General features: G+C 45.3%; 1 protein-coding gene across 1 annotated transcript; it reads left to right on the plus strand.

Annotated features, from left to right (window-relative positions):
* Nucleotides 1–22,310: 22,310 nt before the first annotated feature.
* Nucleotides 22,311–81,285, plus strand: LOC147722380 (uncharacterized). Its single transcript, XM_086967304.1, has 3 exons — nt 22,311–22,418; nt 72,785–72,932; nt 80,438–81,285. The coding sequence occupies exons 1-3, from the start codon at nt 22,311–22,313 to the stop codon at nt 81,283–81,285; spliced, it is 1,104 nt and encodes a 367-aa protein (XP_086823430.1).
* Nucleotides 81,286–144,179: the final 62,894 nt, after the last annotated feature.

Below are 144,179 nucleotides of genomic sequence, written 5' to 3' on the forward strand. Positions count from 1 at the left end.
ACACACTGCTTGTCTCTATGCCCCAAGAAAAGAGGGCCTATTTGGTCATTCACTCGGACACCAAGATGAATCTCCACAAATACCACACTGCCAACTACACTCCCCTCCGCAATGGATTGCGCCACCCATCTGAAAGAGCCCTTCAGCACCCCACACAGGGGCTGCAAGAGGTAAAAAAGGCTTTCATCCTTTCTGCTATTTCCCCCCACACTTCAAGTAGCCTTGATGGTTATCTTAGCAGTTGGCTGATTAGGATGGGTGAGCAAGGATTTTAAAGGCCAAGAAAATTCAATAAAATAAAACAAAATCTCACAAACCTGAAAATGGCCTTTGGAAAAACCAAACATACATTTTGAATGATACTGACGTTTTGACTTTTGACTCAGCTCCAGCAGAGCCAGCCCAGGGCTGTCAGCGAATTCTGTGAATGTGTTTTAGCCCTGCAGGCATTGCACGCCTGCCATATGTCACAGAAGAAAAAGTGTCTGTCTTCGAAATAAAGGACAGAATCCTGTATTCGAGTGGGTGGGTGGAGAGGGGGATTCTAAAACCCAATCTACATATTAAAATGACCAAATTTATGAGAGTAGCCCTACAAGGTACTCGCAAAAAGTGAGTGACATGCATATAACGGCCAATTAATCTTAATGTAATTTGGTACCTTTACTAGGCTTCATTAGTGAAGTAAGAAGGCACGGGGAAAGTGCCCTATGAAGTCCGTGATTCCTAATTTCAAGCCCCAGCTTCCATCTGAGCCAACTGTGATCTGCAAATGCCATGATTAATCCCACAGTCAGGTTCCAATAATACTTCATGAGGCCTCAACATTCAAAACACAATAAACAGGAAACAGTGGTCGAAGTGGGGAAAAAAGTAGGAAAACTATGTGTCGAGAATCAGAGGGCGAGTATACCTGAGATTTGGGTCTGAGGGCGGAGTCAGAGGTGTGGCCAGAAAGACCATTTCTAGTATTTGTTTCTTGTTCCACTGACCAGTTACAGCGTATTACATAATTTAATTCAACCAATAGATACACATATTTATTTTCACAAAGTGGGATATGCTTCCGATCATGGAATATGACAAACACACTTAAAAGTGGAATCACAAGCATTATGTCTCCGAACCATGCAGTTTCTGTCATCAGCATTTCCCCTCGCTTTTTCCACAAGAGCAACTCAAACATAAATGTCAAAATATCATAGTTTGCGAATGTTTTTCACTTAATTATGGATGTACCATATTTGCCACGTAATACATAATCTAGTGCATAATATAACGATTTCAACCCCAAAAAATTTTGCAGCTTAAATGGATCAAAATGTACACAAAAAAATTGACGTATGTTTCTGCGAAGTGGAGGGCCCTTTGCAAAGGTTGACTAGTCACCTTTCTCACTGCTGTATTTGTATATTACACAGGTACTAATAAGGCCGAATCTTTGCAGAGGAAGTAAGCTTGTATAAAAATGTCAAAATAATAAAGGGCCATATATATCAAAGGGTTTTACCCATTCTGTTCCTATGGAAAAATGTGTTCATACATATGGCCCAAAGTATCATAAAATGTAAGGCTTTACTCTACAGCCTTTTTTTGCTGCATATTTTAGTCAACACTGCAACATAATTGTAGCCTCCATTGCTGTATAATTCCAGTGGCCCAAGAGTAGGCAGTCAAAGTTGTGGATCTAAAGGTGCTTTAGAGCCATCCCTTCATAGGCACTCGAATCATTGTCTCCTTATTTTAAGTAGACTTTACCTCATTTCTGATCCTAGTTATTATTTTTGACAGTGTCGTTGTCCCTGATGAAGGGCATATTATTGCATGCCCGAAATGCATTGGATATACTGAGATGGCAATGTATCACATTATGATGAAAATGCCAATAAATATGTAAATGAAGAAAGAAAATGACATGAACTACATTTAACGATTACAAATAAAAAGATCATTGAATGAACTAAATTACAGAGTGGAAGTCTACTTAAAATAAGGAGACAATGATTCGAGTGCCTATGAAGGGATGGCTCTAAAGCACCTTTAGATCCACAACTTTGACAGTATATTGAATACCGTTGGACCCTCGGTATTACCTTCTAGTGCACCAACTATATTAAGGAACTCAGAGAACCAAATATCAAGTACAAGCTGTGCATTCATCCCATCCGAATCAATCCAAGAGTAGGCAGCACATGTTTAATGTGCTTGTGCATGAAGCATGAAGCAGACTGACCGTGAAGCTTGCAAACTTAGGGGCATATTAGCAAGAACCTCGTTAAAATTATTGCTGTTTTAGTGGCAGGAAACTGCCACTAAAATGGGGATAATGGGCTTGCTAATATGTGTTATAGAATTCCAAAGAAGTCCAGGTTAGATGTCCTGCACATCTAACCTGGGCTTCCATGGGAATTCTATAACTCATGTTAGCAAGCCATTATCGCTGTTTTAGCGGCAGTTTCCTGCCACTAAAATGGCGATAATTTTAACGAGGTTCTTGCTAATATGCCCCTCAGTTTGGTGTGTGTGCAAACCCTGCATTGCCGATCCCCAGGGAGTTGTACTACAACTGCTGAAAAAGGCCAATGGAGATACCAATTGGTGAAGTGGACTGGCCTCAAGGGTCTTGTGATCTCAGTGACAGAGTCACTATTGCTTTAGGGTGTGCTGTTTCGTACGCCTGCCCGAAAGACTGGAGGTGAGCTTCTGTATGGATTGTGGTGGACTGGCCTTCAAGGTTAACCCACACTTGCCACTACTAGGGTCCACCTACTGGTGCTAAGACACAAGGGCTTCGAAGGTCTATTGGGGCCTTCTAATTTGTAGCATGGGAATGTGTTCCATCAGGAAAGTGTTCTGGTGGACTGGTCATGAAAGCTGAACCTGGTACTCCAGTTCCAAATTCGGTAGCTCTGGCCAGAATGCCACATCCTCTCCCCCACTGAACACCATACTACCCCACTGAGAGAAACGTGCGCTGTCTTCAGCTACAACACAATTGTGCCACGACTCAATTCAAATTATGCACTAGAAAAGAGTAATATCCTGCCTGAAAAAAAAGAAGTAATAACATCTTGGAAAGAGCACTTATAGGGAATGTAAGGATAAGTAAAGCATGTGAAATGAAAGCAGGAACAACATGGTTACCTTAAAACGTTTACACAAATTATTCAGAAATCAGTGAGTGTTGTTGCCTGAAAAGTTCAGGACATGACTGCAGTGCCGGAAGGGACCTGTTTTAATATACGTTGCTTATATCCTTACAAAACGTAACGAGTTTGGTTTAAAAAAGACCACATCCCTGAACTCAGAGCTGCCGTACACATTTTATAAGCTAAAATAATTAAAACAGTTGAAAAGGATCATGTTAAACGTTTTCCACTCCACCCATCAACCAGGTATTGCAGTCCCTTTAGGAATGGCGCACTTCCCTACTCTGAGAACACAATGATATTCAAAGAAAGAAGAAAAAAGAAAGTAGAGCTTCACTGGCAAACTATGTAAAGCGGCCCTAATGTGTGTGGTTGTGAATAGCACACTGGCCTGTCTGCGACCGCTCCTTATTATTTAGTCATTAATTTTCCCCATTTTGATCTTTTTTTTTCTGTTGGTCCGGAGGTTGCACTTTGGAATAGAGAAAGGTCAGAAAATGAGGACATTTCCAGCCAAAGTGTTTCGTTCTTTTTTGGATCCATTTTACAGTGGAACGAATAATGGAAAGGAGAGGCAAGAGAGGGTAAGAGCTGTCTCTTGATATCACACAAATGAGGAGGAGCGATACAGAGACAGAAAGAGAAGGAGGTATAAAGAGAGAGAGAGAGAGAGAGAGAGAAAGGAGGAGGGCAGCTGCCAGCAGCAGAGCAAGAGAAGTGGATACTATCCTTGCCTTTTCTGGGCAGGACGGAAAAGAGACAGAGCCTTTTTCCATCTATACCCGACCCAGAGTGGCCAAGCCTTATCTATAAACATTGACTATTTCTGTGGACGGGTGCAGCATAACAAAGGGCAAAGGGCGGGTGGTCTCTGTGACTAGAGGCAGGCCACAGGTCAAGTGCAGGTCTATTATAGTTAGTGCTTTTGCGCACAAATGGCCCTGCTAATCACTCAAGGGAGTGGGGATATTCAGAAGCAAGAATTTGTATTACTACCTACTTTCAATACATCATTTAGGCATAACTGGCATATACTTATTTTATTTTGTGCACTCCACTCCACCTACAACTGTGGTATAATTTCTATCATCTTCTCGATCTGAGACCAAACCCTCTGTTTGTTTGACACATGTACAGTCATTTCTTGATAATGCTCTATATCACAACTCTTACCTTGATCCCTTTCAGGGAACCATGCTATACTTTACTACTTCTTTACACACAGTTACCCCACAGCTATGAGCATCTGGCTATTATCTTTGTAGTTTTCATTTTGGAATTCGTTCTGGTCAACTGATCTGCCTGGTGCTCTTCTTCTAAAGGTACTAAATTCTAGTAACTTCCCTTTATGAATTTTGTATTCTGCTTCATGTCCTATTTTCACAGCCTTGAAAACCTCCTATGTCCATATGTGGCTAACTGCTCCAACCCATGTTATTCCTCTGCATTCTTGTACTAGAAGTGTTGTTTATCCCATTATGAAGCTAAAACTACAAGGTCCAGGCTACAAAGAAAAAAACATCGACTGGACTGATCCTTCGAAACTTTGAAAATATGAAAATGTTGCAGATGGATTACTGAGCCATCGCTGGTTCCCCTCTCTTTGGTATTAAGGCACACAGTACCCCACTGCAAATCCCTTGTCGCAAGGTGCTGGCAGAGAACTGCTTATATAATGTAGTCCTAACTATAAGTATAGCTTGTCCACCTACCTGTCATATCTTCACCTTCCTAACACTGCTAGGTGCTTCTAACCAAGACAGGGAGACCCCTCTGGCCACTCACACGTCACACTCAACTGCTTCCCACATGGAATCACAACAAATACCAAACTCTGCCAACCACATACTCTCCCACAATGCGCCTGCTCCCCAACAGCAAATATGCTTAGGCACCATTCACCAGGGTATGAATTGTTATATGAATGCTACACTACAATTGAACCCTTAACCCTGTACCCATCACCCTGTCTCCATAACCCTGTACTCTTAGTCCTGCCTCCTTAACCTTGTGTTTATAATCTTGTACCCTGTGAGTGCACCATTAGGCCTGTAGTCACAATCATGCACCCTGTAGCCCCAGCCCTGTGTCTATAACTCTCAGCTTTGTGCCTATAACCTTGTACCTTTAGCCCTGCATCTTTAACCATGTGTTCATAAGCACATACCCTTATATATGCACCCCTTGCCCACTATCCATAACCTCACCCCTTGCACACTGTAACCATAGCCCTGTGTCCATAACCCTGTATAGTTGACACTCTATTCTGAACCCATAATCCTTATTTCTGTGTCCCTTACTCTGTACCCTTACCCCTTGAGCCCTTCTCATGCATCCATAATCCTGTATCAAATTTCCATAGCCATAACCCTACATTTTCTGTCGAGTAGTTAGACCTGTGCCCTTAGCCATTAACCATGTACATTTAGCCCTGCCCATAATCCTCTAGCCTTAGTCGTGTATGCTGTTCTGATAACCAACACCCCATTATCTATAATGTATTTATTTTATTTATTCAGTGTTGTCTATAACACGAACCAGACCGAGGGTTTGGGTGCCATAGCGCTTTACATTTCAACTATCTTCGAAACAGCAGATATCAATTCTTTCACATCAGGAGCAGTCGATGTATTCCACTAACATTGGCATATATTGATCTGTGCATAAAACAAATGCAATGAGGAGTAAAATAAACCCATAGATTACAGTCCATATTGTAGTGTCGTACATTAGATTTAAGATAAGGCTATTCCTGAGTTCATCTATATCAAAGCTTGTTATAGTATTGTTATGTTCACCACATTGTTCGTTTGGAAGAAAATTAATATAATAATTATTATTATTATTATTTTTGACATTTGTTGAGCGCACAGCTACCCCCAACAGGGGTGTCCCAGCGCTGAGGATTGCGGATCAAGGGGGAAGATTTAGCAGCCAGAGAATAAGAACGTTTTTAATTTGCCCCTGAATTGAGATTCAATGTCAATGAGACGGAGGCTGATGGGAAGGGAGTTCCACACTTTTGATACTGCCACTGCAAAAGCTCTATCGCCCTTTCTCGCAAGGCGGGATCTGGGGGTGAGTAGAAGGCGAAGGTGGTTTCCTAAATCATTACCCCTGTAGCCTCAAATATGGACTGTACATCCACATCTGTGTGCCCTTTAGCCTGTACACGTAGCCCTGAAACAGGTACACATAACCCAGCACTAACTGTACACCTGTATTCATGTATCCTGTAGCTTGTAATCTTATCCCTCTATGCACGCTCTTCATCTTGTACATTTAGCCCTGTAACAATAGTTCTGTATCCTTATTGGTGTACTCTGTCGCCGTAGGCCTGGGCCCATAACATTGTACTCTTAACCCTTGTTGGACCCGGCCCTTTTGGCAGGTTCACCCCAAGACTTTTTGCTTTTTCCTAGCCTGTTTCTGTGACCTGGTGTTGGTGATTTTAGGCCTCTGCGCACTTTTTCACTGTGGTACAGTGTAAAGTGTGTGAGCTCTCTGTGTATGTGTGGTGAGTGACCTGCCCTCCCATAGGAATGAATGGGGAATATGTATGCCCATGGTAGTTCCTGATGTGTGGGGAGTGCAGGGTCGAGTTTGGTATGTGCAAACTCGTGAGATTGAATGCTGCGCAATGGTATATGCGGCATGATTGTGTCTAGTGTAGAAGTGCCACTTCTAGAAGTTGGCATATTTGTGTAATTTGTGTCTGGCGTGTGATTGGCTGAGGCTGGCTGGTGAGCCTGGCTCCAAGAGTCTGGGAGGGTCTGCCCCGGTGGTGAATGGAGTGTTTAGCATGCGGATGTGAGGGGAGGAGTGAGCCTGGGCTTGCTTGTGGATTGACCGTCTGGTTTGAGGGTCCTGAATGAGGCTGGGTTTCACCCACACAATGCTGGCTCCAACCCCTGGGGTGCGTCTGATGTCCCTAGCCTGGTCAGTGAAAGGAATTCCCTATAACCAGTTCTAGCTGGTTCTCACACTGCCTGCACCCTGCTAGACAAAGGATTTCTATGTATAAAAAGGGGCTGTGTCCCCTTACAAAATTTTCTTGTTTCTGACTTGAATCCTGCCAGGGGCGTGCTGCTGCTGCTTGGGCTCAGGGGAAGGCTTGCCTCTCTGAGCCCTGCCCAGCCCCTGGACACCTGATGGACTTTCCTGGGGAAGCTGGAGGACTTTTCTTTGTTGGGAGCTGCTGTGCTCCACCTCTCTTGTCCCTGAACAGGGTTTATAGCGCTGGGAGCACTATATCCTTTCTCATAGCGCTGGAGAGCGCTTTGTATTGCCTTTAAGCACCTGGGAGCCCTTTTTATGATCCAGACAGGTGCCCATCCTGCATTTCATAATGCTGTGGACCTTGCCGCTTATTTGCCCCGTTTTTATTTCATTATTTGAAGCCGGTGCCCACCCGGCATTGCCCCGTGTTCCCACCGCCGCTGCCCGGGACTGCCGAAGGAGAAACCGAAGGAGCAGAGCCCTGATTGGCTCATAGCGACGAGCCCCCTCAGTAAACGCCGCGCTGGGATTGGTTCCCCAAGCAGCAGCATCACCCTTCGGCCTGCGCTCTGATTAGGCAGCGGGTGGAATCTCCCCGAGAGGAAGAGGAATCATGGCGGCCGCTCGACAGGGCTCCTGTGAGCTAAGGGAGCCCTGCAGCAAGAGGAGAGGAAGCTGGCCGAGTGAGAGGCGCCGCAGCCCGCGGCTCACGTGAATGAGGGAGAGCCCCGGGCCCGCCAGAAGGAGTAGCTGTCCGCGGGGCTCCCATGTGTCAGGGAGAGCCCTGCTTTGCCCGTGAGAGAAGTACTGCTGCCGGGCGGGGAAGAGAAGAGCAGTGGTGGAGAAGCCGTTGAGTGGGGCCCTGTTGTGCACGTGAAGGGAGGAGGGCATCGGGGCACATTGCCGGTGCCCGCCCCTCCCGCTTGGGCTATCTTTGCCTCGAGAGGCTCCGGGGGCATTTTGCTAATTCGAGTCCCCCTGCGAGGGACTCCCACGAGGCCCCAGTGATGTCAGTTGAGCCCACGAGAGTCTCTGGGGGCATTCTTGTGTAGAGCCCTGAGAGGGCTCTGGGGGCCATTAATATTTCGAGCCTGATAGGCTCCGCCGCTGTTTGGCCCCGCATTTGTGTTAGAGCCCTGCAAGGCTCCCCCAGCGGCCGCATTCTTGCAGAGAGCCTAGTGAGGCTCTGGGGGGAATTCTCTTGAGCACGAGTCCCCAGAGGGGGAATCCAACAACGGGGCCATAATTGTTTAAGAGCCTGTGTGGCTCCAACGTTTGGGGCATGTGTTATGTCAGAGCCTGTGTGGCTCCAACGTGGACACAAGTGTTTTCAGAGCCTGTGTGGCTCCAACAGTTGGCGCAGTTCTGTTCTAGGGTCAGTGAGGACCCTGTCGCAGTTTTGATTCCCAGCTGCCCAGCAATTAGTGGGCAGCTGCACAGTTTAGGTCTTGTGATTGTTCCCAGGTGCCCAGCATGTAGTGGGCACCTGCAACGTTTAGGTTTTTTCGCCGGTGGCGCACCCCTGACTGGCGCTGCTTTGGCAGTGCACCCTGACATTCTGGACACTGGGCTCTTTAGTCCCTTTATTAGATGGGGGCTGGTATGTGATTTTACTTAGGCGCAATGTGATTATCTATGTGATGCTAATTGCCTAATGTGAGTTTTGCGCAATGTGATGTGGTGCTAGGAAATGTAATGCATTTAGTATGATTACGCACCTTGATCTTACACCTCTGAATGTTTTTGGGCATCATATGTTTTTGCTCGATTGAGTTATGTTCTGGCACCTCTGAATGTTTTTATGCATCATGTGTCTTCCTTGATTTTACACCTCTGATTGTGTTGGTTTATGCATCATGTGTTTTTCCTTCCCTGCACCTCTGAATGTGTTTTTGATGCATTATGTGCCTTGTTATTACACCGCGGAATGTATGTTTTATGCATCATGTGTTTTCCTTCCCTACACCTCTGAATGTGTTGGTTTATGCATCATGTGTAATGTGTTCTTGCTTATACCCCTAATTGTATGGTGATACTTAGGTGGTTGTTCTTTCTAGTAGAGGTGGCCCTAGTGAGGTCCTGGTTCCCTACGTGACATTCTCCTAAGGTGGTTAGGGTTGCGTAGGTGGTACTTACCTGTTACCAGTAGTTACTGGTTGTGATTTATAACTGTTATTTTGTGCTATACTTATTCTAAGTTCTAGAAGTGCTATTTCTACTAAGTGCTGATTCTGACAGGCGCCCATGGGGCCCTGTCCTGGTGTAAATAATCCCTTGTGATTATTGCCCGTGCCAGTTGCCACAATGTACATGTGTGACTTCTATCTGATGTGTTTTGACAATACAGAAGTTATTTTTATATAACCTTGTGTGGAGTTCCTTTTGTGGTGTGCCTAGGATGTTGTTGCTGGTGTGTGCTGGCGTAAATGCTTTACACATTGCCTCCGGGATAAGCCTGTCTGCTCGTGCCAAGCTACCAAGGGGGTGAGCAGGGGTTATCTTGGTGTGTGACTCCCTTGCCTTGACTAGAATGGTGGTTTCTGCCTAGCTTTGGCGTCAGCCTTAGCCAACCAGAAATAGCCAGTTCTAACAACCCTCTATCCATAACCACGAACCATTAGCTTTGTAGCTCTAGCCCTGTATAATGTGCTCCTTTGCCATTTACCCATAACAATGCAGGAGTAGTCCAGCACCCTTTGCCCTGCACCCAATACCCATATCCATAACTCTGTAAACTGAAGCCTGCACTCATAACTCTTAACCTTATCCTGGATTATGATCCTTGTACTCATAACCTTGTACACATTGCCATGTACCCATACACCTATACTCCTGGCCCCACATGCCTGTCTGTCACACTACCTCCTATAACACACTGGTTTTCTCCATGCCCCAAGAAAAGAGGGCCTATTTGGTCATTCACTTGGACACCAAGATGATTCTCCACAAATACCACACAGCCAACTACACTCCCCTCCGCAATGGATTGTGCCACCCATCTGAAAGAGACCTTCAGCGCCCCACACAGGGGCTGGAAGAGGTAAAAAAATGCTTTCATCTCTTCTGCTATTTACCCCCACAACTTCAAGTAGCCTTGATGGTTACCTTAGCAGTTGGCTGATTAGGATGGATGGGCAAGGATTTTAAAGGCCAAGAAAATTCAATTAAATAAAACATAATCTCACAAACCTGAAAATGGCCTTTGGTAAAGCCAAACATACATTTTGAATGAGACTGACGTTGTTTGACTTTTGACTCAGCTCCAGTAGAGCCAGCCCAGGGCTGTCAGGGAATTCTGTACATGTGTTTTAGCCCTGTAGGCATTGCACACCTGCCATATGTTACAGAAGAAAAAGTATCTTTCTTCAAAATAAAGGACAGAATCCTGTATTCGAGTGGGTGGGTGGGGAGGGGGATTCTAAAACCCAATCTACATATTAAAATGACCACATTTATGAGAGTAGCCCTGCAAGATACTCGCAAAAAGTGAGTGACATGCATAAAACGGCCAATTAATCTTAATGTAATTTGGTACCTTTACTAGGCTTCGTTAGTGAAGTAAGAAGGCACGGGGAAAGTGCCCTATGAAGTCCGTGATTCCTAATTTCAAGCCCCAGCTCCCACCTGAGCCAACTGTGATCTGAAAATGCCATGATTAATCCCACAGTCAGGTTCCAATAATACTTCTGTTCATGAGGCCTCAACATTCAAAACACAATAAACATGAAAAAGTGGTCGAAGTGGGGAAAAAAGTAGGAAAACTATGTGCGGAGAATCAGAGGGCGAGAATAACCTGAGATTTGGGTCTGAGGGCGGAGTCAGAGGTGTGGCCAGAAAGACCATTTTTAGTATTTGTTTGACGTTCCACTGACCAGTTACAGCGTATTACATAATTTAATTCAACCAATAGATACACATATTTATTTTCACAAGGTGGGATATGCTTCCGATCATGGAATATGACAAATACACTTAAAAGTGGAATCACAAGCCATATGTCTCCGAACCATGCAGTTTCTGTCATCATCATTTACCCACCCTTTTCCCACAAGAGCAACTCAAACATAAATGGCAAAATATCATAGTTTGCAAATGTTTTTCACTTAATTATGGATGTACCATGTTTGCCACGTAATACATCATCTAGTGCATAATATAACGATTTCAACCCAAAAAATGTTTGCAGCTTAAATGGATCAAAATGTACACAAAAAAAATGAACGTATGTTTCTGCGAAGTGGAGGGCCCTTTGCAAAGGTTGACTAGTCACCTTTCTCACTGCTGTATTTGTATATTACACAGGTACTAATAAGGCCAAATCTTTGCAGAGGCAGTAAGTTTGTATAAAAATGTCAAAATAATAAAGTATCATAAAATGTAGGGCTTTACTCTACAGCCTTTTTTGCTGCATATTTTAGTCAACACTGCAACATAATTTTAGCCTCCATTGCTGTATAATTCCAGTGGCCCAAGAGCAAGCAGCACATGTTTAATGTGATTGTGCATGTAGCAGACTGACCGTGAAGCTTGTAAACTTAGGGGCATATCAGCAAGAACATCGTTAAAATTATCGCTGTTTTAGCGACAGGAAACTGCCACTAAAATGGCGATAATGGGCTTGCTAATATGCGTTATAGAATTCCAATAGAAGTCCAGGTTAGATGTCCTGCACATCTAACCTGGGCTTCTATTGGAATTCTATAACTCATATTAGCAAGCCATTATCGCCGTTTTAGCGGCAGTTTCCTGCCACTAAAATGGCGAAAATTTTAACGAGGTTCTTGCTAATATGCCCCTCAGTTTGGTATGTGTGCAAACCCTGCATTGCCGATCCACAGTGAGTTGTACTACAACTGCTGAAAAAGACCAATGGAGATACCAATTGGCGAAGTGGACTGGCCTCAAGGGTCTTGTGATCTCAGTGATAGAGTCACTATTGCTTTAGGGTGTGCTGTTTCGTACACCTGCCTGAAAGACTGGAGGTGAACTTCAGTGTGGCTTGTGGTGGACTGGCCTTCAAGGTTTACCCACACTTGCCACCACTAGGGTCCACCTACTGGTGCTAAGACACAAGGGCTTCGAAGGTCTATTGGGGCCTTCTAATTTGTAGCATGGGAATGTGTTCCATCAGGAAAGTGTTCTGGTGTACTGGTCATGAAGGCTGAACCTGGTACTCCAGTTCCAAATTTGGTAGCTCTGGCCAGAATGCCATATCCTCTCCCCCACTGAACACCATACTGCCCCACTGAGAGAAACGTGCTCTGCCTTCAGCTACAACACAATTGTGCCACGACTCAATTCAAATTATGCACTAGACAAGAGTAATATCCTGCCTGAATAAAAAGAAGTAATAACATCTTGGAAAAAGCAAACACTCATAGGGAATGCAAGGATAAGTAAAGCATGTGAAATGAAAGCAGGAACAACATGGTTACCTTAAAACGTTTACACAAATTATTCAGAAATCAATGAGTGCTGTTGCCTGAAAAGTTCAGTACATGACTGCAGTGCCGGAAGGGACCTGTTTCAATATACATTGCTTATATCCTTACAAAAAGTAAAGAGTTTGATTTAAAAAAGACCACATCCCTGAACTCAGAGCTGCCGTACACATTTTATAAGCTAAAATAATTAAAACAGTTGAAAAGGATCACATTAAACGTTTTCCACTCCACCCATCAACCAGGTATTGCAGTCCTTCTAGGAATGGCGCACTTCCCTACCCTGGGAAAACAATGTTATTCAAAGAAAGAAGAAAAAAGAAAGTAGAGCTTTACTAGTTTGGGCCCAGAATACCTCAACAACCGCCTCACGTTCTACATGCCAACCCGCCAGCTCCACTCCGCCAGCCTCGCCCTCGCCACCGTCCCACGGATCCGCAGAACCACCACCGGAGGAAGATCCTTCCCCTACCTGGCGGCCAAGACCTGGAACACCCTCCCCACCCACCTCGACTCACCCAGGACCATCTCTCCTTTAGGAAGCAACTCAAGACCTGGCTTTTCGAGCAGTAGCAGCATCCCCCAGCACCTTGAGACCCTAGCGGGTGAGAAGCGCTTTACAAATACTCTTGATTGTTTGATTGACTGGCAAACAATGTAAAGCGGCCCTAATGTGTGTGGTTGTGAATTACACACTGGCCTGTCTGCGACCACTCCTTACTATTTAGTCATTTATTTTCCCCATTTTGATCCTTTTTAGTTCTCGCACCTGCCACGATCGCGAAGCCATGTCGCTGTGAGGCCTATTGTCGCTGGTTCTGTTTACAAGGAGCTAAGGGAGACAAGAGATGTGCACGCGCCGCCTGCCGTAATCATATCAGGTCGCGCGCGCGTTCACCATCTCCTGTCTCCATTGTAAGCTTCAGCGCACGCACACAGAGACACACGCATGCACGCGCGCACACACACACACACCCACACACACACACACAGACACACCCCACCCCGCCCCCGTCACTGGGCACACGCGGGGCTTACATACATACACAAATGTGCGCAGGCACACACACACTCACACAAGCAGGGCTTCCCCGACGCCCCCCCTCACCGGGTATGTCTGGCTACTCACCACTTCAGTAAACAGCGAGCTCGCCCTCCACTGCTGCCATGTCCTGTGCTGAAATCCGGCTCCCCGACCGCAGCCTCACTACACGCCTCTGAATCCCTGGTCAGCGAGCACACCCCACGCCGCTGCCCGCTCCCTGGCCACACACCGAGCAATGTGTCTTCGCTCCCCTCCGCTCTTCTCTCGCGGGCCGTGAGTCCAACCAACGCTGTTGCTGGTACTGCACACTCCCAATAACGGGCCAGGAGTCTCGTACCGGGTGGCACGCTCTTGCCCCCACCACAGCTTATTTCACTTTCTGCCGCTGCTCTCGCTTTTGGGCGGGGTCTGGAGGTTTGCCCTCCCCACCCAACATGTAGGCCCCGCCCTGGTGCACCTCCCTCCCCTGGGCTTTCACTTGTCTCTTTTTGTCGGTGTCCCCATAAGAAATGGCGCGCAGGAGTGCACAACAGGAGAGAGTAAACAGCAGGGTACAGGTGCACTCAATTCTGTGCTTAGAGAATGGGGCAAAAGATCCATAGCGCGGTTATTTATTGCTTGCCTGTTCACAAAAATGAACCATATCAACCAGCTTCCCCTGCAATAACAGAACCCGCCGGCCTCCACTCTGCTCTCCTTGGTTTTTATGCACGGACTAGAGACGGAAGTGACGTCCTGTTTTCAGATTTGAAGGAGCCTTTGCCATGCACTTAGTGACTTTTAATGTTCGCTTCAGGACTCAGAGTTTAACACCACGCACGCCATCTCTGGCAAAGTCAATATCAGGTTTTCCATCTTCTTTCACCTGCTGCCTATATACCCCGTCAGAGCAGCGGGCCTTCTGTTCCAGTAGCACATGACATGGCTTGCCATCTGTCCTCACCCCAAGCCCCAATTTTCTGCGGACCCGTATTTCTCATTAAAATTGGTGGTGTGAGCGCCACTTCAATTTCCAAGATATTGAAAGCAAAATCATGGCCCTTCAGTGTCCCGCACCCCCTTTACCTTTCCATATGAGAGATTCAGAGAAATGTGTACTTTCCATAACTCATTACAGTGTGTAATTATATAGTACTAAATTCTTTCTTGTGCAGTTCTTAATTTGTCCATTTGGTGAGCACAGTACTTATTTTTGGGGATCACAACTTCTTTTTCATCATCAGACTTTGGCATAGAGCAAAATATCTATAAATACAAAGATGGGGCATATAGGACAACTTGACAAAGGGTGAAAGGATAAAAGAAAGAGGCAGGAAGGGTAGTCTGGAGGACAAGAGGTCTGATGTAAAATCCAACAAAGGCACCCTTGGTGTTCAACAACAACAGCATTCAAACGTGCCACCAGGCTCCTGAGAGCCACACTGGGCCCCCGCCATGCTGATTATTGATAATGTTATTTTATAGAACTTCGCTCCTGCATGTGCTCTTTGGAACAGATGGTTCCAGTATGAATCCTAGCTAGTGTTGATTCATGCCTTCAACAGTGCCATCTTTTTTGGGGTCCGGGTCAAGACAAGTTTTGGGGGCCACTGCTTGGAACACCTTTAAATGTAATACTCATTTTCATATAATGCAAGGGCGCATGCCGAACAAAAAAATCTCAGTTTTATATTAAACTTTCAGAAACAGGGGCGTGCAAAAACAGATGTTAGCTCAAGCTGTGCGGCATCCACCATCCAAATAATACCAAAAGAGGTTTGATAACACCATTTCTTATTTAAACCTGTATCAGAATTTATTTCCCTAGCAACAACACATTTTATTTAGAATTCAGTGTCTAACAATCCTGTTCTTCCTATTTTAGTAAAGATACTTGAAGGGTGACTTGGTGGCTGCTTTATGAACTATTGCATAATAGTTAAAAAAACACATGCATATAGCACTTGTAATCAAATCTTTAATTGGCATATAGTTAATCGCAATTTTTATTTTTTTAAGTTTGATTTATTAAAGAAAATAAAGGAAGGGAGCGGAGAAGGGAAAAAGGGGGTTCAGAGTTACAGTAAGCGGATATATAAAATAAGCAATACATGGACAATTTCATGAAAAATAAGCATAACAAGCATGAAAAATTGTGAACAATAATATGTAAGCATAAATGAATTAATAAATACAGCAATCAGGTAATCAGAAAATCATGGGGGCTTATGTACTTCAACTGTAGTAAGATCGGGAGAAGGGTGTGCAGGAGCAGTAAAGGAAAGGTATGTTACCAATGGAAGCCAAAGTAGGTCTCGTTTAATAGCTAGGGAAATGGGGAAAACATAATTAGTATCCAGACGATGATGAAAACAGACCGCATTCCACCAAGATTGGTAGGAAATATTTGCAGCTTGTTTCCAATTTGAAGTGATAATGTGGAAGGCTACAGCTATAATGAGGTCAAGTAGGAGATAATGGCTGGAAGATAGAGGGAGTGCCGGTGAGAGGGAGCCTAGAAAAACTAATGTAGGAGAAAAGGGAATCCGGAAGTTAAAAATTATTTGTATTTGCTTCCAAACTAGTTGCCAGAACTGGGCAGTAGGGGGACAGTTAAAAAGCATATGTTTGAGATCTGCAGGGGAATGAGGACATGACCAGCAAGTAGAGGGGGTATCTGGTGAAAAACGGGAGAGGACCAATGGAGAGAATAAAGTTCTGTTATAAATGAAATATAAAGTTTGGGTGGTATTAGCAGCTCTAGAAGTTTTATGAAGTTTAGACCATATTTTGTCCCAAAAAGATGCAGGCCAGTTCTGAGAAAGATCTGGGGCCTCATTTATGAAAAGTGACGCATCGCTGCGTGAAAACAGCGATGCGTCACTTTTCACTGCGCCCTCCTTGCAACACCAATGATGCGTCATATTTAATGTATGACGCATCATGTCGCAAGGACTTGCAGATACGTCAGTATTTCTGACGCATCTGTAAGCGCAAAAGTGACGCATTGCTGGAGTGTATCACAAAAGTGACGCAACTCCAGCAATGCGTCCTTTCACATGGGGAAAGCCCCATGTGAAAGGGCTTGCGTCAGTCTTACGCCTGCTGTGAGTCAGGCGCAAGATTTTGACGCAACAGCATCCTAAAAGTGACGCAGTGAAATCTCATAGATTTCACTGCGTCACTATTACGAGGCTTTTTGCGGGGGAACGCCCCCTCTACATACATTATACCTGACGCAGGTATAATGTGGCGCAGGGGTTTAAAAAGTGAAGCATCTACCTAGATGCGTCACTTTTTAAATATGGCACAACAAGGCGCATTTTGTACATCGCTGGTGCATCACAAAAAGTGACGCACTGGCGGCGCAAAACTGACGCAAGTCCTCATAAATAAGGGCCACGATTCCCAGGCAGTCTCGGTACGAGACTTCAATCTATCATTGAGAGAGCAGAAAGAGTTATACAGAGCAGAAGCAGAAGGGGAAGTTTCCAATAAGAGGGGGGTAGATCGATGTTCTAAAGGAACAACATTGGAGGGAGATAAGGAGCGAAGATACGAGATCAAGGCTGGAAGAAGAGCATTGTATTGCGCCCGGGCAGAGGTGGGCAGTAAAAAGAGGGATTGAAGTTCCTGAAAGGAGAGAGAAACACCCTGGGAAATTAATTGAGAAATCCAACATATTCCTAGAGAGTGCCAAGTTTTCCAGAAGATGGATCGATTACGAATTTTGAGAAGCGCATTGTTCCAGATCGGTTGCTCGTGAGTAGAAAGAAGGGAGGGATAAGAGGAAGATACAAATGGTAGAAGTAAATTCCGAGAGTGAGAAATGACAGGTGTATGAAGCAGAGACAAGGAAGATGTAAAGGCCATGAATTCACGAAAGGTAAATGGAGAAATGAAAGAGGATTCCACACTTAACCACACAGGAGTTTAAAAAGGAAGATCTGAAGAAAACCAGTGAGTCGATTGTTTCAAGGAAAAAGCTCAATGATACTCCCTAAAATTAGGAAAGGGTACTGCAGAATGAGCCTTGTCCTTTCGTAAGGTAGAAAGAGTTATCCGAGGACGTTTGCCATTCCATAGAAATTTCAATAATAAAGAGTCAATTAAAAAAAAAAAAGAAATTGGGATGCATAAATGAAGCACGGATATAGTATAAAGAAGAAGGGGGGATAGCATCATCTTTATAGAGTTGAGCCGGCCCCACCAAGACAAAAAGAGCGGATGCCAACGGGTAATAGCCGATTCCATCTTTTTGGAAATATAGTCAAAATTTAGTTTAAGAGTGTCAGATAAAAGGGGGCAAACCAAACTCCCAAATACTTAATTTTAGAGGGCTGCCATGAGAAACCTGTTTGAGAAAAAAGATGCTTCTGACAGAGAGGATTCAAAGGCAGGATTTCACATTTATCGGCGTTCAAACAGCGACGGCTCGTGGAGGGAGTTACGGTGGGGCAGGAGGGTGGGGAGGGGGAGGGGCAGGGTGGAGGTTGCTAAAAACCGGCATATGGATAATTGCAGGTAAGTAAACAATTTAATTAATAAAACGAATTTCGTAGTGCGCCTTGCATCGCAAAATGCAATGCAGTGCGAGCTACGAAATTCGTTTTATTAATTAAATTGTTTACTTACCTGCAATTATCCATATGCCGGTTTTTAGCAACCTCCACCCTGCCCCTCCCTCTCCCCACCCTCCTGCCCCACCGTAACTCCCTCCACGAGCCGTCGCTGCGTTCAAATGATAACCGGAAACTGAAGAGAAGGAAGAGACTTGCTGAAGAAAAGCGGGAATAGAGGTAATAGGATCGGATCAGTAAAAAAGAATATCATCAGCATAAACGGAAAGTTTAACCTGATGGGAACCAAATTGAAAACCAGAGATATCGTTATCCAGACGAAGTTTAGTAAGGAAAGGTTCTAAGGCCAACACAAAAAGTAAAGGGGATAAAGGGCAACCTTGCCGTACACCTCTGTGCAAGGAGAAATAGTCTGAAGACATCCCATTGACAAAGATAGAAGCCTGAGGAATAGAATAGAGTAAAGACACAATGGAGATAAATTTGGAAGGAATGCCAATCCAACGCAAAGCCTGAAACATAAAATCCCAGCCAATCCTGTCAAAGGCTTTTTCCGCATCTAAAGAAATAGCTGCAAAAGGGAGATCCAGAGAAGAAGCTTTGCTAAGTATATTAAGAAAAACACAGGAGTTATCAGAGGAGAGACGCCCCTTAACAAAACCCGACTGTTCAGGGCCGATGAGGTCTGGTAAGAGGGGGTCCATACGTAACGCTAATATCTTGGCCAGAATTTTATAATCGGTGTTGACCAAGGATATTGGTCTGTAGTTCTTGCATAAATAATGGTCTTTATCTTGCTTGGGGATTAAACAAATTAAAGCCTGTTGAAAAGAACCACTTGAAGAGCCCGCTCCAAGGAAGGTTTGAAATAAGAGTAAGAGCTTAGGAAGAAGAATAGAAGCAAAGTGATTATAGAATTCAATAGTAAATCCGTCAGGACCTGGAGATTTACCGTGACGTAATTTGGAAACAGCGTTGGATACTTCAGAAAGGGAAATGTCTTGTTCGAGGGAATGAAAGTCAACATGGGAAACCGGAGGAGAGGGAAGAGAATGAAAATAAGAAAGAAGATCAGTAGACGTCGGTATCTGTTCAGGAGTATAAAGATTTTCATAAAATTTAACAAATTCGGTGAGTATGTCCTTATCTTTAAAAGTAGATGCTCCAGAAGAAGTCTTGATAGATTGGATCTTTGTACGTTCCTTTCGTATCTTTAAGTAATTGGCCAGAAGTTTCCCCATTTTATTCTTGCCGCCATAATATCTGGAGTTACATTTTAACTGGATATTAGAAGCCGCATCAGTTGTGAATTTATTAAACGAGAGTTTTGCATCAATAAGTGGCTTAAGGGAAGATTCAGATTTAGAAGCTTAGTAGGCAAGTTCTAAGGATTTAATATCAGCTAATATTTTCTCCGACTTAGCTTCTCGAAGTTTCTTCCTCCTAGCCACAAAACTGATAATAAAACCTCCAGAGGCTGCATTAAATGAGTCCCAAATTGTAACAAAAGAGGAATCAGGGGTATGATTAAAAAGAAAAAATTCATTGGCAAGGGTGGTGAATTCGGTACAGAAATTGGGTTCCAGCAGTAAAGCATAATTAAAATGCCACCTACCTGAATGAGGAGAAATAGGAAGTAGGTCAAGATTAACAAAAACTGGGGCATGGTCGGAGAGGAGGATGGAGCCAATTTCAGAGCGGACAGCATGTTGGGACAGAGATTTACTAAGGAAAATATGATCAATGCGGGATTGGGACTGGTGAGGAGGGGAAAAGAAACTGTATTCTCTAAGATCTGGGTTACATAGTCTCCAGATGTCAACTAAAGCATTATCTTGAAAAGAATGGAGAAACTGAGTGTGCATCTTGGAAGTAACAAATCTGGCTTTGGACTGTCGGTCAATGAAAGGGTCAACTACCTGATTACAATCCCCTATAGAGAAGAATGTAGTCTCCAGATAGGGAGGACAATTTGGTAGAGATAGAGGGCCAAAAGGTCTTATCTATCCCAGTAGGTGCATACACATTAAAAAGGGTAAGAGGAATATTATCTATGAGTAATGTAACAATAACCCAACGGCCATCAATATCACAATCATGAACAATGGAAGAAACATGTAACTTTTTATGCAATAAAATTACAATACCATTTTTTCTAGTTGCCATTGGAGAGCAAATAACATGACCCACCCAACACTGCTTGAGTTTTAAAGCCTCTACCTCAGCAAGATGAGTCTCCTGAAGAAGAGCGATATCAGTCTTAAGCCTTGCTAAATGTGAGAGAACCCTTTGCCGTTTAATGGGATTATTTAATCCCTTGACGTTCCATGTCGTTACACGGAATGGAATTTGTGAGAAAAACAACTATCAGTAACATGCTTATCAATGCATAAGAAAAAAGAAACTGATAGAGTAAAGAAAAGTGAAAATGTAGTGATACAGAGAGTAACCAGTTCATAGAAAGCCAAAAAGATCAGAAGCGAAGAAAGTGGTGAAGAAAAGAATAAAAGCGGAAGTACTAGAATGATAAGAGGAGAAGAAAAATATAGAGAAGAGAGGACAAAGATGTCACAGTATCTGGAAAAGGTGGCGAAAAAAGTGCAAAGAAGAAAAAGGAAAAGAAGAGAGAGAAGAGAAAGGGAAAAGAAGGAGAAGAATAGATGAGAAGAGTTAAGGAATAGAAAAAGGAGAGGGAGAGAAAGGACAGATACAAGAATGAACAAGAAGACAGTACATGTCCAAAATGAACGACTGAACAACATACTTACGAAAACAGAAAACGCAAACAAGGGTGGGGGTGGTGACACCGAGGGAAGACGACGAGAGTGACCAGAATGAACACCAGACCTCCATGACGAAAAATCGAAGGGCAGCACTTGGATACAGTATGATATAATAGAGTGAGGTAGGGAGGGGAATCATCTGAAAAATAGAAAAAACATAATAAGAAAATACAAGGGCCAACGAAAAACATAAAATGCCAGCAATTTTGAACAATATGAAACATAGAGAGAAAGGACAATTATCATGGAGAACAAAGATGTGTCATAACAGGAGGACATAAAGAGAATCATCAGAATCACAATATAATAAAGTGGAATAATCGGAACATGCTATCAGCCAGGGCTGGATAAATCCATAGCATCTGGGCCAAGTTGTCGAAGAAAATCTTGTAGGACCGCATGATCTTCATACGTGGTCGTTCGATCTTTATATGTAACCCTAAAAGGGAAGGATGCAGGAGGCCATAACTAGCATTAATGGCTCGAAGCTGTGGTCTCATGTCCAAGAATCTCTTCCTCCGGTCAGCAGTGGCCTTTGAAACATCTTGAGAAAGATATAGACGATGACCTTCCCAAATGATTTGCTTCTTGAGCTTTGCAGCTGAAAGAACCTGAAGAAGGTCAGTGTATTGCAAAAACAACATGATGACACCTCTAGGCTTAGTAGCAATCTTAGGTCCAAGACGATGAGCTCTTTGGATGTTGATTGAAAATAAAGCAGGAGCATCTAAGATCTTAGCAAGAAAGGATTGGAAGAAGGTGGTGGGGTTAGACCCTTCTGAAAGTTCCGGAAGGCCGTAAAGGCGTAGATTATTTCTACGATTCATGTTCTCCAAATCCTCTGTGTGACGCTTAAGTAACAATATCTCCGCCTCCATTGATGGAATGTGAGAGCATGAGGACCGTAGAGAATCTGTGGATCGCTCCAAGGATGAAACTCTCGAGTCCAAAGATGTCCATTTCTCCTGCATAGCCTGCATGTTTTAAGTGGTGGCTTCCATAAAGGGCTTAAAAGCAGGCAACTCTTCCAAGATGAGATCCATAGAAGATGAAGATGAGGAGGAGGTACTCCCCGGAGAAGACGGATCCTTTTTCAGATGTTTAGAAGAGGTTAAGGAGGATGGCAGCTTGCCTCCAGCTTGAGCTTTAGGGACTGCTCCATGTGATGCGTCAGATTTTGAAGGTGCGCCGTCCGCCATGTCGTAGGAAGGAGAATCTGAATCTGATCCAACAGGAATTTTAGGAGCAGTCGTGAGCTTCAGAGTACGGAGCTTCCCCATGAAAACACCTCAGCAAACACAGAGTCTGTAAAGCCAAATGAGGATCAAAGAGAAATGACCTGTGAAGACAAAGCTGAAGTGTTTGAAGATCAAATGCGAAGAGACTACATAGATGTCCGAGAAGGAATTGTGAAGAAGCAAACAGTCAGCAGCGAACCTGTAGTAAGAAATTAGTATCCTCTGACCTGCTTACATTGAAGAGAATAATAGCAGGAGCCCACAAAGAAAGGAGCTCTGGGTGGCAAAAGCAACATTCTGAAGAGAAAGTTCCAGCCAATGGAGGGGAGCACGTTGCAGCAGAAGAGGCATAAGAAAGCAGGCTTAACAATGTGGCAACTAGAATAATTGTAGTAAACCAAGCCAAAAAAGTAATGAGTACAGAAGAGAAGGCTTCATTTTATGAGTGAGTTCAGTTAGTGAGGAAAACAAAATGGCGCCTGTGGGAGTTTACAGGTGATTGCTGAGGAGAAATGCAGAGGAATAATCACCAAATCCCCATTCAGGCTCACCAAATTATTGCAGAAGCAAGCAGGAGCTCTGAAAGTCGAGCGGGTTTCCTCCGTGAGAAGAAGCAGGCTGAGGACACTCAATGAAGCCAGAAGACGCGAGCAGTGCTCAAAATGGCGGCCGCAAGCATCGGAATCCGCATTTTTGAGCAGGTTCGCGAAATGGTGATAAAACCGGGAAACGATGTGGGTACTGAACTCTCCTCACGTTTCGGTCTGCGGTGCTGTGGTCATGTCCCGGAAAAACTTGCTCAGGCTGCCGTAATTGAAGATAATCCGGTGGTCAGCGCCGAAGCTTGCGCGCTACACCACCATCTAGGTCGGCGCCCGAGCCACGCCCCCTAATCGCAAATTTATAACTGGCAATCTCGCTACAACAGTAAATGTCAAAGCACGTCACTGATTTTCACACTCCATAGGGTAAAATCTGAACATTTCAGCCTACATTATTTTTCCCTTGTTACTCCTTTACTCTTTTTATGCATGTAAATCTCTGTCTAGACAGTGTCACTCACCTCTGCTGAGCAAGGGGGTGGAAGGGGTGGGAGACAGAGGACAGAGAGGTAATGAGAACCACATGTTGAGAGATATGAAGTTAAGGGAGAAGGGAGGCAGATATATAGATTAGGTAGAGAGGAGAGCTAGGGAAAGACATAAGTAACCAGAGAAAAAACAAGCATTTGCAATGCAATAAGTGTCGCATTTACGCAAGATTGAGCTTTTGTCATTGTAAATGACAATGCCTTCTATTTATGTTTTAAATAAGAAAACATAAATAAAAGGTATTGTCATTTACAATGCCACTAGCTCAAACTTGTGTAAATGCGAGACCTATTGCAAATGCTTGTTTTCTCTTGGTCCGGAGGTTGCACTTTGGAATAGAAAAAGGTCAGTAAATGAGGACATTTCCAGCCAAAGTGTTTCGTTCTTTTTTGGATCCATTTTACAGTGGAACGAATAAAGGAAAGGAGAGGCAAGAGAGGGTAAGAGCTGTCTCTTGATATCACACAAGTGAGGAGGAGCGGGACAGAGACAGAAAGAGAAGGAGGTATAAAGAGAGAGAGGAGAAGGGCAGCTGCCAGCAGCAGAGCAAGAGAAGTGGATACTATCCTTGCCTTTTCTTGGCAGGAAGGAAAAGAGACAGAGCCTTTTTCCATCTATACCCGACCCAGAGCGGCCAAGCCTTATCTATACACATTGACTATTTCTGTGGAGGGGTGCAGCATAACAAAGGGCAAAGGGCGGGTGGTCTCTGTGACTAGAGGCAGGCCACAGGTCAAGTGCAAGGCCATTATAGTTAGTGCTTTTGCGCACAAATGGCCCTGCTAATCTCTCAAGGGAGAAGCAAGAATTTGTATTACTACCTACTTTCAATACATCATTTAGGCATAACTGGCATATACTTATTTTATTTTTTGCACTACAACTGTAGTAAAATTTCTATCATCTTCTCGATCTGAGACCAAACCCTCTGTTTGTTTGACACACGTACAGTCATTTCTTGATAATGCTCTATATCACAACTCTTACCTTGATCCCTTTCAGGGAACCATGCTATACTTTACTACTTCTTTACACACAGTTGCCCCACAGCTATGAGCATCTGGCTATTATCTTTGTAGTTTTCATTTTGGAATCCGTTCTGGTCATCTGATCTGCCTGTTGCTCTTCTTCTAAACGTACTAAATTCTAGTAACTTCCCCTTATGAATTTTGTATTCTGCTTCATGTCCTATTTTCACAGCCTTGAAAACGTTCTATGTGACGAAACACGTGTCAGCTGTAGTGACTATCATCAGTTTTAAAGTAATTTTTAAAACTACATCATTGTCTCATTTGTGATACAATAACGAAGGTACACAGGCCTTCACTGGACCTAACCATTGTAACCTTTTTTGGGATGCTTATAGGAGTTGTGATTTCCTAACATCTGTTCAAATCAATAAACACATAAAACTGTAAAAGTATTTCATCTCTCATAACTAATCATCCAAAACACAAATACTGTACTCCTAATTACTGCTTCGTGTGCTCCAGAGAAATATTGTCCTTTTTGTGAATGATGGTTTTTACCATCCCTCTAAGGTACTCCTTGGTAGCCGAGTGTAGTTTAGTGTAGCACCCTATAAAAATATTGCCATATTACTTACTGGTAATCTTCATTACTCCTGGTCCCGTTGTCCTTGTCCCATTCATAACATATGGAGGGTCATACCAATGCACTGATTCTCCTTGATCTCAGTGCCGCGTTTGACACTGTTTACAAAAAGGGGGTGGTGATGAACAGAGTGTCTGAGTTAAACAGACCACTCTTACCCAGTCCAAAGATCAGGGCTTGATCCATCACCGTTATTTATCTCACTGCCCCATCCCAGCTCAGAACATGGCTATATGCAAATCAGTCTGTCCCTGGCCCAGTGCATCATGGGAACAGGGCAGACTAAACTACCAAGCCAATTCTTCACCAGAAAGGAGACAAGCTACCGGGGACCGGTTTCTGGCATTTCAGCCTTCTTCGGCCCGGCTTGCTTGAATCCTGATGGAGCAGTGAGAAAGGGACTCATGTCTGAGTATACCCTGCCACACCTATAGTGGCCAAAAACGATTTACAAAAAGGGGGTGGTGATGAACAGAGTGTCTGAGTTAAACAGACCACTCTTACCCAGTCCAAAGATCAGGGCTTGATCCATCACCGTTATTTATCTCACTGCCCCATCCCAGCTCAGAACATGGCTATATGCAAATCAGTCTGTCCCTGGCCCAGTGCATCATGGGAACAGGGCAGACTAAACTACCAAGCCAATTCTTCACCAGAAAGGAGACAAGCTACCGGGGACCGGTTTCTGGCATTTCAGCCTTCTTCGGCCCGGCTTGCTTGAATCCTGATGGAGCAGTGAGAAAGGGACTCATGTCTGAGTATACCCTGCCACACCTATAGTGGCCAAAAACGATTTACAAAAAGGGGGTGGTGATGAACAGAGTGTCTGAGTTAAACAGACCACTCTTACCCAGTCCAAAGATCAGGGCTTGATCCATCACCGTTATTTATCTCACTGCCCCATCCCAGCTCAGAACATGGCTATATGCAAATCAGTCTGTCCCTGGCCCAGTGCATCATGGGAACAGGGCAGACTAAACTACCAAGCCAATTCTTCACCAGAAAGGAGACAAGCTACCGGGGACCGGTTTATGGCATTTCAGCCTTCTTCACCACCCCTTGTTGTAAATATATGCGTTTGACACTGTGGCGCATCACACCTTGCTGCAGTGTTTTAGGAAGGGTGGAGAGGTAGGGAAGGCATGGGATTGGTTGGAATCCTTTCTCCACGAGAGCAGCTTTCGAGTTGAACAAGGGCCCCATAGGTCTAAGGCTATTAACTTGGATTAAGGGGTTCCGCAAGGATCCAGCCTGAGCCCTACCCTTTTTAATCCTTATGTGGCGCCTGTGGCTATAATAACCGAGCAATATGGGTGGAAGTGGTGACTTACGCAGATGATACTCAGCTGGTTGTGGCTCTGGCACAGCCAGCTGAGCACGCAGCCAGCAATTTTGCGACCTGTCTCCAAGGCCTTGCTGTTTGGATGGCCGACAATTGTCTCAGACTGAACTGCAACAAAACTGAGGTGCTGATTGTGGACAAAACTCTGTCAGTCTGGACCTCAGCCTGGTGGCCCCAGATACTGGGCCCCCTACCCGTGCCTAAGGATCAAGTTAAGAATCTAGGAATCTAGATCAATTCCAAAATATCCTATGAGTATCACACCAGACGTGTGGCCGGTACTTGTTTTGGCATTTTGCGTAGTCTTAGAAAGACGTTGGATTTGCTCCCTGTTACAGCTAGGAAAGCCCTAGTCCATGCTTTGGTTACTTCCAGGCTGGACTATGAGAATGTCCTCTATCTGTGAGCAAATGTGAAATGCCTCCAAAGACTACAATATATCCGAAATGCAGCCGCCCGCCTGGTGTTGATGCTGCCTAAAAGAGCCGCCTTAAAAAAAGCCCTAGAATCGCTGCACTTGCTGCCAATAATGGAGCGTGCCCAGTTTAAAGCCCTCTGTGTCATTTACTGGATTGCGCAGGGGAAAGGTCCTCGCTTCCTTCGTAATCTATTAACATCTTATAGTTCAACTCGACTTCTGAGATTGCAGGGGGCTGGCCTGATGCAGGTTCCTAAAATCAGAAGAGCTAGAATGGGAGGGAGATCCTTCCGATTTTTGGCTGCCCGTCGGTGGAATGCCCTACCCCACTGGCTTCGTTTGGAAGCCTCAGAAGTGGTTTTCCGTAAAGAACTAAAAACCTATTTATTCCCTAGGGGATAGGTCCACTTGGGGCGGGTTGGGGAGGCTTTAACAGTTTGGTTGGTTTGGGGCCAATGACTAGCGCGGGGACACACTGGCTAGTGTAACCAGGTGCTGTATAAGCTCAGATTATTATTATCATTATTATTATTATTATTATAACCATCTCCCGATATAAAAAAATAACAGAGGAATGCTGGGACCCCAACACCACTCCCTCCCACTGGGAGTACATAAACAGCACTTACCCAGTATTATGCCTCAACAACCAAGCCACCAACAGAAAGGCCGGTTGTCTGGAAGGGGGGGGTGGGTCGTAATGAATATGACGAGGACAACCAGACCAGGAGTAATGAAGATTCCTAGTAAGTAATAGGACATCACCCCCATGTCCCTCATGTCCTGTTCCCATTCATAACACGTGGAGAATACCAAAGACAGGAAACTGACCTTCAAACCTGCAAAGAACTCACAGGAAACCACACCCCCTGAGGAGGACAAGAACGTCCAGCACCAAGTACCATAGTTGACACAGAGGAATGCCCAATCATCCAGGTTTGTGGTGGGAGCAGGAGCTGAGGCACTGGAACCTGCCAACATGCAACTACCAAGGCACACCACTATAGAACCCTGCCCCACAAATACACAGGCTCAGACAGAATAGAATGAGGCAAGCCCAACAAGTACCTGACACCCAGTCACTCGAAGACCAACCAGAAGAACCAGACAGCTGTACACACACACCCTACTAGAACAGGAAACAGAAGGGGAAGTTCTCAGGCCAGAACCCATCGAAGAAGAAGCCAACAGCAGGGGACAACCCCAAGTGGCGGATACCACCAGACCCGGAACCAAACCAGGACCCACTAACCCTCCAGAGCGGGACGAGGCTAACCCCAAGGCCACCAAGACCAGGGAAGCCCAAAGGCCAACCAAGAACAAGAGGGAAGACCCTGCTCCAAAGAACACACACAAAGACAACTCCCCTAAGTACCACCCCAAGTGCCAACACAAGGGAGGCAATACATGACTGGGGAAATACAAGCCTACCGACCACTCATGAAGAGCGTGCACACCCCAGACTCAACAGCAAAGACAAGGGCCACGGCCAAAGGGCCAGACAGCCCAGCCTGGACCACCCTGTGGGAGACAAGGCAACAGGGCCGGACTGGGATTGCAAACCAGCCCTGGGTGGGGGGCACTGCCGGGAACACTGCTGCTGCATGCCCATTTGTTAATGTGGGACAATTTTGCAGCATTACTCCAACCGGCCCCCACTAGAAAAAATGGCTCTCACTGGTCCAAATCCGGCCTCCACCCTTCTGGCCTACCAGGGAAATGCCTGGTGCTCCCTACGGCCAGTCCGGACCTGCCCAGCACCAGCCGGCGAAAGTGCAACTCAGCCCAGCCCCCAAACTGCCAATCACACAAGAACCACAATTTTCTTAGGTTTTCCTATAATTGTATTTTATTATAATTTAAAATGTAAGATGACCTCCACACAGTGAGACACCGGTTGAATAATACAAACCCATCCAGGGGAGGGGCTTGTGACACCAACATAAACAGGACCCCGCCCCAGAGTGCTACAGAATAGAACTGGTCATGAAAAAGACGCTAGAGGCTCAAACCGCTAAATGCCTGGCCAGCAAGAAAAACACCACACTGGTCTCCAGACACTCGAGGTGCACCCCAGGACAACCCCTTTGCAGTAATTCATCCACAGCAGCGCGTCTTCCCCTCAGTATGGCCACAAGGAAGATGCACCCTGTAATCCGGAACCAACCAGGAGGTCAGCGCACCAGAAGCATAGCTCCAAGACAGTTCCCATAGACACCAGAGAAACCAAAACCATTGGCCCCAGAGCCTCCGGTCAAAAACACTGCAGGAAACCACCACCAGGCCAGGACCACAAGGACAGGAGAAAGAAGCAGTGAGGACTACAGCCCAACCCAGCCCTCAACCCCAGAGGGCAGAGAGAAAAGTCCCAGAAACCAGCGATAACCAAAGCCGCTGAGTCAACAACCCAGACCAGTAGTCCTTCTCTTTACCTCATCACTTTTTAAAGTTTGATACTGTTCTCACTGAGACAATAAGTTGAGTCATAGCGCCAAGACGCCCACGGGCATACGTCGCGCTTTACAAATCTTAAAAATAAATAAATAAATAAATAAATAAACCCACAAAAAGCGGCCAGGAAACCAGGGCCGAAGCCAAGCAGCCCGCCTGGACAGGAGGACCCCATGGCCCAGCAAGCACAGAGGGAAGGCCCGCGCAGAGCTCAGGCAAAAAGCAAGGGGCAGGGAGGCCGACACCGATGCCAACCACCACAGGCACAGAACCACCGGAACCACAAGGGGGCCCGGAGGACCCACACCCAAGCCAGGAAGAGGAAGAAGCCATAAAGTCCCAATGGCAGACAATTAAAAGACAATCCCAAAGCAAGGAAGACCAACCAGGGGACAAGAAGATAACACACCTGCTAGGCTGCAAAAAAACAGAGACAGAAACCCAAGCCCCACAACCTGACCGGAAGCCCCTCTGATTATGGAGGGATACACATTAGCATCCCCCAAAGAGGATGCAAAGGCCATAAGAGGGACAAACCCGAAACCGGAACCAAAAGCCCAGGAAGAGCCCGAAGCAGACCAGGGCAGGACAACTGGCACCAGACACAACAAGACGGCGGAGAGAAAGCAGCAAGAAATACCACAAAATCAAGGCACCACCAGCCAAAACCCCGACCCAAGAACCAGAGCCGCCGGCAGAGGGACAACAGCCCAGGATGAGGATGGACCAAAGAAGCCAGAGGCACCTAACCCTGACCCCGAACCACTGCGCCAAGCATTGACAAAACCAGCAGGAAGGTGGGCAGGACCCCAAAGTGGCAAGAATAAACACCTGCACCACCAGAAAAGAGGGGGCCCTCACGCTGACCGACTGATGCACCCCGTGGAGCAGGATTGGGAAGTCCCTCTTCGAGGTCAGCAGAGGGGACGGTAGTGGCCATGTAGGCAATGACGAGCCCGTCCAAAACATTGGGCTGAGACCACAAATGGCGGCATGGCCCCAACATCACAAGGACCAGAACCCGACCTCAGAGGGACCAGCCACCCAACGAGGTGACACCCCACAAGCAAAAAGCAGAGGACCCCCAAAAGGAAACCAGGGACTGCATGACACCCACTTTCACCACAGGTCCGGCCCAGAAGCATCATACAGCAGAAAAGGGGAGGGGAAGGAACAGCTATGCAGAACACACCCTGGGGCTGGCAGAACCCAAAATCACAGTCAGTCCCACCAGCTAGACTCCAGGAAGGCAAGAAACAGGCCCACTGGCAATCCATGGGCAACTCATCCCAGCCCCCAAACTGCCAACCACACAAGAACCACGATTTTCTTTGGTTTTATATAATTATATGTTATTACAATTTAAAATGTAAGATCACCTCCACACACTGAGACACCGGTTGAGGGATGCAAAACCATGTAGGGGAGGGGCCTGTGACACCAACATTAACAGAACCCTATCCCAGAGTGCAACAGAATAGAACTGGTCATGAAACAGATGCTAGAGGCACAAACCTCTAAACGATGCCTCCATTCGAGCACACAGCGGTCAGAAGCCAGGGACTCACCCACGGGACCACAATGGCTTCCATCCTGCAAAGTAGGAAGAAAAAAAGAACAAAAGAAACAGGCAAACCGATATGGAGTACTTACCCCTAACGTGCCAGGCAGAAACTCCCAAACATATTGTCTGCCAGAACAATGCCCTTACAAACCAGCCCAGGTGTTCACCACTAGCCCCAATGTCTGGTCAGCAAGAAAAACACAATACTGGCCTACAGACACTCCAGGGGCACCACCAGGACTGCCCCTGAGCAGCCACCTCTCCACAGGAGCGCGTCTTCCCCTCAGCCCAGCCACCAGGAAGACGCACCCTGCAACCTGGAACCAACCAGGAGGTCAGCGCACCAGCCCCAAAGTTTCAGCCGGCACGCATGGCAAAGAGCAGGCCGACCATATCCAAGCCTCCTAGCAAGCCCGACAAGCTGGGAGGCGCACCATACCACACCCCATCCAGAAGATACAGGCAGCCCGACGGGGACTACTGAAGACCGCCACCCCTGCTCAAGAGGAGCAGCACCAGCACCTTGCCCCATTCCTGTCGACAGACAGAAAAAAAAACATGTGGAATGCTGGGTAAGTACTGCTTCTGAGCTCACAGTGGGAGGGTTGGGATCCCAGAATTCCTCTGTTCTTTTTTTCTGTTGGAAGATGGTGATCTACACATGTTATGAATGGGACGAGAACAGGAGGGACCTTGGGGTAATGGTTACTTCCTTTATCTCAGTGGTATTAATATGGCCACTTTAATATGTGATGGCCAGATAATGGTTTCCACTGCTACCATTGTAGAGCTGACCTAAGCAGGAACATAGAGAGGAATGATTGATATAAGGCACAACCACAATATGGCAGAGAAGGGAAATATCTTAATCGACCTTAAAGTCCCAGCGAGTTTTCACCCAAAGACATCAGGTATCATCTGCACTGGGTTTCTTTTTCCTCAAGGTCACAACTTTTAAGCATCAGTGCATGATTTAAAGAAGCTGAAGGCCAGTGGTAACCAGAATGCAAATATCATGCACTTACAACAATCCTTGAAATAGTGTAGTGAGGAAATGTCCTTTAAAAAGTAGAGAGTATACCACAGAAGGATGATCAAGAAGGAACAGTGTTGAGAAAGATGCAGTGAATGTTGCTACCTTTTGCCTGCCGTTGGAGATCTCGAGACCAGCTTGATTACCTGTAACTATCAAAAAGGAGGGAATAATAACGATAAAGAGCAAACATTTGTTGTATCATTTTACTTATATTAGAAGACCATATCTCAGCAATAGGCTCTTCTAATGGAAAACTTTCCACAAGATCCAACATCTCAGGGTCACTGCTTCACAAACTGTTCAGAAGGAGAAATTGGTGCTCACTGATTGCCCCATTACTGAGTAAATACACCAGAGTTATTTTTCTACCATGGATTGTTTATTTCATAAGAACTCACTCAGCTGAGATTGGAGAACATGGTTTTGTAGTACTCTTAGGGGTAGATGTATCAACATACCCTTTTGCAATTTCTAAATAACGATTTTTAAGGAATTGCTATTTAGAAATCGCAAAATGGGATGTATGTAGAAAATCGCAATTTTTGAGCGATTTCTTATTCTTCCTTATTTGCGAATTCGCAATTAAGGAATAATTTCCCATTCATTCCTATGGGCCAGGAGGCCCATAGGAATGATTGTGAAATAATTCTCAATTTGCGATTCGCAATTTGCTAATCGCAAATTGAGAATAATTTCAAGGGTGCAAGGGTGTCTCAAGGACACCCTGCTGCAGCCCTGAAATTTACATCTGTGTGCATATGGCGCACATACATGCCCTATGGGCATGTATGTGCGACACATGGCACCTTCACAAATGCCAAATTGTGCATTTTTAAAAGAATTTGCAAATTACCACCAACTACAAGTTGGTGGTAATTTGCGATTTCTTAACCTAAATTCGCAATTCCAAAATGCTACATACGTAGCATTTAAGGAATCGCAGAATTGCGATTCCTTAAATGCTTAAGCAAAATAAGGAATCGCAAATTTTTGCGATTCCTTATTTTGCAAATTTTTGTCACATGTCAAAACATGCAAAAAGACCGTTTGCGATTTGCAAACGGCTTGATACATCTAGCCCTTAGTCTTATTGGGAAAGAAGCCAAACAACTAAAAAAGCATGGAAAAAAGAGGCTATCTACTGTAGACTAAGGGGCATCAAGGGATTCACATGAGGGACACATCTGAATACTTCCACGTAAATGTGTATCTTTTGAATATAAGCATACATTTGTTTTAGAATGAGTAAAATACTGCGGCTGAAAAACTGCACAAATTCAGTGAGAAGACCAGAAATATTGGTCTAAACTTCTCTGCGCACTATTGTTAGTACCCACATCATGCCATTTTACAGAGCTGACAATTGTAAAGGATGGATATATAGTTTTGAATTATTTAGACTTCCTGTTTTTAAAATGTTCAAACAAAGTTGAATGAAAACAATTATGTTCTGTTTCAGACACGTTTTGTAGCTACGATAAGTTGTTATTGCACAATTACTTAAAATCATCTCAACATAAAAAAGTCACGTAAGTATCATTTTTAAGAACGTATATAGTTTAATAATCCTATTTCTCCTTAGATCAACAGTATTAAATCTCAGCCCAAAGTTAAAAGAAGGCACCTGCGCTCATATTCGGGGTGTTTAAGATTTCAGGACTGATCAGGTTTCATCATAATTGTTGCCGAAGTCACAAATTTCATAAAGCGTGCGGCTAGTTGTACCGAGGCACCTCTCATGCACTCTCCTAAATGCCTCTTGGCATGTCCGAACGTTTAAAATGCGCCAGATGGGGCGGAGCCAAAACTTTCTCTGAGCAGTCAATTCCTTACAGATGCACAACACATGAATTAATGATTACTCCCCATTTCAGTAGAGGCGGCACTGTGTATTCTTTACCTCTGTCCATACTTCTATGCTATCAATGGAACTAATCCAACACGTAGCCTCATTAACTGTCGCTTTATTATTTGCTTTAGAGGGACGGGAGGTAGTGTGGCAGACCCCACAATCATAGAGTTACTTTTGAGGCCGAACTACCATGACTTACATTTTTTACTGCTAATGTGTTGCATTCCTACGATAATCGTTTCACTTGCATATTTAGTGGTTTCTCCGCCACAGGAGTTGGCAGAGAATGTGTCCAATTTTCTTGCGAGTCCAATACCTCTTCTTCTATTTATTATTGTCCAGTTATGACTCTTTAAACTGTGCCCCTGTTTGCCTTTTAGACAGTAGGCTAAAACCCTGGCTTTTTGTAGCCATTGCTGTGATGTCAACATGATTTCCATTCGGATTTGGGCATGAGAAGTGGAAGTTAGCAGCAAGAACACTCTGCAGTAGCAGGCTGACTCTGCTCTGTCCAGCCAGGCTGCCATTTTATCTTTAAAGATCATTGCACCATAGGTCACTGTTTGTAAACAATGTGTGCCCATTACCTTGAGGAAGGCGGATAAAGTGGAATACTCATAGATTTTCTCACTCTTCAAAATGCCCCCTCTAGGGAGTTCACTACCCCCTGCTGGGCAGTAATGTGTGCAGCTAATCATCCCCTATACAAGATACAGTTATACAAACATTAAAGGAGGTCTTTCAAGGAATTACTTCAGCATTAAGGGTCTGGGATTAATTGCTTGAAGACATGTACTTACTAACATTTACAACTGTTAGCCAAATATCTTGTTTATTCAATTGGGACTTCAGTGGTCATGACAAACTAATTATATAGACCTTCTAAACTATCTCTCCACCAGATGGTAGATAACAATATTTAGAATGTTGTTGGAATTCTTCAATTCTTTACTTAACCCAAAAGCCACAGAAGTGTTCTTCTTTCACATCCCATTATACGACTATCTTCTTTTACTATATTCTCTGATCTCTGTAATTCTGATTATTCTCAGATCCTGGAGTCTCCCCTGCCATGGAATTAAATTCTGTCCTGCAAAAAGGTGAACACTTTGTTTCTCAATGCACCTGTTGGTTCAATTCTTGTGGGATTCTCTATGGTAGGTTTTCTACTATTCTTATCCCATACTATGTCTTCCAATCTCACGTCCCAAAAGGCATTGTGTAAGACTTGGCATCTTTGGCATGGTACCTCCTTACTTCTGGCCTCTACCTCCGGTATTTTTGATGCTGTGCTGGATTTCTTTTTTGTTGGCTTAGATGCTTTGGGCACTTTTCCACAGCTAATCAGTGTCAAAGTGCACGTGCTCCCAATGTAAATTGTTATTGTGACTGGTTCTCCCTAATTGAATTATTTGAATTACTGGTCAATCCCTAGTAGAGTGCACTGAGTTTGCCAGGTATGATAAATCAAATACTACTAGTGGGCCTGCAGCATTGATTGTGCCACCCACATGAGTAGTCCTGAAACGGTAACTCAGACCTGCCATTGCAGTGTCTGTGTGCAGTTGTTAACTGTCATGCCAACTTGGCAAGTGCACCCACCTGCCAGGCCCTTGCCTTCTCTTTTCTTACATGTCAGTCACCCCTAAGGTAGGCCCAAGGTACCCCTGTGGGCAGGGCGCAGTGTATGTGAAAGGTAGGACATGCCCTGATATGTGTACCATTTCCTGATAGTGAGTTACTGCCATTTTCGTTTTTCACTATTGCAAAGCTACCTGTTCCCATAGGACAGAACAGGGAGTTTGTTTATAACATGTTATAAACATAACACAACCTGGGAACAAGGTAGAAAAATAAAGTTTAGTATGTCTGAACTCAGAATGTTAAAGTGCATCTTTAAGTGAGGGTGATTTTTACATTCTGTGTTTAAAAATACCACTTTTAGAAAGTAGGTATTTTCTTGTCTAACCATGCAGTGTGCCTCTGCTACGATGTGGATTGACTGTCTGGGTTTAGAGTGCAGAGGCTGGGGAGGAGCAGCGGCTCCAGAGAGCCTGATGAGTCAGGGCTAGGCTGAATAGAACATGGTTGCATTTAGAGTAGGGGGAGCAGATTTCCTTTCACCTGAATGGGCCAGGTCTGCTTTCCACAATGCTGTCTCCACCTCCTGCCAGGAAGCTGCACCAGAGAGGACAGAACTGGTTTTGACTGGGCATAAGGCTTCTCTGCACAAAGAGAATAAATACATTTTGGGGTATAAGTATTAGACCTAAACCCCTGAACTTTGGACTACTTCTGCAATCAAGAGGAACCTTTGCCATGGAGAAGAGCTGGGGAAACTGAGGAGAAGTACTGCCCTTGCTGTGTGTCTGGTGTTGGTATGTAGTCGCTGTTTCTGCCAAGGAAAGGAGAAGGACTTTGCTGTGTGATGTGTCCCATTCTTGAGGAAAGTCTCCAAGGTCTTGAATAGAGCTTGCCATCTGTTTTGAAGTCTCAGGAAGACAAAAACTTCACCCCAGCTCCCCTGAACTTCCTTGCTGGGAGTTCTGACCTGCCAGGAGTGCCTGTGACTGTGTGTGGCCTCTGGAGGTTGTTTCTGCTGCTGGGAGCTGGAAAGCAGCGAAACAACAAGAAAATTGAAGCAACTCTCTTCCCTTGACAGTCTTTTCAAGGCGACGCCATGGTGTTAGAAGAATCTCCATGCACTGCCGTGTCACTGCTTTGACTAACACAGCGCTGTTGCCGCTGCAAAAATCAACACATCGAGGGATCACAGCAGAAGAAAACAATGCAGCGCCGCTCAATGCCACCGCATTGTTCACCACCACATCCCGGATTTCCATTCATCATCCCTGTGTGCCAACATTTGCCCTGATGCATCACTCGCGGATCGGAGTTGTCTCAGAATCGGCGCATCGCTATGCCCTACAGACTGGACCCGACGCACCGCTCTCCTGTGTCCAGCAGAACTGTTGCATCGCATCATCGAAGGTCTTAGGAATTGAAGCATTTCTGTTTGACTTAGTGAATTGAGTTGCACCGACCGGTACTTTGCAAGAAATCACGCCGTTGATAAAACCTTTTGAAAGTAATTTTTCTTGATACTTGTATTTTGGATTTTTGTTGTTTTAGTCTTTTTAAGTTTAGATAAAGACACTTTATTTTTCTAACTCCAGTGTGGTGTCCATTTGTGGTGTTATCACTGTGTTACTGTGAGTGTTGGTAGAAATACTTTAAACATTGCCTTTGGGATAAACCTGTCTGCTCGTGCCAAGCTACCAATGTGGGTTAGCAGGGGTTATCTAGAGCTTGTATCCCCCTTACCCTGACCCGAAACAAGCATCCCTATTTGGACAAAGGTACCTACCTCTGCCAATTAGAGACCCCCATTTCTAACACATGGAGTGCAGGAAAAAGTTAAATAAATGAGTGCTGCAAATGCTAATTGAAGACACAGTCTCTACCACTTTTCAGGGATTACTGGTCTCTTCAGCAGATTTTTAGCAGATTACCTTACTTGCATATATTGAGTTACATGCAAATCTCATAGGAGGTGAAACTTTGCAGAAGATGACAATAAATTGATCATTTGCTTGTGACCTTCTTAATGGTTAATGAACCTGCATGGTATTTGACTTGCTGTTAGCAATTTAGGCCGGTGCCTGGATCTCCAGTTTCAACAAGATTTAATAAGGGGAGCAAAGGAAAAGGGTGGGCAGAGTAAAGGGGCTGTTTGCAGCAGTTGCTGGCAAGGTCCTTACGGGCACCTGTGGGCCATGTACTATGAGTTTTGGTCAGTAAGTGCAGTAGGCTGTGCAGCATGATTTTTGGCCACAGAACTAGCCCTTTACCAGGACACCCCCTGCTACGCACAGTCTTTGATTGTGCATAAAGGAGGATGGCTGTAGTGTGTTTCCAAAACTCAGGACTTTCAACCAACCCTGGCTGGGGGGGCATCCCATGCTGTTCAAGGCCTTTGGTTGTGCACAGTGGGGTTTGGTTGTGGGGAATGACCTGTGACATGGTCCATACTTATTTACTTTACTGGCTCTTTGGACCCTGTTTTGGGGTTCATAGACTCAACTTTGGTACAGTGGACACAAAATAAGTGAGAGAAACAAAAAGGGCTTCCTTGTCTAAGAGAAGGTTTTTATTCTTAAATTTATGTCAACAGTCAGACTGCAAACTTGGGTTTGCAGGTTGTCTTCGAATTAAATGTCCAAATTCTCACCCTTTTAAGCCTTCAAACACTGTTTTGTAATACTAATTTGCGGAAGCCTACTGAATGGAGGCACACAGCAAAAAACACTCCCTTGAGTAGAGTTATACTGTCATGCCAAGTTTGGTATTATTCAATCAATCAACCAATAAATAAATCAACCAATTAATCAATCAATCAATCAATCAATCAATCAATCAATCAATCAGATGTCTTGAAAAGAGTGACTACTCACCTGTAAGGGTCTCAAGGTTCTGGGGGGGGTGTGAGGGGGATAGCTGCCTATCTGACCGGGTGCTGAGGTTCAGTCAATATTCTATTTAGTGTTTTTTTCTGTAGTGGAGTGCACTGGTCTCTACACAATTCACAATGTAAAAGCTGTTTCCACTAAATGGATTTGCGTGAAATTTAAAATCTAAAGAGCAAAGCTAGATGTGGTTAATACCTGTCAAGTGTTGCACAGATTTGCAAATCTGTACGAAAAGATTTTTCGACCCCATTTTTATTTGCTTCCTCTCCGTTTATTTGGATCTACACTAAATCTGATCTTCTTGTACACCCTGATGAATGTCTTTAAAAAACTATATTTTTTATTTTTTTATTTTAATCAACCACAAAATGAAGAGAAGTGTGTCACATTTGTGTACATTTGTGCAAAGATATGCATATATCATTCACATCCTGTAAAATCCCACCCATCCCCTTTATGGGCTGTATGAATCTGTAAGTCCCATTTAATCATTGAACCCTGCTGTGGCATCCCCCACGTTGTGCTTTCTCAAAGGGTTTGGAAAACAGGCCGGCCGGCTATCGTTGCAAAGGTGCAGTACGGCTCCTATCATTGGCAGACTAGTCATCACCCAGTCCTTCATCCATACCATAATATTTTCTCCATTTACCACATACCCTATGGAACTTTCGTGGGCACCCCCTCACTTTGTATGTTACCCTCTCTGCCGCCATGTACAAATCCATCCCCATCTTCCATTCTCGAAGCTGGGGAGGTAATGCAGCCCCTCAGGTGCGAGCTACATCTCGTTTCGCTACTACTAACGCCAACATTGCACAAATAGGCTGTGGGCGGCCCAGATCTACATCCCTGGGTATGCCCAGTAATATGAATTTGAGGTCTAGGGGTAGTGTGTTGTCTAAAACCTTGCTCAGTTCCCCCAATAACAATTCATAATATGACTGTAAGACGGGGCAGTCCCAAATGGTATGATAGAAGTCCCAAACAATTTGGGTGACTGGCTCGACCCATACGATGGAGTCAGGCCCTGTCATAATACACCCTGTGTAGTATCTTGTATTGAATAAGTCAGAGGCGGGACTTACTGGCCACTTCTCTGTGATGCGTCAGGGCTGCTTCCCAGTCAATGTTTTCTTACGTACCCAGGTTCAGTTCCCACGAGGCCCTCACTTTCCCCTGTTTGTCTGGTGTATTATTATTCCAGGTCCGGTATGTTAGCGAAACTGCCTTAGTGAGTTCTTGTAGTAGGCGTCCCTCTAGCGGTGCATATTCTGGTAGTGAGAGGGAAAGCGAGCTCTTTGCTAACCAGGCATGTTACAGCTGCGCATATTTAAAAAACGGAGAGGTGTGTTGTCCAAAATCTGCTGCTAATGCTCAGAAACTTTTGAGTTCTCCCTTGGCCACGATATCCCCCATGGTGGAGATGCCTATGGCATCCCATCCCTCAAAGCCCCTAAGTTTGTGGAGCTCCTTAAACCAGGAGCAGTGCCAGAGGTCCGTCTGTTTCATTGGTTTGTGTGCCCAGCCCAGTGCCTTTGACGGTCTGTCCCCGAATTCTAATGTGACTTGTGTGGTCGGGAGTAGGCGTCCCCTGCCCCGCCCCCATAGAGAAAACATAGACACGTACGAGGTGTCATTGTGTCTCTGTCTAAGCAATAGGTGGGGTGGTCTGCCGTGGCATGTATCCATTCGTTCACCGGGGTCAGATGCTCTGCCCAGTAATAAGCTTCAATATCCGGTAAGGAGATCCGCCCATTATATTTGTTCCACTGTAGTGTGGTCAGTGCAATCCTCAGCTGCTTCCCGAGCCATAACAGGGAGCGTATTCCGCATCTATCACCTGGAAGGTTTACCTGGAGAGGAGGAAGTACTCATTCTGGAGGGCATATAGGAAGCGGGGCAAAGTAATAATTTCAAACATTGCTGCCCGGCCAAGGATCGTAAGGGGGAGGGCTTTCTACCTCAGTGCGTTGTGAGCAAAATTAAATATGACCCACTGAATATTATTCTGGTACGAGAGCCTCCTATCCATCGTGAGATAAATCCCTAAGTACGTGAACCCAGTGTGCGCTATCTATTGGGTCCCAGGGAGAGAGGGCCAGGCCTCTAAGGCTCTTGGGCTATATATGACTGATTTGTGCCAGTTTATGGCAGATCCTGAGAAGGACCCGTACTGGCCCATAAGATCAAACAAGGTGGGGATTGTGGCAGCCGGGTGGGTAACATATAATAAGATGTCATCTTGTTTGAAGACTGATTTGGAACCCCCGTATCTCCGCCCGCGGCCGAATCTCACATGCCACTATCTCTATAGTGAGAGCAAAGAGTAGCGGGGACAGAGGGCAGCCCTGTCGGGTACCCCGTCTGATAGGAAAATCTTCGGATAGCTGGCCATTAACCTTAACTCTTGCACGAGGGTCCGCGTATAGGAAGCCCATCCAGTGTCTAAACTCGGGGTTAACACCAAACTTAACTAAGGTGGCCCTCAGTAAAGGCCAATGCACAGCATCAACCACTTTTTCTGCATCTAAGGGCAAGATCAAATGCAGCTCTTCTCATTCCTGCTCCTCCATGAGGCAATTGTGGGTCCTGCGCAAGTTTAGTCTAGTCGCCCGGCCTGGTAGGTATCCATTTGGTCCCGATGCACCAGGGTAGTGATGACCTGGCGAAGATGGAGAGGCAAAATTGTCGCAAATCTTTTTACCTCTGTATTAAGGAGGGAAATTGGGCGGTAGGAAGCGCAGTGATCAGGGGTTTCCCTGGTTTGTGAATATGAATAATCGTGGGGATTCGGATATCCTTGGGCAGAATACCTTCCTGAGATGCATGCAACCCCAAACAGCACCAGGAGGTGCACTGCTAAGAGATCTGCCCCTTTCTTATAGAATTCTGCAAGGAGGCCGTTTGGGTGCGTGACCTTCCCAGGGCATAATCAGATTATGGCTCCCTTAAGTTCGTCAACTGCTTTAGCCGATTCTAGTCCTTCCCTCCCATCGTCACCTAAAGACGGGGTCAGGATAGCCCCTAGGTAAGCTAATATTTCTGCTGGGACTCCCAGTTCTCGGGCTTCATAGAAGTTCTGATAATAGGATGTGAATGTCTGAACTATCCATGCATCTCCTGTCTGCGTCATTCCCAGAGGATCCACTACTTTCGCTACCCACCGGGATTCCATTTCCTTACGACTAAGCCAAGCCAACAGTTTTCCGGATTTGTCCCCCACATCATACAGTCTATGTAGGGTCACCAGTGCCTGCATCTTAGCCTCCTCTGTCGCTAAGGCCCTGCAGTGAAGCTGCGTGTCTGTCAACTGCCGGAGGACCTGTGGGTCTCTGCATGTAAGATACTGCTGTTCCAAGGCAAGAATTTGGGCCTCTAGCGTGGCCAACTCTTCTTGTGCCTTCTGTAGGAAGGGGGAGGCTCTAGTTGGCGCAGTGCAACACTAGCGACAAGCAGGGACTCTCTCTTCCTCGTCAGGGCTGAGGGTTACCTTCCAGACAACCTCTGCTTACCCTCTAGGTAGTGTGGCTTAAGCAGTCGTAGGCTAATCTTTGGGGCACATAGGGTTAAACACTTGCAATATTACACCGTCACAACCAACCCACCACACAATGAGACCAGATTGTATTCTGTAAAAATATATATCTTTATATAGACTTCAAGCAGGCTCATGAATACAGTTATCAGACTTTCAAGTAGCGGTTCCAAGTTACTTGGTTCAAGTTGCCACAGTTCTTTCGAGCAATAAGAGTTCTTTAGGGCCTTCTGCCAAGTTCAACAAAGTTCTTGTGGAGCAGGCGGCTCCCAGGGGATCTGTCCCACGTCGCGTTGCCTTCCCGGGGTCGCTGTTCGTTGCGGCTCTCAGCCGAGCAGTTCACGGGTCATCCGGGGCAGCGGTGTTCTGTGGCGGCAGGGTCCTTTCCTCGTCGTCCGCTCCGACCCTGGAGGCGGCGGTTGCGTGGTGGCGGCAAGTGGCAGTACGGTCCTCAAGTGCAGGACGTACCCAGCCAAGTGCCGGTGCAGCTGTGCGCTCACAGCTGAGCTGTCGGGCAAGGTACCGACCTAGGGGACTCTCACAGGGCAACTGTCCGTCTTGGCAAGTGGGTTGGCTGCTCGTTGCGCAGTCAACTCGAGAGCTCGGACCGGACGGGTCCTCCTTCGCTTTGCTCTCGGGCTCCCGGTGCAGTGGCGGTCACGGTGTTCGGGCCAGCGGCGGCTGGTCCTCACTTTGCTTTCGCGGTTGCTTTGGGCCCCGGTCACGGTGGTCAGGTGGATGTCGTTGCCTTGGAGGAGATTCCTCCGTCGGTACTGCAGTGATACGCAGCACACGCCGTCGCTTTCTTCAGGGTGTAGCGCCCACTGGTCCTGGGGCGCTGGTCAGGGGGCAAGTTCAGTTGCAAGCCCTTGGAGATCTTTTAGCGGAGTTTGGCACAAAGTCTTGTAAAGCAAAAGTCTTTTCGTAGTCTTTCCTTTTCCCTCTCCTTCAGCAGCAAGGCACCGGACACAGGCAAGAGACAGCACTCTTCCTTGTCCTTCCTGGTCCTTCTCGTCGGGCAGAGTTCCTTCTGTAGCCCAAACAGGATCTAATTTTCAAGGAGCAGGGCTCCTTCTTTTATATGGCATTTCTTTTGTTCTCGCAGGCCAGGGGGGCCTTTGCATAGCCACTCTCAGTCCTTGAGTACCCTGGCGGGTGTACTCCGGCTTCTGCTTTCAGTGTGAGGGGCAGGCGCATCAGACGCCCCACAGGAGGTGGAGCCAGCATTGTGCGGACAGGGGCAGCCAGAGTACCTTGTTGATGGGGCTTCGCCCTTCCTGGGCCAGGTGTCGGCGGAATCATCCGACGCTCCCCAGGAGGGTGGAGCCAGCATTGTGGTGGCAGAGCACAGCAAGATCCAGAGTCAAGAGCCACTCCTACCTCCCACTAAGGTGTAATCTGCGCATTCACCACCTGTCATCCTCCCAGCCCTGTCACTCACACGTCCCAGACAGTCAGATACACATACCAGCAGAGGCGGGCTGAAATGGTTAGGCAAGCAAATGCTAACTTTCTAAAAGTAGCATTTGCAAACCCAGGATACTAAAATAAACTTTACTAAAAGAAATATTTTATCATCCTGAGTTCAGGCATACTAAACACGACGCGCTACCAGGCTCCTTGAGCCTGCTGGGATTATAGGGTGTAATAACTCCAGCAGCTCATTCTGGCCTAATGGAGCAGGTAGCCTTCAATAGTGAAATACGGTTTTGGTTGTAAGTCACTACTAGGACATGCCACACACTTCAGGGCTTGTCCTACCTTGCACCTACAACGCACCCTGCCCGCAGGCCTACCATAGGGGTGACTAATATGTAGTCAAGGGAAGGTTCGGGGGCTGGCAAGTGGGTGTACTTGCCCAGCTAGCGTGACAGTACGAGACCGCACGCGGGTTCTGCGGTCGCAGTTCCCAGACACATCTTTACGGCTGCTTTGGTGGGTGGCGTAACCAGCGCTGCAGGCCCACCAGCAGTATTGGCATCTACAAGCCCCTGCACTCCTAGTGCACTTTACTAGGGACTAACAGTAAATCCAATGTACCAATCATGGATACCAATCGCATGTACAATTCACAGTAGGGAGCACTTGCACTGCGGCACGGGTCAGCCGTGGCGCAGTGCCCTGAGTATCGGAAAACCAGCAAAACATCGGAGGCACATCAGCAAAAAGTGGAAGGGAGACTCACGCCAAGGTGCCAGGTCTAACATGTGTCCCCTCCAGCTGAAATGTGGGGGGAACTACCCTTCCCCAGGGAGTTCCACATCACTAAGGCGGAAAAATCTGGACAGACCGTCTGCGTTGGCGTGATCGGTGCCAGGGCGGTGTTCCACCGTAAAGTCCATACTCTGTAGAGAAATGGACCACCTCAACAGTTTCGGGTTCTCACCCCTCATTTGCATCAACCATCTGAGGGGCCTGTGGTCCGTCTGAACTCGGAAGTGAGACCCAAACAGGTAGGGTCTTAGCTTCTTCAGCGCCCAGACCACAGCAAATGCTTCACGCTCTATTGCACTCCACCTACTTTCCCGTGGCAGTAACCTCCTACTTATGAAGGCTACGGGTTGGTCAAAGCCCTCCTCAGTCATCTGTGAAAGAACGGCCCCTACACCATGCTCTGAAGCATCTGTTTGCACTATGAATTCCTTGGAGAAATCAGGAGCCAGGAGCACGGGCGCCGTGCACATGGCAGTCTTCAGGGTGTCAAAAGCCTTCTGACAGGTGTCAGTCCAAATCACATTCCTGGGCTGCTTCTTCGAAGTCAGCTCTGTCAAGGGGGTCACGATCGTGCCATAGCCCTTGACAAACCTCCTGTAATACCCAGTGAGCCCCAGGAAGGCTCTCACTGCAGTCTGGGTTTTGGGGGGTTCCCAAGCCAAGATGGTCTCAATTTTGGGCTGCAAGGGTGCTACCTTGCCACTCCCAACCTGGTGTCCCAAGTACACCACTGAACCCTGCCCAATCTGGCACTTGCTTGCCTTGATTGTGAGGCCTGCTCTGCGCAGGGCCATCAACACTTCCCAGAGGTGTCGCAGGTGTTCTGGCCAGGTGCCACTGAACACCGCGATGTCATCCAGGTAGGCGGCACTGAACTCGTCCAGCCCAGCCAACACCTGGTTGACCAATCTCTGAAAGGTGGCAGGGGCATTCTTCATTCCAAATGGCATCACCCGGAACTGGAAATGCCCATCTGGTGTAGAGAATGCCGACCTCTCCTTTGCCCCATCGGTCAAGGCGATCTGCCAGTACCCAGACGTCAAATCAAACGTACTGAGGAACCGAGCAGCCCCTAGCCGATCAATGAGCTCATCAGCTCTGGGGATGGGGTGCGCGTCAGTCTTCGTGACTGAATTGATTCCTCTGTAGTCCACACAGAACCGGAGTTCGGGTGTGGCTCCCGGCGTAGCAGCCTTCGGAACCAAGACCACAGGGCTGGACCAAGGACTGCTGGAAGACTCAATCACCCCCAGGGCAAGCATCTTGGAGACCTCCTCCTTGATGCAGGCCCGGACCCTGTCAGTCACCCTGTAAGCCTTATGCTTCACAGGTAAGCTGTCTCCGGTGTCCACGTCATGGACGCACCAATCTGTGACACTCGGAACCAGGGAGAACAGATCGGGAAACTGCCCCAGCAACTGGCGGCAGTCTTCCTGTTGTTCGGGGGTCAGGGTGGGTGAGAGGTTAACTCCATCCACTGACCCGTCTTTCTCACAGGCCACTAAGAGGTCAGGGAGAGGCTCTGACTCCTCCTCCATTCCGTCATCAGTTGCCAACAACATGCCCACTTCGGACCTTCGTAAGTGGGGCTTGAGGCGGTTGACATGTAGGACCCGCAAAGGGTTCCTGGGCGTCTTCATGTCCACCAAGTATGTCACTGGGCTCTTGCGCTCCACAACCTCGAATGGGCCTGTCCACTTATCTTGAAGGGCACAGGGCTCCACTGGGGCCAGGACATACACCTCTTGTCCAGGCTGAAGCTCGACCAGAGTGGCATTCTGGTCGTACCACCGCTTCATCTCCTCCTGGCTTGCTTCCAGATTTGCCTCGGCAAGTTGTCTGAAGCGTCTGGTCTGGTTTCTGAAGGCCAGCATGTAGCTATATACATTCTGGGGAGTTTTCCTGGGAGATTGCTCCCAGCCTTCCTTTACCAAACTCAGTGGTCCTCTCACGGGGTGACCGTACAGTAGCTCAAAGGGGCTGAACCCTAGGGACTTCTGTGGTACCTCGCGATATGCAAAGAGTAGGCATGGTAAGAGGACGTCCCACTTACGCCTCATCGGACCTTCTAGGCCCATGATCATGCCCTTCAGGGTTCGGTTGAATCTTTCAACCAGCCCGTTACCTTGGGGATGGTAAGGCGTGGTGAACTTATACGTTACGCCACACTCTTGCCAAAGGGACTTCATATACTTGGATATGAAGTTGGTCCCCCTGTCGCTCACCACCTCTAGAGGGAATCCTACTCGTGAGAAAATTCCCATCAGTGCACGTCCCACCACGGGGGCCGTCACTGTCCTCAGAGGGATGGCTTCAGGGTACCGGGTGGCATGATCCACCAAGACCAGGATGAACCTGTTGCCCATGGCTGTCTTGGGGTCCAGAGGCCCAACGATGTCAATACCCACTCGCTGGAATGGCGTACCGACCACAGGGAAGGGTTGGAGGGGAGCCTTGTTCTTCCCTCCGGTCTTCCCACTTGCCTGGCAAGTCGGACAGGTTCTGCAATGAGCGTCTGAACTCTTATGCATTTGGGGCCAGTAAAAGTGGGTGACAAGCCTGTCATAGGTCTTGTCCATCCCCAAATGTCCTGCTAAAGGCACATCATGAGCCAGACCCAGTAGGAAGGCTCTGAACTTCTGGGGTACCACCAGCACACGGGCTGACCCAGGTTCAGCAGCCTTAGGCTCTGAATACAGGAGGTCGTTCTCCCAGTATACGTAGTGTGTGTTGGCCTGAACACCATTGGCCTGGTCTGCAGCCTGCTGCCGCATACCCACGAGAGAAGGGCATTCTTTCTGCTCCTTGCAGAATTCCTCCCTGGAGGGTCCTCCTTCTTGCTGCCAATGGGTCAGCTCAGGCAGGTCCCCCAGTTCGGCGATCTGTTCCCCTGTAGGCTCCAGGGCATCCCCCTCAAGGTCTGCTTCCTCCTGGACCGTGGGAACCTCAGGGGCCGGTTTCCCGCGCCCCCTGCGCCCTCTCCCTAAGGCCGGTTCCTGGGCCTCTCCTTCAGGCCCCAGGACCTCTTGATCACCCCTACTGGCTGCTATCGACCGGGTGGTCACGCACGCCCAGTCAGGCAGACCCACCATCCGCAGGTGAGTCGTTTTCTCCACCTTTTCCCAAGGGGAGTGCTCCAAGTCATTCCCTAGCAAACAGTCAACAGGCATGGTTTTTCTTACACAGACCTGCAGAGTACCAGAGACCCCCCCCCCCACTCGAAGGGAACTTGAGCCATCGGACACTGACTCTCAGAATTATCAGCGTTGATAACCCTACAGTAGGCATGGGGTACAACCTGCTCTTGAGACACCAGGTGCTGCCTCACTGCAGTCACACTGGCTCCTGTGTCTCGAAGAGCCTCAGCTTCCTTGCCATTGATGATCACCACCTGCCCATATTTCTTAGTGTTAGAGGGCAGGTAGTTTGTAGGGATCATCTCACTGTCTCCTAGCGAGACCAGGGTCATGTGAACGGGATCTCCACCCCCCGGGACCATCACTTCTTCTCCTAAGTGAACACTAGTCACTTGACGGGGCGGAGCACCAGTGGGTGCGGGTTTTCCAAACAGGCGACACTTGGGGTCACTGGAGATGTGTCCAGGCTCGCCACATTTGTAACAATTGAAGGGCCCCTTTGGAACAGGCTTACCTGTCGGGGCCCCATTCTGCTTTGGGGGTGGGGGAGGCTGAGAACCTTGCTGCTGGTTCCCCTGGGAACTACTTTGGGGGCCTTTTTGGAACCCTTTCTGTTTTCCCCCCTTGTCCCCCCCACTCTTCTGCTGGGGACCCTGCCCACTCTTGGCGGAGTCTCCCACCGGACCCTTGTGGACCCTGGTGCTGAGCCAGCGGTCCGCCTCCTCAGCAAGCTTCCTCGGGTTGGACAGCTTGCTATCGATCAGGTGTTGGCGTAACTCAGGAAAACAGTGATCAGACAAGTGCTCCCATGCAATTAAATCAAAGAGACCTTGAAAATCATTCACTTTGCTACCCTTCACCCAACCATCCAGTGCTCTGCAAAAATAAGTCACATACTCCACATACGTATTCCCAGGCCGCTTAGTACATCCCCTAAACTTCTGTCTATACATTTCAGGGGTAAGCCCGTACCTGCTCATTAAAGCTTCTTTCATGTGGGAATAGGATCTCTGATTCTCAACGGGCAAATCTAGCAAGGTATCTCGCCCTTCGCTAAGGAACCTTCCCCACAACCCCGCTCCCCAATCCTTGTCAGGGACCCGGTGGGAGGACATGGCTACCTCGTATGCCCTAAACCACTGTCCTATGTCATCCCCCTTAAAGAATTCTTTAACTACGTCCTTCGGGATGTGCACTCTTGACTCTACCTGCACTGGCGATGTGCTGCCACCAGAGGGAGGACGATCCAAGCCTCTTTCTTTCAGGCTTATCTCCCTCATTTTCACTTCGTAATCCATTTGGTGCTTTCGCTCTTCCAGCGCCATTCTTTTTGTTTCAAGCTCCAGTTGGATTTTCAATTCTGCCAGCTTTCTTTCGTGACTCCTTGTTTCTTTCCTGTCTGCCAGCTCCTCTAGTGACAGGCCTTTACCAAAGCTGTGCACGCTGTCTTGTCTTTCGAGATCCACCAGATCCACAGGTGCATTCTGCTCCTCCGTTGTGTCTTGCTCCGCGAGGGCATCTTGATCCTCCGGGGCCTTTCTGGACTCTATCCAGGCTTTCAGGGCCTTGTAGAGCTGTGGCTTGTTCTTGCAACCGGTGTGTGGAACCTTGAGTTTCTTGCAAAAAAACTTCAGTTCCGTTCTGGAGTATTTATCCAGCTTTGTGGCGTCCCACTCCACCTCCAACATCTCAGAGGTCGTGGACTCCGCTCCATCCAGGCTCTTCGTGCCCGGCATGGTTCTCACACTCGGAATCTTCTTTTCGGCAAAATTCAAAAGCAAAGTCTGTGGCTAAGTAACTGGACTGTAATCACTGTGCAATGGTCAGAAGTTAAGGTATAGATACCGCAAGTGTAAATTCGAAAAATCCTCACCGCTGCGTCCAATGTAGGAAGGGGGAGGCTCTAGTTGGCGCAGTGCAACACTAGCGACAAGCAGGGACTCTCTCTTCCTCGTCAGGGCTGAGGGTTACCTTCCAGACAACCTCTGCTTACCCTCTAGGTAGTGTGGCTTAAGCAGTCGTAGGCTAATCTTTGGGGCACATAGGGTTAAACACTTGCAATATTACACCGTCACAACCAACCCACCACACAATGAGACCAGACTGTATTCTGTAAAAATATATATCTTTATATAGACTTCAAGCAGGCTCATGAATACAGTTATCAGACTTTCAAGTAGCGGTTCCAAGTTACTTAGTTCAAGTTGCCACAGTTCTTTCGAGCAATAAGAGTTCTTTAGGGCCTTCTGCCCAGTTCAACAAAGTTCTTGTGGAGCAGGCGGCTCCCAGGGGATCTGTCCCACGTCGCGTTGCCTTCCCGGGGTCGCTGTTCGTTGCGGCTCTCAGCCGAGCAGTTCACGGGTCATCCGGGGCAGCGGTGTTCTGTGGCGGCAGGGTCCTTTCCTCGTCGTCCGCTCCGACCCTGGAGGCGGTGGTTGCGTGGTGGCGGCAAGTGGCAGTACGGTCCTCAAGTGCAGGACGTACCCAGCCAAGTGCCGGTGCAGCTGTGCGCTCACAGCTGAGCTGTCGGGCAAGGTACCGACCTAGGGGACTCTCACAGGGCAACTGTCCGTCTTGGCAAGTGGGTTGGCTGCTCGTTGCGCAGTCAACTCGAGAGCTCGGACCGGACGGGTCCTCCTTCGCTTTGCTCTCGGGCTCCCGGTGCAGTGGCGGTCACGGTGTTCGGGCCAGCGGCGGCTGGTCCTCACTTTGCTTTCGCGGTTGCTTTGGGCCCCGGTCACGGTGGTCAGGTGGATGTCGTTGCCTTGGAGGAGATTCCTCCGTCGGTACTGCAGTGATACGCAGCACACGCCGTCGCTTTCTTCAGGGTGTAGCGCCCACTAGTCCTGGGGCGCTGGTCAGGGGGCAAGTTCAGTTGCAAGCCCTTGGAGATCTTTTAGCGGAGTTTGGCACAAAGTCTTGTAAAGCAAAAGTCTTTTCGTAGTCTTACCTTTTCCCTCTCCTTCAGCAGCAAGGCACCGGACACAGGCAAGAGACAGCACTCTTCCTTGTCCTTCCTGGTCCTTCTCGTCGGGCAGAGTTCCTTCTGTAGCCCAAACAGGATCTAATTTTCAAGGAGCAGGGCTCCTTCTTTTATATGGCATTTCTTTTGTTCTCGCAGGCCAGGGGGGCCTTTGCATAGCCACTCTCAGTCCTTGAGTACCCTGGCGGGTGTACTCCGGCTTCTGCTTTCAGTGTGAGGGGCAGGCGCATCAGACGCCCCACAGGAGGTGGAGCCAGCATTGTGCGGACAGGGGCAGCCAGAGTACCTTGTTGATGGGGCTTCGCCCTTCCTGGGCCAGGTGTCGGCGGAATCATCCGACGCTCCCCAGGAGGGTGGAGCCAGCATTGTGGTGGCAGAGCACAGCAAGATCCAGAGTCAAGAGCCACTCCTACCTCCCACTAAGGTGTAATCTGCGCATTCACCACCTGTCATCCTCCCAGCCCTGTCACTCACACGTCCCAGACAGTCAGATACACATACCAGCAGAGGCGGGCTGAAATGGTTAGGCAAGCAAATGCTAACTTTCTAAAAGTAGCATTTGCAAACCCAGGATACTAAAATAAACTTTACTAAAAGAAATATTTTATCATCCTGAGTTCAGGCATACTAAACACGACGCGCTACCAGGCTCCTTGAGCCTGCTGGGATTATAGGGTGTAATAACTCCAGCAGCTCAGTCTGGCCTAATGGAGCAGGTAGCCTTCAATAGTGAAATACGGTTTTGGTTGTAAGTCACTACTAGGACATGCCTCACACTTCAGGGCTTGTCCTACCTTGCACCTACAACGCACCCTGCCCGCAGGCCTACCATAGGGGTGACTAATATGTAGTCAAGGGAAGGTTCGGGGGCTGGCAAGTGGGTGTACTTGCCCAGCTAGCGTGACAGTACGAGACCGCACGCGGGTTCTGCGGTCGCAGTTCCCAGACACATCTTTACGGCTGCTTCGGTGGGTGGCGTAACCAGCGCTGCAGGCCCACCAGCAGTATTGGCATCTACAAGCCCCGGCACTCCTAGTGCACTTTACTAGGGACTAACAGTAAATCCAATGTACCAATCATGGATACCAATCGCATGTACAATTCACAGTAGGGAGCACTTGCACTGCGGCACGGGTCAGCCGTGGCGCAGTGCCCTGAGTATCGGAAAACCAGCAAAACATCGGAGGCACATCAGCAAAAAGTGGAAGGGAGACTCACGCCAAGGTGCCAGGTCTAACACCTTCCTTTTCTCCCAGGCTATCCAGCTTTGGGGCCTGTCCCGCAGCACCGCTTTATATGCCTCCCACAACACAACACCTGACTGTACAGATCCCAGATTTTCTGCAAAGTAAACTTTGTGTCAGCCCAAATACCCTGTAGCACTTCTTTATTCTGTAGGTCCCAGGCCGATAGTCTCCAACTCCCTCGTCCCGCACAGGGCACCCCCCCACTTTAACAATATATTACATCTCATGGATATTCTCAAAGACACCCCGAGGGAGCAACACATAGCCCAATCATGAGTGTACCCTGTGAGCCCCGGAAAAATACGAATACTGTTGTTCTTCTGGATGTAGATGCCTCCATAGGTCCACCAAACCCAGGGTGCCTGTCAGTCGAGCTAATTGTGTAGTCGGGGGGTCAGCGTGGCTGTCCTTGGGGATAGAAATTACATCATTAAAGTCACACCCTATAATGTGTGTCATGCCCGGTGTCCCCAGGAGGATGTCGGTCACCCTATGTAGGTTCCTAGTTAGTAGCTTCGGAGGAGCATAAACTGATAGAATAGTAACCTTCTTTCTACCCCATGTACCTCTCATTCCCACATGTTCCCTGGGGATCTATCCACGGGTGTGTCAACTTAAAAGGAGGAGACTTTTTAAACAGGATGGCTACATCCCGAGATCCAGAGGTGTATCCCGCATGCGCCAGAACCATATACGCTCCTCTCGCAAGGAACCCGCATTTTGTACCTTTAAGATGGGTCTCCTGTAGGAGGACCACGTCTGGGCGAACCCACTTTATGGACGAGGACACCAATCTTCTTTTAATCATATCCCCCAGGCCATTGACGTTACAAGTGAGCATCGTGAAGGGGCTAGTCTCTGAGTCCCCCCCTTTCCCTTCTTAATGCTTCCATTACCCAGGGTATAGTCCCAGCCTCCTTCAAATCGGCCATAGTTAGCCCCATCTTAAAAAAAACGGCTCTGACCCCACTCTCCCTGCCAATTTCAGTCCCATTTCTTTGCTCCCCTACTTAGGCAAGATCCTGGAGAGCCACATCACCAATCATCTTCTGGCCTCCCATCAAGCTGGCTTTCGCCCGGTCCACTCGACCGAATCTGTGGTCCTCTCTGTCTTGGACAAGCTGAAGAGCAAGGCTGATTCCAACTCCCCCCAAGCCTTGGTGCTTCTCGATCTGTCCGCTGCTTTTGACACGGTCGACCATTCCATCCTTCTCGACCGTGTCAGGGCAGCGGGCATCCAGGATACCGCCTTCCCCTGGCTCGCCTCATTCCTCCAAGGTCGGACGCAGGCTGTCCGTCTCTTTTGTTTTTCTGCCCCCTTCCACGCGGTGCCCTGTGGGGTTCCCCAAGGTTCCTCCCGCTCCCCTCTTCTTTTCAACCTTTATATCTATCCCCTTATTGTTTCTTTGTTAAACATGAAGGTCTCCGTATACAATTACGCTGACGACCTTCATCTTGTTTTTGACCTTTCCCACGACTCTGATTCCATCCTTAAATTTCAAACCACACTTATTTTTATTTCTGACTGGATGAACCAAAACCATCTAAAGCTTAATCCGGACAAGACGGAGTTGGTCCTGACCGGCGGTTCCACCAGCCCCTGGACCCCTGGCTTCTGGCCTTCCATCTTTGGTCCTCCCCCAGTTCCCTCTGCTTCAGCTAGAACCCTGGGAATCAAAATCAGCCAGGACCTCTCCATGCGTCCCCTGGTTAGCTCTGTTGTTTCATCCTGCTTTTTGTCTCTCAGGATTATCCGAAAGATCTCCTGTTTTTTTTCCTTTGATGCCCTCAAAATCATTGTCCTGGCCATTATTCTCTCACGGTTGGACTACGGGAACTGCCTGTACGTGGGCATTCCTGCCTACGAACTGCGGCACCTCCAGTCCATCCAGAATCAGGCCGCTCGCCTTATCCATCGGCTTCCTAAATCTCACCACACCACCCCTCTTCTCAGGTCCCTCCACTGGCTCCCCATCCTGCAGAGAACTCTCTTCAAGATGGGCTGCATGGTCTTCATGGCCTGCGCTCGCACGGCCCCTGTCTTTATTAACTCCATGATAACTCACTATCTTCCTCCCCGCACTCTCCGCTCCTCTAGCCAGGCACTCCTAAGCGTTCCTCGTTTTCGCAAGTCCAGAGTAGGTGGCACCAGATTCTCCATCCTTGCCCCCGCCTCTGGAACAGCCCCCCATTGACCATCAGATCCATCACTGACTACTTGCATTTCCGTAAGGCACTCAAAACCCATCTGTTCTCCCAAGCTTTCTCTTCTTAATCTATCCCTGGTGCTCCTTCCACCTGCTAAAGTCAATCTCCTAGCGCCAGGAACTTCCATCACGATCGGCCGGTGTGCAGTTAAGGTCCATATATATATATGGGAGCTAAGCTATGCCCTAATCGGGGAATGTGGGTGGTTATGCACGCTTTCCTGAATCTGTGACTGCATCTCAACAAAACAGAACGAATCAAAACAAACCACAAAATTAGAACTGTTTAAAACCCCACATGTCCGTGGTGGTAAAACTCTGGAAGCATTTCCTATTTCAAGGGGGCACTAGGTATAAAGATAGGCATCTCCGACCCAGTCTTAGTACCCTCCTGGACCTGTGGACACTACAGTGCAAGGACTGTTATGCTGCCAGGGGACTTCCCTGCTTCTTGAAGCCTGCCCTCCTGTTTAAGAAGGAAGACTGGACCTGCACCCTTCCTCTCAATATGAAATGACTCCAAATGTCAGCTGACTGACCTCCTGTTCTTTGGTAAAGGGACAGAACAAGCTCCAGAGGCCTCTCTGCAACTGGACTTGTCTGAGCCCTGCTTGCTTCTGCTGGAGTGAGCTGCTGTTCCTCAAGAGGATCGTCCCTGGTCCTGGACGCTTTGTGTGGCATCAGTTGAGCTCTTCCTTGAAGAAAAGAAGAAATCCTGAAGTTGTGGGCTGTTTGTGATCGAAAACAGGCTAGTTTGCGCCAAGATCTTGCCACACGCTCCTACTGCCAACACAAATCTCCGGTGAACCTGACGCTTCATGTTACAGCAGCCACCAGCAACAATCGGCAACATGAAATCTGCACTTGACTCTACAGCATCAACACAAATATCCAGCAGTGACCTTCCGCAATGCTAACAGGATCTTTGCGCTACAGTTACGACTGTCTGCGACACCTGGCCTGATCTACGTGCCACTGCAATGACCACCTGCAACACTCTCCCTGCTCCTCTGACAGTACCCTTATGGACTCAGTCCCCTGTACTCAAAAAAGGTAAAAAAAATATTAGAGGGGGAATTGTAGGAATACCGTGAACACCTTGTTCTGGCAGGGGTCCCAGATGGACCCCCCAGGCGCAAAAATATTATTTTTGTTTAACGGAACTGCAGACCCTCTGAACATCAGTAACAAAATTAAAAGAAATGCTGACTCCCTTCCTTTAGATTTTCAAGCCCTTTTGGTTGGGCCATGCCCGGAGAGTCATTCTATTAAAAAAGAACCTAGACAGGGTGTGTGCAGCCCCCTTCACATAGCCAATTGTGGCCCCAGAGTGCACTGCATTTTTAGTTGGGGGGCATACAGAGCCCTCCGAGAATTGATTTCAGCCTTGGGGACCCCATCCCCTGGGGCCTGATGCATTCATAGTTGGGGAGCAGGGCATGGACCCTCTCTCCCCAAGAATGGTGTTTCCAAGTAGATCCCATCTCATGTGGCTCCCATAAACACAGTGTCCCAGGGACCCCAACCCCCAGGATACTGATTTTCTCTGTCCACCGGTTCTAAACTAACACAACCACTACAATGCACAAGTTATCGTTATTTCAAGCAACTGAAACTCATGTCCTAAATTAATTTCAAATTGCACTCTCACCATGCACAGCTAGTACCCTCCATATTACATCACTCCTGAAATGTTCAGTTACTACATTGATGACAATCCCAATTAAATCTGAAATGACATTATTGATAACAATACTGTGTATGGCAGAGGCACGCGTTATAGTTATATTAAGGCGCAAGTTATAGTTAATTGAGACATATATAAAGGGGCAAATTACTGTGGTTTCATTAGTTTCAAATATTATGTTTTAACTCACTATAACTCCCTTTAACCTTTGATTTTGTTTTAGTGAATATACTTAGATAAATATGTGTGTGTGTGTGTATATATGTGCATACACGTATATATTTGGGTGTGTATATATATATATAGATATATGAATATATATATATTTAAAATTGCTAGTTACCTACTGGCAGTCGACAGTAGTTAGTTATAATTAGGGCATAGTTTCCATAGGAAGAGTGATGTATGTTTTGTCAATAACTTTAAAGTAGTTTGACGAATACTCACAAGATTTTAAAATGAACACAACGCTCACATCAGCTGCTGCCTTGAAAGGTTTGTGGTGATCTGCGAAGCAGGGCCGAGAAAAAGGAGGAGTCCCAAAATGAGTGTTCCTATGTTAATTCCCATAGTATCTTAAGACACGGCTACAGCCCGAACTGCTGCACAAAGATACACCAAATTTGGCAGTAAGGTAGATATTGGTCCAGAGAAGCGCCTTTTTTGGTTTGGTATAAATCTGTTCAGTGTTTGTGTAGTTATAAAAAGAAATTCAAAGTTGTATACATTGGGACAAGAAGGCTCCATGAACCCTCATGATCACATTATGAGATTTGATTGGCTGCCAACACTTCAAACCAGGAAGTGTTGGCAGCCATCTTTGGACTTGGCTTGAGCTAAGTCCCACAACAAAGGTAAAAGAAAAAGAGAAGGGAGCAGTGTAGGAATACTCTGGCCTCCTAGGCGTCTTGGGAAGGTTCAGAGGAACCCCGCCAGGGCAAATAAAATTACCAGAAAATTTTAGTGGGAGCCACGCTGGAGACACAGTCCCCGCATGGGGAAAAAAGAAGTGCAGGCTCCCGTGCTTCTCTAATATTAAGTCCCTAGTTGGGCCACATCCCAGGGTGATGCAGCCATAAATATGAAATAGAAATGGGGGTCTCGTGTACCCCTGTGCCCCAGAGACTGTCACCTCCCTGGGGCTATTGCAATATAAATTGGGGATCTTTGAGTACCCCCTTGCCCTAGGGACCACCACATCTCCGGGGCTATTTATTTTTGAAAAGGGGTCCTCATTGACCCCCCCCAGGCCCCGGGTACCACCACCTCCCAGGGCCAAATGTTATTGTTTAAAATGAGAAGGTGGCTGCACCGCCCCTCCTGTGCCATTATTGATCCCTGGCACTGCCACCTCCATGGGACAGGCCCTCCTACAACAAAGGAGGGGGCCAATGGCCAGCCTCCTGAAGCATGAGATGACTACCACCCGAAGGCCGGCTCCTGCTATTTCCGGGGGTGACCATTCCAGGACATAGCTGTTTTCTGTGGCTTGGCAAGTTACTTTAATATCTCCTGCAAAGCCACAGCAAACACTCTGCTTCCAGCAAGCGAGAGCAGTGACAAATGCTCTAGCTTGCTGGAAGCGAAGCATAAGTCTGTTTCCCTGCCCGCTGTCAAGAGAGCAGGGAAACAGATAAATTGCTTTGAGAAACAGGGAGCTGCATGTTTAGCAGCTCCCTGTGTCCTACAGCAATGCCAGCCCTGACAAGCGGCGGGGAGCCCAATGGGACCGCAGGAGCCTTGAGGCTTCCCCCTGTGGTCCCAATGTAAACTGGGTGCACTGGGGGCTCCCAGGACTAATGGCCAGGCCCTGGGGATGGGGTCCCCGTGGCCTAACTCGGCCCAATGAGGGGGCCACGCAGCCCCCTCCCCAGTTATCAATATAATATAAAAAAGGCTGGGCCCTGGGAGGTGGGGTCCCCTGGGCAAAATCAGCCTAAGAAGGGGGACCGCACAGCCACCCTCTCCCATTCCTAAATGGCCCGCCCAGTGGGGCGGCCCCCCTTCCCTGTTATCAATCTAATTTTTAAAAAAAAGGGTGGGCACTGGTGAAAGGTGTCCCTGGGGATGAAATCGGCTTGGGGTGGGGGCCACACAAGAACCCCACCACAATTTCTAAATATCCAGGTACCAGGGGATCGATCCCCGGAGCCTACATTAGCCTTGGAGGGGTGCTGCGCAGCCCCCTCCCCAGTTATTAATATATATTTTTTCAAGCTGGGTCCCAGGGCAAAATCCGCCGAGGGAGGGGTCCACACAGCCTCTGTCCCTATTTATAAATGGCCAGGCCCTGGGGAATGGGGTCACTGGGGCCAAAATCAGCCTAGGGAGGGAGGACACACATGCTCCCTCTCCTATTATAAATATAGTTCATAAAAGGTCAAGCCATTGCAGGTAGTTAAATATATGCGCTCTTCTTCATCTAATACATTTTGATTCACCATTTTTTAAATTTTGTTTTTTTATTTTGTCGATGCTTCTTGAATTTGCTTTGTTGGATTGATACCTAATCAATTGTAACATGTTTGACTTGAGAGTTGTTTTTTGTCTTCTTTTATTCAATATAATGATATTTCCCCCTTTATTTGCTAGGTTTATTTCAATTGAACCATCCTCCTGCAATTGTTTCAAGTCCGCTTTCTCTTTTGATGTTAAAATATTGACACATATGACATTTTGACTTCTGTAAATAGCTTGAGTAATCGCCTTATGAAATATGTCCACTTTATTCCCTGGTGGTGAACTAGAGTAATACAATGATTTTGTTTTTTCCCCACTTTCTCCTGCGCCCAATGAGAGGAGATCTTATTCAACATCTAATAATTCTTATGATGTCCTCTGCCATTAAGCTACTTCCAGTATTTCTTTTGGGGATTCCTGTATCTTTTATGTTCTTTCTGCATATATTTTTTACAATTTTATTTTCCAATGTATTTATAAATGTCTATTCTAGTTTGGGCCAGATCTATATGTGTTGTAGGGCAGAAGTTTAACAATTTTGTTAATAATGTTGCTTCTTTGTCTGTTTTTATTTACTTCAAAAAGTTTATCACATTCAATTCTTGTGGTTTTTCCAATTCTTTTTCTAGTTCTCTCAATTGTTTTTGTATTTCCTTTAATACATTTTTATATGTTTAATCAGAAAGACAACTAGGAACATTGAGGCCCCATTATGTGCACCCAATTCATGTAACAGTTCTCCACTGGCGTCTTGATGACTTGACATTAACGATATGTTGAGCCCCTCAGTTCTCTTTGTACTTCCATATATTTTTTATAACTTTATACCATCTCACCACTAATTTCCTTTTTTGAAAGACATTCCAAATGTCTTAATGTGCTTTTTTCATCCAGTGCTTTTTTTCCTGTACTGTTTCTCCTGTGTTTGCCAGTGCCTGATCAACCTCAAATATTTTTGCTATTTCTGCATTTCTTTTTGCCTTCCTTCTTTCCATTCTATACACTTTTGCTTTATCACTTTTATGACTTTTTGACAGAACTTTCCATGCCCCATAAATAAATATTGTTTTTTATAAGAAAATCATTTTCTCCTTTCTTGTTACTCAAAATAATTATATATTTCTCTCCTCGATTAACAACTGATTCACTTTGTATGCTCATGCTAATCTCAAACTACTGCTTTTCGCACATTGAATTGTTAACACAAAACAATATCAATTTGATCTTCCTTTCGAGTCTCGTCCCACAACCGACCAGTGGCAATTATAAGTTGGTATAACTTGTCCGCCCTTCTCTTACCTTCTTGGTTGTGACCGCAGTGACAGCAACCCTCTGGTCACAGTCCCCCGCATACATCACCGTCCGGTTTGCCCGAGCTCTCCTTCACATTCCTTTGTTGCAGCACAAAAAAGGGCGCAGCAACATCATATTTATACACCATTTTGATTTCTGATAGACGGGTATGTTGCAACCAGCAGTGTGTGTCAGGAGGCATGTTTGCAATGTGGTGGAGAAAGGGGGTGGCCTCTGAAGTCCTCTCATCAATCAGTAAAGTGTGACTTACTGGAGGTTACAGGAGGGCTTATTGGCAATCAAGGACCCTCGGCATCCAATGGAATTTCATCCCCCAACCAGCAGTGCACCAGGAGGCACGTTTGCAGAGTGATGGAGAGAGGGGGCGTTGCCTTAGACCTCTCAGCAATCTCGCTGTGTGAGACTTACTGGAGGAAGCAGTAGGGCTTTTTGGCCCCCAAGGACCTTCAGCATCCAAGCAAACATCATCCCTCTACCAGCAGTGTGCTAGAAGGCATGTTTGCAGAGTGGTAGAGAAGACCTCTCAGCAACTCCGCTGTGTGGGACTTACTGTAGATTAAAGGAGGGATTGTTGTCCTCCAAGGACCTTCTGGACCCAAGGGGACTTCATTCTACAATGAGCAGTGCACCAGGAGGTGCAATTACAGAGTGGAGGATAAAGGTGGCATGGCCTCCAAAGTCCTCTCAGCAATCCCAATGTTTGGGACTTACTAGAGGCAACAGGAGGCCTTGTTGGCCCAAAAGGAACCTTGACAGCCAAAGGAACTTCAATCCCCAACCAGCTGTGCACCAGGAGGAACGGTGCCTCCTGGTGCAGAGTGGTGGTAAAAGGGGGTGGGCCCCAGCAATTTGCTGTTTTTCTTCTACTTTTGTTTTAAGTAATTAGGAAAGGGGGCCTCATTGCCCCCTCTTCCCTGCACCATTTCTGGCCCCAGGAACCCCATACCCGGTGCCTGGACTTTTTCCCCCCCATCAATTACAGGGAGGTGGGCCGAACGGCCCCAGTCCCAGGCCAATTTCTGCCCCAGGCACCCTATCCCAGGGGCCCAGCCATTTCAAAGCCAGGTAAACTTTTTTTCTAAAAAAGAAGCCCCAGGGGGTGGCAGTCCCCTAGGCTGCAGGGGGGCAGTGTGCCCCCGCAAATTTAATTAATGAGAGCCCCGGGTGGTGGTAGTCTCTGGAGCTGGGGGGGCCTTAGAGACATGACATCACTGATGACATCACCAATTATATCACCCAGTATCTGTAAGTGTCTCAAGATGGCTGCCAGTACTTCCTGGTTTGAAGTATTGGCAGCCAATCAGATCTCAGGCATGAGATCAGGAGTGGTCATGGATCCACCACAGCCACTTTTGTACATCTGAGAACTCTTTTGCCAGATTTGATGTAATTCTGTACAGCAGTTCAGGCTGTTGCTATGTCTAAAGAATTATATGGCAATTAATAAGGAGAAAAAGCATTTTGGGAGCCACCCTTTTTCTCAGCCCTCACTTGACAGATCACCCAAAATTTTAAAGACAGCAGATGAAGTGACTGGAGTATTAGCTTTGAAATTTTCATGAGGATTTGTCAAACGACGCCAAAGTTATTGGCAAATGAAAAAACTTTCTTCCTATGGAAACTAGGTCTTAACTATGACTACCTACTGGTGACCGCCAGTAGGTAATTTATGTTTAGACTAAAAGTCTAAGCTTAACTTTATGAATCAGGCCCTGTCAGTGTGTGAGTATCTGAGTGGGACTTTCAGTGAGTGTGTGAATGTCTGAGTAGGTCTGTGAGTGGGTGCATGAATGTCTAAGTGGGTCTGTGAGTTTGTGCATTAGTGGGTTTGTGAGTGAGTAAATGAGCCTCTGTGAGTGAGTTCATGAGTCCATTATTTTTCCTCTTTCTGCTAGATTCAGAATTTTTTTATGGCTCTTTAGGCTGCCTTCTGACCTTTGTTCTGCCTCTTGTTGCCGGTTTGTTTCTATTTTGCTTCTTTCTGCTTATTTCTCACCTTAATTATAGCTCTTCCTGTTCGTTTCTCATCTTTATTTTTCTTCTTGCTGCTCATTTCTGATCTTTATTTTGCCTCTTTCTGCTCATTTCTAACTTTTATTTTGCCTCTTTCTGCTCCTTTCTGATCTCTATGTGTCCTCTTTCTGCTTGTTGCTGGCCTTTTTTTGCCTCTTCCTGCTCGTTTCTGATCTCTATTTTGCCCCTTTCTGCTCATTTATGACCTTTATTTTGCCTCTTTCTGCTCACTTCTGATCTCTATCCTGCCTCTTTCTTTTCATTCTGCCTGTTTCTCACCTTTATTCCACATCTTTTTGCATGTTGCTTAGCTTTATTCTCCATCTTTCTGCTTGTTTCTGACATCAAAAATAAACTTGCCATATTTGAGTGTGTGAAACAGGAAATATGCCACTGTTGCACACGATTAACTCTGTTACTGTACTATGTAATATTCAATCTACCAATGTGAAAAAAGGTTTGATAGGTATATAGTCCCAGATTTAGAAGGACTTGAATTGTCCTTGTGTCACAGAAGTGGACAGAAGGCGACACAAGTCCTTAAATGATATTTACTTGGCCACGCAAGTGGTGATTTGCACCGCCTTGCGTGACTGAGCTGCATTACATTTCGTTTCGTAGTGGTAGGTGTTCCATGGGTGGAGCACCGGTGTTTCTGTGCTTCTACCCATGAAATTTGAAGCAATACCAGATTTATTAATATTAGTCAATCTGGAATTGTGCCAAAATGGTATGTCTTCTGAGAATGGCATAACAAGTAGAAACATTTATATGATTTTTTAAATTTTAATAAAAAGAGGAAATTGTTTTGCTGCACAAAAATAATCCTGCATGAAATGCAGGCACCATTGCTCCATGGCACGATTGTGCTAGTGTTTTCATTTTTCCTCATATCACCAAAAGCTACTGCAATCCCAGGTGAACAACATGGCCCTGCCCTCACCACCTGATGCATGAAGAGTGGCCCGCCACACCAACCAAGGCTTTTATACCCGTATCATATTGATGCTCTGATGTAATCATGGTACTGCTCATTTTTCCAAATCCAGGACCTCACTCCACCTCAAAAAATCAAACAGATATTATCTGTTCTACCTTAGATACAGCCAAAGTCAATCCTACTAGTCCAATGTAATTCTCTAAGCCAATCTTTTCGATAAGGGGCTGAAGGATCTAACCAATCCAATCCAAAAATCTTTATTTCGGCCTTTTAGGCCATAAAAGAGACATACAAATACATACAACAGTATAAAAACATCATTGGAATGTACAAAAATACAAGTAACGAGACTTCTTATCCATTTTAAAATCGAATAGATAAAATACATAAAAAAGGGAACAGCACAATTCATTACATGAGAGTAAAATTGACATTATGGTAAGGACGTTTACAACGGAAGCCGTAAATAACAATAAGACAGTGGCAGAATATTCAATCTATGTTAGTTTATCCTTAATCAGCTTGGACCTCATACGCCACATGCCAAGGAGAAATTTGGAAACTGCAAATACAATATGGGGGGAAGAGTCAGATTTCAGTATTCTATAGGATGACAGACAGTTCCTTATAGCCATGTTCCTGCATAGGGGCACCAACCAATATTTCCTTGGGGATTTATAGGTGGGGCAGAAAAACAGAACATGGATTTCATCCTCATCGCACAGATTGCAGCCAGGGCATAACTTATCCCCCCCATTGGTCCATTTACTAGTAAAGGATTTGATTGGCAGGGAGCCAAACCGCCACTGTAAAAACAACTTCCTTGCCAAGGTTGGGTATATAAAATCCAAGAAAGTTTCAAACGTATATGAATTTTTGGATTGAGTAAAACAGTGAGTTAGGGTGCCAGTGCTAAGTGCAGTCATGTGAGATGTGAGATTTTGTTCCTTGTACACTTCCACTAGTCTTTTCCGGGGTACCTTGCTACAGCCTATTTCTGGAGTCACCCAAAGCTCGCTAAAACCAAGCCTAAACAATTCTTTTTTTACAAAGGCTAGCCAAGGTATCTTGTCATTGTGGTTCAGGTTCATGACATTTACCAGATCTTGCCTGTAGTGACTAAGCTCCTTTGTTGACCACAGTCTATGCCAAAATCTAATGGGTTTAGATTTGAGATCCTCTCTGATGGAAGGTAGACCCAGATCCAGACGTATGGGAAGTAGGGGAGTTGCAGTTGGGAGGGCCAGGAGACGCCTCATAAAGTTATTTTCAGCACTAACCAACTCAGTTGCCGCTTGGTGCCCCCATAGCTCGCTTCCATAAAGTGCGGCCGGTTTCGCTTGCACTTTATACATCTCAACTGCAGGAGCTATAGGTTTATATGTTGAGGTGTTGGTAACCTTTAAAATAGCCCCAGACAGTTGGGAAAGCCTTAATCGCGAGCTTGCAATCTGTGGGCCCCATAAGAGGTTCTCTTGAAGGGTTACACCCAAATACTGAAATGTTTTGACCCTCTCTAGGACCGTAGAATTTAAGGTTGGGTTGGGTCTAGTTGTAGAGGAGGGGTTAAAAATCATGTATTTGGTCTTCCCTGCGTTTATCTCAAGGCCATGCTGCCTACAGAAAAGATCGAAGCCATCAAGGATTCTCTGAATTCCCATGGGTGATTTGGAAAGCAGGAGGGTATCATCAGCAAACATAATCGCTGGTACCCTCCTGCCTGCCAAGACTGGGGCGTGATTATCCTCAACGTTAGCTAAGTGTGAGATGACGCTGTTCACATATAAACAGAAAAGAGTAGGGGCAAGGACACAGCCCTGCCTAACCCGGGAAACAGGAAACCTATTTGTCAATGCTCCGCCCCGTCCGCAGCGTACCTGAGCGAAGTTGCCCTGGTGAAGTCTAATTAAAGCCTGGAGTAAATTAGTGGGCACTCCTAACTCCTTCAGGACCTCCCAGAGTTTTCCTCACGGTACCAGATCGAACGCTGACTTCAGGTCCACGAACACCATGTACAATCTCCCGCCCTCGATGGTCACCGTTTTCCAAAAGAGGAGAACTAGGCGGAAGATTTGGTCCATGGTGGACGTATTTTTCCTGAAGCCAGCCTGGAGAGGACTTAGGATTTCATTATCCTCCATCCAGACCAACAGATGGTCCAGTAGGATTCGCGAGTAAATCTTCTGGGGGACATCTATCAGGCTGATCGGCCTGTAGTTGGATGGGAGCAGAGGACAGCCCTTCTTGAAGATAGGGACTATCTCTGCCCCCAGCCAAGTACAGGGGATCGCCATACCACGTGCAAGTGAGTTGAAGAGGATGTGGAGGTAAGGCGCCCAGATCTCTAAGTGGGACCTGAAAAGGTCACCAGGTAATTTATCAAGGCCAGGTGCCTTACCCAACCCTAAGCCATCAATTGCACTGGCCACTTCCCCTAACGTGAACTCCAGAGTGTCACCAGGAAGGGAGAGGAGTGTTGCAACAGTGGCATCAGTATTCTCATGGACATCTGCATAGAGTTTCCCGAAGTGATCTTCCCATATTTGTGCTGCTATATTGGGTTCTACTGCGGCTTTTGGTTCCCCTGAGCCAGTAGTAACCAAGGACCAAAATCTTCTTGAGTCCTTGGCTGTTAGAGCTGCAGAAACATCCTGCCATCTATCCCAGTCCCAGTCTGACCTCACACAAGCCATTGTGTCTTTGTACTGTCGCCGCAAAGCGGACACCCTGGTCCGGGGTTCCCCCTCTTTGACTGCAGTGATAAGGTCAGCTTTGGCCTTTCTGCACTCAGAGTTATACCAAGTAGATGTTCTGGTCTTGTGCTTGGACTTCGGCACCTCTGGGTAGAGGACCTCTCCCAATGCAGCCACTAACTCTTCGTGAATAGAAGGTAAGGATTCCTGCAAGGCCTGGGTACTGGGTAGACTAATTAGTTCTTCCAAGGCCTCAAATTTGGGCAGCACCAGATTATAGATTTTCCCCATATTTTCTTCCGATTTGGAGAAATTCTGCCATCTCACCCTACGCCTATTTGAAGTTAATACCAAATTTCCCCTTTCATCTCTTTCCTCTGGACGAGAGGGTCCTATAGGTTCGGGGAGATAGGCCAAGGAGAGGAGGAGGGCATTATGGTCACTATCAGTGCGAGGAATTATATAAAAGTCCTCCACCTTAGGCCAGAGGCTGGTGTCAACAAAAACATAGTCCAGTCGTGACTCATGATTGAGTCTATTGAAAGTGCACTTGGAGGGGGTATCTGAGGGAGTCCGTCCATTACAGGCTCTTAAGGCGAAATTAAGAGTTAAAGACATAATTTGGACCGCAAGTGGAGACCAGGATTTAGGATGAGGCGAGTGGCACACTGGTATGCCCCAGAAGTCGTCTTCTGCAGTAAGGGCCCCTTCCCTCAAGCCCTCTAGGGGCTCGAAGTGGCAATTAAAGTCACCGCCCATTACCACCTTGAAGTCTGCCGGCAGCTGGCCCAGAAAGGACACAAGATCTTCAAGTGTGGTGGACTCTGCCGTTGGTCCTACTGGGCGGGAATAAACATTTATTATTGCTAACGTTGGAGCCCCCTTCCAGTTTAGAAGGACACACTAGATGTCTTGGGAAGACGTAGGTAGAGATTCCGCTTTGCAGCCAATATGCGAAGCTATCCACACCGCCAAACCACCCGAGGGCCTCCCCTTGCCGTTCCAGGTGGCATGGATCTCAAATATGGCATAGCCAGTTTTGAGAACCGGCTCCCTCGCCCATGTCTCTTGAAAGAGGCAGATATCACTATTTGTTATAAGGGAATCCCATTCATCCGTGTGAATTTTGTTGGAAATACCTGCAACATTCCAAGATAGTACCCGCAGGGCACTAGAGGGAGTGTGCAGGATTAGTCCATGCCCCCCTGAGGTGTTTCTACCACTACAAACTTTTGGGATGGGAACCCCTTGTAAAGAGGGTGGACTAAAGTTAGATGTGACTGGAAGACTTGGGATCGTACCATGAGGGTCTGCTGACAATTGGCAAAGGGAGTTGGCACCGGGAGCGTGAGAATTTTCATTCAGTCCATTTGACGCTCTTTCTTCAGCAGAATAACCAGGAAGGGACCCCAGGCGTCAATCACAAGAGTCCAAGCCAGAAAGAGCTTCAAATCTGTTGTTAACTTCCAAAGGTGTAAATGGAAGCAAATGGTCCATCCCCCCTGAATGAGAAAAATGTTCCATACTCCTGTAATTAGTTCCATAGCCCCTTGGTGGGACATGTTCCCACCCAAGAACATTCTTTGGGATCATGGAACCTGGGTGTGAGGGGAGGTAATGGTTAGTTTGTTTTGGGCCATTAATCCCTATCGGGGGCATGGGGGGCCATGGGCATGACAGAGGAGCTACTAGGGCTCTAGGATAGAAATAAGTGAGGTCACACAGCATAATTGATTTGCCTAGGTTCCCCGGCATCCAACTCAGAATATGCCTAACAGCTTCAGGGTCCCTGAAGTTAATCACAATCAAGTCGCCCTCAATGTCTTTCTCCCGTCCCCCTAACCAGGAGAGTCGGCGCACATGCACTATGTCTCCATTAACATTCACCGGGAGAGGTCTATTTTTAGACAACCAGTACATGGTTTTGTTTTTAAGTTGCTCTGGGCCTTCTCGCTTATCGGGGTCTAGAGTGGGCACACCCGTAAGCACCACTACATAGGGTAGTGATTCTGGAGGAAGTTCAACCTGGGGGATCCTGCGTTTAGGTGCGTTGCTAGATGGTGCCCTCTCTCCCACCGGTTGGCTTGATCTTGCGGCGGTACTGCTTCCACCCTTCGAGTTGGTACCTTTCTTATTAGTGGCAACTGTAGAAGGAGTGGCGGAGGTTAAAGTGCCTTGAGGAATATGGGACAATGTTTTAGTAGGAGGGTTAGGCAAAGGGAAAGAGGCTGTTGTAGTGGTGGTAGAAATCGTATGGGCCTCCTTGGCTAGATTGTTAGATGTTGAATAGAGCATCTTGGAAGTAGAAGGTTTTGAGCTGTTAAGTGAACTGACTGCAGTCTGAACTATACTAGGTGTTATAGGGACCTTCTGATTGGCCGGTCTATTTAAAATAGCCTGTTCCAAGTTCCCTAACCGTTGTTCTATGGCCAATAATCTATCTACAATAGGGGAAGTAAGTGTCCTGAGCATTTTTGACTCTAAGGTAGGGGCAAGCGGAGGGGTCACCTCCGGAAATGCACATGGAGGGGTAGTAGTTAATATAGGGGGTGGTATTTCTTGTGCAGTCGCTGTAGAAGTAGTAGGTCTAATACCCACATCTGGTATAGAAACAGAGACTGCACCCCCCCCCTTTCCCCTTACCAAATTCAGAGTGACTAATTTTGCCCTTTTGTATAGTACCCCCCTTCCTCATCCTTTTTTTGGGCGGAGGGCCAGGGATTATCTGGGCCTCAGTCTTCCTCAATTGATTTTTAGCAGTAGTTTTTGCCATAGGGATGGGAGCTGGCATAAATTTCTGAGCTGCATCAGGATTGCAAGGTGGTAAGGGAGCGACAGTAGGCAAACTAGAGGGGTCCCCTGAGGAAAAGGGAGGTGTGGAAGTAATATCCCTTAAAAGTTCTGGGATTCCCTGGGATGTGAAGGGGTCCTCAGTAATGGGGACACCTCTGTACTGGGTACTAAAATATGCGGGGACATAACCAAGGGAGTTCTTGCCTTGTAACCCTCGATGGAGCGTCGACGCTCCACCCTTCTCTCTGCTAAGGCTTCTTCCCTTTCAATTTCTGAGATGGATTTCTTGAAATAGTTATCTAGAGTGCCCTTGTTAAGGTTAACCCCCGAAATCCCAGGTAAAGCCGTATCCATAATGGGAAGAGGAAACACAGCTATGAAGTTATACAAGGGTGACTATATCTAGAAATACTAAACCAGCAAAACTGAAACAACTATAGTAACACTTAAACAGTGTATACAAACAGTGGAAGTCACAGAGAGCCCGGGTCTAAGTAGGGAGCACGACTAAAGGGACAGGGCCCAGCCCAGCCTCTCCAGCCACCGAACGGCCACACAACGGCCCGGTCTTTGCCCGGTCTTCGCCCGCGCGCGTCCCGCGTGCGCGTGCGGAAGTTGGGCTAAGTAGGAGGAGGAGGGGGCGGGAAGAGGCCCAGGTGCGCGCGATTACCTGGCGCTAGCACCTTTCGTTGCCTCGCAGTCCCGCTCCCGCTGCCAAAGTCACTCCCTCAGCAGGTGGAAAGATCTGGCCTGGAATGCGGCGGCTGACTTGTGCAGGGTACCAAGATAAATTCCCTTTGGGCAGTTGCAGTGAAGAAATAGAGCACACGGGCTCAGGCACAGTTCTGCATTCGAGCGCTGACGGTGAAAACACAACGGAGCACACAGGCTCAAGGTGCAAGGGTCCCAAATCCGATAAGACAGCAGCAGTGTGTAGGGCTCCCCACGCTTCCAGCAGCAAGCACGACTGCGAGCGGCACCCGCGGAGCGGGGGCCGCGAGTCGTTAAGTGCTTGCAGGGAGGAGGGGGCGGGAAGAGGCCCAGGTGCGCGCCCTTACCTGGCGCTAGCACCTTTCGTTGCCTCGCAGTCCCGCTCCCGCTGCCAAAGTCACTCCCTCAGCAGGTGGAAAGATCTGGCCTGGAATGCGGCGGCTGACTCGTGCAGGGTACCAAGATAAATTCCCTTTGGGCAGTTGCAGTGAAGAAATAGAGCACACGGGCTCAGGCACAGTTCTGCATTCGAGCGCTGACGGTGAAAACACAACGGAGCACACAGGCTCAAGGTGCAAGGGTCCCAAATCCGGTAAGACAGCAGCAGTGTGTAGGGCTCCCCACGCTTCCAGCAGCAAGCACGACTGCGAGCGGCTCCCGCGGAGCGGGGGCCGCGAGTCGTTAAGTGCTTGCAGGGAGGAGGGGGCGGGAAGAGGCCCAGGTGCGCGCGATTACCTGGCGCTAGCACCTTTCGATCTAACCTGCATCCTGCCCAACAGACGGTGCAACTCCATATCAGTTCCAATCAACACCAAAACAGGACTGAACACAATTCTGAAACTAAAGATGTCGGCAGTAGTGTTGCTCATATTATTCCAGAACCTGTTGATCATGGGCAAGGTAGCAAACATATGCTCACAATTCACTCCAGGTAGACTATATCTTTTACATCTTGATGTCATGGCTCACACAAATCTTGCTATCTTCTGAGCAATCCAGTATAGCCTAAAATAGTGAAGACATGATTCTTTTTTAGATTGATTGGCGTAACTGCAGAGTATAGCAGTGTTAAAGGGCATTGCCATGCATTGATGAGCACAGAATCTGGGGTCATTCCCTTACAAGTCCCATAGGGTACCCCAAGCTTTCATCCTCAGTCTCCAAGAGCTTTCTATACCATAAAGTGACCTCCTTCCTCATGGGCTGCATATCTTTCAAAAGTGCTTCAACCTCCCAAACACCACCGGCCTCCAAATTAGCACTCCCATACCAGGATAAAAGCTGGACATATTTGAATCTAAAGAGAGAACCTCCAGTCTTTGCCTTAAGTGCCTCCCAAGGTAAAAGCCTTTGCACCCTAAAGAGATCCCACCAGCATGCAATCCCAGCCTCCCTAAGGGTGACTCAGAGCATCCATCAAACACTGTAGTACCTGGAGAATCCCACACTGGAAGAAAATAAGAATAATACTGGATACCCAAAGTCTTCCTGACCTTGTACCAAACGTTGAGTGCAGCCTTCAACCCCCTCAGGCTGACCTTTTTGATAGATTTAAGGGCTCCAAATTTATAAAGAAAGCCCATGGGTCCCAGTCCTGCCACCATTTGTGATACTATCCGTCCCTAGTTTGAGCAATACGGTGTCCCACGCAATGTCCTGCAGTTCTTAAATTGGAAAACCATGCAGTAAAGATTTAAATCCGTAATGCCAGTCCCCCTTTCATCAACCTCCACCTCCTCAAAAAAACAAACATGCGCGTCTATGCTGGTGTTAGGCACCATATGGTGCACCACCACAAAGAGGGGTCATCTTAGTAGATATCCAACACTTTTGCTCTCTTTGAATCTGACCCAAAATGTGGTTTTGCAAATGTTGAATTTAATAATACAGCTGACTATTTTATTAAAAGGAACTTGTTTTTATATATACTTCATTCCACAATTTTGAACTTCTAAGCATATTTAATAACTATTAGACATTTTACGAGGATTCAATGTATCGATCTCAGAAAGATGGAAGGCTGAGTTGTTGTTGATATGGTTAAAATCATGGCCAGCAGATCGCAGTGGATGGCACCAGAAAACAATTTACTCGCCAGCTGGAATATACGCAGTGCGAAAAACCTTCATGTTTCTGAAAATACAATATTTGTAGGACGAGTTACTTCCCCAGGTGAAGAAACAAAATTAAATTCAATACCTTAGTATATACTGTTTTAAATCCATTGAGCTCAGCAGATATCACAATCATTATCGTTTCACGAGAAGAGTAAGTATTGTGTAAATATATTAAACGTTTAGCCTAATGTTGATTATAATGGGATACAAACATATGTTGTATATGACTTGCATATGTGTCATCTGCTCGTGTTCAAATTTGGGAACAACACATTCCAAGCAATGTTTTTATATACAAAAGACGTGAGACAGCGCTTCGTCATCTGCATTCTTTCACAGCGACTTTCCTGCTTTCTACAGTCATCAAAAATCGGCAGTGTTTCTATAAAGTAATTTGCATATAGATTGAAAAGTGGAGTCAAAATGCATTTCCGTCTAACTTCATGGAGAGAGAGGAATTTCATAGGTACTTTGAGCCTTCCATCTTAACACTGGTCTCATTCTATGGACCTGAAGATGTAGAACCTGTTTACAATAGGTCGCCCAATGAATCAGCAAATAACCGGAAAGAGCCTGAACAGAACAAAAAAAGTTCTAATGCACTACCACCTTCAAGGGCAAAGCGTGGTCTCCTTTGGTTTTCAGCTTCCTCCGGGCATATCATCAACGAACAGCGATAAATATTGCAGAGCGTGCTTAGCGTGAATTTGTTTAACACCGGCTATCGCCGGATTTGATCTCCAAGATATTGCGTTATTTACAATGCTTATCTCCAAGGCGATGAAAAATCCGGCGATAGCACTAAAATGCAGGTTTATCGCTGTGAATCCAGCGATAAACCTGCATCGATAGGGGAATCCTTAGTGATAGGGAGATGTGGATTTAGCCGTGCAATCCACCTTCCATGTCAAAGATAGTCAAGTTAGGATTTTCACAGACGGAAAATACCGGCGATAACCGAGGTTAGCGCAGCTTTTAAAATCGCTATATGTGTCCTGGGCGGGCTTGTAAATACAGCGAAGGACAGATAGCGATATTTTTAATGTTGTTTTGCTAGGGAAAGCCTACTTTGCATCTCATTAGAGATGCGATGCAAGGCGTAAGGAAAACCGGTGCTAAGACAAGGAAACACGCACTAGGGTTTCCTTGCTAATACTGCGATGCGATTATCGACGTTTTTCGGCCGAAAACGGCCGCTAAAGCGGCGATAATAGGCTTGATAATATGCCCCCAAGGTATTTATGATCAGCAATTCTATAATGTAATTGGATGGACGTAAATGCTATTGTTCAACACTATCAACATTATCAGTGCATATTCAGTATTGAGATTTCTTCTGTATGATATCTCCAAACACATCCTCGCTTTGTGTATTACTATATAACAAAAGACACATTTGCAAAGACAATATAGCTGGCATATGATGTGAGTGAAGGTGCTTCTCCGGTGCGTTTGCGGATGTGTTGATGGGTGCTTGAGTAATTGTGAGGTTGGAGTCAATGTTTGGAAGAGTGGATAAATGAGTGACTGCACGAATGGGTGAATAAGACAGTAAGTGCATTGATAGAAGGATGATTGCATGGAGGGATTAATGATAAGTGAATATGTTGATATAAAGTTGCATGAAAGACAAGCACATCTGTGGATGAATTGGTGAGTGAATGCATGGACCGATGAGTAAGAGAGATCGTAGATGAAAGACTGAGTGGTGATTCTGAGAAATGTTGGCATATCCTGAATAAGGACTGCCATCACTAAAGTAAGATGGAAGGGGCATCTATTCCTCAGCCTGTTAAATATTTGTTTAAATGACCACTCACAGCTACTCTTACAAAGAACAGAAGATACATGCAAATACATCTCCATAATATGCCAAGAAATGCCACTGTGATGCCAGAGCCAGCATTATGCCACAATTAGGTACCATCATAGCATTGACACTAGGCCCAGGATTATGTCAATGGTGGTTACCATCAAGCAAAGAATTACCACCATTAGTCCAGGCCCAGCAATAAGCTGGGTATTGAGCTGGGTACTGTTAGGCCATGCAGTTCTCTCTACTGTTCTTGGGATTTTACGCTTCACTGTGCACCTCAGGAGAGAATGAGTCAAAGCTGTTGCACCCCTAAGTGAAGAGAATATGTGGAGAGACACAGAGGTAAGATGGATTCCTTCAGTGTTAGTGGTGAAAAGGGGAACACAAACTGGTGCCAAGATGTCTAACCCACGAAATAAGTAGAATGTAGCTGCTGTACTAGCAACATTTGAACAGAGCCATGGACAAGTACCTCGATTTTTTAATCTTGGTATGGAGTCACTAGGAGTCTTTAATGGACAGCATGGCATTTTTGCACCAGGAAGAATCATAATCCATAGTTTATTCTTCAGCTCAGTTCACATCAGAACATTAACACCAAGGGCTATCCGATGAGTAGCAAAGAAGAAGAGATATAATGTTGGAGTACTTCCTTTGGCTACATTAGTGAATGGATGTTAATGCATTTTCCGAGGGTGGGCCCCTTCAGGATAGAAGACCTGCTTCTCGTGGGTGAGAGCTTCAATATCCACTTGATAAGGTTCGGGCGTTTTCTCACATCCATAACAAAGTAACGTATCTAGCAGCCTCCTTTACAAAGGAAAAAGAAAGCTTTTCTTCTGCAGTCATATTTTACGCTGTTCCAGCCTGCCCACGTTCTAGGAATTGAGCCCTTAAAAATTCAACTTCGAGAGAGCTCCGATGACTTTCCATGTGGGCTAGACAGAGGTTTACATTGCTTTGCTTTTTCTACCAGGAAGTTCATTGGGAGCCGAATGCTTACCTCCATGAAAGGTAAGCCTTTCTCACAGTGTCCAAGAGAAAATAAACTCCATCCCTGTTAATCCCAAAATCATAAACACTAGATCAAACCTCAGTATCGTTCTGTAATAGCCCAGTGGCATGAAGCAACCTTTCTGTTGCAATAAGTATGATACCTGCCCTTCTTGCGCGCAAGAGGCAACTACATACATGCATTCCACATATTTCCGCAGGCTTTCTTAAGAACCTGCTCAAATGTTGAGTAAAGAAGTTTACAAAATGCAAGCCATGTTTATTCTATTTTGCTATTTTATGAATTTATGTTTTAAGTTTTTAGGTTGCAATTTTGTATGTTTTAATGTTAATAGGTGCATCAAGGTATGTGTCTAGCTTTAGAAAACTGTACAATAAATAATGCAATTGTTAAAGAAATCGTTTTGGTATTTCTATAGCTATACGAGATTGATGCATTTCCATAATGCTCGTTTTTGGATACATAATTGTTTTCAACGGTTAGAGGATCTATACGAAATTGTGGTTTTCCCATGGAAAACTCCAGCAAGCAGACAAGTGAAATTTAATAAAAATGTAATCTGCCGTGATCATTCATTGCACCTCCTCAACCAGTACAGTTTTGCTTCATTGTTAAAATTGCTGTTTTATCCTTTAAACAACATACCTTTACCTAGAATTCAAGACTGAAAAGTTTGACTAGCTAACATAACATTTGATGGAATCGCTTGTCAATGCACTAATCAGTACTGCTTTAAAATTTAAGTGACTTTCAATATATCCTATACTTTTTATTGCCTATAAAAATTATTCTGCGCTTTGTTCACCTGCAACATGCAAGCAGTGCTGTTAGTATTTGGGCTGGGTCAAATTCTTTAGCTTAATTCTTTAACACCATAAAATCACATATGTAGGTACAACGCATTCTTTTACAACACATTGGTAAGTATAGTATGGTAAGTGTTTGTTAGAACTTTTATATTATGGATGTTGAAAAATGCAAGTTATATTTATTTACGAAACATAAAAATGTATTTACAGTTCATTATTTGTATATCTTAATATTGTTATTAAAGAGTCAATATGTTTGTTAATAATAACAATTTATTTTGGGAATAGTTATTTATGAGTAAATTAATACTCAGGTATTATTATGAATGCTACTGTTGTAATTAATATGGAAACATTTTTAGAAATATGTTTATTATTATAGTATAAACAATTAATATCCACATATTAACCCGTTCCGTGCTCCCGTTGGCCGCTGGCCAAACGGAGCACTACCTCGCTGGTACTGCCGTCGGCCAACGGCTGACGGAGCCCCGCCCACTCAATAGAAGGCCCACACAGTGGCGGAAAAACCGCTGTGGTTAAGGCATTAATTTCTTTGGTAAATATATTATTTTTAGGGAAATATTTTTTATTTTTATTTTAAGGTGCAGGATAAAGTGTTTAGTAAATTATTATTCAGGTATTAATAATAATGCTACTGTTGTAATTAATATAGAAATATTTGTAGGAATATTTTTATTATTCTAGTATAAAAAAATAATATACAGATATTAATTTTGTTGGTAAATATATTATTTTTAGGGAAATAATTTTTATTTTTATTTTAAGGTGTAGGCTAAAGTTTTTAGTAAATTAATACTCAGGTATTAACAATAATCCTTCTCTTATAATTAATATGGATATATTTTACAAACATCTTTTATGAATTATAATATAACAAATACCCAGGTAATAATTATGTAGGTAAATATTTAATTTTAATGTTAAAAATTAATTAATTTGTTATATAGTTTATTTTAAACATTTTATTCAGTCATATTCAGGTTTAAATTATTTTTGAAAAGTATTTGTAATGTAAAAAGTTATTATTGTTAAAAGAAAATTGTGAGTTAAAAATATATATCTTACAATGTAAAGTATATGTTATTAATTAATACAAATATATAAAAAAAATATATATATTTTAATATTTACATAAGACCAATTAATTTTTCAGTTTTCATTTAGAATAAACATTAATAAAGAAATAGTAAACAGGTAACTTTTTATTCACATTTTTTTATTGTTAATTTAACTTTTTTAGAATAGTTGTAATACATTCAGAAAAAATATAAACAAATCAAGTATATATTAATATATTTTATAAAAATATTTTTGCATTTTATTAAGTATAGAAACATTTTATAATACATTATTTAATACGTTTCTCACACTTTTCCATTGTTTTCAATGAGAGAAATTGTCCTTTAATCATTTTTACTGAAATATAAAACGTCGATGTGTAGATGTGAGTTTCATCATTACAGAGATCGTCGCTGGAAAGAACAGAAGCAAGGGAGATTTGCTTTAAGGTAAGATACATTTACGTTATTAAAATACATAGTGTAGTTGTATTGTTTGTTGTAAGGAGAGAGGAAGGAGGTATATTTAGTTAGTAAATGTTTTTTACGTGTGTTTGATGTGTTTCACAAGTTGATTTCCGCCATTACATGTTGCAGTAGTTGGCCCACATCAGGACTTATTTTTTTCTAGAATACCTTTGGTTAGTTAAGTACTTGATGTTATATATATTAAGTACTTTAATTTAACAAAAGTTTTTGTAAATGTGTGCTTTTTTTGTTTAGCGGTAGGTTGTTTAATGTTAAAAAAAACATACTTTTCGGGATTGTTTTCTTGGGTTTCCTTATTTTGGATTTTGAAGGATTTCAAAAATTAGTTGGATTTGTATTACCTTTGGATTGCATCATTGGATTTTTTTATTTAAAAAAAAACAACATTTTGGGGGATTTTTTTATTGGGTGCTTATGATAACTGCACTGGATTTTAGTGTGCATATTAATATCTTTTTCATCGGGTAATAGCTTTTTCACATGGATTATCTGTTATTTACTTGGATTAAAGAATAAAAGGACTCTTGGTGGAGTAATGGATGGTACGTAAGTCCAAGAGTTGAAGATAGAAGATGTGTGAAGGAGGTATGAATACCCAACTTCAATTTTTAAAATTAATATTTGTTGATTATGGCCAATTGAATTAGAAGGAGTTGTTTTAGGGTAAAACAGACAAGTAAAAATTATGGGGGTCATTAGGATGTCGGGCGGAAAACCACCCGACCGCCATGGAGGCAGAAATCAACTGCCCGCCTGCACGGCGGAAACACCGGCGGCCACATTAGGATCAACCGCCACAAAAGACCGACCGCGGCGGTAGAGGGCCAACCAAAGCCGTCCGACGCGGGCGGTGATGGCCAAAAATCGACTGTGGTGGTCGGAAAAGCTGCATAAAAGCTACAACCCGCCGCAAGGACAGCGGACACACCGCACGGGAAATTATGAAAACCCGGAGGGTGTCGCGGTCGGAACTGCTGTTACCGACCGCCGCGGTCCCACACAGGAGTGAATGGGAAAAATAGCGGAAGAGCTGCAGCATAAACACCGCAGCGGACGGGACATGAAAAACATGGTAGATGATGCCAAAACACCGCAGTGATGCCAAACAATGCACAAATAAAATCAGCCATAACCCCCAAATACATAACACACATACAAATAAAACAAACAAAGCTAAAATTAAAATTAAAACCCTGGACAACTCCCACAACACACCTGGCACCCAAAATCCACTTGGATGCACCCACACAGCTGAGTATAAAGCCACTCCTACACAAACCACAATACTTTGCAACACTCCAGATCAGAAGGCCATACCCCACATCTAACAAGAGAGGCAAAAGAGCAAAGCACACACACACTCCCAGCACCACCCTTACACCAGCACAAATAATCCCACAGCTCACAACACACCTCACACCTCAACACCATACCCCTGCACCCACACCCCTTCACCCACAAACACCTCAACCACCACACACCATGACAACACAAAAAATGCCAAAATTTACCGAGAATGAGTTGACAGTCATGGTCAATGAGATTGTAAGAGTAGAATAGAATAGAAACTGTTCTTATATAGCGCATGGCTACCCGGGAGTATCCCAGCGCTTGGAACATAGAGAGGTGGAGAAAGTAGAGATTTTTATCTTAGGGGAAAAGCCATGTCTTTTGTTTCTTGCGGAACGTGAGGAGATTGGTTTCTTGACGAAGGGAGAGAGGCAGGGAATTCCACAGTTTCAATGCATTGTAGGAGAAAAGATGGCCTCCGGAGCGAGACTTCCTGATTCTGGGCACTTCTGCCAAGCAGAGGTCGTTGGAGCGTAGACTCATGTGCGATTTATAGGGTTTAATAAGGTTGGTAAGAATGGGGGGTCCTTTGTCCTGAAGATTTTTATGGGCCATGCAAAGGGACTTAAAATGTATACGTTCCTTTATGGGTAGCCAATGAAGTGTTCTTAATGCTGGTTTGGCTGAGGTGCGATTGTTCGTACCAGTCATCAGTCTGGCCGCTGAATTCTGAACCACCTGGAGCTTGTGAATAACCAAAGTCGGGGCTCCCAGGTAGATGGCATTGCCATAATCGAGCCTAGATAAAATCGAGGCTTGGACTAGGATTATTCTGGCCTTCTCAGGTAACTGGGGAAGAATTTTCCGTATAGATTTTAACAGACCGAAGCAGGTGGCCGCTGTTTTCCTGGCTTGGACTTTGCACGAGAGCTCCTGGTCTAGCCAGAGTCAAAGACTCTTGATTTCACTTTTTGGAATCGGTCCTGGGCCCATGCAAGGTGGCCATAGGGTGGATGCATTAAAAGTTGCCTGCTTGTCTAATAACATGAGTTCAGTTTTCTCACCGTTAAGCTTGAGTTGGGACTGACTCATGCAGTTGGCGACTTCTTCCAAACAGGCCCTTAAGCTCGTGGGGGACAGTTCTGCTTGGTTGAGAGAGACCAGGAGCTGAGTGTCGTCGGCGTAGCTAACCAATTGAATCCCATAAGGAGCCATAATCTCCGCCAACGGAGACATGTACACATTAAAAAGCATGGGGCTCAGGGAGGAGCCCTGAGGAACCCCACACTGCAGTGGTAAAGGCGATGAGTGAGAATCCCCTTCGAACACCCTGAAGTATCTTTCCTGCAGGAACGATTCCAACCAGGCCAGGGCCTTTCCTGAGACTCCAAGTTTGTTTAGACGAGTTAGAAGGATACAGTGATTCACCGTATCAAAGGCCGCACTGAGGTCTAGGAGGATGATGGCCACTTCACCTCCCGCGTCCAGGATCCTCCTAGACTCCTCGACCACTTTTACGAGTGCCGTCTCCGTCCCTTGTCCAGGGCGGAAACCTGTCTGCGAGGAGTGGAGGAGATTGAAAGTTTCCAGAAAGGAGGACAGTTGGCGGTTTACAAATCTTTCCGCCACTTTGCTGATGCCCGGGAGGAGAGATATAGGACGAAAATTAGATAGATCTCCAGGATCAAGGTTAGGTTTTTTTATTAGCGGTTTGACCATGGCCAGTTTCCAGTCCCGTGGGACTATGCCAGCTTTGATCGAGTAGTTGACCAGGTTGATAATGGGTGAGAGGATGGCTGGCAGGGCAGCTTTTAAGATATTCATTGGGGCAGGGTCCAGTGGCGAGCCGCTTTTTATTGATTTATGAAGAGGGAGAAGCAGTTTCTCAGTAAGGAGAGTGAAGGATGACAGCTTGGGAGCATTATTTATTTACAGGAGATCTTTCAGACTGCAAGGATGAGTCAGAAGTAGGACTAGGAGGAAGGAACAAGAGTATTGTTTGACTTTTGGTGTGAAAGAAGGTTGCTAGTTCTTCACAGCGGGATCCCGTTGCATCTGGGACAGAGGGGGGATCTGGGGCCTTCAAGAGGGATTTGACAATCCGAAAAATCTCTTTAGGTGCATTAGAGGTGTAGGTGATTTTCTCTGCATAAAAAGCAGTCTTAGCTGCCTTTAGAGCGGATTTGTAGGCATTGATAGAGGCCCTGAATTTGATTTTTTTCTGCACTGAAGTCTTCCCTCCAGTGTCTTTCCTCTCGTTTGCACCTCTGCTTGAGTTTACGGAGTTTGGGGCCAAACCAGGGGTGATTGGTTGATCCAAACTTTTGCACTTTGGATTTCCTGGGAAGCACTATGTCTAAAGAGTGTTCGATCCACTGATTAAAATCTACACTGGCCATTGTGAGTAGAGCCACAACTGTTTGATAGCCTGGTCCAACTGATACCATTAGCCACAAGGACACAAATGTGGGAAAGGGTAGTCCAAAGGGTGAATGCAGTAGGGACCACCCCAAGATCCAAGAAGGAGATCATGAAGCGGTGGCATGATCTCAAGAGGGTTGTCAAGGAGCATAGGAGTAAGAACAGGACACTGTCGAACGTGACTAGCAGTGGCCCTCCCATCCCACCGAAAACATTCACACCATGGGAGGAGAAGGTGCTTGCCATACTGCTCCCTGAGAGTCTCACAGGAGTAGCCGGGGGAGGGGAGGCTGGTAAGTACAAACAAATGCCAAACAACACACTGAGAACTACTTCCTTGCTATACCTAAACACCATTACACTGTCCACCCTCACACAACAGGTAGCGAGCCATCTTGCTTAGGAGGCCAGAATGAGGGAGGGAGGCCTGCACTACCACTCCCACTATGCCCCCTGTTCCACAGCTGAGCTGGATACAGGCCTCACCACCCAGAAGCATTTTTTAGCCATTGCACTGTTCCCTTCAGCTAACAGGTAGGTAGCAATATTTCTTGTGATGTCTGTCTGTTGGAGGGAGGCCTGCACTACCACTCCCACCATGCCCCCTGTCCCACAGCTGATCAGGATACAGGCCTCCCCACCCAGGAGCATGTGTCAGCCATTGCACAGTTCAACAAACAGACTTACAGATTGGCATCCATCTTGTATTGGAGCACAGTTTGGGGGTGGGAGGCCCTCAATCACCACTCCCAGCATGCCCCCTGTCCCACAGCTGAGCAGGATACAGGCCTCCCCACCCAGGAGCATGTGTCAGCCATTGCACAGTTCAACAAACAGACTTACAGGTCTGTATCCATCTTGTATTGGAGCACAGTTTGGGGGTGGGAGGCCCTAAATCACCACTCCCACCATGCCCCCTGTCCCACACTCCAGCAGCATGGAGGCCTCCCCCACCCAGGAGCAAGTGTCAGCCATTGCACAGTTCAACAAACAGACTTACAGGTCGGTATCCATCTTGTATTGGAGCACAGTTTGGGGGTGGGAGGCCCTCAATCACCACTCCCAGCATGCCCCCTGTCCCACAGCTGAGCTGGATACAGGCCTCCCCACCCAGAAGCATGTGTCAGCCACTGTTCACCCTCATATAATCGGTAGGTAGCTATCTTAACTCTTCCTGATGTGTGTGTGGGAGACCTGCATCCTGAAACGCAGCAACAATTGCATGCAATGCATTGACATCCAACATGTATGAGTAAATGATGTTCCTGTGCACCATGAAATTATACACAGTGTTGCCATGAATTGTACTACTGGTTACTTCATATTTGTGTAGTGTACAGACAGTCGTTTATACGCAGCTGACACAATACTTGCACAGTGCCCAACACTGACCATTCCCCATACATTCCACAGGTGATGAAGAACTCACTGCTGAGGACCACACCAACGACCAGCAGAGCCAGTCTCCACCCCCGGCACATGGACTCTCAGATGTGGACTCCCAGGACAGTCTGGACGATGAGCTCCAGCCCGGCCCATCTGGTGTGCCACAGACCCAGAGGTCACAGGCCCCTATCCTCCCCACCACCACGTCTGCTGCAACAACAGCGCAGCAGACCCTTGCTGTCATGGCCTCTGCCTCCACCGCAGCCACCACCGTCACCACCGCCACCGCCACTACCACTACCACTAGTACTACCAGTACCACCTGCAGCACCCTCCCTGTCCCAGGGGATGACCAGCCCACAGCAACTACTGTGGAGGGCAGGGAGAGAGTGCATGTACCGACATTGGCAAGGCAAGAGGTCAGTGGCAGAAGAGCAGGTGGGAGGGCCAGGGCCACCACCAGACCTCGGGAGGAGTGGACACCATCCCTGGACCACTTCACCAGAGTAGTGGAGGCATTCCAAGAGGTCCAGGGACAAAGTGGCCAGTCGGATGAACTGTTAAGGGAGCTCATCCTGCTGATGAGGTCCATCGACAACCGCCTTGGACAGATGGTGGACCTCATGGGCCAGCAAGTGGCGTTTCAGAGGGACAGGCCTGTGTCCCAACCACCACCTCCGTCCCGTCCTGTTGTGCCGCAGGATGACAGTGCACCATCCTCCCCTGCGCCAACAGAGAGGGATGAGTCCCCTGATGCCGCTGGCCATTCAGCAGGCCCCCCACCGTTAAAAAGTCCTAGGGGGCGTCCAAAGAAGAGCCTGGGAGTTTCTGGAGGCAAAGCACCTGCCACACGCCAGCCACGGAGCCAGACGTGATGACAAACCTGTTCCCTACTGCATTGACTGTTTGGACTGTCTTTACCCACATTTCCTTGGCAATGTCACCTGTCTGTTGGACTGGGTCACCACATCCATGTGGACTCTACTCATGCATCTCAGCGAACAGGACAGTCAACTCACTACTCATTGCCCACTGTCATGTAAATATTCCCGCACAAATCGCATGTCCACTGTCAAAATAAAATACCTGATGCACCAGATTATGTGCTGTATCGTTTTTAGTGCAATATTTACAATGTAGACAATGTCCATGATGTGTCCAAATGATGTACAGTATGTAGTGCAGGATTCGTCTGTAGAACCTAGGGAGACACAACAGAACAACAGTCACTGGTCTCATTGTGCCATCACATACAGAACACTACATAAAACATACACAAGACACTACAGGCATACTAGACAATTTGCTGCAGGTGTGAACAAATAGGGTCCAGCATACGTTCAGATATGGAACGCCAATGTCACTTTTACCAGACACAGGTGACTGAACGTGTGCCTGTCTGTTACATCCGCGCATAGCCCTTCACAACAACAGCAACCACACCACACAATGTACACGTTGTACCTCGTCACCCACCTTCAAGTGAAGTAGCGTTCGATGAGCTGCTGGCGCAGGTCTACTCCTTCATCCTCTCCACTGTCCTCATTACTAGACTCAGGTCCTTGAGCAGGTGGTGGCCTTGGTTCCTCACCATGGTCCAGGAGCAGAGGGATCCCCTTGTGGATGGCCAGGTTGTGCAGCATACAGCATGCCAAAACTATCTTGCATACCTTCCCAGGCGAGTATGCCAGTGCACCTCCTGTCCTGTCAAGGCAGCGGAATCTAGACTTCAGCAGGCCAAAAGTCAGTTCGATTACCCCTCGGGTCCTGCCATGGGCGTCATTGTAGCGGATGTCAGCCGGGGTCCTGGGATTCCTGAGGGGGCTCAACAGCCATGGCTTACCGGGATATGCTGAGTCACCTGTGAATGACAAACACCCATTGCAATGTTGCACAGCCAGAATGCCGTAGGATAGTGACGGCGAGGCTGCAGGTGGGGCTCCAATAGATCACACAGGATCTTCAGTGTTGGTCTGTCCAGGTGGAATTTCCTAATTAATGCTTTATTCTCCGTGTCCTCCAGCACTGTCAGGTGACGTAGGAGATTTGGCCTCCTCCTAGTTAAGAAGTAAAAAAGAAAATGTCGGTGACAACCATCATGAGATGGCCACAGCACATACCATCAATGATGTAATGCAAAAAGATCGACTGCCTGAGAGATGCATGGCACACCAGGTTACATGGCTGGCATTTTGATACACACAGAGGGCACACCTCTCCACTGTCAATACACAAGTGCCACAAACACATCAGAGACTGTGAAAGCGCACATACTGCAGATCACAATTCACATGTGCAGGCAAGGTGCAGCAACATCGGCCAATGTTATGAAAATTACCATGTCTGTATCACACCCATCTGCTGTACCTGTCACACCTCAATGCATCATCTTAACTCTGCACACATCCATCAACACAATGATCACAGTATCAGGAAAACGTTCACTTGTGTGCATGGCCTGTTGTGAATGCACCAGTCTTATACGATACAATGCAGTGACACAAGCCTTGTCAAGGTCTTCTCTGACCCACAACAAATGGATTTGTACCACATCATGAACACCACCTCAAGAGTGTCAAGCATCATCAGCCATGACATGCATAAGTAACATGACAGGGACCACAGACCAATGTGTGTCACACTGAACGTGCGTCCACCTGTGGATGACATGGAAGTATGGCATTGTGTGTACAATGATGTGCCCTTCACCATGTTGGTGCTGTGTGCTGATACAGTGTTCAGGATTGACATAGCCATTCATGGTCATGAAAATTGTGGTACCTCCCGCCTTTCCCCGGTGGAGTGACACCAGCACCATCCCCTTCACAAGTGCGGAAGCAATTGGCATATGTACATGTGTACATGGCGGTGGGCATGCTCCGCCGCATGAATCGCGGTACCTACCGCCAGTCCCTGGCAGAGTGACTGGCACCACCCCCTTCACAAGTGCGGAAGCCATTGGCATATGTACATGTGTACTTGGCGGCGGGCATGCTCCGCCAGTGCGTAGGCAGTCATTGGATGATTTTGAATGATGCACCATCGCGGTAGCGCACCCCGGGCACCCGCGGTGCATCACCGCCATGGAGCATTGCCCACAACCAATGAGAGCGATGAGCGCGATGGCATGATGCACATTTGAAAAACGCGGAAGGTGTGCTCCGCCAGCGCGTAGGCGGTCATTGGATGATTTTGAATGATGCACCATCGCGGTAGCACATCCCGGCACCCGCGGTGCATCACCGCCATGGAGCATTGCCCACAGCCAATGGGAGCGATGATCGCGGTGGCATGATGCACATTTGAAAAACACGGAAGGTCGCCACCGCGGAGGCGGTCATTGGATGATTTTGAAAGAGGCAGACCTGGACAACCAATTGGTGCTGCTTTGCAGCTTACAGACAACCCCATGGGGCTATAAGTTTGTGGGAGTGAGCCTCACATTTCCACTGCTCACAGAGCCTGCTGCCTGGGACCCTCTCCTGCTGCTGCCTCCTGAGCCTGCTGCCTGGGACCCTCTCCTACTGCTGCCTCCTGAGCCTGCTGCCTGGGACCCTCTCCTGCTGCTGCCTGCTGCCTGGGACCCCTCACCACTCACTTCCGACACAGGTGTTTCATGTCCACAGGGATGGCAAGGACAGAGAAGATCCGTGCTAGTCTATTCACCAACGAGGAGCTAGAGGTCCTTGTGGACGAGGTCCTGGCACAGTACCCAAGGCTGTTTGGTGGTCCCAATGTCATGGTAAGTCACCATGAAGGTATCTGTCGGGCAGGGGGGTGTCAGACGTGTAGTTGTGCTGCTGCAGTATATGCCTGAGGGTGTTGGCTTGTGTCAAACACTAAGTCAAATCGGAATCCCTGGGTACACACTCACTGTCCTTTCATACCACTATGGGTTCACATTCAAACTTTATCAGGGAATACTGGTACAGTACACTAAGTAAACTAAATATTAATTTCCACAACAAAATTGGAACGTTCACAGTCTAATTTTAATAAGGAACATGTACATAAAAAAAGTTTAGCGCTTTACAACACAGTTTAAAAGTTTTCAGAGAAAGTTTTCTTTGAAAAAGAATAAAATACAACAGTTAATTATAACATTTCATTGCACATATTGTCAAAATCTGATTAAAAAGCAAGGAGAGATACATAAATACCATTTCGTCAAATCAAAAGTTACACATGAAAACAAATATTAAACAACCTAAAAAGAAACCCCTTCTATTAGCTGTGGCATCTTGTTATCTTTGCCACTACTGGTGAATGGATCCAAAGGTCTATAGTTTTTTGTACACATGTAAACAACAGTAACAATAGTGCATGTATATCGGTTGTTCACTAGACCTAGTTGGATTCTCTGTGTTAAAAAATGCGTCGACGCGTTTCGGTGCAGAACAAAAGATGTTGTAGCACCTTCTTCAGGACTTCCGCTTTTGGGGTTATTCGCTTCAAAGCGTGGTGACTTGCACCCTCTCCCTTATAGATATGGGAAAGTATCCGAATCGGTGTGTTTGTAGTACTCGGGATACTTCTTCTGATTTCAATTCAGGAAGGTGGATGATCCTCTTTCATATATCATGTGCCCCCAATATGGGGTGTCTTCTCTGTTTTTCAACTCCTTGTAGCATTTAGCTGAATATCTCTTTAAAATGTATAAAACTTTTCTTGGACGGGCATAGATCTATGTTTCTCCTTCCAGGAACTGGATACGTTCTCGTTTTTTCCTGAGTCGCGTCTCTCTAGTAGATTTCTGGACAATAGGGTGGACTGTTCCTTATATTCGGAATCTTGGCTGCAATTACGCCATATGTAAGATGTCCAATTTTGAAATAAGACTAATGCCAGTTGTGTATCAACCAGCCTGTCCACTATGAGGTTCACCCGCTGTTCTACCCACCGGGTACTGTTGTTGTAGCATACCATTACCTGATAGGTGAGTGCCTATAATAACTTATGTTGTAAATTGAATACTGCTGCTTCGTTTTTAATGATGTCTTTCCACATGAGCATGCTGTGCACTGTGCTCACCATGGATGACTTATTATTGTTTTAATCACACGCTAGTAACACAATTACAGGCATGGAACACCGAGTCCTATCAGGTCACCCACCTTGTTACAGGTTAGTTTACACTGTTTGAATTGCTTTCTCTTTTTTTCTTCCCCCATCCTGGAACACAGAGCGCAACACAGGTACACGACTTCCCCTTATTTTGACAATGCAAAATAGTGGAACAGCCATACTGTAGATAGTTGTCTTTTAAACAACATAGTTAGACACTGGTCCTGATGAATCGCCAGTCAAATTGACAAACAGGCGAGAAACATGTCGACCCAGTCACATACCAGGTTAGCCTTGTACTAGGGTACATTATTTCCCTACAAGTCTAGTCCTTGTTCAAATTTTAATTGGAGCCTAGACCTAAAGGGACCTAAAGAATAAAATTGATCCTGGTACCCTTGCCCCCATTTTAAACCACTTCCACTCTACACTCTCCTGGCCCTACCCCCCGCACTTCACCCATACAGCAGTTGGAAAAAGATCTCCACCAAAGAGCCCCTCATTGAGGTGTTGCCCATTGGGTATTGCACCGCCGACCCAACAAGGAGCATTGCCGATGATGAAGCATGACACTCGCAAGGGTGTGTGAGGCCATTACATCCAACAAATTGGATGCCCGTTTGTAGGTACCCCATGTTGCCCTACAGCATCCCTAACCTGACTCCGATCAAACTAGCACTCCTTTAGAAACAGCCTGGTACCCCTCTTGTATTTAGTACTTCTGGCGAACACCAGGACTGGACCTTCCGCTCCCCTGCACGAGCTGTAAATTCGCCAAACCTGGCACACAGGGAGAATTCTCGTTGTGCCTTGACCCATTCCCCTTTTGTTGAACACAGTATTTCTGTGTGCCCCTGTTTTCTGACTCAGTGTGACCCAGAGAGTCGGACCAGTGGCTGCCCACACATTAAAAAAACACCACCAGACTTACATGTTCCTTGCACCAGTTCCTTCCCACTGAATATCACATATGCCACATCTGTGCCCTGTGTAATTGCAGACTTACACACTTCTGTCGATGCATATCATGTTAATGCATCTTGCATTTGTGAGATTATCCTGGACCCTCTATGCCCCAATGTGTGCATGCAATCACATCTGTGTGGGCCATGCTAAGTGCCCTTGGGAGGGGTCCCCCAGTTTGGGAGGGAGGGAGGTTACAATAGGTCCTGAGTCTGGGTCTTGGTACTGTATAGATTGATGTTGGTACCTGACATTGTGGAACTGATGATTGACACTTCTTTTCTCTTATACATGCAGCTCAAGGTAAACCAGCGTAAGACCGTGTGGAGGGCCATTGCGGCAAAGGTGCGAGCCCTGGGGGTATCCAACCTCCGACGCACCCACTGCCACAAGAGGTGGGACGACATCAGTCGGCTTGCAAAAACCGTGGCTGAGATGACATTGGGGATGCTACCACGCACAGGACATTTGGCATGGCGCAGCATGACTTCAGTGATGACACGCATCTTGGCAGTGACTCATCCAGACCTGGATACACGTCTGAAGGAGCATGGCAAGCAAGGCAGGGCTGGTGAGTATCTGGGGAGCGTGACTTAGGCTTGGAGTGGATGAATGTGTACAGGGCCTGTGGCAGCGTTGAGGCATGCGATGTGCTTGTGTTGCTGTGCTGTGCTGTGTCATGTGAGTGGCTGCTGTGATGTGTGCTTGTATCAGGTACTGTGCCACCCTGGCCTTACTGAGCATATCCTCCCTGCTGTACTTTCCCATTGCTAGGTGTGTTGGGATCCACATGGTCATTCAGTGTTGGGATGGTGTGGGTGATCTGTTATGGGGTGACCAGCAGTGTCCACTTGCTGAGTGTAAATTTATGTCTGCCGACTTTGCCTGCACCATGATCGTTGGTGACCCAACATCTGCAAATCATGTGCCCCAGATTACCACATGGTGCTTGCTATGGCCTACGTGGCATTGGGGACTGTGATGTCCCAATAGTTGTGTGTGTTGTCCGCTCCTATTCCCTGAAGGTTTGTTAGTGGTAACAAGTGTTGTACCCTCATCATGTGCCAAGGTGTGGGCAGGCCAAGTTGTGTGTGTGGTACACTTCATCTACGGGCAGGGTGTAGTGCTGTGTGGCATCAACATGGCTCACTCATGGAGGATATTCAGCGTTGCAGGCACTGTTGTGGTCTATGTTGTGTGTTGCTGCACAGTGATTGCAGGGGGGGTGGTTAACATGTAGATTTGGGCCTCTATTGTAGTGCATTGTCTTGAATTAGTGTGACCAGATGATGACACTTACACAACCCTGTATCTCTCTCTCATGCAGATTCGCAAGAGACCACGGGGGAACATGAGCCCGAACCCAGTAGTGCCGAGAGTAGCACTACAGCTGCAGCGGAGGCCAGTGACACAGAGCCCACCAGTGCATCTGAGGGAGACAGAAGTATGCAGGAGGAATCCGTGGCTGAGACACAGAGTAGCACTTCATCGGGTGCCAGCTGGGATGCATCCATGCTGGCAGGCACAGGGGATGGGGAGTCTGCATCATCATCTACCACCCAGGGGCCAGTGCCCATCCTCCCATCCACTTTTTTTGGTGCTGCCCTTATCCATGTCACTAAGAGGGGACGGGTCACATTCACACCTGGAACCGCTGCCCCTGCACCTGTCCCCCCTGCTGCCCTCACTGCAGAGTGTGTAGAGCTCCTGCGCCAGCTTTGTGTGGGCCAGACCGCCCTGCTCAATGCCTTCAGTGACCACAACAAGAAATTAGGCCAGGTGGTTGCATACATGGAGGGCATACACTCTGACGAGGGTGGGCTACACCGTACAGTCCAGGCTTTGTCATCCACAGTGACATCAACCCTTCAACAGGCACATGCACCCATTGCAGCTCTGGTGCCTTTGTCCACCCCCCAGTCAGTGGCCACATCAGGTGACAATGACCACGGTTCGCCTGCATCACAAAAAAGATACAGCACAAGGAGCACACAACAGACACAACCCACGCACTCCCGCCCACAGACATCATCCCCACTGAAGAGCAGGGCCACCCCACAATGCACAGACAAGAGCCAGTCAGGGAGGATCAAGGCCAGGCGATCAATGAGGCAGGCATCAGGCTCACATGCCGCAGAGGCATCACCGGCAAAAGACTCTCCTGTCACTGAAACTTCACACAGACCTACACATGCAGTGTCTGTGTCTATTGAGGAGGTGTTGCATATCAGGGGTACACCTAGGAAGAGCACAGGGACACATCCACCCGCCACATCTACCCCAATTCCGAGTCCATTGAAGCAGATGGAGGAGGGCACTGTAGACACCTCCCCAGGCAAAAAGGCAAAGAAGGGCACTGTAGACACCACCCCTGGCAAAAAGGCAAAGCAGGGCACTGTAGACACCACCCCTGGAAAAAAGGCAAAGCAGGGAACTGTAGACACCACCCATGGCAAAAAGGCAAAGCAGGGAACTGTAGACACCACCCCTGGCACAAAGGCTTAGCAGGCCACTGTCGACACCACCCCTGGCACAAAGGCAAAGCATGCCACTGTCGACACCACCCCTAGCACAAAGGCAAAGCAGGGCACTTTAGGGGGTACACCAGGCAAAGAGGGGAAGGAGGTCCTGAGGTGTAGCCAGACCAAGCGTTCCGCAGGATCCAGCACATCACCAGAGGTAGTGCCAGTGTCTGCACCTGATGTGGAACAATTGGTGTGTGTGCCTGTTGGGTCATCACCACTTCCCATCAACCCCAAGACAGGGAAGCCAATTCATATTCCCAAAAAGTGGAAGGGCACCCCTCCAACCTCTCCCACCCACACTGTGTCAGAAGTCTGCATGACTCCACCTCCACGTGCCACTATGCCACCTGGTCCACACAGCCCTCCAGCTTGCCAATCCACTGTTAGCCCAACATCACCTGTGGCTCTGTCACCCCAGTTAAGTGGGCCTGATGTCACCGGCACACAGCCAGGTCCAAGCCTGCAGGACTTTCAGGAATGAGTTGACATCCCCCTCATGCGCCTGTGCCTCATACAGGTGTGCTAGTCCTGACTGTTGTTCACTAGCATGGAAACTGGCCCTGTTGCTCTGCTGTGTCATGCTCTCACCTGTGCCTTGGACACTGGCCCTGTTGCTCTGCTGTGTTGGCCTCTCCCCTGCCTTGGACACTGGTCCAGTTGCTCTGCTGTGTCGTGCTCTCCACTGTACCTTGGACACTGGCCCTGTTGCTCTGCTGTGTCGTGCTCTCACCTGTGCCTTGGACACTGGCCCTGTTGCTCTGCTGTGTTGGCCTCTCCCCTGTGCCTTGGACACTGGCCCTGTTGCTCTGCTGTGTCGTGCTCTCACCTGTGCCTTGGACACTGGCCCTGTTGCTCTCCTGTGTTGGCCTCTCCCCTGTGCCTTGGACACTGGCCTTCCTGTTTATATTTCACCTGTGCATGGTATGTAGCATTTTTGCATCATTTTGAGCCTTGCTGTTGTCTACTATTTTTGTACCGCTGCATCTGTGCAATATGTGAATAAATACATTTACTTCTGGTGTGTGTTTTTTCGGTGTTCTTGCTGATTTCAGTTCTGTTTCTGTTCGCATATGATAGCCTGTGCACCATGCTCCATGTATCACTTCAACATTGCAAGGCTCTTTGCAGCCATCATAATTTTGGGCAGGGGTGACTGGGTCTTAAGTCCATTCTGAGCCTGCAACTTGTGTGATCGATGATGGCTAATGTATTCTAAAGTTAGGATACCAACCAAAACTGTGGGCGCACAACCCTTATTATCAGGGTACGAAATTCTGAACAGATTACAATAATATAATGGTGCCTCTAGAGAAATGATGCGTATCCTACATCACTAGCTCCCAAAAGGGAGCGACAATATATACAAAATCCTCTGAGCACACACCTACAGTTCCAGTTTGTAATTCAAGCAAATATCTGGCAAGTAACTCTTATCTTCAAGAGTGGAATTTGTATGTACAATTTCCCAAAGTCAATATCAAAAAGTCAGAATTCCAGAGTAAATAGTCTTTGTAGTTTTATTTCTTGCTTTTTCTTTGTGTATCATCAGATGTTCAAAGTTGATTACAACAGCCAACACGTGTTTCGTCGTGTACAGTATAATACCTCGACTTCTTCAGGGCTGTAATCAAATAAAACATATCCCACAATCACTTCACATACTACGTATAGCTAGCTATAAGAGGTGGGAAAGTACCAACCACCTTCCAGTAAAGTAATAGCCTGCAGAGTGGATAGATTCGAAGTAAGAAAGAAAGTAGAAAAGCCACTCCAATCTAGATATACACCCTAAATATGTGTTGAAAGTCAAGACCCAAAACCAAGTGAATACTCATGGTAAGGGTAATATATCACCTCTAAATTTTACAGTTGCCTCACGCTACAATAGGGTCGTCCCAACATAAGTAAATTATCAGTCTGTAAAAAAGAGGCATAAAATAAATCGTATATTCCATAAAGTTTTCTCAAGCACCAATAGAATTGCCAAATAAACCTCATTTGGCTCCAAACAAAATGGCTTACCAACATAAAATATCAACTTCACCCCCTATGTCTATTATTCAACCAATGTAATTATTACCTTCGTAATCTTGTCTAATCCAATTCAGCACTAGCAGAACATGTCCAATTCTTCAATCCTCTATCAGCATCCACTAGAATCAAAAATAATATATGAAACTAAATATGTCTGCTAGACAGCGCTTGATAATGTAGTGGACTCTGTAACACTTACCCACAGGGCTTAATTTGAGCCGGAGCTTGCCGGTGCTCAGCACCGGCACTTAATTATGGGGGCCGGGTCTATCACGCGGCATTAAGTGCACCTGTTCTCCTGCCTTATTTTGATTTTTTAAAGTCGTGCGTGTCTCTGTCTGCGCACTGACTGGTAGTGACTCTGGCAGGCACACACAGAGTGTGGCTGTGTGGCGCTGCTGTGTTACTGCTGTCACTGTTGCCAACTTGCCGACTCTGACTGACCAGGTCGTCGACGTCGATGATGCATGCAGCATACAGCTGAGCTGCCCTGCTCTCTGCTCCGGGTCCCACCAGTTACTCTCTTTCTCTAACAATTCCACTTCCTGGCCGCGGCGCGGATCAGGGCCCCAGTTGGCGGGACTTGTTGTTTTGTAACTTTTGTTACTTGTTGCAGGGGCCAGGGCACTGGGCAGGGCTTTGCTGTGGGGGTTGGGGCTGTGCGCGCCAGAGGAAGCGACGCGTGCGCAGATTGCATGCAACTGAATGCATTGCACGCGCATTTTCTCTGCCCGCCCCAGCATACCCGCACCTCTTCCCTCGCCGAGTATCTAGGAGTGTGGTTGGGGGATGTGTGTCCCTGTGGTGTTTGTGCCCTGCCCATGCCTTGGATTGGCCTGCCTACCTCATAGTGCGCATGTGTTGACCGTGGCGGTGACGTGACCTGGACCGGGACGTTGCTGCTGGTTGGCGGTCGTTGTGTGTCCCGGATGCTGAGGGGTGCCTTGTTGTGAGGTGGGTGATGTGTGAGTGCCCTTGTGGATGTGTTGTTTCCCCCAGCAGGGTGTCTGTGTGGTGATTGGACCCTGTGTCGGCCTGTGTGTTGTGTGTTGCATATGTGTATTGGTGTACCTGGGGCGGCGTCAGCGGCGGCCCATCTGACGATAGTGTTGTAGGAGGACCATCACCGGATGCATATGGAAGGCTGGGTTCATGGCGGTCAGGACCGGGTATCGGCTATCTTGCTCCGCTGTTGAGTTTATGCCTGCTCAGGCTGGGCTGTGTCTCCGCTGTGGTGCGTCTGCTTGTTTGAGCCATCCTAATTTGTCGAGCGTGGTGGACGTCATTCGGCTCGGCGGAGAGTCTCGATTGGCTCCCGCCACCGCGGTGGCGGGCACACTTTGATGGCGGTGCGCGTCGCTCCGCGGCAGACGGGAAATGAACCTTGTGTACCTATCCTAATGTGGCGGACGTGAGTTCGGCTGCTCGCGGGTGGAAAAAGCTGTTTTTCCACCCCGCCACCACCGTGGGTCTGCCACCGCCCAACATCCTAATGGACCCCTTAGTGTTTTAAAAGTGTAGGATGTGTGCAAGATTGTCAAGGTAGTCTGAAGCCATTTGCAATGAAAATTGTTGCAGTACACCCAAAAGTCTTTCTGACATTTCCTTAGTTCTGTTAGAAATTCGTGGGTTTAGACTACCCGTTAATGATTGCGCCATTCTCATTTCTTGGAAACTTTGCTCCTTCTTCAAAATTTCCAAAAAATGATAGAAATTAGGATGAGGTTTTCCAATTGCTTTATTGAAGGAGTTGTGCCATCCCACTATGGCATTGTTTGTTTTTGCTCCTCCCACTAAGCAGGTTGAGTAACAGTTCCATCAGTCCACATGGAAACATGGTCTCCTTCTGTGACCTGACCTGCTTAGATGGCCAATCCATGTGTCTTCAAAATAATTTAGTATAGGTGCCAATTTTTCTTCATTTGCTGTAAAACATTCTGATTCAGTAATTGAGGTGTAGTACTTGTCTACACTATCAAGAGGAAAAAAGCAAAGGGCAGATAGTTTTTTAAATTCAACCTGCAGTTTACTGTCATATATATAATCCTCGATTAAGGATGTTTTTTGAAGTTTGCACCAATATGCCTGAGAAAAGTGAAAGAAACATCCTTGAATTTGGGTTTCTGGATGTGTTTTTGTAATTCTAATAATCATAGATATTTGAAAAGTCAATTATTACTTTGCTAGGGTTTTTGTTAGATGTTTTAGCTTTTATCACTGATAAAAATTCAGTTTATGTTGAGGATTGTTTATCAGGCAGTAAACTGTGTATTATGAGAATTACTGTATTGTTGATGTATGCGTATATAGTGTATATTTGGTTGAATGGATGAGGTGTGCTTTTAAATGTTCCGTCCATCATACAAATATCACTGTTTTCTGACTGTACTAAATTTTGTGGTGTGCTGAATATTAAGATTCTTTTTTGAGGGTTTTCGTTATCATTCAATAGGAAAGTTTAATTAGAAGAAGTAACAGAGAAGTCAGGTGAAATTATAATGTCAGAGTAAGTTTGGTGTTACTTTTTGTGGGTTACTTGTATGTTTTTGACGGTGTATAATTCTTCTCAAATTAGGTATTGTGGGCATACTACTTGCAACATGTATGTTTTATTGTTAATAGGTGCATCAAGGTATGTGTTTAGCTTTAGGAAACTGTACAATAAATAATACAATTATTAAAGAAGTTGTCTTGGTATTTCTATAGCTTTATGAGATTGATGCATTTCCATAATGCTCGTTTTTGGATACATAATTGTTTTCAACGGTTAGAGGATCCATGCGAAATTGTGGTTTTCCCATGGAAAACTCCAGCAAGCAGAAAAGTGAAATTTCATAAAAATGTTATCTACCAAGATTATTCATTGCACCTCCTCAACCAGTACAGTTTTGCTTCATTGTTAAAATTACTGTTTTATCCTTTAAACATACCTTTACCTAGAATTCAAGACTGCAAACTTTACTAGATAACATAACATTTGATGGAATCTCTTGTCAATGCACTAATCAGTACTGCTTTGTAGAACTGTAAGTCACTTTCAATATATCCTATACTTTTTATTGCCTATAAAAGTTATTATTCTGCGCTTTGTTCAACTGCAACATGCAAGCAGTGCTTTTTGAGTAACAATATAAAATCGTGCTGGCACCAAGACATGAATTTCTTCCGAGGTTACGATTTGTGAGCAGAATGCTTTTCACAAGCTTACCCTTTACTCCAATATAAACAAACAGTACCTAAACATTTTCTTGTAATCTATATATTTCTCAATTTGCCTTTGATTAAAATTGAACCCAGACATAAATTTGTTTATGCAGATGTATTCTTATATAATCGCTGCCTTTCAGTTTATGAATATGACATGTCATTTCTGAGATTACACCATAATGCCATGTTGTGAGGCTTTTCTAAAAATGAGCATCTGTTGTTTGTGATGTTCACCTATAATCATACCCTGCCACCCAAATACGTCATCCAAGAGAAAGATCTCAGCGGAGAGTGCCAGTCCCTCCCCACACCCAACTACGCACACCCATCACCCACGTTTGAAAAATTAGTGCAGAGGCTATTCTCTCCCTACACCCTACTATGGGAACCTGTCATCCAAAAGAGAGATCACATAGGAGGGGCTAATCACTTTTCAAATCCTGCTATGCACTTATGTTGTCCAAAAGAGAGGTTTCAGGGTAGAGGCCAATCCCTCCCGACAAGCTTCTAAGCACTCCTGTCAACAAAGAGAGGGATATCAGGGAAGAGGTCCTGTCCCTCCCCATACCCAACTATGCACAGATGTCATCCAAGAGAGAGGCTTAACTGAAAAGTCCACTCCCTCTCTACACCCTACTATTCACACCTGTAACATTAGGAAGAGGTCTCAGTGGAGAACTCAGTCTCTCCCCACACCCTACTATGCACACCCATCATTCAAGAGAGGGGTTTCATCAGAGAGGCCTAATCCCTCCACACACCCTTCAATGCACACCCAGAGTTATCTTAGTGGAGTGTATAATCCCTCCCCACACTGTGCTATGCATGCTTATCACTCTGTGGAGGGTTGTTAGTGGAGAGGTTAGTCCCTCACTATAACCTCCACACACCTGCCTATGCACATCTGTCATTGCAGAGATGTGTCTCAGTGGAGAGACTAGTGTCTCTCTACACCCTACTAGGGATTTCTGTCATTCAAAAGAGATGTCTCAGTGGAGGGGCCATTCTCTACACAAACCCTACAATGCTCTTCTGTCATCCAAAACAGAGGTCTCTGCTCCCCACACTCTACTACGCAAATCCATCATACAAGAGAGTGATCTCATCAGCGAGGCCCAGTCTCTTACCATACCTTACTATGAACAGAAATTCCAACTAGAGGTCTCACATAAAAGTCCACTCCCTCTCTACACCCTACTATACACCCTTGTATTCTTGGAGAAAAGTCTCAGCAGAGAGGCCAGTCTCTCCCCACACCCTACTATGTAAGCCTTTACCCAGGTCAGAAGTCTAATATCTCCCTACAGCCTACTATGCATAGTTTTAATTTAAGAGAAGGGTTTTAACGTAGATGCAAGACCTTCCACACACCCTACTATGCATTCCTGTAATCCAAGAGAGGGGTCTCAGAGAAGAGGCCAGTCCCTCCCCATACCCTATTATGCACACTAGCCTTACAAGAGAGAGGTCTTAGAAAAAAGACCAGTCTCTCCTCACACCATGCTGCACACATGTGCCATCCAAGAGAGATTTCTCAACAAAGAGGGCAGTCTTGCCCACATCCTACTGCACACACCTGTCATCTAAGGGAAAGATGTATGTGGAGAGGCTAGTCTGTCCCTATACCCGCAATACACACATCCGTCATCTGAGTGAGAGGTCTCTGTTGAGAAGCTAATCCTTCCCTATACCCTACTGTGCATACCTGTCATCCAAGCGATCTGTCTCAGCAAAGAGACCAGTTTCTCTTCACATTCTATCACACACACCCATAATCCAAGGGAAACATCTCAGCAGAGACACAAGTCTTTCCCCTCATAATACTACACACATCCCTCATCTATGAGAAAGGTGCCTCTTGAGAAGCCAGTCCCTCCCTATACCCTACTACACACACCTATCATCTGAGAGAGAGGTATCAGTGGAGAGGTTAGTCCCTCGCTCCACACTCTACTATGCACACCTGTTATCCAAGAGAGTGGTGTCATGTAAAATGCCACTCTCTCTCTCCACATCCCAGTACTCTGAGTGGTAAATCCAGTCTCCTCAGTTTTAGCCTTTTTATATATTAGGTTCATGATTTCACGAGAGCCTCACTGGAGTAGGACACATATATTGGCTGGAGGCAACTGCTTGGGTTCTTCCAATCTCATGAGCTGATGCCAATATCACAATGAAAAGAGAGTTGTAACATAAGAGAATTAATGGTTATATGTTTTCTAAAGGAGTATGCTATTCGATGAGTTTAAAATAATGTTTTTATCTCGCTAAAGTCTATTGAGAGTACTTCGTAGGTTTCAATAAGTGAAATTTGCCTAATGAGGCTTGAATGATCCTGCAGCACTCTTGCAAGATCTGCATGGAAAATTACTGATTCAACTTGACACGAGGTGTATCATGATCCCACAAGAGTCTTACGAGTTTGTATGGGGTGAAGTAGGCAAAAAGTAACAGGTTATATTAAGGTCAGCTTATAGTTAACATTGACACTATATGGCTGAAAAAATGCTGTGATATGAGTGGCAGCATAACAACCGATAGCTCAGAGTGTGCCTAGTGGTTTGGAGGTTAAGAAGGTTTCTTTGTCTTGTGCTCAGCAGAGGAGATTTTTGTAAAACTAAAAGAGAGAGGTGTTTTCAGCTCCAATTTCAGGTAATTAACATTTTTGTTTATTTAATTTATGGTGTGAGGGTGAATAGAGAGTTTAGTAATGTTCTTTTTTAAATTCATTTTTAAATTGTGTGCTTCTTGAGGTATTGGTGATTATTTATCAAATTTAAACTGTAAATACCGAGAAAATCAGCTTTGGAAAGTTTGAAAATAATGCAGAGCTGCTTAATGTTTCTGTGAAATAATGAACACAGACCATTTACTCTGTTCAGAGATGTTAGTAGGTAGCCTGCTATTTATAAACCTATTCTACACCATGTTTACTGAATGAAAAGGTGTTTGTAGAGGGATAGGCCTGTCAGTATAGCCATTTACATATAGACATTACAATGTTGCAGTAGTAGGCCACGTCGGGACTTTTTTTCTAGAATACCTTTAGTTGGTAAGTACTTGATGTTATATATATTAAGTACTTAATTTAACAAAAGTGTTTGTAATGTGTGTGTAGTACATAAAGAAGTTCTTGAGTAAGGAATATATTCAAGTTGCTTTATTCAAGAAGAGTTGCAGGTCCAGATGATACGATAACCACAGGCCAAGCCCCCAACATTCTACAATGTCACCAATGATTCTGACAGTGACATCATGTGAGGCACAGGGAAATCCCAACCAGGGGAAAAGAGACAAAGATCACATACAACATATCTCCTTTCTTTAGGGAAGTAACAAAAGAGAAATAAGAGAAAGCAACACCAACATTAATGTACGGAAATCAGCATCAAAGTAAAGCATGCACACTAAAACATAACATTCACATTGCGAAAGAATGTATTGACATACATACTAAAGTCATTGGTAAATAAGCAAATAAACTGTGGTGCCAAACAAGAAGATACGAAACATATAATCAGCCATAGAAATGAAAGAGAATTGGAAGAACATAAAAGCCAACAATAACACGCACCACCACCCCCTTTCTCATAACGGCCAGAAATAAGAAACGTACAAGAAGTCAATAAAAATAGGAGGCCTCAGAAAAAGAACCACACGTACAAGAACACCAGACGTCTCCGGCACCCTATGAATAGTGAAAGAGAATCCGCCAATAACAAAAGTGAACCAGCACGATGAGTAAAGGCAATACACTAAACACCAAAATTCAGGAAAACTGAAAGTACATGAAGAAAGAATTTCAAGAATGTCAGAAAGATAAACAACCAGAAGGAAGCGGAAAAACGCACACCCCAAAAAAAAATTAACAGGATACACTCACCCGAGAAGTGGAATACAATGACCCACATGTAATAGAAGGGATACACTCACCCATCGACTAATCATCACGAAAACAACCAGTGGAATACATTGACCCACATGTAATAATATGAAGGAATACACTCACCCATCAATCACTCATCACAAAAATAACCAGTGGCGTACATTGACCCATATGTAATAGTATGAAGAGATACACTCACCCATCAATTACTCATCACGAAAACAACCAGTGGCGTACATTGACCCACATGTAATAATATGAAGGGATACATTCACCCAACAATCATGTAATAATAGGAAGGGATACACTCACCCTAATACTTAAATAATCAACAAGAACTGGGACACACTCATTAGTGCACATTACAGGATACCCTCATCCAGGACTATACTTACACAAATACAATATGAAGATTTCCAGAATTACCCTGTGTGGATAGGAATCATTACAGTAACACACACAGAGCCAAAAACAAAGAATTAGGGCACACACCACCCCATATAACGAGAAAAGAGTACTGAACAATCCAGAACTTATAAGTAACAGAATACCTTATACCCTGTAGAACATATTCAAAGCACTAAGCTCCCACAACCTTATAATAAAAATGGGAAACCGAACATAAAAATAAATCCCCCTTAAAACTATTAGCAGTATATAAAACAAATATGTAACTGTCAGCAGTAAATAACAGAAGTATGTAACTCCGGTGATCGATCTCTCACCCGAGGTCCTTCAGGGGGTTCAAGCTGCACATTCACAGGAAGCTGAAAAGTCATGTTAATCTCTTGCACTGAAGATTTTATTCTTATACACAAAAGATGTTGACGCACACAAAACTGTGCAGAATTGGAAAAGTTATTACCAGACAGTGAAACTGGGCAGAATTGGAAAAAGTATTACCCGAAGGCGAAATTGTGCAGAATTGGAAAAGTTAATACCAGACGGCTATGAAATTTGCCAGTTCCTTTTGCTGCAACATCACTGAGCGCCAGCTCAGCAAGTTGTCAGTTAAATCTGCGACACAATAAGTTCACTGCCTTAAAACAAACATCCTCCATTGGTTGGGACATCCTCACCAAATAAACTTGCAAACCGGAAAATCAAATTCCAGTGTCCTTCATGTTGTTTGAAAAGTTACCAGCACAGCGTATTTTCCTGTTTCCCGATGTTCCGAACATCTTCATATGTCTGTGAGTCACTCTGCACTCCTTGAATGATAGACGATACATGGCAAAGAAGATATGCTCAAAATGGCGGCACGCATTACACGCCGCAATGTGTGGCTCTCGGCACGCCAGTGCTGTCAAGCGTGTATGAGCAGCAATGCACACTGAGGATGGTACGTCATAGAGGCTGTCCGGCTGTAGCTCGTGAAATGGTGAGTGCGTGTCCACTTTGATTTTCAAATATTAAGACATCCGTTTGAATTTGCCACTCACCGTTAAACCTTTGTTAAAATATGTAGACTCACCCCCAGGTATCACAACAGGAAAGTATTAAATGCAATGTTTCACCGCAGTGACGATCTGCCGCATATACAGAAACTTGTTTGATCGCACTGTGCATTACTCCTCACTCTCTCTCTATGTTATCAAACAGTGTAGCATCGCATCTAAAACAGTGCATCCACTTTTCAAGTTGATAAAATCTGTCCAAAAAAACTTCTCTTGAGTGCAGGTCATAAAACTTCAAGAGCTCAACACTAAACAGATGCCAATTTCATTCACCTGCGCATCAAATTCACGAGCACACGATCAATCAGCTGGCAATTCTATTTCTTGGAGTTTTAAAAGGAGCTCAGCAGGTGTCTCATGGCAAGTAGGGGTCAAACGCCTTGCGCAGCAGGCTGACCAACCGACATAGGACACTGGTGGGGTTAAGCAAGGCGTTTATTTTACATAAAGTGTTTTACCTCAGCTGTAGGTTCTTTTAGTAGTTCCAGTTTCTTTTCTTTTATAGGTTATCTTTGAATGCTGTAGGTTTCTTATTTCATTCCTTATTTTCCTCTTGCAAGTTGTGAGTTGTTTATCTGTTAAATCTTGTTTCTTTTATTTTTTCTTTTGCACGCTGTAGGTTTTTTTAAGAACAAGGTCTTCTCTGTAGCTTGTAAGGTGTCCAAAAGTCGCCAAAATGTAGTACATAAAGAAGTTCTTTAGTCAGGAATATATTCAAGTTGCTTTATTCAAGAAGAGTTGCAGGTCCAGATGATAAGATGATAATATAAGGAACCCCACCAGGAGTGACCCCCCTGTCACTCAGCCTGCCTGCCACCAACTGCCAGTCAACCACAGGCCAAGCCCCCAACATTCCACAATGTCACCAATGATTCTGACAGTGACATCATGTGAGGCACAGGGAAATCCCAACCAGGAGAAAAGAGACAAAGACCACATACAACAGTGTGCTTTTTTGTTGAGCGGCAGGTTGTTTAATAAGTACACATTTTTATTATATTCGCAGTTAGATGTATTTGTACATTGGTTAAACTGTAATATCTTTTGGATGTGCTAATAACTTATTTTCAACAGGATTTTGGGTCTAGATGGATTGATTTTTTGAAATTTATGGCGTTTTTTAATGTTAAAAAACCATACTTTTAGGGATTGTTGTCTTGGGTTTCCTTATTTTAGATTTTGAAGGATTTCAAAAATTCGTTGTATTTGGATTACCTTTGAATTGCATCATTGGTTTTTGTTGCGTTTAAAAACAAACAAAAAAAACGGGATTTTTCTATTGAGTGCTTTTTTTGATATATGCACTGATTTTAGTGTGCACAATAATATCTTTTTCATCGAGTAATGGCTTTTTCACATGGATTATCTGTTTTTTACTATGGATTAAAGAATAAAAGTACTGTTGGTGGAGTAATGGATGGTATGTAAGTCCAAGAGTTAAAGATAGAAGATGTGTGAAGGTATGAAGACCCGACTTTAATTTTTAAAATAATATTTGTTGATTATGGCCAATTGAATTAGTAGGAGTTGTTTTAGGGTAAAACAGACAGGTAAAAATGATGTGTTTTAAAAGGATAGGATGTTTGCAAGATTATCAAGGTAGTCTGAAGCCATTTGGAATGAAAATTGTTGCATTAAACCCAATAGTCTTTCTGACATTTCCTTAGTTCTGTTAGAAATAAGTTGGTTTAGACTACCTGTTAATGATTGCGCAATTCTAATTTCTTGGAAACTTTGCTCCTTCTTCAAAATGTCAAAAAAATTATAAAAATTAGGATGAGGTTTTCCAATTGCTTTATTGAAGGAGTTGTGCCATCCCTCTATGGCATTGCTTGTTTTTGCTCCTCCCACTAAGCAGGTTGAGTAACAGTTCCATCAGTCCACATGGAAACGTGGTCTCCTACTGTGACCCAACCTGCTTAGATGGCCAATCCATGTGTCTTCAAAATAATTTAGTATAGGTGCCAATTTTTCTTCATTTGCTGTAAAATATTCTGTTTCAGTAATTGAGGTGTAGTACTCGTCTACACTATCAGGAGGAAAAAAGCAAATGTCAGTTACTTTTTTAAGTTCAAACTGTAGTTTACTGTCTGATATATAATCCTCAATTAAGGATGTTTTTTTCAGTTTGCGCCAATATGCCTGAGAAAAGTGAAAGAAACATCCTTGAATTTGGGTTTCTGGATATGTTTTTGTGATTCTATTAATCATAGATATTTGAAAAGTCAACTATTACTTTGCTCGGGCTTTTTTTAGATGTTTTAGATTTTATCACTGATAAAAATTCAGTGTATGTTGAAGATTGTTTATCATGCAGTAAACTGTGTATTAAGGGAATTACTGTATTGTTAATGTATGCGTGTATAGTGTATATTTGGTTGAATGAATGAGGTGTGCTTTTAAACGTTCTATCCATCATCCAAATATCACTGTTTTCTGACTCTACTAAATTTTGTGGTGTGCTGAATATTAAAATTCTTTTTTGAGGGTTTTCGTTATCATTCAATAGGAAAGGGTATTGGAAGAAGTAACAGAGAGTTCAGGACGAATTATAATGTCACGTTTGGAGTGTTACTTTTTGTGGGTTACTTGTCTGTTTTTGACGTTGTATAATTCTTCTCAAATTAGGTATTGTGGGCATACTACTTGCAACATGTGGGGGTATTTGTTGTGATACCTCCCTTAAAAGTGAACCACAGGGTTCATTGGAGGTGGATGCAATATCTTTAATTTAATTTATTCTTTCACGAACTTCAATCTCCATTGCAGAGGCAGAGTGGTTATGGTCTGTGGTTTTAAAACAGTGTCACCAAGAGTAATCCCTCTGCCTGTGCAATGGGTTGAGTAATATTGCACACACCTGCAATGACATCTGGGTTCAGATAGTCTTTATTTACAATCAACATCCCCACTATGGTTCAGCAGCCTGTTCTCTCTTTTGCTTTGGATGTATTTAGCTTCTTTGGATGGTGTTGCCATTTCTTTCTGTAAAGAGAAAATAAATAAAACTATGCTATTTATTTTTAAATTAGTGATATATTCCTGATTAGAGGGAAAATGACAGTATGTTTATATTTTTATTTTCACGGTTTACAATGTATGCATTTACTATATTTTGTTATTGTTTGCAATTTAAATCATCTCTAGTTTTTGTTGTATTTGAACATAAACAATCGTGCTTTATTGGGAGGAACAAAAATTAGTTAATTGTATAGGAAAGTAAATCAATGTATGTTACCTTTCATTTAGAAGGTGCAATGTTCTTTGGTGTTGGCATATTAGTTGTTGTTGTCTGTGTTTCTCCCCAAAAAATTTTGGGGAGTTTTATTAGGTATCTGTATTTTATTGGTGAAGTTTCCTAATGAGACAACATAGTTGTTAATATAAGTTGGTTTGTGTTTTTGTAATCTTACCTTTAGAAACTAGTTTTGACTGTTTATTCCTTTAATTTGATATTTTTTGTTGTTTTGTGATCTGTGTACGATTAAAGCAAATTCATGTTAGTGTATGATTTTTTTTTACATAGGACCTCTGAAATCTAATAGTATTTGTTTGGTTTAGGAACAATACAATCATGTTTTATTATTATATAAAAATAACTTATTTATGCTAACACTTAAAGTTGTGTTTCTCTGTGAACATCTTATAATCAAGTATAAAACATTTATTTATCTGTTATTTTTTTGGGAGAGAGCATATGATTTTCTGGAAAATAATTTTTCTACAGTTTTAAAATGTTAATAATTATTGATGTGGAAATGACCTTGCTCTTGTTTTGTTTTTTCGTATTGTTTGAACGTTTGAAAGCTGGAAAAAAAACTGAACTTTGATAATATATAATATTTTATGTTGATGATGTGTTTTGTGTTTATGATTTTATATTTTTTTTTGTTGGTTATATCTAAAAAATTACCTTGGTATATGGTTTTGCTGTTTTCCAGTGGATTTTGTGATTTCTCTGTTGCGATGTTGTTGAATTTTGATGATGTATTGAAGTAATCTGTTGACATAAATAGAAAACTAGAATAAGAATAGTATTTTAACTATTATGCATGTTTTTTAAAAGAAGCAGTTTTTAGATTAAGAATGTTAATTTTAATCACATCACTATCCAGCATTTTCTTTGAGTTAAGCATATTTTAGGGTAGATATAGTAATATAAATATAGTAGTATAGTGCACATTTTGTGAATCAAACTCCTTTAGGAGTTGAAATAGTTATTTTAACCTAAACACTATCCAGCGTTTCCTCTAGGGCAAGCATCTTTTGGAGTTGGAATAGTTATTTTAACCTAAGCAATATCCAGCATTTTCGGTGATATAAGCATCCTTTGGATTAGAAATAGTAATTTTAACATACTACTATCCTGCACGTTTTTTGAATCAAGCACCTTTTGGAGTTGAAATAGTTATTTTAACCTAAGCACTATCCCGCACTTTCTTTAGGTACACATCTTTTGGAGTTGAAATAATATTTTTAACATAATCACTATCCAGCATTTTATCTTAGGCAAAGTACTTTTAACATACTACTATCCTCCCCATTTACTGAATCAAGTACCTTTTGGATTTGGAATAATATTTTTAACCTACACACTATCCAGCATTTTGTCTCAGGCACGCATCTTTTGGATTTGGGATAGGTATTTTAACCTAAACACTATCCAGCCTTTTCTGTGATGTAAACATCCTTTGTAGTAGGAATAGTAATTTTAACATGCTACTATTCTCCACGTTTTCAAAATCAAGCACTTCTTGGAGCTAGAATAGTAATTTTAACCTAAACACTATCCAGCACTTTCTCTTAGGCAAGTATTTTTGGAGTAGGAATAGGTATTTTAACTTAAACACTATCCAGCATTTTCTGTGAGGCAAACACCCTTTGGAGTAGGAATAGTAATTTTAATATACTACTAACCTGCATATTTCCTGAATCATGCACCTTTTGGAGTTGGAATAGTAATTTTAACCTAAGCACTATCAAGCACTTTCTCTTAGGCAAGCATAGTTTGGAGTAGGAATAGTTATTTGAATTTAAACACTAGCCAGTATTTTCTGTGAGGCAAACATCCTTTGGCGTAGGAATAGTAATTTTAACATACTACTATCCTGCACATTTTCTGAATCAAGCGCCTTTTGGAGTTGGAATAGTAATTTTAACCTAAGCACTATCCAGCAATTTGTCTTAGACAAGCATATCTTGGAGAAGGAATAGTTAATTTAAATTAAACACTATCCAGCACTTTCTTTTAGGCAAGTATTTTTTGGAGTAGGACTAGATATTTTAACCTAAACACTATCCAGCATATTCTGTGAGGCAAACACTCTTTGGAGTAGGAAAAGTACTTTTAACATACTACTATCCTATACATTTTCTGAATCAAGCACCTTTTGGAGTTGGAATAATATTTTTACCTAAACACTATCCAGCATTTTGTCTCAGGCAAGCATCTTTTGGATTTGGGATAGATATTTTAACCTAAACACTATCCAGCCTTTTCTGTGATGTAAACATCCTTTGTAGTAAGAATAGTAATTTTAACATGCTACTATTCTGCACGTTTTTAGAATCAAGCACGTCTTAGAGTTGGAATAGTAATTTTAACCTAAACACTATCCACAACTTTCTCTTAGGCAAGTTTTTTTGGAGTAGGAATAGTTTATTTAACTTAAACACTATCCAGAATTTTCTGTGAGGCAAACACCCTTTGGAGTAGGAATAGTAATTTTAACGTACTATCCTGTATATTTTCTGAATCAAGCACATTTTGGAGTTGGAATAGTAATTTTAACCTAAGCACAATCAAGCACTTTCTCTTAGGCAAGCATAGTTTAGAGTAGGAATAGTTATTTTAACTTAAACACTATCCAGCATTTTCTGTGAGGCAAAGACTCTTTGGAGCACGAACAGTAATTGTAACATATAACTATCCTGCACATTTTCTGAATCAAGCAGCTTTTGGAGTTGAAATAGTAATTTTAACCTAAGCACTACCCAGCACTTTCTCTTAGGCAAGCATGTTTTGGAGTGGAATAGTTGATTTAATTTAAACACTATCCAGCACTTTCTCACAGGAAAGTATCCTTTGGAGTAAGACTAGTAATTTTAATACATAATTTCCCTGCACTTTTTTTACATCAAGTGTAAAAAAAATTTTTAACGGAAATATTATTTTAGCTTTGAATATTTTTTGTAAAGTGAAGAATTATTATGTTTTTTGGGTGGAGTGTCGTAATTTTTTGCATTATTTACTATAAATCAAGTATTTTACATTTAGTTCTAAACGGAAAAATAAATGTGGTGACTTACTTTTGATATATATTTTCCAAAAATAAGTAAAGTTGTTTGGAGGTTGTATAGTTTTGAAACAAACTGAAAAACAAATAATATGTTTGATTTTAGATTATTTGCGTTTCGAAAAGTTGTTAACTAGCTATATATTTCTATAGTTTCTACTTACTTCCAGTTTTAGTTGGCTTTCTTTGACGAGTAGATTTTGGAAAGTGTAATCCCGCGTGCAGTCTCTGGTAATCAGGTAACTACAATTTTAAAAATGGTGGATGGCTCCTTTTATACTTTTTGTGGTCTGGAATGTTATTTGAAAGTAAAATATGTTTTCCGTTTAATGTTTCTTTGTGTTTTTAATGGTGTGTGACAATATAAATATTTATTTTGTTATCTTAGTTTTCGTACCTTTTTATTTTAGTTTGTTTTAACATCAGTTTTGGCTATTTTCAGGTCATTTCACTACCACCCCCCTCCCGAGACCCATGGCGATTTAACTTTAAGCGCTTTCTAATAGCGCCTTCTAATAAACTCAGTTCCACTCCAAAACGATGGAATCTTGATACAGTGTTTTTCTTTTAACACTAGTAACCCCAGGCTAGGGTGGGCCTTAGCGCGCCCATACTACCGGGGTTCATCACAAACATTTTAGTACACTTTAATTCACTGGTTCTGATGAACGCCTGATATACCACTATCACATAGGCATAAGCATGTTGACCACGCACTAGGATAAAACTGGACTTGTAATTTTAGTCCATTATCCTACACTTTTGTTTTTAATCCATATCCAATTGTCAAAACAAATAAATTCCTTTTTTGACACAATTGTGACATTTTTTACTCACTTCATTCTCACTTCACGCACAGAAAAACCCAGCTCTGCAGTAACCTGGCATTGCAGCACACTAGTGTGGCATTCGGCCACTCCTGGTAGGGCCTGATGATGAAGCATGTAACCTACCAGTTAGGTGAGTGAGGGCCTTCAAAACAACCTAATGAGGTTTCCTTAACAGTCAAACTAGACTATGAGCTATGCTTTTTGCTTGCTCTTATTGTAGTAATTATTGGTGTGATGCTCCTCTGTTGTTCTTTTTGAATTCGCCCGAGGGGAATAGGTGCGCCACGTTCCCTTCCTCTCTGGTTGTTACAAGTAGGTGAAGAAAGATACATCAATTATGAAAACATCACTTTCGTTTCAATTTAAAAGAGCAATTCATGTGTTTGTGCATAGGTCAATTCCACCACCCTGCACTATACTGAGGTCTGGGTGCTCTCAAGCCAACATGCTCTCAACCATTGGTAACAATTGATGACAATTCATACATTTGTGGCCAATCCAAGTAATGTCCATGTTTGGAAATCCAAGATGTTTGTCAATACTAGGTTTGGATGGAAATATTATTCTGCTTGTGGAGTTGGTGAAATACAGGAACTTCACGCCACACGTGTAATGTGGAGTTCCCACTAAATTCCAGTATTCAGGTTGGGAGCACAAAGAGAATTCTCAGGCACTAGCAAGCGTGCATGAGAATTGTTAGCCTCTAGCGCGGCTTCTGGTTTCCTTGGTGCATTCCAGTGCCATTTTCATGGCACTGGTGAGCATGACTGGCTGCAGCTGCATCTCGATCAGATTCTCTACTCGAGAAGTCAGCTAAAAACACTCAAAAATACGTTTTCAGTTAATATTCTTCTGGACAGTTTAGTTTGTTTTATAGTGCGAGAAGCATTTTTTTATTCTACTTTTGTTTCAAAAACAATGAAGTGCCACAGGGACTCTAACTTCCTGTTCCTTTCTAGGAGGCTCCTCCCAGTACTTTGTCTATCTCCTGGTCACTTTTCATTTGTATGCGGTGAAAGGATCAATTAGTCTTTGTTCTCCATGCCATGTGACCGGTGGCAATTTTGTATAGTCAGTGTCCATAGGCCTGCATTTGTACTTTATTGTCCATGCCTCCTAGCTTGTTGTTTGACCATGTGGCCTGTGACCATTTTGCATAGCCAGACAGTGTTATGTTATGTTATGTTATGTTATCATCATATATTTTGCGCACAGATGCTCCAGCTAAGGAGCGTCCTGGCACATGGAAAAGGTGAACATAACACAATGCAAAAGGAAACAGAAAAGTGTAGGAGTCAGTATAAAAGAAGTTAAAACAGGTGAGTTTTCACGGCCCTACGGAATGCTAATAGATCCTCTAACAGGCGGATTTCCAAAGGGAGAGAGTTCCAGAGAGCCGCAGCTCTCACACGAAAAGAACGACCGCCCATCCGGCTAAGCCTGAAACGCGGGATAACTGCAAGGGATTGCCCAAGAGATCTGAGAGAGCGAGTCGGGACATAGGCGGATAAGAGATTATTGAGGATCTCAGGTGCCGATCCTTTTAAAATTTTAAAGGCAAGGCTAGGGGCCTTAAAGTGGATTCGGCTTTTAATTGGTAGCCAATGTAGGGACCGCAGAGAATTGGAAATGGGACAGGACCTCGGCATACCCACCACTGCTCTCGCAGCCGCGTTCTGTACGCGCTGCAGGCAAACGATCTCAGATTGGTTAACTCCCAGCAGGAGCGAGCTGGCATAGTCCAGCCGGGAGATGATCGTCGCTTGGATGACCAACTGTCTCGTCGGAGCATCAAAAAATTTGAGCACCGGCCTCAGCCCACGCAGGACACCAAAACAGCATGCCGCCACTCTCTTAGTGTGGGTAGTAAAGCAAAGGGTGTGGTCAAGCCACACTCCCAGGTTTCTAAGTTCCATCACCGGTGTAGGGGCCGGCCCTAGCTCCAGAGGCCACCAAGTGTCCCCCCAGCGATCCGTTCCCCTTCCCACGATCATCACCTCAGTTTTTTTCGCGTTCAGCTGGAGACAGTTGTTATTCATCCAGCTGGCCACCTCTCTCAGCCCGTCTCGGAACCTGGGGGCATCCTGTTCGGCATCCCCGCTGATCGTGACCGCTAGCTGCGTGTCGTCGGCATACGAGACCATGGTTAGGCCCCACTGCCTGGCGACATCAGCCAGCGGCCGCACGTACAGATTGAAAAGCGTGGGACTCAGCGAGGAGCCCTGAGGGACCCCCAGGTCCAGCTGATGGAATTTGGACTGAAAAGGAGGGTTGGCAACACAGAAGGAGCGATCGCTGAGGAAGGAACGGAACCACTGCAGAGCAGAGCCACAGATGCCAATGTCCTCCAGGCGGTGCAGAAGGATGCGATGGGACACCGTGTCAAAGGCATCGCTAAGGTCTAATAAAATAAGCGCTGCCATTTGACCTGCATCCAACACACTCCGCAGATGTTCTACCATTGCCAGAAGGGCGGTCTCCGTGCTGTGACCAGCACGGAACCCATTCTGCGTAGGATCGAGGAGATTGGCCTGGGCCAAATGCTCGGATAGAGCCAGGTTGACATGAGCCTCCATGATTTTGGCCGGCCAGGGAAGCAATGAAATCGGGCGGTAGTTTTCCGGTTTTAAAGGATCCAATGATGGTTTTTTCAGGATCGGGGAAACCACCGCCTGCTTCCACTTGGCAGGAACAGTGCCTGAAGTCAAGGAAAGGTTACTCAGTGAACACACTACAGTGCGCCCCTGAAAAGACGGATCTCTAAAGAGGGCAGGTCTGAGCGGATCCGCCGGAGAACCGGACTTGACTCGTTGTGCTAACTTGACAAACCCATCCCAGGAGAGAGTAGGGAGAGAGTGTAATGCCGGGCAGCTGCGAGGGCCATTCAGAGGAGTGAGTGGCAGTGTCGTACTGGGAAACGACTGGCTTTTGCCATTTGCCTGCATGTGTTCTCTGTTGGGCAATGCCTCCTTCTTTGCGGTTGTTTTTTGACCATTTAGCCTGTGTCCATTTTGTGAAGTCAGACAGTTTGATTTTGCCATAGGCCTGTGTGGGATCTTTGTTGTGGCCAAACCTCCTTGCTTACTGTTGTTGTTTGAGAATGTGGCCAGGGTGCATTTTGTGTATTCAGCCAGAGTGCTTTTGCCATAGGACTGTATATGCTCTTTGTTGGGGCCATACTCCCTTTCTTGCATTTGCTATTTGACCATGTGGCTGTTGGCCATTGTTTGTAGTCAGCCAGTGTGCTTTTGCCATAGGACTGCATGTGTTATTTGTTTTGGCCAAACCTCCATGCATGCTGTTGCTGTTTGACTATGTGGCCGGTGACCGTTTTGTAAAGACAGTCAGTGTTCTTTTGCCATAGGACTGCATGTGTTCTTTGTTGGGGTCGTGACTCCTTGCTTGCTGTTGTTGTTTGGCCATGTGGCCATTTTGTGTAGTCAACCAGTATAGTTTTGCCATAGGCCTGCATGCGTTCTTTGTTGGGGCCATGACTCCTTGCTTGATGTCCAGTGACCATTTTGTGTAGCCAGCCAATGTTTTTTTTCCATAGCCCTGCATGTGTTTTTTGTTGTGGCCAAGCTTCATAGCATGCTGTTATTGTTTGACCATGTGGCTGGTGCCCATTTTGTGTAGCCAGCCAGGTGCTTTTTCCATAGGCCTGCATGTATACTTTGTTCTGGCCATTCTACCTTGCTTGCTGTTTTTGTTTGACCATGTGGCTGGTTACCATTATGTGTAGTCAGACAGTGTGCTCTTGCTATGGCGCTGCATTTGTCCTTTGTTGTGGCCATGCTTCCTTGCCGGCTGTTAATGTTTGACCATGTGGCCATTGGCCATTATGTGTAGCCATGCAGTTTGCTTTTGCTATAGGCCTGCATTTGTCCGTTGTTGTGGCCATGCTTCCTTGCCTGCTGTTGTAGTTTGACGATGTGGCCGGTGGCCATTTTGTGTGCCAGCCAGTGTGCTTTTGCTATAGGCCTCAATGTGTTCATTATTGAGGTAATACCTCTTTGCTTGCTGTTGTTGTTTGACCATGTGGCGAGTGACCATTTTGTGTAGCCAACCGGTGTGCTTTTGACATAGTCCTGCATTTGTAATTTGTTGTGGCCATATCTCCTTGCTTGCTGGTCTTGTTTGACCATGTGGCCATTGGTCATTTTATGTTGCTAGCTAGCTTTTTCTAGAGGCCTACATGTGTTTTTTGTTGGGGGCCATGCATCCTTGCTTTCTTCCTTGCTTGCTGTTGTTGTTTGACTATGTGGCCCTTTTGTGCAACCTGCCACTGTGTAAATCATTGATTTCTATCTTTCAAAGCCATTTCCTAGGAAAATTATTAGGAGAGGGTTATGCCTTTTTTTATTATTATTTTTTTTTACTTTTTATTAACTGTGCAAGAAAAACAGTGGTGTATAGCACAAGCATACAGTATAGGAGGATGTACCATGTTACAACGCATACTGTTACAACTACCTACCGTTACAACGCGACCATTACAACGCATACCATTACAACGCATAGCGCTTTGAGGTGCTGGATAGTGGTAAGTATAATTTACTATACTAACTCCAGTCCCCGTGGACCCTAGGGAAGGTGTTGGATAGTAAATTATACTTATTCCCTATCCTAGAGCGCCCCCCAGCGCAATGCGTTGTAATGGTATGCATTGTAAAAGTCGCGTTGTAATGGTAGTGCGGAGTAAAAGATGCGTTGTAACGGGTGTATACCGTATAGGATTTACAATTGTACCAGAAGGGAGCCGAGGTAGAGCACATGAATTCACAAATCGTAAGCCTTACAATACACATGATTACATCATACATTCAGCATTGAGAGTAGTTCGTCAACCCTGGCCCCCCCAAATCTAGCAATATTACGTTTTGCAATAACAAACCCAAGCGTGGCCCAGGTTCTACCCCGTTGCAGCAAATCAGTAGACTCCCATATATTCAGCAGACATCTTTTCGCCTCCACCCTTAGCTTCACCCCCCAAACCTTGCGCATGCACTGGTGTAATCGTTGTCAGAAGACCTGTAGCAGTGGACATTCCCATAAAATATGAAAAAACTTCCCTACCTCGCCACAGCCCCTCCGAAAAAGCCCGTCAGAACTACGGCCCACGAGTTGCAACCTTGTCCCCGAAATGTAAACTCGATGGAGTATTTTCAATTGAATCAGATGAAGCCTAGCCGATATGGCCACCTCCTTAGGGGACGCCAGCGCACTGTTCCACTCCTCCTCATCTATTTCCAACCCGTCCGACTCCCACTTCCTTTTCAAAGATTGTAATAAATCAGGGGAATTATTAATGATCTTTTCATATGTGAGGGAAATGGCTTGATCGGGAAGGTGACCATCCAATAATCTGTCTTCCAGGAGGGAGGATGCTGGGAGGGGAGGGTTCCCTGGGGGATGTTGGATTGGAGGGAGTGACGGACCTGTAAATAGCGGAAGTATTCTTTTTGGGCAAGCTCATATGTCTGCTGTAGGGAGGTGAAGGGCACAACCCCCTCAGGGCCCCAGAGATCTTGAATGCGGGAGATCCCAATCAGGTCCAAGTTATGGACCCCCTTGGTGCGGTTTAGGTTACCCAATCGTTCAGAAGCCCATATCGGGGTGGCCATGGTGAGAGTGTCAGCCCACCCAAGTTTCTTTTGCACCATGTGCCATATTTGCACTGAGTGTTTGGTGGGGCCGGTCAGCGGGAACCTGCCCGGCTTAGAATATAATGCAGCCTCGTAGTTCCCCCCGGTAAACGCCAAAGGTCCATTCCATACCCCGGGTCATTACCATCACAATATGTGCCCGGTTGATGGCCGCGAGGTGCGCAGTCCAGTAATATTTACGGATATTGGGGAGCGAGATGCCCCCATCATACCAGCCAATCGTCAACTTATGAAGGGAGATACTGGGCGCCCCGGCCCATAGAAGCTCCCGGAGTGAGGCTTCAAGTGATGCAAAATATGACTGTGGTGGTTCTGTAAAGCATATAGGAATCTTGGCAGTGCCATCATTTTAAAAAGTGGTACAAAAGGGGGTGGTGATGGACGGAGCATCTGAATCAATCAAACACTCACACCCAGTCAAAAGATCTGGGTTTAATCCATCACCGTTCTTTAGCCCACTCTGCCACCCCAGTTCAGACATGGCTATATGCAAATCAATCTGACCCTGTGCCTCATGGGAACAGTCCAGCCCGAACTGCCAAGCCATGTCTTCCCTGGACCAGAAACAAGCTTCCCAGGACCGGTTTCTGGCATTCCAGCCGTCTTCAGCCTAGCTTGCTTGAATCCAGTGGCAAAGTGAGCAAGGGACTCACGTCTGAGCATACCCTGCCACACGTATGGCGGCCAAAAGCGGTACAAAAGGGGGTGGTGATGGACTGAGCATCTGAATCAATTAAACACTCACACCCAGTCAAAAGATCTGGGTTTAATCCATCACCGTTCTTTAGCCCACTCTGCCACCCCAGTTAAGACATGGCTATATGCAAATCAGTCTGACCCTGTGCCTCATGGGAACAGTCCAGCCCGAACTGCCAAGCCATGTCTTCCCTGGACCGGAAGCAAGCTTCCGAGGACCGGTTTCTGGCATTCCAGCCATCTTCAGCCCGGCTTGCTTGAATCCAGTGGCAAAGTGAGCAAGGGACTCACGTCTGAGCATACCCTGCCACACTTGTGGTGGCCAAAAGCGGTACAAAAGGGGGTGGTGATGGACGGAGCATCTGAATTAATCAAACACTCACACCCAGTCAAAAGATCTGGGTTTAATCCATCTCCGTTCTTTAGCCCACTCTGCCACACCAGTTCAGACATGGCTATATGCAAATCAGTCTGACCCTGTGCCTCATGGGAACAGTCCAGCCCGAACTGCCAAGCCATGTCTTCCCTGGACCGGAAACAAGCTTCCGAGGACCGGTTTCAGGCATTCCAGCCGTCTTCATCCCGGCTTGCTTGAATCCAGTGGCAAAGTGAGCAAGGGACTCACGTCTGAGCATACCCTGCTACAATTATGGTGGCCAAAAGTGGTACAAAAGTGACGCCCTGCCCAGCAGGGACAGTGGGAGTTTCCGCCACGCGGCCGAGCCCTTCCTGAACCGCTACAAAGGAGGCAGGAGGTTCCTATCGTACCGAATGCTCGCAGTCTTGGATATATAAACCCCTAGGTATTTAAACCCATCTGTAGCTATCTTGATCGGGCAGTCGTGGGGCACCACCGGTGGGTCACCGTGAAGGACATGGAGTACGGACTTGCCTCAATTTATACTGTAGCCGGAGTTTCTTCCGAAACTCGTGAAAATGTCCATGGCCACCATAAGTGATTTGCGGGGGGCTAGTGAGGTATAGGAGGATGTCGTCCGCGTAAAACGAAATTCTGTCCTCCTAACCATCCGCCCAGCAGAGCCCTTTTATAGAGAGATCTTGTTGGATCCAGGCAGCTAATGGCTCCAAGGACAGAGCAAATAGCAGCGGCGAGAGGGGACACCCTTGGCGCATCCCTCTCTCCAAAGCGAATACCTCAGCAAGCTTGTTGTTGAACATAAAGTGGGCCAATGCCACAGAGTAGAGGAGGCGGACACAGCCAATTAATTCGGGCCCAAAACCCATTTTACGGAGGACCACTATCATGTATGGCCATTCCAGTGTATCAAACGCCATGGCTGCATCTAGTGACACTAGCACAGTGTCCTCCCGAATGGTGTGGCAGCGCCCCAACACGCCATGGACCCGGCGGAGATTAAGAGCAGTGTTGCGATGTGGCATAAAGCCCGACTGTTCTGGATGAACCAGCGTCGACAGGACCGGACGGAGCCTGTTTGCAGGAACCTTAGCTAGTATCTTAGGTTCTGAATTAAGCAGAGATATGGGCCTATAGGAGGCACACAACTTTTTAGGTTTGCTTTCTTTAGGGATGGCAACAATGGTGGCTATCCGTTGATCTCGAGGCAGTAAACCCTGCTCCCTGCTTTCCTCAAACATCTGCTTAAGATATGGGCTGAGGCCGTCAGATTTGAGCTTATAAAGTTTGACTGGGAGTCCATTGGATCCCATGGTCTTCCCAGAGCGGAGGTCACAAATGGCCCTACTAAGCTCCTCCACAGAGAGAGGAGCTTCAAGAGTTTCCCTCTCAGTATCCGTGAGGGTGGGTATGCGGATGTCGGGCAACAAGTCAACTGAGTCTTCTTCTGGCCGGTCTGACCCTCTACTGTACACCCTTCGGTAGTGGAACTCAAACTCCTTAACCACCTCGCGGGGTTCGGTGATGACTGTTCCCGACTCGGTCGAAATTTCCGCTACCACCTTCTGCGTCTGCTGCTTTTTATCCAGCCAGGCAATAAGCTTGCCTGCCTTATCTCCCTGGTCGTAAAGCCTTCCTTCCCTATGCCTAAGGGTAGTTTGTGCTGCATCAGTGCCCAGTGCCTTATATTGAGCTCATTTGAGGTGCAACTAGTGGGTTCCCTCCGGGTCGCTCCCAGAAAGCACAGCCTCCTCCAAGTCATGCAAGTCACCCTCCACTTTGAGCATCTTTGCCTCCCGCTCTTTGCGGCGGCCCGGAATTACTGACAGGGCCTCCCCTCCCAGGACCATTTTAAATGCCTCCCACAATACAACTGAGGAGTCCACTGTACCCTCGTTGTCCTCAAAATAACGTTCGATCGATATCGCAAGGGCCTTACGTGTGTCTGGGTTACGGAGATACCAGGCGTTAATCGGAGTTATTCTGCCCTCCCGCTGGTCTCCGATCGTAAGGTGGATCAAGAGAGGGGAGTGGTCAGATATACCACGCGCCAAGTGAGTAGCCTCTTGAACAACCATGTCACACTGGAAGGGCGCAAAAATATAGTCTAAACAGGAGAAAGAGTGGTGCGGACCCGAAAAGAAAGTGTATTGCCTGTCGGTCCGGTGTTTGAAGCTCCAAAGGTCGATAAGGCCGAATGTGTCAATGAAATCAGCTAACCAGGTCTGGCTAGAGGGTATGTCCCTTGGGGGATCTCTATCACAATGTCCTGAGACCACAGCATTAAAATCGCCCCCCACATAGAACTGACCCTCCGGAAGGGAGAGGCGCAATTTCCCCAAGGCGTGGAAAGATTGGGTCTGAAGCCCAGGCGGGATGTAGCTGGTCACTAGGTTTACCCTACGACCCTCCCATCTACCCGAGACGGCAGCATAGCGACCAAGTGGATCCGTGTCGGTGTGATCTATGACTAAAGGAAGGCCCCGACGTATCATAATACCAACCTCCCGGGAGCTAGAAGTAAAGCCTGCATGGATAACAAGGGAATAACCAAATCTGCTACGCACATGACAAGTGTTGCCAAGAAGATGGGTCTCCTGTAGGAGTACCACATCTGTCGCGTGTCTTTTAAGGAATTGCAACACTATAGTTCTCTTAAGCTTGTCCCCCAGCCCGTTGACGTTCCAACTCAAAATTCTAAGGCTTTTATCCCACTTCATAGTGGTAGACATTCTGAACTGCGCATAAAGCCCTGATGCCCCTGGCACCACACTGTAGTACAATCATTGCAATCATCTGTGACAACACCAAACAAACCCAACCCCCTCCCCTCAACTCCCTACCCCCGGTCCCAACCGCCCCAACTGACCCCCCCTTCCCCTCTCCCTGCTGCCCTGCTCCGTAGGTTCAAAACTACCCACATCCCTAAGTAGCAGGGTGCCTTTCGACCCAACCCGAAGGGAGAAAAGAACTAGCAGAGAACTCCCCCTGCCCTCCTTCCTACCAGTATCTTCCCTGTACGGTACGTGAACCAGCCCCAACTCAAGCCGCCACCCCCTCCCCCCATCCCACCATTAAGGAAACAAAATGACACATTGTCACCTAACCCCATCCACACTCCACTTGGAATCAGGCTCATCCAGCTAGAGTGAGTTCAGCAACCTGAATGCCTAATATTGCCGCCCATAAGTGGCCGGTGGGGGTCACTGAAACATTAGTGTAAGGAGGAGATCATCACATCCTGCATCAGTATAGTCTTGGCTCCCCCTCCGATTGCTTAGGGTGAATGTCTGCCCCCTTCCCTCCAAAAGACTGACACAGGAGGCATATCTAGCCCACCCCCAGGTCCCGCAACACAGAGTACTTTACGTTAACCAGAAGGTTTCAGCGTCAGTCCCATCATCGTCAGTGCTCTGTCGCCTCTCGGGGGGTTCCCCAACGAGGAGTCGCCGATCTAGAAGAATCTACAATCTTCTAGATGAAATATAGTACATGTGGTATCCTGTCCATAAATGCGAATGGTTTGCATAATAAGCAGAAATATGGAGCTTTACTGAAATGGGTAATAACTTTTAATCCACAGGTGGTCTTTTTCCAGGAGACGCATCTGAAGACGAATACCCCGAAGTTGTTTTTGCAGAGATATTTTTCTCATGGGTTCTTCTCCTCAGCAGGGACTGCCCAAAGGGGAGTTGCGGTTTATTTTGCAAGAAACCTTCCCTGGGAAATCCTTCAGGCTCAAAGAGATTCTAGAGGTAGATGGCTTTGGGTTTTAGCAAAGCTGTTGGGGAAAACTTTTAATTTTGTAAACTACTATGGCCCCATCCTCGATGATATTTCAGGCTTGTTGGAAATTAGTGAGGTTCTAAGTAACCCTGGGCGTAGATCGCGGAGTCGGACTCCGCGGAGCTACGCGAAGCCGCACTTGCACTCCGCGAACTACCCGTAGCTCCGCAGCCATGCGTAGTTGCTTGCTAGACCCGTTTGCGCGCCGTTTTTCGTCTTCGGGAGCGCGGTGCGCGTGTTCGGGGCGTTGCCTGCATGCTCGGGATGGCTAGCGCGCTAAGTTACCCAAGAGGTTTGTCCCGCCCGCTTGCGTTCCCTTATTTCCTGTTTTGGGTCACAAGTAACGTGTTCGGGTCCTTATGACGCTATCGCGCATCCAAATGACGTTATCGCGTTCGCACAGTCGCACGGAATGGTGCGGGAGGGTTTACAAACATGGTGGCACGCGCGACCGGGAAAAAGCGAACGCAGAACCAAGGTAAGCCATTGCCGCGCACGCGATAATGTTATTCAGCACGCGAGAACTACGCTACGCACCGGATCGCGGAGTAATCGACAGCTACGCATACTCCGCGGAACGCGGAGTTGACGAAACTCCGCAAACTCCGCGAACGGAGCGTAGTTCTTCGCCCAGGGTTAGTTCTAAGGGGCACCCCAGGGCAAATCATACTAGGAGGAGACTTCAGATATATCCAGGATTTGAGGAAGGACACTTCTAACAAGAATAAAAAGCAATTAAAACCTAAGACAAAATGTATATTTGAAGCACTTCTATCAGAATACCAATTGCGGGATTCTTGGCGCTCTTGGAATGTTGATAGGGAGGCATATACATGCTTTTCTGGCAGGTTTTAATCAGCATCCAGAATAGATTATTTTCTGACTTCTAGATCACTTCAAATCGCTAGAACTTTGATAGGATGTAACCCTTTTTCAGATCATGGGAGGGTCGAAGTTAAGTATATGATAGGAGGAATGGAAGGGGAGCGCCCCAGGTGGCAGCTGGATCGCACCCTTCTCCAGAACAAGGATTGGGTTTCAGGGTTCAAAGAGTGGGTGATCGAATTTTTTTCAGTGAACAAAAATTCAGCCGAACCTTTTTCTGCATGGGGTGCTTTTAAAGCAGCTGCTTGGGGGCAGATCATTGCGTTTTCCAGTAACAAGGCAAATGATCGTAAGCGCAAAATATCCGCTCTTCAGAGTACTGCCGAGAGGGAATATGCTCTAAAACTTAACCAACAGCCGAATCAATGGGATCAGGCTAAAGCTCTTTTAAGGGATTTTTTCACCTTGGAAGAGATAAATAGTTCAAAGCCCTTTCAGCAAAAGGTCTACGAAGAGAGTCAATTGGCAGGGAAGCTTTTGGCTAATTCTATCAGAAAGAAACAAGAGTCATCCGTCATTTAAAAAATTCGAGATCCTCAAGGTGGAGTAGAAACTCAGAGTGAAGGAATTGCTAAAATATTTCTGGATCATTATGAGAGAATTTACTCCACAGAATACCAGGTAGAGGATACAATGATTCAGGAATATTTTGCTAACCTAGAAATTCCCAAAATCTCCGATTTCCGAAGTAATCAAATCGGGGGTGAAATAAGCTCTATTGAATTTCACGACAGCATAAAGGCAACATCTGGAGCAAAGGCTGCTGGACAGGATGGGTTCCCTATCAAATTTTATAAGGTGTTCACTAAGGAACTTGAAGAACCTCTTAAAAATGTATTTAACCACATTAGATTAGGTGGAAAGGTCCCTCCAGAATTCAAAGAATCTACAATTATTAGCTTTGTTAAAAAATATAAAAATCCAGAAGATGTGAATTCTTGTAGACCGATCAGCCTTCTGAACTCTGATTACAAGTTACTGATGAAAATCTGGGCGCAAAGATTTGTATTAGCAGCTCAGGAGGTAATACATCACGATCAGACGGGTTTTATTGCGGGTCGGTATATGGCAGTTAATACAGAATTTCTGATACAGTCTCTAGATTATTTTAACATAAATTCGACAGCTGCGTGTATTTTAATGATTGATGCAGAAAAAGCATTCAATCTGGTTAATTGGTCAGCACTTTTTTTCTCTCTAGGTCATTTTGGATTCCCTGTTTCAATTATACAAATGATAAATAATATCTATGAAGGGGCATCAGCCCAGATAATTATCAATGCTAAACAAGCTGGGAAGATTAAAATAAATCGGGGAACAAGGCAAGGTCGCCCATTGTCCCCCTTGCTTTTTACTTTTTTTATTGAACCTTCAGTAACAAAAATAAGGAATAATATTGCTATTTTACCCCAATCGTCGGGATGTCTAAGTTAAAATTGTTCGCTGACGATATTATCCTTTATCTGGCTCCTGAAAAAGAAAAGATCATACGTCTTATGGAGGAGCTCAAGGATTATGAAAAGATAGGGGGGTTTAAGGTTAATGAAAAAAAAACTGAAGTTCTGGCATTAAACACAAGTATAGATTTTCTTCCGATTTATCTTCAGCCCCAAGCAGTAAAAAGGGACCCGATTAGATACTTAGGTATTTATGTGACCGGAGAATATGAAAAACTCTTTGCCTTGAAGTATATTAAAATGAAGAATAAAATAAGGAATTTGCTAGATCAATGGTGTTTGCTCCCATTGTCATTAATTGGTAGAGTGTCACTTGTCAAAATGATTGTATTGCCATTGCTTATATTTTTGTTTAGCAATATTCCAATTAAAGTTAATATTGCTTTTTTAATGAACTCGAATCCATGTTGAGAGGTTTTATCTGGAACAAAAAGGCCTCAGGAGTCAAGCTTTCGGTGGTCCAACTTACGGTTGATCAAGGTGGTTTGGCTCTCCCCCATTTTAAGACATATTATGAAGCAGCCTTTTTCGATATTGTTTCAGAAAAGGGGGGTTCAGAAAAGGGGGTGGTGATGAACAGAGTGTCTGAATTAAGCAGACCACTCTTACCCAGTCCAAAGATCAGGGCTTGATCCATCACCGTTATTTATCTCACTGCACCATCCCAGCTCAGAACCCTGTTGACTGGGTATGAGTGTTCTGTTTAATTCAGATACTCTGTCCATCACCACCCCCTTTTCTGAATCGTTTTGTCCACCATAAGCGTGGAAGGGTATACTCAGATGTGAGTCCCTTGCTCATTGCACCATCAGGATTCAAGCAAGCCGGGCCGAAGACGGCTGTAATGCCAGAAACCGGTCCCCGGAAGCCTGTTTCCTTCCCAGTATAAGAATTGGCTTGGTAGTTTGGTCTGCCCTGTTCCCATGATGCACTGGGCCAGGGACAGACTAATTTGCATGTAGCCAGGTTCTGAGCTGGGATGGTGCAGTGAGCTAAAAAACGGAGATGGATCAAGCCCTGATCTGTTGAATCATTTTTCGATATTGTGGCAGGATTATTAAGGATTAGACAGACAAGAGATAATTTCTTTCTAGAAAAAATGATACAGGAAGCAGGTTCTCAAATTCCTATCTTTTTAAAAACTGCTAAGCTCCCTAAAAAATCAAGATATAAGACGTTAAAACTGTATACAGCGAGATTATTGCTCCTTTTTAAAAAAACATGGCTCTGATGGCTCTATTTATTTGAGCTTGTCTGAATGTGTCAAAATGGGTCTTAAGATATCCTTGAATCATCTGAAAGATTGGGAACTTTCCGGGTTTAGGGAATTAAGACATCTGTTTGCACAAAATAAGGTCATTAGCTGGCAGGAGATTTTAAACAGAATGAATAATTCCAGGCGACTTATGCTTTTAGAGTATTTACAAATGGTCTATTTTATTAGGAAAGTGATAGGTGGCTTGTTCATTTCTCCCACTGCCTTGATATCAGCTTTGTACGGGGATAAAAATAAAGGTACAGGATTTTGGTACAAAAAGCTCTACTTTGCTAGCTCTTCTCCTGTAATTGATAGACATCTAGAGAAAATAACCCTCTCAACACAGTGTGTTCTTACAGATAAGGATTGGGAGCTATTGTGCCATCTGGGCAATAAAGCACTTCGGGCAGCTAATTACAAAAGAATGTCTTTTTTATCACGTTGGCTCGCATATTATACCCCGGAGGCCCTGGAGAGAATGTTCCCGGAAGTTGTGAATAAGTGTTTTAGATGTAAAGCTATGGGTCAGGGAGGATGGTGTCATATCTTCTTCTCCTGCCCGAAGTTGGAATCTTTTTGGAAGGGGATATTCGCAGCTATGGAGTTGGCAATTGGGAAAGTATTTTTGCCAGAAGCAGAGGTGGCCCTGTTTGGCATATGTAAAGAGAGGAGCAGGTTTGACAAAACAGAAGAAGTATTTTTTTTTTCTTGTGTAGTTGCACGGTCTTTAATCCTTCAAAATTGGAAATCCGTGGTGATTCCATCACAGTTACAATGGTTCAGTAAAATAAGAAGAACATGTCATTTCGAAAGAGCTTATGCAGGTAGGGTGGGAGCCATTGCAAGATTTGAAAAAATTGGAAATATTTTGAGAATCTGGAATTGTTGAAATGAAGATTATAAGGAGGGAGAGGGGAATGTGAACTTTTTGCACTTTGCACTTTTTTTTTAATATTGCTGCTTTATAATAGCTGTTTCTGCACTTTGTTGCACTAAGCACTTTAAAATTGCACCTTTTTGGATTTTATCTCCTTTGGCAGTTGCACTTTATTGCAGTTATTGTACTTATATGCAGTGATATTGTTCACTAAAAATTGCAGTTTTTTGAACAAGGACTTTGTAAGTTTTTATAACGGTCTCTTTCCTTTCTAAATCCTCTGTTTTTATTCCAGTTTTATCTCTTGTAAATTGTCTGAAAATTGTCTGACTGTTAAAAAAACAGATAGGTATAATGTCTTTGTTTTTAATTCTGTACCAATGATTTCATGATTTCATGATTTCCTACTGCCTTGTTCAATAAAAAAAGAAATAAAAAAAAAAGAGGACTCGCAGATCTCGATCTCCATGAACTTTGGCTCTGCGCACCTACCTCCAACCTCCCGACCGTAGATGCCGGTGAAGCAGCCTGAGTGTCCCTCCGGTTCTCGCCATCAGTTCGGTCCCGGGCTCGTGAAGACTGCCGATCAATCCAGTCCTGTACATCCGCCGGCAAATTGAAGAACAGGGATTTGCCCCCAGAGAGGACCTTCAGCTTGGCCGGGAAGAAAATCATGTACGTCTCGCAACACTGCTTTAACACCCATAAATGAGCGCCTCTCCCTTTGCACCTGGATTGTGAAGTCCGGGAAGAACCATATAGTGGCATTTTCATATTGTAAGTCCCCGGCCTATCTTGCCGTCTGCAGGATGGCGTCCCTGTCACTATAATTCAAAATGTTTGCAATGATTGTCCTGGGGGGAGCCCCTGGCTTGGGTTTAGGGACAGGCGCCTGAGAGCACGTTCAACAGTGAAAAATTTAGACAGCCGCTTAGGTTTGAGGTGAGTGAGGATAAGCTCTCCCAGAAAGAGTTCAACACTGGGCCCCTCGAGTTCCTCCGGAAACCCCACCACGTGTATGTTGCTCCTGTGGGCCCTCCCTTCCTGGTCCTCCAGCCACAGGGACATATGTCGGTGCTGATGCACCAGGTCATTAACGCGTTGTTCCATCGCCTTTGATGCAGTCTGGAGCTCTCGGATGTCGGCCTCGTTGATTTTGGCTTTCTCTGAGGTCTTACTTAGGTCTGCACGGAGTAAATTTACCTCTATTGAGACCTTGTCAATCTTGGTTTCCAAAGTAGCGCAGAGCGTCTGGATGGCGGACGTGATGGAGGTCAATGACAGTTCTTTTTGTCCAGACTGTTCGCCCGTCGCGCCTTCTGCCTCTTGTGCTCCCTTCTGCACCGTGTATTTGTCCAGCTTGTTGGACTGCGAGGCCATTGTCTGCATTGGCCTCATAGTTGCTTAGGATCGCCGCTCCCAAGAAAACATGGGTATGTCATTCACTGCGTAGGCCTGGGCCTGCACCAGGGCTACTAGGTCCTCCCCCTGCGTATCCGTGACAGGATCTGAGCAGGCTCCCCCGTCCAGCCTATGATCCAATACACTGCGCCCCAACAGGAGGGGCTCCTCAAAGTGAGCACAATCCAGATGTCACCAATCTGCAGGTGCCATCACCGCTTACACTGTTATGCCGTCAATAAGTTGATTGTAAGGGCCACAGCTCAGTCCCACAGCGCCTCTAGCCCCACGTGTAGCACCTGAGCTCTGCTTCGAGGTCACTGCCAGGCCTTCCTGAATGACTGTGATACACCCAGGGAAACTGTGCGTCCCCCCTTTTTGTGGGCTCAGGAGCCTCAGTCCACCTCACCTCTACGTGGGCAGGATGCAGCAGTGTGTCGAGGGTGGACGATGGGCGCACCCATCCAGGCCCCCGCAGTGCCACGACCGTCGCGGCCGCAATTTGAAATGGTGCCTCGGGGCTCTCCTCCCGCGGGACGCCCCGAGAAGTGCAGCCGGTACTCCTTCCCTCCGGCACGCAGGCAATTAACAGGGGCCATCTGGAGGTCCAAGAAAGCCTTCAAACCCTGCTGGGCAGCTCCGCCACACAAGGGCTGGGCAGATCCACCGACTCAGCTCTCGGGACATGCCCCATCTAGGCCTAGAAGCCAGGGCCACTATTCACTGCTGGGCCGCCCGGGGAGCACAACCTCGCCAGCCATCGGACGTCCCTATGTCACGGGCCCGCAGCGCCGCTTAGAATTGCCGATCTATAACGGAGCAGGGTCGCTGAATTCCGTGTCCACACCTCAGTAGCTCAGCGTGCGGAGTGTCACTGGGGAAGGCCGGGAAGCCGGGGCATCTATTTAGTGCAGGGCAGCCCGGGGAGCACTAACATCACCAGCCGCCGGACAGCGCTCGCCCACGGGCCCGAAGCACCGCCTCAGGATTGCCGATCTGCACCGGAGCAGGGTCGCTGTATTCCGTATCCGCACCTCAAGCCGCTCAGCACGTGGAGTGTCACCGGGGCAGGCAATCAAGGGATAATTGCGGGATGAAAGGCTGCGGCTCCGGGGAGCTCCGGGCTAAGCAGCCATCTTTGTTGGCTCATGGCCACGCCCCCCTGCCTTTTTGTTTTTGTTAATTTGTTTAAAAGTTTTTCCTGAACAGGATAGGTCCTAAACCCCGTACAATAATAACCCCCATCAAGTTTTTCCCAGGAAAAATCAAAGCCTGCATCATTGAGGACATATTGTTTGCTTTTTTCTCCCACTGCTCCCCAAACCCAGTGTCGCACAACCCCCTCCCACCGGGAAACCCCCCTTCTACCTCTTGGGCGATACATTCCGCCCTTCGGGAACCCCCTCTCTAAGGACAGAGTCGAACAGGAGGCAGACCCTGAAAAGATATAGGTGAAAAATATAACTAATGAGAATAATGAAAAATAGAAAAAGGTAAAAAGATAAAGAAAGATGAAGAAAAATAAACCCAGATGAGCCACTATGTCTATAATCAATCTTAACCTTTTTGTGGCTTTATCAACAGGTTCTACAACTTATTTATGGCTCTTTACTCATCATTATTTTATTCATTTATTCATTGTTCATCTGTTGTGTAAATATATCCGTCTCCTCAGGGTCCCTAATATTGTGAATCTTATTCTGCCACATTATTTTCAGCATGGCTGGAAATGTAATTGCACCTGTGCTCCCTTTTCTCAGAGTGCACTCATCCTGGTACCTAATTCCCACTGCCGCTGGGCTGTCCTTTTGCTAAGGTCGGATCTTATTTGATATGTGAAGTCATCATGTTTAAGGGAGCACTCTTTTAATGCTTTTGATAGTATCTGCTCTTTTAGAGTAAAACTAAAAAAATTAATCAGAATTTTTCTTGGGTTTTTCCCTGTGGGATTTAACCTAAAGGGATCCCTCTGGATTTCTCTTTCCCATTCAATGTCTGGCCTATCGGGCATAACCTCTTGTAGTAGGGCACAAAGAAAGGTTTTACCATCACCCTTTTCAACCCCCTCTGGAATTTGTACACACCTCAAATTGATGCGACGGGATTGTGTTTCCAATCTTTCTAAATCATATTGTAGCCCTTTATTCTGCTTCTTTAGCCAATCTATATCTTTAGAATTTTCTAGAACACTTCCCGACAAAGTTTTATCTTCTCCATCCAAAGGTACAGGTGCGTACCAAGATATAATCCAGTTTTATCTCTAATGCATCACATTTATCATGGATCCCCTTTTGATTGGACTCCGAAATGTATTAAAGTGGTCCTGCCTTCAATTCAAAAACAGTTTTTCTATAGAGTTTTCATCTCCTCCATCTCCGCCACCTATTCAATCAGTTATGTGCTCCTGAGCATTCTCTCCTAGATTTGAGTGAACCATTCCACTGTGAGAAGATTCTGGACTTATACACACTGTAGTAGGAGGACAAGAAATGGTGCCCAAATTTGGATTCATTTGGTGACAGGGCTTAGTACTAGACAGAATACAATTTGGCCCTGCAGCTGTCTCAGGGTTAACTTCAAACACAGTGCTATTACTAATTGGTACCCTGCCTACTACGCCCTGCTGCCATTCATCGGTAGAAGACAGACCATCTAATACAACAAACCTATTCTGCACAGGGAGAGGGACTAAAACTAGATTAGAAGCCTGACCAGAAACTGAATTAAATTGAGTTGTGGCTTTCTTTCCCCTTATATGCGTAGTTTGTGCAGTTTGTGCATTTGTAACGTGCTTCATGATTTTAAAATAAGATTTCAAAGAAGGAGGAGGTTTTACTGGAGCACGCACCTCCAATTGCCCACACTGCCGAGACTTTCCAAAGACTTTTAAAGCCTTAATGGCTTTCTTTTTGGGGGAAACGGGGGCAATAACTAGGACTGCTTCGCCCTTTCCCCTACCTTCTTTCTTTCTTTCTTCGGGGAGGGGCCTCAACTGGTACCGATTCCTCACCTGGCGCTTCAATCCAGTTTGCTTGCCTTCTGTTAAATATGCCACTGACACTGGGCCTTTTGCCGGACCTTGTTCGTTCGAACAGGACAATAAGGAGAATTAACTGCTACTCCTATATTTTGCCCACTGTCCACAGAGTCCCTCCTCCACAGCTAGAGTCCTGACCTGCTTCTGAAGCCTCTGAAGTAATAGGAGATGTAGAGGGACTATGGGAATTAGGGGAAAGCTCTACCATCGACCTCTCCACTACAGGTCTCCCAGGTTTTTCTCCAATGGCTGAATAGTCACCACCCCTCTACCCACACATACTTGCCACAATCCGGGGGTCAGCCGGTTACTCTGTACACTTTGCGCACACTGATAGTTAAAAGTGGACTTAGCCTTTTCTCTGCTTGATCCATTGTAACTGCAAAACTGGTTGCCAACGTGCCTCTGCTGTACTCAGTCCCAGCCTCGGCGCGCCTCCACTCTCCACTCAGCCATGCTGCGCTTTCACCACTGACCCAGAAGCGGACTGAAGAGAACGCCGTTCTGGTCTTTCTCCGCACTACGGCCACCCGACACCAGGCACCATTCTCACCCCTTCTGCGCACATACGTCCAGGAACAGGTACAAAATTATCCGAAGGTTTTTAAATGCGTTTTAAAAATGATTTAGTTGATACTGCACGTCTGCATTGCAGATCATGCAGGTTTTACCCTGTTTCCCCGCAGATTACTTCGTATAGCCGCTTCCTGTCCTCTCCACCCTGGGAGCTACCGCGACCGGCATCAGTCCGCCGCCATGTTTCTCTTGTTCTCCTCAGTAATTATTGTACTAGGGTTTATGACATATCCTGTTCAGGAAAATGAGAACAGATAAAGCTAAGATAATTAATATACTAACGTGGAATGTAAATGGTCTTAGATCTAAGAAGTAAGTGGCAGAGTTTTGTAAGGATAGCAAAGCTCAAATAATACTATTATAAGAAACTCACCTAGAAAGGATAGAGTGATGGCAGTGTTTTAGAAAATTCACATGGATACAGGAGGTGATATGTTCGGATCAGAGTGGCAGTTCTAGGGGAGTCGCCATAATTATTAAAACTAATCATGATATAAGATTACTTAAATATGAGTCAGATTGCTCAGGAGGTTGGTGGCTACCTTGTTAGTATATGGTAGGTCTTTGGTATGTGCGGTATACTACAGGCCAAACAACAATAATCCAGAGTTCCTGGAAAAATTAGAGTCCTGTCTACTGGAAATACCAGCCCCGATTGTTTTAGTGGGAGATTTCAATTTGGTATTAAATAAAGGTTTAGACAGGACGTCTAGAGCCAAATATCACACTCTGCCTAAATCTTTCTCTAGACTTATAAATATAATGAGGGAATTTAACTTATTAGACATATGACGAACGTAAAAGAAGGATAAGAGAGAATTTACATTTTATAGTAAAAAACACAGGCACCATTCTCGTATAGACTGTTTCCTAGTTGATCAGGAACTGTGTGGAGAAGACTTAGAGGTGATCCATATTCCGGCAATATTATCAGACCACTTTGCGGTTGTACTATCTTTAAAATATTGTCTTTCTGAGGAGTCCAGAAGGTGGACCCTAGATAGGGCAACTCTGTCAGGTGAGAACGTTATTGAAGACTTAAGAAATAAATCAGAGAGTTTTTTTTCTGTATTAATGAGGGTTCAGCGGAGGCATACATTGTCTGGGATGATTTTAAAGCATATTTTAGGGGGCTCCTTACCTCTAATATGATAGGGATATATCGGGCTGAGAAGCAAGACAGAGAAAGGGCTATTCAAGACATTAAGAATAAAGAGGGAGAGCTGCAGAGGGCGTCCGTGGAGGACTCAAACAGAGTGGGGGCTCTAAATAAAGAATTGGAGTCGGTACAAGCTGCATTTAGGGCAAAAATAGATAGAACATCTTTGGATAGGTGGAAGGCGAGCAAACTCCAACATTTTGCATACGGGGAAAAGTGTGGCTCGCTATTAGCCTGGAAAGTAAAAGCAGATAGGGCCAGGAACACAATTCGAGAGCTAATTGATCGCGAAACGGGAGCCCTTCTGTATACTAATTTAGATATGTGTAATGAGGCTTGCAGATATATGAAGGAGCTATTTAAAGAGGATATCTCACCTACCCTAGTAGAAATAAAAGAGTGGCTTATGTTAACAACTCTCCCTCGGTTATCGTCTGAACATGTGAAAACTCTTGAAGGAGAGATTACGGAGGGGGAGATATGTGCTCAGTGTAAAAAAAAGATCAAGGGAAAGTCAGCTGGGCTGGATGGCCTCCTCATTGAAGTTTATCTCTGTATTATAGATATCGTAATCCCTGTCCTTCAGGTTCTATTTTATAAGGTTTACCTGGTCGGAAAGAGGGTCCCCTAATCTTGGCTAGAAGCTACAGTCACTATGATTCAGAAGCCTAACAAAGATCCATGAAAGATGGATTCTTACATGCCAATTTCAGTACTAAACACAGATTGCAAGATCTTTTCTGGGATCATTGCAGCTCGGCTGGCTACAGTAATACGGGAGGTTATCCACCCTAACCAAAGAGGCTTTATTCCCGGGAGGCAATTGAACGAGCCTACCTTCCAGCTATTAGGAGTTATTGATTTAGCAGAGGCTCGGAAACTGCCACTAACGATAGTGGCAGTGGACACAGCCAAGGCCTTTGACCAGGTATATTGACCCTACCTTTGAGAGGCTCAGCAAAGTTTTGGTTTTCCAACAAATATGGTATCGGCAATTAAGTCTTTATACCATTGCCCTAGAGCTAGAGTCCTAATAACTGGGAGGCTGTCAGAATGGTTTGAAATCTCTAGAGGCACAAGGCAGGGCTGCCCCCTTTCCCTGCTGCTTTTTAACATATATATTGAGCCGCTAGCTAATTTGATCAGGTCTGATTTGACTAATATTCCTTTTAAATCAGGCACCTTTGAAGTCAAGTTAAGGCTTCATGCTGATGACTTGTTTCTCTATACAAGCAGCCTGCATGAGGCAATACCAAATCTGATGGGGAAGGCAGAAGATTTTGGCCATATCTCAGGATATAAAGTGAATTCGGGGAAAACCACAATTATTGACTGGAACCAGGGGGTGGTAAGCCAGGGGGCAAAGAACCAAATAAGATATCTTGGAATACAAATAACCTAGAAGATGGAAGACATTATAAAAGTAAATTGGAAGAAGATTAGTGGCAAAGTAATAGTTTTACTCTCTAAGTAGGCGAACCTACCTCTCATTATCAATGGTAGGGTCAACCTTATAAAAATGATTATTCCATCAAAAATGACATTTTTTTTAATACGATTCCATTGACATTCCAAAAGAAAGACATAGCAAAACTACAGGGGAGGAGAGGGAGTTTTATTTGGGCATCTAAAGGTCCGAAGATCTCATGGAAAACTCTACGTAGGACATTAGATAATGGAGGACTGGCTTTATCAGACATTTTTGTTTACTGTTATGCTTTCCAATTTAAGAATGTTCATATGTCTGCCAACAAATTAGATAATTCATCAATAGGCATGCTTTTTGTGGCCTTATTGACTGATGTACCAGCGGGTCAAATCGGTTTTCTTTTCAAGGACTGAGATCCATATTTTTTTTCAACCCCTTGCGAGCGGCCGCAATTCTGTGCCTGTGCAGCACTTCTAAAGAGTGGGTGGGTTCATGACGGCCCCCAGCCATCATCAGCACACGCCCACAGTGCTGCATGATGGACGGGGACCGTCATCAGCATGCAAGGGGTTAAAGTGCGGCTGAATATTTTAAAATCTGCCCTAAAAACATTGATGTACTTCTGAAAACAATTGAGAACTCCTTATTTTTTAACGTGGGCACCAATCTAGGACTCTCCTGGCACTCCTGAGTGTTTAAGGTATCAATTGAGTCAACCCCTGAGAAGATGTGGTATATCCCACTGGGTAGCCCTCAATGTTAGAAATAACTTGATGAGATGGGATGCACTGAGTGATTGACTAATGGCTCACTGACCAGGTTTAAATATTATCAACTCAGTGCATGGTGGGCAAGGCAAGACTGAGCAGAGAGGGAAGGTGACAGCTCTGATCAAGTAATGAGAATTGGATAGTGGCGTAAGGAATCTTCATTCTGGTATTGGGTTTTTGTGGAGGTGGAGGGAAATATCGAAATTAAAGTCTATAAATTATGGGGCGAAGAGTTGGCCAATCAAGACCCGATGCACATTTGGGGCAATTCATATGCTTTATTGCGTAGAGTAGTAAAATCCGCACCACTAAAACAAAATCATCTGTTTAGTACTCATCAAGTATATTGATCCCCTGAAAATCTATCGAAGGTTACTGGCAAAGTATATACATGTCCCAGATGTGCGCTTACGGAGGCGGACGACATACATGTATTTATGTCATGTTCAAAAATTGTTTCTTTTTGGAATGTGATTAATGCTTTTCTAGATGAAATCATTGAAATACAACTAAAAATAACAATTAGTTTAATATTTTTTGGATCTAGTTTGGCTCAAGAAATGCAAATTTCTGCAATAGATTGAATCCAATGTTTTATTTTATGCGGTCCTGCTAGCAAGGCGGGAATTCTGTAAACTATGGAGAGCTGGGAATTCTCCAAGTTTTTCTGAATATTTGAAGAGGGTTGTCTATGTTAGTCAATCAGACACGGCATGCGATCAAAGAAGTAAAGAGAGAGTGTGGGCCCCGTTGGTGAAGTGGAGAGAAAAAGAAATATGAGTCTGATGATTATGCCATCTACTCTTGTTGGTCAAGTTATCTCCTCATCTTCCAGGGCTTTCATAGTGAGTTCGGAGATGGAAAGCAGCAGTATACTTGTGGGTGGTGGTGCAATGGTCTAGTTCTATGGTCTTCGCCCCCCCCCTCCCCCCCCCCCAAAGAAGACATAGACTGACAAGAGTATCCACCCAGCAAGATATTTGGCAAAATAAGGACAGAAATTTTAAAAAAATATATGTGTTTAACGTTTCCATGATATCAGTTTAATGTGCTTGAAGATCATTGTAATATATGTATATGTGTATGTGAACAGTGTTTCATATTACATGCATTTCTTTATATTTTTCCTCTACACCTCCTTACCTTCCAATGGGTTTCTCATTGTACCCTAGTACACCAGCAATCATTATTCATGTGTGTATTAATTTAATTTCATTTTATCTATTATTCTTGTTTTATTATTATTCTTTCAAATGTTTTACATTTCCCTCAATTCCCCTCCTGCTTGCCATAGGCACCTGCTGAACACCAGCATTCATTTTTAATGATTGTCATTACTCATTTTTCCCTGGACTGGTGGACACCCTGCCTTTCATATGCGCACAGCATTAATCGTTTAAGGATTATTCCATTTTTCCCATGTACCCCCTGCCTATTATAGGTGCACACATGCCTGCATTCATTTTTATTCCATTCCCCCATGAGCCCACATGCATGTGATAGGTGCATACCAGCATTCATTTTTTAAGGATTATTCCATTTCCAGTGCTGCTCCCTGGGGAATCGTGGTTGATTCCCCGCTCCATAGTGCAACAAAAAAAAAATGGGGGTTGGGAGCCCATAAGGGTTTGGGTGCAGCTCCTGCACCCAACGCCACACTGTGGACAGCTGAAGGCCAAGAACAGGGGAGGATGGGTACCAGTGGGGCACTGTTATTCTCTCACCCAAGATGTTTTGTTTAGCAGGTGAAGGAGAGGTTGTTATTTATAAAAGTGTGATGTATTTGGATAAAATATGGATAAAACAGAATAAAGAATGAATTTATGAAATGAAAAAAACATATGAAACAAAGATTAAGAGTGTTTTTTATTTGTTTGAAGTATTTTATGAATTATAAGAGACAGTTATTCAATATTTAAAACAATAAGGGTTATTCAACCTAGATACCTACTTTATTGTTTAGGGCTATCCCTTTTATGTAGCAACAGAATATAGGTGTCCACAAATATCTGAAGGTATCTTACAATTCATTAAAAAAATAATAAAGTTAAATATAACCATGCACACTACCTCTGGAAGGAAGTGGCGAACCTAAGCAATATGTTGGAATATATAATCACATACAGCAACGATTATAGAATTTAACACAACAAATTATATATTTTTTTAATTTGGGGACAAATTAAATTAAAAACAAAAAGAGACAACAAACATCTTTTCTGTCTTTTGTATTTAAAATGTAAAAAAATATGTAATTAATCATAGTAAAGTCTGGGGTTTGTTGATAGAAAATCCTATCATAGTCAATAGTAGGCCCCAGGTCTTCATCTTGGCTCCACATAATAGTAGTCTCCTCTTCATAGTCCTTTTCATCCCCCAGGATCAGATGGATGGCTGGACACCTTCCTTTCAAGATTCAGCATCTTTGGTCTGGATGGTTTTAAATAGTGCAGAGCCAGGGGATTCTGGGGAAGGATGGCAATATGAATGGTGATGTTTAGGGGGAATGTGAGTGTTGGAGAGGTATAGGATTATTTAAGGGTATGGAGTAATTTGGAGACAGGTGGAATGGTAGCAAGAGGGAGAAGTATTGGGTCAGAAGAAGAAATTGAGGTGGGCTTTTGCATGGGGCCAGGGCTATGAATGGATACAGGTGGAAGAATGGTGTCTGGGGTTGGAATTGGATAATAAGGATGAACAGGGTCAAGTGTGCTGGAAGCACTAGTGTCAGCGGAAGTACCAGTAGAGATCGAAATTCAGTAATACAGACAGGGTAGAGAGAATGCCATCCAGGAGTCAGTCACTTTTGATAGTTGCAGACTGACACCCTGGATGGTACACTGCAATGCTCTCAGTCTCAAAGAGAAGTTCATTTTAATTTCGAGTGTCTCCTACAACACCAGGGCTGTCAAGATAGGGGGCAGGGGAGAGATGCATGGGAAAAAGAAGACCCCAGCTCATTTATAAACTGATTGCTTGCTTTGTACCAGAGGAACAGGAGAAAGGGTGGTACCTGTGATAGTAGTGGTGGCCGCCACACTAACAGATATTGCAGAGTGTGTTGTTGCTTCCACCACCACAAGGGATTTGCCCAATATAGAGGCCTCAGACTCGAATGTACTCCCAGTGCCTCTTTTGCTGGCCTCTGAAGTCAGACCCAGCATTTCTCTCACTTGACCGGAGGAAGCTAAAATTAGTTATATGAACAAATTAGGAACATATTGAAGAGATCAAAAGTAAAGTGTACTCACCTCAGAGAGGGACAAAGATTGGACATTTTACCATTCTGATCTCAATTCAGGCAACATAATGGGGCATCATACAGGGCAAGATTTTGATGTTGGAAGAACGTTTGTTCCTTCACAAATGTCATGAATATTTTGTTTGCCTTAGTACATTACATTACATTATCTAACATATCTATCTGCAAAACTCAAAATCAGGCATTATATCTGTTCAGGAACTAATGTGAGTGAAAGCCTAAACATTTCTAATTATCAACAATTATAATCCAATTTCAAACAGTATTTCACATCTATATAGTTAGTGGTAGAGGACAGTGTGTTTCAAATGTGACATATTTTTTGGCTAAGGAATTATAAGTTACATATGCTTTTATGCATGGAGAGTAATTATGTGGTATTCTAGTCTGTGTTGTGAAGTGGTAATGTCAGATTTAGTTTTCCTCGTTTCCATAGAAGCTCAACTATGAACTCAATGAGACATAAAAAAGAAGGAATCACTGAGAAGCACTTCTGGATCTACTAAGAGGTATGAGCAGGGCCACTGGAATTATGCGACTGGTTGGCTGCACCAACTTTCGCACAAATATACACTTTCCTCATTAGCCACAGAATTCATCATCTGCTCCCTAATCTGTAGATTTGAACAAAAAAAGCCTTGTTTCCAGATCAAATGGCTCAAACGTTACCAAAAAAACAGTGACAAGTGTTACTGCATGTTAGAAGGTCCTTTGCAAACTTAAAATGGTCACCCGTTACTTATTGCTTAATGTAGGTGTTAAATTGGTACTAAGGGTGTGCAACCCACTCTTGCTTCCTTCTGCGCCTCTCTCTGCGCCTCTCTTGCCTCTTTCTAAATTTCTGTTGCTTCTTTCCGCACATTTCTTTCTTTTTTCTTTATTTCTCTTGCCTCTTTCTGCAAATCTCTTCTAAGCTCTGCATCTCTCCTACCTCTTTCTGCATGTCTGGTGCCTCTTTCTGCACCTCATTTGCTTCTTTCTGTACACTCTTGCCTCTTTCTGTTCCCTTCTTCCCTCTTTCTGCACCTCTCTTGCCGTTTCCTGTACCCCTCTTATGTCTTTCTGCACCTTTTTTGCCACTTCTGCACATCTGTTCCTTCTTTCTTCACCTATTTTGTTTATTTCTGCACCTGACTTGTTTCTTTCTGCACCCCTCTTGCCTCTCTTTCCACCCCTCTTCCCTCTTTCTGCACTTCTGTTGCTTCTTTCTGCACTTATCTGCTTTTTTCTTCACCTCACTTGCTTCTTTCTGTACCCCTATTGCCTCTTTCTACACCTCTCTTGCCTCAGTCTGCCTCCCTGTTTCCTCTTTCTGTACCTCGTTTGCCTGTTTCCGCAACTCTCTTGCATCTTTCTGCAGTTCTCTTGCCTCTTTCTGTACCTCACTTGCCTCTTTTTGCACCTCTGTTTGTTCTTTTGCACTGCACTTGCTTTTTTCTGTACTTCTCAGGTAAATTTCTGCACCCCTCATTGCTCTTTCTGTACCCCTTCTATCTGTTTGCACCTCTCTTGCCTCTGTCTGCACCTCTGTTACTTCTTTCTGTACTTCTCTTGCCTCTTTCTGCACCCCTATTGCTTCATTCTGCACTTCCCACGCTTCTTTCTACACCTGTATTGCTATTTCTGCCCTCCTGTTGCCTCTTTCTGCATTCATCTTCCCTCTTTCTGTACCTTTCTTGCCTGTTTCTGCATCTCACTTGCCCCTTTCTGCAATTCTATTGCTTGTTTCTACACCTCTGTTCCTTCTTTCAGCAATTCTCTTGACTCTTTCTGCACCTCTATTGCCTCTTTCTGCACTTCTCTTGCCTCTTTCTGTATCTCACTTGCTTCTTTCTGTATCCCTGCTGCCTCTTTCTGTACCCCTCTTCCCTCTTCGTGCAACTCTCTTGCCTCTTTCTGCACCTTTTTTATGTTCTTGTTTTCTTTCTTTCTGCACTCCTCCTGCCTCTTTCTGTATGTTTCTTGCCTCTTTATGCACCCTTCCTACCTTTTTCTACACCCCGCTTGCTCTTTTTGCACCTATGTTGGTTCTTTCTTCACTGATCTTGCTTCTTCCTGCACCTCACTTGTTTCTTTCCCCACTTCTCCTGTGTCTTTCTATACCTCTGTTGCTTCTTTCAGCAATTCTCTTGCCTCTTTCTGCACATCTCTTCCTTCTTTTTGCACCACTCCTGCCTCTTTATGTACCTCTGTTGGTTCATTCTGCACTACTCTTGCTTCGTTATGTACCTCACTTGCCTCTTTCTGCACTTCTCTTGCTTCTATCCACACCTCTGTTGCTTCTTTCAGCAATTATCATGCCTCTTTCTGTACTTCTCTTGCTTCTTTCTACACCTCTGTTGCTTTTTTCAGCAGTTCTCTTGCCTCTTTCTGCACTTTTCTTCCTTCTTCCTGCACCCCTCTGGCCTCTTTCTGTACCTCTCTTCCCTCTTTGTGCACACTTCTTATCTTTTTCTGCACCCCTCGTGCTTCTTTTTGCACCTCTGTTGGTTCTTTCTGCACTGTTATTGCTTGCTTATGCACCTCACTTGTCTCTCTATTTACTTTTCTTGCTTCTTTCCACACCTCTGTTGCTAATTTCAGCAATTCTCTTGCCTCGTACTGTACTTCGCTTTCTTCTTTTTGCACCCCTCTTGGCTCTTTTTGCGCCTCTGTTTGTTCATTCTGCACTGCTCTTGCTTCTTTCTGTACCTCACTTGCTTCTTTCTGCACTTCTCTTGCTTCTTTCTACACCTCTGTTGCTTCTTTCAGCAATTCTCTTGCCTCTTTCTGCACTGCTCTTGCTTGTTTCTGTACCTCTTTTGCAAATTTCTGTATCCCTCTTGCCTCTTTCTGCATCCTCTTCCCTATTTCTCCACCTATCTTGTTTCTTTCTGCACTTCTCTTTCTTCTTTCTGCACTGCTCTTGCTTCTTTCTGTACCTTTCTTGCAAATGACTGTATCCCTCTTGCCTCTTTTTGCACCCTGTTCCCTCTTTCTGCACCTTTATGAACTGTTTCTGCACCTCTGTTGCCTCTTTCAGCAACTCTGTTGCTTCTATCTGCACTTGTCTTACCTCTTTCTACACTTCTGACTTAGAAGTAGTTTCAATCCCCCTGCCCTATTATGTACTAGGGATGTACAGTGGAGGCCAATCACAGGAGTACACCAAGCCATAGTGTACCCTAGTGTATGTAGGTGTTTTATCTGTATTCTAAGTGTCTTTCAGGATAGCACTGGCTCCGGGCCTGGTCGAGTCCGAGTTGGTTACCACCAGTGCCTGTCAGCAGAAAGTTGGGGGCAAAGGATGACTTTGCAACAAGGCCTCTTACTGCACCTCTGTTGGTTCTTTGTGCATACATCTTGCTTCGTTATGCACCTTTCTTCGTCTTTCTGGACTTCTGTTGCCTCTTTCTGCATTTCTGTTGCTTCTTTCTGCGCTTTTCTTCCTTTTTCTGCACATGTCCTACCTCTGTAGAAATAGTTAAAAATTAACATTTAAAAAAAGTTGAAATTCTCTAATAAAACCACAGGTTTCAGGAATGTTATAGTTAGAAGTTAGCATTTAAAAAACCTTAGAAATTCACTAAAAAAACATCGGTTTCAGGGATGTTATAGTTAGAAATTAGCATTTAAAAAATCTTAGAAATTCATCAAAAAAACACAGGTTTCAGGGACGTTATAGTAAGTTGGACATTTCACTCGTACAAAACCAGAGAAATTTGGCCGTTATAGTTAGTTGAGCAAACTATAACTTGCGCCCCCGCAATGCACTGCTGATGACATCAAATATTGCATCTTTCATGACATGGTCAGTGATATCACTGATGATATTACTGATGACATCTCAAATGACATCACTGATCATATCATCCACATGATAATCTGATACACCTCCTCACACCCTAATATAACCTTTGATGCACCCACTCTAAAATACAGACTTTCAAAACCATAGGCACCCCAATACTAGTTACTACATACCCACTCACTGATTCCTAGGTCTACACATATGTCCACTCATTCACCAATACAGTCACTCATACATGCAGTCACTCATCAATACAGCACTATCATTTGCACTCATACACCTATACCCACACTCACACACCACCACTTATCCATAGAGTTACTCACACACGTAGTCAGTCATGCAAAGAATCCATCACACTCCCATTTACTCACCTATACAGTTATACATACACCACCTCACTTATTCATACAGATACTAACACAAACTTCCTCACTTTTATAATCACTGATACAAGCACACACTCAGCCATACAGTCACTCTCACAATCATTCACTCACACATATAGTTATTTATATACTCCAACACCAACATATACTGCCTTTCACATATGTAGTTATTCACACATGTATCACTGAGACATCCATTCACTCACCAACACACCCATACACACACTCACCCACCCATACAGCCCCTGACAGATGCAATCTTGAACCCATACACCCAGTGACTCACCCAATGACACATCGATGCAGTAAGTACCACAAACACACCCCACCCACCCACACAGACACTCAGTCACCCATAGATACTCAGACAAGCAATCAATAACCAGTATAGACACTCGTGAAGTTACTCACCAACACATGTAAACGCTTACACACCAACAGACAGACTGATACAGATATTCACACAGCTTAGTCACTAACCCATGCAATTAGCAAAACACGTTTAATCACTCACTAAAACAGTCAGTCACACACCTACTAAATAATCCCCTCAGATAGTCATACACCCACCCATTCTTCAATACACCTTGGCCTACATATATATAAAACATATTTAGAAATTACAGAAACACACAGTCACTGGATGATGGCATCAGTAATGTCATTTGAGATGTCATCAGTGATGTCATCAGTGATGGCACTGACCATGTCATGAATGATGTAATATGTGACATCATCAGCAGTGCATTGTGGGTGCGCGAGTTATAGTAAGCTGTACTAACTATAACGGGGGGATTTCTATGCTTTTGTACAAGCAAAATGTCCAACTAAGTATAACGTCCCTGAAACCTATGGATTTTTCACTGAAAATGCACTGCTAATGACATCACATATTATATATTACATCATTACATCAGATAGACAGTGACAAAACAATAGGTTTCAGGGACGTTATAGTTAGTTGGACATTCTTCTCGTACAAAACCATAGAAATTCCCCCTTTATAGTTAGTTCAGCTAACTATGACTCGCGCACTCGCAATGCACTACTGATGAAGTCACATATTACATCATTCATGACATGGTCAGTGACATCACTGATGACATCTGAAATGACATCACTGATGACAACATAACAACTATAGGTTTCAGGGACGTTATAGCTAGTTGGACGCTCTTCTCGAACAAAACCATAGAAATTCCCCCGTTATAGTTAGTTCAGCTAACTATAACTTGCACACCCGCAATGCACTGCTGATGACATCACATATTACATCATCCATGACATGGTCAGTGACATCACTGATGACATCACTGATTACATCACTGAAGACATCATCCAGTGACTGTGTTTTTCTTTAAAGTTTACATATGCATTATATATATATGCTAAGGTGTTTTTTACAGAATGAGTGGCTGTATAACTGTCTGAATAGAGGATTTAGTAGCTGCATAACTGACTGTTTAAGTGAGTGATTACATGTGTCTTACTGAATGCATGGGTTAGTGACTAAAGAGTGTGAATGTCTGTATTAGTCTGTCTGTTGTTGTATAAGCTGCTGCATGGGTTGGTCAGTAGCTATATGAATGTCTATTTGGGATATCGATTGGTTGCCTGAGTATATTTATGGGTGCCTGAGTGTGTGTATGGGTGTGTAGGATGTGTGTGACTCTGTTCATAGATGTTTGAGTGCTTAATTCACTCTGTGTATGGGTTCAAGAGTGGATGTGGAAACAACTGTATGGGTGGGTGAGTGTGTGTATGGGTGTGTTGGTGAGTGAATGTATGTCTCTATGGTACATGTCCAAGTAACTGCATATGTAAAAGGCAGTGCATGTGAGACTTGAAGTATATAAATGGCTATACATGAGAGTCAGTGATTGTGAGAGTGGCTGTATGGATGAGAGTGTACTCGTATCAGTAATTGTATAAGAGAGTAAGTATGCATTTGTGTCTGTTTGAATAAGGGATGTGGTGTGTGTATAACTGTATAGGTCAGTAAATGGAAGTGTTATTGATTCTTTGCATGATTGACTAGGTGTGTGAGTAAGTCTGGATGAGTGGTGGTGTGTGAGTGCATGTATAGGTGTATGAGTGCTCATGATAGTGTTGTATTGATGAGTGACTGTATGTATTTGTAATTGTATGGGTGAATGAGTGAATGTGTGTGTAGACCTAGGAATCAGTGAGTACGTTTATAGTATCTGGTATTGGTGTTTCAATGGTTTCGAAAATGGTAGTCTGCATTTTACAGTGGGTGTATCAAAGGTTATACTAGGGTGTGAGCAGGTGGATCAGATTTTCACATGGATGATGTAATCCTTGATGTCATCAGTGATGTCATTTGAGATGTCATCAGTGATGTCACCGACCATGTCATGAATGATGTAATATGTGACGTCATCAGCAGTGCATTGCGGGTGCGTGAGTTATAGTTAGCTAAACTAACTATAACGGGGAAATTTCTATAGTTTTGTACGAGAAGAATGTCTAACTAACTGTAACGTCCCGAAAACCTATGTTTTTTTCAGTGAATTTCTAAGGTTTTTTAAAGGCTTATTTCATGCCTGAAACTAACCCTGGGCGAAGTACTAGACTACGATCATGTAGTTTGCGAAGTTTTCTCTACTTCGCACTACGCAAATTGCACATAGCACAGTGCAAACACACATAGCTCGCGACCTCTCGCAATGCGAAACTACCAGCCAACGTTGACAAAGCTGCTGCTCGAGTAGAAATCTACTCGAGCGGCAGAAAATGACTGCTTGCAATGTGAAAGATGTGGTTTGCACTGATTGCACAGTGCGGACAAGCATCCGGCACTGTGCAATCAGTGCGAACAGCATTTTGCACATTGTAGTATTAAGTTTGCGTAGCTAGGCATAGCTTGCATAGTGCGAAGTGCACTTTGTGTAGCTACACGTAGAGCTACTACGCGAGCAATGCCCAGGGTTACCTAAAACCTTTTTTCAATGAATTTCAAAGTTTTTTTAAATGCTAATTCCTACTTATAATGTTCACTAAACCTATGTTTTTTTTCTGAGATTTTGAATTATCCCATTCTCAACCTGGTGAAAACTGTAGATATTGCCAGTTTTCCATCGATAGCTCCCACAAAAAACATCCCTACATATGAGATCGACACTAACACTAATGATATGCAGAGTAGGCGTTCCCGTGCAAAAATAACACGAAAACACAACTCCCCGATATTTTCAACGACCAGCCAAATCTGCAATGCGATCCAAAAACTGGCAAAAACCCGCATTAGCAATAAGAATTTAACATCTGCCTTTTACTGGTGTAAAGCAGGACAACTACCTACAGTATGAAAGGGAGTCCAGCCCAGAGCCACATCTGAAGACCAACACTTGTCATAGAGCTACTGATCATGGAGCTCCGACACCCAAGAAGGCCACAACACCGCCATCACCCTCAGGACCTCCCCTCGGACTACACCCCCCTGCTGCCACTGAAGCAGCGCAGAACAGGACAGCGGACCTTCCCAATATGGCATGGCCCTCAGCCACACAATAGCTGAATGTTGAGATATGTGGCAACAAAGTATGTGGCAAGGACGCAAGTCACCCATCAATAACAATGCACATAATGCCAAGTACAGCGGTGATGTGCAGGACAGACCTCACTATGCAGAGCACAAACCTCTCCATGTGTACATATACTGCTGGTGCTTGTAGTGTTGTGGACAGTGGACGCAACCATGTTACCTCAGGCAGTGGGGAAGATCTCTGTCATGTAGCTGTGTCACCCCCCTGTAAACAGAAGCGGAAGCGGAGTGGGCTAGTCCAACGTACACCACACCAGCGGGGCTCTGGGTGTAGGATCACTTTTGGGAAGGCCAACGGGTCTGCTAGGGCAGTAGCCCTCACCCTGTCATGCGGCCGCCGCCATCTCTAACGGCCTCCTAGACACAGGCCCCCTGCGAACCCAGCGGCACATCACTGCAGAGTTATGTCTGTACAGACTACTGCCTTCGATGTACACTATGGACAGCTGGGCTCACAATTCAGATCGAGTCACGATTGCAGATGACGCAGTCCAGCAGGCACCAGACATTGCTACCAGTGCGGCCAGCCTGGACCACGCATCATCGCTGACTGTGAACACCCTGAGTGTTTCAGGAGCCACTAAGTCGGTGCACCACAAGTCATCGCCACATACCTTTATTAAGGCAGAATTCATTAGACAAAAGACATTGCTACCAGTGTGGCCTGCCCAGACCACGCATCATCACAGGCTGTGCACATGCTGGTTGCTTCAGGTGCCACTAACTCAGTGCACCACATGTCAGCACCAGGTAGCCTTATTAAGGCAGAATTAATTAGACAAAAGACATTGCTACCAGTGCAGCCCGCCCGGACCACGCATCCTCGCTGGCTGGCTGAGTGCTTTAGGTGCCACTAATTCTGTGCAGCTCAAGTCAAGGCCACATGGCTGTGGGCGCCTCTTGACTGCTGCCTCTGGCCTACACTTCGGTCAGCAGAGTTCACAATTCAAGAATAGTACCAATGCAAATGTGTAAGAGACTATAATCGGTTAAGAAGACCAAATGCTCCAAATCTGTGCAGCTCAAGTCAACGACACATGGCTGTGGGCCTTTGCTGACCGCTGCCTCCTGCCGACACTGTGGTCAGCAGGGTTCACAATTCAAATTCAGTCTTGATTCATTAATTTCAGAGTCCAGTAGGCAACTAACTATAACGTCCCTGAAGCCTACATATTTCGACAATGTCATCCATACATATTTCATCTTTTGTTTCATACACCTACCCTGCGGTCAGCAGGGCTCACCATTCGAATTCAGTTTTGATTGATTAATTGCAGAGAGAATTGTACTCTATGTCCTCAGATTTTGTCAAGAGGAAGTGACAAAAAACATTCCAAAATGTCTGTGCTGACTACTGCCTTCGATCTACACTGCGGACTACAGGACTCACAATTCAGATCGTGTTGCAATTGCAGATGATGCAGTCCAATAGGCAACAGACATTGCTACCAGTGCGGCCCTTCTGGACCATGTATCATCGCTTGTTGTGCACATGCTGAATGCTTCTGATGCCCCCTACCTCAGTGCACCACAACTCATGGACCCTTTATGATAGAATCTTTTGTGTATGATTTCAGATCTGCTGCGCCTACCTCAGTGCACCACAAGTCATGGACCCTTCCCGATAGAAACTTTTGTGTATTATTTCACATCTGGTGCTACGTTAGTGCAGCACAAGTCATAGACCCTACATGATTGAATCTCTGTATGTGATCTGATAATTACTGTTGAACTTGTTGCCAGCACTAACCATTCCCTGAAGTCTGGCTTACACTCACCCCACACGCATCCAGCACAGACGTCACTGGACTTGTGACCCTGGTAATAAAAAGGGGTAGAGCGCACGTGCCCGTACCCAGTTCCACTATCGATCTAACTGTGTCCTTGTGTTCATTATGTATGCATGATGCTGCTCCTGGGCCCTACCACTTTACATTGTGCTGTGGACAGCGCACACAACCATGTTACCTCTGGCAGTGGGGAAAACTTTGGTTATGTAACTTTATCTCGGTCATTGTATAAGTACTTAGGTAGAGACTGGATCATTAAACTACTGCAAGGAGAGTGTATAGTGAATTTATAAGTGCATGGGGATTGGCGGAGTGATTGGATATGTACATATGTTGGCGTACCCTAACCCCCGAGCACGAGTTTGGCTCTAATTAGCTGCCCTCCATGTGCCAAAAACTGAAATTTGGGGTTTGCATGGCCCTGTATTTCTACAGATGCAACACTCCACTGAATGGCTCCAGAGTCATTGTTCACAGCCTCACGCAGAACTGGCATACGCCAGGCAAGCTCACTCCGCTTACGCTTACAGGGAGGAACGACAACGCTACATGTCCCAGGTCTTCCCTGTAGTGATCTTCTGATCACAGGTCTAGTTGTCAGCATGCCACAGCCCCTCCCTCATGGCTGGTTTACACCCACATCACACCCATGCAGCACAGGCATCACAGACCATATGACCCTGCCAATAAAAAGGGCCGGACGCACCTGCTCGATGCCATTTCAATTCTTTCCAATGACTTGAAGTACACAGAGTTGGTGGCAGCCGAGACACTTTGCCCGACACTGGCCTCCCGCCACGTGGCAATGACTTGAGTTCCACTGAGTTAGTGCCACCAGAACTGAGCAAGTGTGCAGCCTGCGATGATGCGTGGACTCGATACACCATCCTGGCAATCAAGACCAGACTTGAATTGTGAGCTCGGCTGAACCGCATGTACGCCACAGCTGAGGAGGTTGCTTCGGCACGTGGTGGGCCCTCTAGGACATATGCCGATGGCGGAAGGTGAGCAGAGAGGCTTGTTTGCGCAGCGGCGGGCAGTCACCTCGAGAACAGAGGCCGCCACATCCACTGCACCTATCGCGCGCTAAGGACTCAAATCCTTAATTTTTAAAATTGAAGCTTGCACTTTGTTTTTTTTTTTTAACAAAACTGGCACATTTTCTCTGTATTTTTAAAAATTAAATCTGTATTCCCTGCCAGCACGACTCACCTGAGGCTTGCTCTGACTACTAGAGCGCCTCACCCACTTCCGCCCTGCTCCCGGGTCCAGATCACATGACCACGAGGAGGGGCCAAGGAACCTGGCTGATTTAAGAGCAGCTTTAGCGCGGGA

This window comes from Lissotriton vulgaris, chromosome 4_1, assembly GCF_964263255.1.
Source record: "Lissotriton vulgaris chromosome 4_1, aLisVul1.2, whole genome shotgun sequence".
NCBI lineage: Eukaryota > Metazoa > Chordata > Amphibia > Caudata > Salamandridae > Lissotriton > Lissotriton vulgaris.

Coding starts and splice junctions, on each gene's coding strand:
- LOC147722380 (XM_086967304.1), top strand. CDS start 22,311: ATGACCTGTGAAGACAAAGCTGAAGTGTTTGAAGATCAAATGCGAAGA. Junction 22,419..72,784: donor CAGTCAGCAGCGAACCTGTA/GTAAGAAATTAG, acceptor ACGCTGTTCCAG/CCTGCCCACGTTCTAGGAAT. Junction 72,933..80,437: donor AATGCTTACCTCCATGAAAG/GTAAGCCTTTCT, acceptor TACATTCCACAG/GTGATGAAGAACTCACTGCT.